Below are 125,656 nucleotides of genomic sequence, written 5' to 3'. Positions count from 1 at the left end.
CACACGATGCTCTTCGATGAACCAGCTCTGGATTGCTGTACCGGTGGTCTTCCTGCTCACCTTGACGAATCATGGGGTCAGACGTGTGGATGCTGCGGGTGTTAGCCAGCTGCGTGGTTAGAAACAGGCCAGGAGGTTGTCTCACCGTGGCAAAAGGGGCAAATGAGTCCACGGTTAAGCCCTGCCTTGTCAGATGTGGTCTGTGTGTGGCAAATGTTAGCCCCCCTTCCCCCCCCCCCCCCCCCCCCGTTAGCTTCTCTTTTCTGCCTGCTTCCAGGTAGGCAACCGTTGGAAGAAACCCAAGAACTCATTTGCAGAATCTGAGAATTAGCTTGGGATAGTCATGGAAAGCTGCCTGGCAGCCAGGCATCTCTCAAGGAGCCAAGTCCTTAATTTAGCCATTGCTTAATAATGTATGAATGGTAAACCTTCCTAATAAAAATTTGCAACAGACATCCCTGGGATCATTTTCAAAGAAAAGGAGTTGAATAAAAACAGCAGACAGCCTCTGAGGCTTTGAGAATGAGTGAACTGCTTTAATAAAAGCCAACTGAGCCAGAAAGGTTCTCTGCTAGAGATTTCTCTGCAACGTCTCTCAAAGGCTAGTATTTTGGATGAGACCACCTGATGTCAACCACTTTTAACCACAGCCTCCTTCCTACCACTGAACACACCAAACATCACCATGTTCAGTAAGTGTGTGGAAGCAAAGCAGATGAAGCCCCAGGAGTGGCATGCATAGCTAGCCCATCCACCTTCACAACTCCTGCAAGAGGTGTCTCACAACCATGCATGCCTCTGGGGCAAGTAGATTTGCCGTGGAGCTGGGGTCTAGGCTCGCTCAGATGAGAGTGCTGCTGGCTCTGCTGGCACCTGTGGTAAGCAAAGGACACACTGTTGCTGCTTCTCCTGTGCTCTTCCAGTTCCTGGCCATTTTCTACACCTCAGACTTCCCAGGCCATCTGAAGTGTCCAGTGTCCCCGTGGTGGGGCATGGTGGAAATGCCCGGGAGCTTTGTATGGCAGCTGGGCAGCATCTGGAACTCTGAGCCAGCTCCTTCTTTGTCTGGGACACTGCTTGGCTCTAGCCTGCTGTGTATTTGCATCATCTCACCAATGGTTCACCATCCTAGGTCCCAGATGGGGTTTTCAGGCCAGATTGTAGGGAAGAATTGCTCACCCAGCCCTCTTCCCACATAAACAGCCAGCAGCTTGGCAGCAGCCTTTGCCTGTCTGACCCCAGGAGCCATAAGCCTGGGAGACAGCCAAGCCGCAGGGAAGGTGGTTGGACCCTAGTGCTGGACGTGACCTCCTGGATGTCCATCTGCATATTCAGAAGTTGTTCCCAGCCGGTTGGCTGCCTCCAGCCTCCCCACTCCCTCTTTAAAGGACCTGAGCGCAGCAGGAGGATGTGCTGGCACTGCCTCTGCAGCACCCGGCGCCCCCGGACGCCTGCCCTCAGGGCACTGCGCTTCCTGCGCCCCTGGAACCAAGGTGAGGGAGGGGGTGGGGGTGGAGAGAGGTGCGAGCAGCTGGGGTCAGGGACCGCTTGCTGAGCATAGACGGGTGCGGTGGCTGGGGTGAGCTGGGCGAGGGTTTTTCAGTGCTGGAAGCGTGGCAGGCTGCTCCGTGCGTGGCTCTCCCACCGAGGAGCGCTTGGAGAGCCCCCCGGGATGGCTCCCATTTCGGAGAGGACACGCTTGCCTGCCTTCCTGAGCATCTTCATTTCATTTATGTCTTTTGCCTCAGGTAAGAGGAGCCTCGTCTGCTTTTTAGTGTTGTGGAAGGTGGTACTGGTGAAGGCTGGTAGTTAGAGTAGGAATCAAAGCACACATTTGCTAACTCAGCAGGGAAAGGGCTGCACCAGCACCAACGGTTTGCTCGGGGTAACATCTTCCTGGGGCAGCTGTTGGGGGGAGCTGAGACCACTCGTGATGAATTGTCATGGCCTGGGACTGCAGGTTCTGCTCCTACCCTCCAAACCTCTGTCAGAAAGATGGTGATGCTGGAAGCTTTAAGCAAATGGAGGGCTTCTTGCCAGCTCTGAGTTGATCTGCTTATGAGGGTTTGTGGGGCTGGGAAGCCTCAGCACGGGGTATGGGTAAACTCCCCGACCCTGTTGTGGAAAACACAGAGGAGGGTGAGAAATTGTGACCAAAGGCTGAAAGAAGGTGTCTGTAACAAACCAAGTGAGGTAGCCAGACGAGCTGTCTCGTGCCCATGGTGAGTGTGAAGGCTTTAGGCTGTACGAAGTCTATGACTGCATTGCATTTGCTGTGTATCTTTGTGGGAAGAAGCTGAGAGGCTAAGAGGTGGCCGCAGGCGATGGTGAAGCTTGTTCTACAAGAGTGATGGCAGCACCTTGGGCCTCATGCTGGCCACTGGTAAACTAAGCAGTTGGTGAGGGGGTTGGAGAGCAAGCCCTATGAGAGGCTGAGGGAGCTGGGGTTGTTTAGCCTGGAGAAGAGGAGGCTCAGGGGAGACCTTATTGCTGTCTATAACTACCTGAAGGCAGGTTGTAGACAGGTGGGGGCTGGTCTCCTCTCCCAGGCAAGCAGCACCAGAACAAGAGGACACAGTCTCAAGCTGTGCCAAGGGAGGCTTAGGCTGGATGTTAGGAAGAAAATCTTCACAGAAAGAGAGATTGGCCATTGGAATGGGCTGCCCGGGGAGGTGGTGGAGTCACCATCACTGGAAGTGTTTAAAAAGGGACTGGATGAGGCACTTAGTGCCATGGTTTAGTTGATTAGATAGTGTTGGATGATAGGTTGGACTTGATGATCTCAAAGGTCTTTTCCACCCTGGTTAATTCTGTATTCTGCATTAATGCCCCTGTGACAGACTGTTAGGGAAATGAAACCCTAATGGTTGGGAATGTTGGGGTAATAGCATGGGAGAGCAACAAGTGATATTGAACAACTCAGGAAATACTTGGGTTTTTTGAAGAGCAGAGCTCTGTAAAAGGTAAAACTCTCCCAGATAGATACCTGCATGGAATGTTCAAAGAAAGGCAACCTGCTGAAAGGTGAGTGAGAAGAATCCCATTTTCTACATGGCTCGTTAGCCTGGGGGACTTGCCGTGGAGCTGACAGTCACAGGGACAGGAGGCTGATGGGGCTGAAAATGATCAGACATTTCTGGATACAGCAAGAGAATCTCAGACACTTTAAAGCTGCCTGGAAAAGACATAAACTGTCCTACTTAAAGGATGTGAAGCTACTGCTAATCAATGTGGATGTGGAAGAAGCATCCCCCCGGGCATCCCCCCGGGCAGCTTTTGCACCTTCTTTCACAAAGTTGTCCAAACCAGTGAATGAGTGGAAGGGGGTGGGTCCCTGCCTGGAGTCAACGTGACAATTTTAAGTCCAGGGCTGCTGGTTCAGTGGTTTTTCTCTTCGCCAGTAATCCCCATCCCTTTTATTCGGTGTTTTGCCAGGCGCTTAGGAGCCCTCTGCTGCGTCAGCCTGAACATCTCGGTGTGTCCCGCTCGCAGCAGGTTACATCACACTTTCACCCTCACTGTGCCCCTTTCCATCAGCCTGTTTGTGCCATCTCAGCCCTCCAGCACTGCTGCCCATCGCCATGCCCCCAGGCCTGTGCTGGCAGGTGCCGGCTGGATGCTGGCAGAGGCACACAACAGCCATACCCTGCCCAGCTGCTACATGCTGTGAATGCGTTTGTCAGGGATGCAGCTGCCATCCCTGTGCTCTGCCAGCACCTGGGAGCACCCAAACCCACCTTTACCCAGGCATTCATGGCAGAAGGTTCCATCTAGTGCTCACCACCCTTGTACCTGAGTCCACCAGGCCAGAGGGGAGGTTCCCCAATGCCTCTGGAGCAGGTGCAGCTGGTAGTGTGGGAAGTCTGCACAGCTGGGCACATCCAGAGCCCTCACCATGTGAAAAGTACTCCTGGCATGATGGATGCCCAGCTGGTAGGTGGGATCTGTGACAGTGTCCAGAGTGTTGCTGCTGTCATGCAACACCTGACAGCCTGATCACGAGTTTTGCCATGTCTGAAGGTTTCTGCCTGGGTCATTTCCTGCTGGAACAGACTTTGCAGAGGAGCTGGTGTCCTTGTTTGAGTTAGAGTGGAACTGGTTCTGTTCAGTGATTTTACTTTTCAGCTCAGTCTCTTCTCAGTAACTGCAGTTAATGGCACATTTCTGCAGACAGAGTCTGCTTCGAGTAGTGATAGTGCTTGGTGTTTACAGTTACTACTAAGGATTGGTATGCAGAAAGGCACTTGCTTATACTTGCTCCTATGGAGACCAAGGTCACTGCTAAATCTTGTGTGCTGTGTTGGGGGCGCAGAAAGTAAGAGGCTGCACCTGTGGGGAGGAGCAGAGAGAGCAGATGACCCTAAACTGCCCAACTAGGTGTTCCCATTCCATACACGTCATAGTCAGTATAAAGCTGAGGCATCACGAGGGTCAAGCTCTCTTCTTTCATGTCTGGTGTCTGAGGAGTTCTCCTGTCCATTTTGTCTTTGATCCCAACCTGTGCATTCCTGAATCCTGTTCCCATCTGCAGCTGAGTCCAGTCTGGGACTTCCCCAGTGCCTGCTCACAGTGTCAGTGGTGCCAGCAAGGTAACTGCCATCGGGGGAGGTGGGTTCCATATTGATTTGTATATATTTGTACATACTTAATTTTGTTGCTATTATTTTCATTAAAGCTGGTTTAGTTTTCTTTTCCAATTCATGAGTTTCCCTTATTCCCCTTCTATTCCTCTTTGGGAAGAGAATCAGTCATTTGTGTAGTGGCTGGCCCAGCCCTAACCCTTGAGAGAGTCCTGGGAGGGAAAATCTCTGACCATGTGCATAGAGAGCTACTGTATGAGGTCCTGCCCATTGATGTTTCTTCCTCCAGCTCCACGCCACCAGCAGGCTGAAACATCAAACACCTGGGAAGCCTGCCAGTCTGTCACTGGAAATGATCCCCAACCAGCTGAGGGTCACCTCTCCAATATCCAGGCAGGAAGAAGAGACAATGGATAGCAGGAGTGGCTGTGAGCAGGACAAAGACTGTAGCACTTCAGGGTATGGCCAGGTGCTGAAGTTGGAGCCCTCATTCCAGACTGACTCTCTCTTGCCTACCCCCAGTGCATCTCTGATTTCACAGCTCCTCAACCACCCAATGGCTGGCAGGAGCCTGGATCCCACCATCCTTTTCCCTTCCTCTCTGGCAGTGGCCCTGCCTCAGGACTACAATTGTGATGCATCTGCTGGAGGAGAAGCACAAGCCCTGGATTTCCCCAGGACCCATACCTCAGCTCCTGTGCCCTGTGATGGTGAAATGGACCAGGTCTCCATCCAGCACCTACAGGACCAGCTCTCTGATCAGCATCTACGAGCCAAGCGGGCGAGGGTGGAGAGCATCATCCAAGGCATGAGCCTCCCACCAACCCCTCAGGCATTTGGCATCAGCCTGGAGGCAGCTTTTGGGCCTGAGAGAGAGATGGGTGGTGAGATGCCCCGGGAAAGCAAGAGGAAGCTGAGGCTGCCCCAGCAGGGCACAGGGACAGCCAGTCAAGTGGCCCCTACAGGGAGCAGCCACCATGCTGAGGGCTGCCAGCAGCTGAAGGAGCAGCTCTGCATTTTAGAGCAGCAGCTGAGGAGGCTTCAGGAGAAGTTCTCCCAGGTCTATGACTCTAGGAATGCTGATGGAACACAGGAAAGTGCTGAAAAAGTACATCCACTGCCTGGAAAGCCTGGAGACAAACTGGATAAGGACAGTGCCATCGGTGACCCACAAAAAGCACCTCTCTGGAGGAGTGTCGTGGAGGTGTGTGGGCCAGAGGAGGATGAAGACAGAGGTGACACAGGCAGCCTGCCCTCTGCAGAGATGGTCCTCTCACAGGCTCTGAAGCAGGAGCTGTCTAGGGTGGTGTCCCGAGTGGTGGACACTGTTCTGAAGACCGTCTGGCCGAAGGCAGCCAGTCACCTCCTGCAGCAGCACCACAGCCTCCTGGTGCCAGGGCCAGATGCCAGGAGAGAGTATTTTCCTGCTGGGAAATGCAGAAAGCCACTTGCTAAGCCATCTGCCATGAATGCACCAGGCACACTGGGCTCAACCCAGGCTGAAGCCCTGCCAGGAGCTTTGGGGAAGAGCCTAGACTCTCATGCTGACTCCTTCAGCTCAAAGGGGGTCAGAAAATCCTCTCAGGTACCCAGCATGGGTTATTCGCTGGGCTCAACTGTGCCCATCCAAGGCAGCCATCTGCTGAGCCAGCTGCTGGGCTACAGCCAGCACAGCCTCTGGAGCAGTGGCTCTTGTGGGAGCCCCTCTGCTCCAGAGAGGGGTCCTCCAGAGCCCCTTGACTTGCACTGGGGAACTGTCAAACTGAGGTCATCAGGTGCGAGACAGCAGCAGCAGCCCTTGCCCCTCAGCCCTGCTGACATGGAGAGCCTGGCACTGCTGCCAGCTGGCAGGGATGGCCACAGGGAGCTGCAGGCTGCCATTGACAGGGCGCCTTTTGCCTCCACCCATATATCCTTTGGGAGTAGCTGGAGTGGTCCCTGGGCTTGGCTGGAACTAGGAGGGGTCCTTCCACTTGGATGTGCTCCTCTTTTCCTCTGGAGCCACAGACCAGGCACCTGCTGGTCTGCCTGAGGCCAGTGTCTCTGCAGTTACACAGGAGACTGAAAAGGGGTGAGCAGGAAAGGTGTTCTGAGCAGTGGAGGAGCACTGCTGCTCCTCAGGGTTGGTTAGATGCTGTACCATAGCTGGGGATAGAAGTCAGGAGCTCCCAAACCTGGTCTTAGGCCATCCAGGTGGTCCTGTCATCCTATGCCAGGAACAGATGTCTCATGGAAACCCCTGTTCCTGCTGGCCTGGGACGTGTTGTGGGGAGCACAACTTCCCCAGGGATGCCAAAGGGGAAAGCCAGCAGCTGCCCAGCCAGGTGTAAGCCCACTCCACACTGCCAGCAAGCCACAGGGAGGGGTTATCGTGGGCATTGGGCAGGTGTATGCCAGGGTTGGGCTGCTGCCTGCAGGCTTTCCTTGACCATTAGGCAGATGCAGGAGGCACTGACCCCCAGCCACCTGAAGAAGGCCAAGCTGATGTTTTTCTTCACCCGCTACCCCAGCTCCACTCTGCTGAAGACCTACTTCCTTGACGTGCAGGTAACATGGCACTGGTATTCGCCAGGGCTCCCATGTGGAATGATGCTCAGCCTGCCTTGCTTGACTTGCTGGCAGGAGCAGGGGGATGGCATCCCCTTCAGCATTGGCTGCCCAGGAGCAGACCTGGGCTGCCAGGTCTTGGCTGTGTGCACTCGAGGTGTTGGGATTAAAGCACATCACAAGTGTGCCTCTCCTCTGTGGGGTTGCTGGGATCTGAATCTCAGTGAGGGAGAGGCACTGTGGATGCCCCCCTGTCACAGGCCTGCCTTGTGCTTTGGCACACCTGGGGCAGGGCTGGGTTTGGAGCCAGGCACTGGTGCATGGCGAGGCTTGTGGTAGCTCATGGGCTGGGGGACTCCAAGATGGTGTAAGGTCTGTGCTCTGTTTCTCCCCATCCCTGGCAGTTCAACCGCTACATCACCTCCCAGCTCATCAAGTGGTTCAGCAACTTCCGTGAGTTTTACTACATCCAGGTGGAGAAGTTTGCCCGGCAGGCCCTGCTGGAGGGCGTCGTGGAGGCTGGCACCCTGGAGGTCTCCCGGGACTCAGAGCTTTTCCGTGCCCTGAACATGCACTATAACAAGGGGAATGACTTCGAGGTGAGGAGGGGCAGCTGGGGGGCAGGGGTGGTGGGGTGCTGGGGGTTTACCAGAGCGAGTGGGAGCCAGAGATCCAGTGGTGCCATGGGCTGATGCCTGTCTCACCGCAGGTGCCTGGGCGGTTCCTGGAGGTGGCCAGCCTGACGCTGCGGGAATTCTTCAGTGCCATCAAGGCTGGCAAGGATGCTGACCCCTCCTGGAAGAAACCCATTTACAAAATAATCTCCAGACTGGACAGTGATATCCCAGAAGGGTTCAAAGCCACTGGCTGCTCCCAGGAACTGCTCTGCAGCTGAGTCTCTCCGAATGCAGCCACCATGTGCTAAGCACCTCATGGGCATTCTGTACAGCATCCATTATTCTGAATATTTTCTCTCTGCCCTGTACAATAGCTCCTTGGATGAGGTCTATCACATGCCTCAGGTGCTGGGATTTTATGCTGTGTGTTTTATTCCCTTGCTCAGATGCGGTGGGGTCCTGCCAGAGACCCTTGGGTGGGAGGGTTGGAGATGAAACCATCAGACTGGAGCCCAGGAAGTTGCCCTGCTCCAGCTCTTCCAGTGACCCTGGGTGATCTGGCTTCCTTCTCTTCACCAGAGGGCTACAGATCAGGGCAATCAGCCTTTCTGTTTGTGGAGCAGGCAGAGGGCCCAGCAGCTGGCAAAACTTTCTTGGTGCAGCAGACCAACAGAGGTGTCCGGATCAACAGCACACCTTGGCTTCTGTCCAGATACAATACACCAGTGCCCAAAGAAAACAGCTGGTGAATTCCAGCATGTCAAGCACCCCATGGGCATAGCTGACCCTGCCTGAAAGGTGTAAAACCAGGGTTTGTTTTATCCAGCATGAACAACACTCCCCCCTGCCTCCCCCTGTGCTCCTTGGCAAGAGCCCCCCCACGGCTGCTGTGCAGTGTGGCCAAGCAGGTGAGTGTGTGCTGGTGGAAGCAGCCCAGGAGTGACCACTCACTAGCAGTGCCCCTGATGCTGGAGGAGTGCAGGCTGTGCAGCCTGTGCTGCTCAGCCCCACCACCAGCCCCCAGCAGCCTGTCACCTGCAAGGAGAGTGCCATGCTCAACACCCACTCAAATCCCCTCACACTGTGCTTTTTAAACTGCCCCAGCTGCCCATGGTGAAAGAGGAGCACATTGTTTGGGACCTGTCAGTCCCTGGGGGTTTAAACACAAACTAGTGAGGAGCTGGGCTCTGATGTCTGCTGCCCCATTTACTGTAGGAGTATAAAACCAAGGGGGTTGCTTTTCTCTGTGGCCAGGACTCAGCAACTGCTTTTCCACCTGGTGGAGCATGGTGAAGGACTTTGAGTTAAGAGCTCTCTCGTGCTGGCAGAGGCAGCGTTGAGGAATGTCTGTGAAGAGGAGGGAGGTCCTGAGGGAGGCATGGCAGTAAGTCTCCGGAAAGGCAGCGATGTGTAACTGGATGAGCAGTGACATCCCTATGCAAAACCAGGAATCAGAAAACTGAGAAAAGGTCAAGATGTTGTTGGATATGCAGCAAGGTGCCAGCTGGGCACTAGAGGACAGCAAATGGCGTGGAGAAGAACACAGGGTGTTTTGCAGGCAGTGTATCTGCGGGGCTAAGGAAGCATGTGATAACACCAGGGCAGGACGGGGGTCTCCAAAACAGGAGCAGTTCTACAGTGGTGCATCATGAGTGCAGCTTCCTGCTCATTTCCTGTTTGTTTCTTGAGGTTTGTGTGTTTTACAATCCCAACACACCAAGCTGACTGGATACATTTTTAAATAAACACAGAGCTGAGGTCACCCTTTTACATCCCTAGAGGCCTGCTGGATAATTTGTGCTTTAAAGAGTTACCCTGGGAATTTCTTGCCTTTTGTTGGGAAAACACTGCAGCAAAAGGGCTTACACTTCCTCCACCCACATCCTTGTGGGGCTGAGCAGAACCTACTAGCTAATGTGCTTGCTTAAACCTGAACCCTCACCCCAGTGCCTTGGGAGCAGTCTGTTCCAAAGTGCAACTTGCCAGCAGGATCAGGAAGTAGGGGCTAGAGACAGAAGGAAACACATCCTAAAGCTTACAGGTGGCAGTCTCAAATGTCAGATGCATTTGAGAAGTGCTGCTGGTGGCACCAAGAAGGCAATAACAACCTCAGAGCCTGAGTAATGCACTCAGTAGGCAAAATTGATACTGATGGAAAAAGGAAATGATGGCCAGGCTCACAGAAGGGGTGAGTAAATTCTTTTGGAAGTAGGTACACAATCAGAGAGCATCAGAAAGCCCTGGTATGCAGAGTCTCTGGGGGAGCAGTTTCTTGATGCTTCTGCTCAAATGCAAGTTCAGGGGCACCAGTAAAGCAACAGGTGGGGGACTAAGGGCAAAGCAGTGACATGTGTCTCAGAGACCTGGAGCAGCTGATGTTGGAAAGGACCTCTGGAAGTCATCTGGCAGCCCAGCCCCCTGCTCAGCAAGGGCTGCTGAGAACTGGCTGCTCAGGACCATGTCCAGATGGCTTCCCTCCTAGGGAGGGAGACTCCATTATCTGGTCATGAACGAAGATGTTGAACAGGATCAGACCCAGTATTTGGAGCAATGGTTTTGCTACAGCATTTGCAAAGAAGCAAGAACTACAGAGCTGTGTTTTGCACTGGTTCCTGTGAAATGTGGACCTGCATGACCACAACATCCCACATCATCTATCCATGGCCTCTGATGAGGGCTTGTCTGTTGTTCCCTAGGGGTTGAATTAAGGCAGATTTTATGGTTAATAGAAATATGGAGGAAAAAAGGAGGGGAAAAGCAGAGTTAGAGAGACCATGAAGCACATGAGACCACAGGACACTTGTCTGGAGAGCATCTTGTTAGGGGTTGGACTTGATGATCTCCAGACGTCCCTTCCAACCCCTAACATCCTGTGATCTTTCCCGGCAGCTTTTCAACTCCTTGTCCACCTTCAGCCAAGCATGAAAGAGAGCACAAAGATGTGAGAGTTGCACAGGGGGCACCAACTCACCTTTTAATCACTTTACACACCCTCTGCAGGGAGAGCTCCTGCTTGGGGAGTGTGGGGTGCAGTTGCCTCCTCCAGGGGTGCTTGTCTGCCCAGGGCCAGGGCAGGCTGCACCCAAGCTGTGCAACTCTGAGATGGAGTGAGCTGAACCACAGCCCCTGGAACAGCCTTAGAAAGCATTAGAAAAGGGAGACTCATACTGCCTTCCCTCCCTCTAGGTAAGAGGAGCACCGATATGGGGAAGGCAGCACATCCGTTGGGAAGAGCTGGGATTACTTTAGGGGCAGTGGAGACTGAAGCACAGAGGAAATAATGTGTGACTGTCTAAGAAATAGGGTTGCCCTGGATGTGCTGTGCAGGGTGTGGTGCCTAAGTTCATTCACATTCTAGCAGTGTCCAAGATGCAGCAGCTGGTAATGGCTGCTGGCCACAGGGAGGTTTTTACTGACAGTGTGCTGCTGGCAGGGCTAGAGGGAGAAGGGAGGGCCACTGCCCACACAGCGACTGAAATTGTGACCCTCAGGTTTCAGTGGGCTCTTGCTGCACCATTTCCCACGAGCTGCCCAAGGAAGCAGTGGGGGTAGCACACTCACCTACTGCTACCTCACTTTGGTCTCTTACAAACCCCACACCCTTCCTTCCCTCTGGCCAAATTTCTGTGCTAGATACAAAAAGCCCACAGCCCCCAGCAACTGTCTCTTCTGGGAACAATCTCTTGGGGCTATTCTTCTGCACTTTCAACTACTTAAAACCCATCCACAGGATGAACCCAGCCCCCATAGTTAAACAGGAGCAGACTGTTAAGCACTAAAAATCGCTGTTCCATCCTCCAGGCTGCTGGGGTCTTGTACAGCCAAAAGAGGGAGATGTGACCACACCAAGTAATCTGGCCAGCCTCCAAAACCCTTAAGTACTCATCCATGTTATTACTTACCATAAGAGTCCCTATTACTCACATACAGCTAATTAGAGCTTGGAGAAGTTCCTAGAGCGTGTTCATCCTGTATGCCAAAATAGCTTGGGGGTTATTGCTGAGAAGCAATAAAACATCTCTGGTTTATTTCTCTTAATGACTTGGACCTGTCTGCAGCTGAACCAGCCCTAGAGGTTCCCAGCTCAAGAAGATGTTCTTGAAAGGGACCTCCCCTCAAATACATATCTCAGGGGCACATACAGCATCAGGGCAGCTTTCTCCAGCTAAGCAGCCCCCGGTGAGCCAGTGGCCATGCTCATGAAATCTCAGCAACATTTACTATCCCATTCATTACATGCATTGGAAGGGCAGATTAATCCAGGTTACAGTGCAAATACCACATTTGACTTTGCAGCTGGAGAAGACGCCACTTTCTCTGCCTCTGTGTAGAGCTGCCCTGTGCTGCAGATCCAACACCACTTCAGGGGAAGGTGAAGCAATGCATGGAAAAACTGTGGAGATCAGACTCAAGGATACAACACCCCAGGATATGTCTAGCTGGCAGCAAAAGCTTTTTGTTTCTTCACACCGTGAAATATTAGCTTGAGTCATGGGCAGGTGATGGGAACTGGGGAGTGGGGCAGCAGCTAGTTGACCTGTTCCCCCTTGACTTACACAAAGAAAACCACCATTTTGGTAAGAGAGTGGCAAGGGAGCCACACAGACAGGGCTGCACTCTCCCTTCTGGGGTGCCTCAGCTCACGAGCCTACCTCCAGGAGCTTGTGTGCAGAGATGAGCAGGATGGAGAAGTGAGATATATCACTGGGAGCTCTGCCCAGACAGGTCAGTGCAAGAGGGAGGCCACTGTGCAGCCCAGGCACTTTCAAGGTATTTATTTACTATGAACAAAGGTGAACAGAGGAGTGTGAGGATAGGCAGCCTGACCTCCACCACCCAAACCCCGCAGATGGGCTAGGAGTAATGCTGGTCCTGGAGGGGAGGCAGCTGGGGTGGAAAAAGGGACAGGCTGCCAAATGAAAAGCATGTCTGTGGATAAACACTGAACTAGTAAACCCATTTTTAAAAGCAAGCTTGAAAATGGCTAGTCAAGTAAAGTGAGAGCTGTGCCATGGATCTCACGAGAAAGCAGAGTTAGGTCAACACTCAATAGGGATGAGGATACAGTCAACGTTTTTATACCAACTCCTCCTCAGCTAACTGTACAGGCTACTTGAGTGGCAGGTGAAGCCTCATAGAATCATAGAATCAATAAGGTTGGAAAAGACCTCAAAGATCATAAAGTCCAACCTGTCACCCAAGACCTCATGACTACTAAACCATGGCTTCAAATGCCACACCCAATCCCTCTTTGAACACCTCAAATTGTGTTGTATTTCCCCAGCTCCCTTTCTGGTACCTCCTTGGCACTTTGCTGGATTTAATTTTGCTTTCTCATCCCTCTGACATAAATTCAACAGCTCACACACACACTTTTGTGCAAGAAACTGTAACCCAACCAGAGCCTTGGAAGAAAGTGGAGCCTGTCCTCCATTCTTCAGTGTGATTTCCAGGGAAATCAAGGGAAGGGATTTTCTTCCCCTTCTCTGCTCTGCTGAGACCCTACCTGCAGTGCTGGGGCCAGCTCTGGAGTCCTCAGCACAGCAGAGACATGGACCTGTTGGAGCAGGGCTACAGGAGGCCACAGCAATGCCGGGAGGCTGGAGGCGTTCTGCTGTGAGGCCATGCTGAGAGAGTTGGGGTTGTTCAGCCTGGAGAAGAGAAGACTCCATAGAGACCTTCTGGTGGCCTTTCAGTGCATACAGGAGAGCTGGGGACAGACTTTTGCACACGGCCTGTTGTGACAGGAGAAGGGGGCATAGTTTGAAACTAAAAGAGGGAGATTTAGACTAAATAGAAGGAAGCCATTTTTTCTACTGAAGGTGGCAAGACACTGGCCCAAGTTGCCCAGATGATGTTGTTTGGGGCTCTGAGCAACCTGCTCTAATTGCAGGTGTCCCTGCTGACTGTAGGGGTGTAGAATAAACTGCAGAATAAACCAAACCAGGTTGGAAGAGACCTTCAAGATCATCGCGTCCAACCCACCAACCAATCCAACCCACCCAAACAGCTAACCCATGGCACCAAGCACCCCATCAAGTCTCCTCCTGAACACCTCCAATGATGGTGACTCCACTACCTCCATGTCATGTCATGTCATGACTTTTTTTTTTGGTAACATACAAACATCACAAAGACCTAAACCTGCAGTAATTTCCCACTTTCTCCTCTTGAGATGACTTTCAGCACACTCAGAGCAAGCACTCACTACCGTCAGCCTCTGCCATACTTCCACAGGCTTCCCAAATTTAGTCATTTGTTCTTTGTTTTTTTTTAGCTCTAGGATAATAATAAAAGATGGTTAAAAGCTCATAGGGTGCTTTTCATTTTGTGTGTTTTGTGTTCTTGGCTTTTGCTATTCCAATAAAATGGGCACTGCAAACACTTTGTGTGGCTATTTCCTATTAGCTGCTAAGCAACACTGAATGACCCAGCGCTAAGTCCAATTGCCACGAGCCAAACGTGGCAGTTGCCCTGCTGGTGTTTATTGCTCAGGCTTTCATTATATTCTCCCCAGTTGCTCTATTAGATTAACAAGCATCATTTTTTAAACATGCCAGCCTGTACCCAACAAGATCCATCTTCTTGTCTTACTGCAATAATGGAAAATAAGCAGCTCAAAGCAAATAGTGAAATCCAACGCTGTGAGACATGAAAAACACAAGGCAGAGGAAAACAAAACCCAAAGCCAAACCTGAAACTTCAAGGAAAATACTTTACTGGATTTCCCAAAGCATGTGTGTCATCCCTAGCTTTACATAAAGAACAGAAACTATAAAAAATACTTTGCATTAGTTAAAAAACCTAAGCAAAATACCCAACACATTTATGTATATATACCTCTGTTACAAAACCTGGCCTCATTGGCTGCTCAGACAGCAAGCACAGAATACTCAGCAGCTTAAGTAATTATATTTCACCATCCCCACCCCAATTCCAGGTCTTTGGAGTAAGAAACAGTAGAAATAAAGTCAGCTTTTGGAAACACCATGAATTCACGCTCAAGAGAAAAGTGAGGCCGTGTGCCAAGTATCTCTGCATCTCCAGAGTCCCCGCGAGTGGCAGTGCAATCTCTGTTCAGATAAAAATACTACAAAGGCTGTTTTATTAGAGCAGCTACAGTTACAAAAAGAGAATGCTGTAGAAACAGTGTTTTTTTAAAGCCACCAGGCTCTCCTCTCATGAGCCATCATTACAGAGCAGAATGTAATCTCTTCACGTTTAGAACTGTCCCTGGCTGCAGCTGTGAGCACTACGCTGAGGAGCCACAGCAAAGCTGCATCTTCTCAGCTCTGGCAGCTGCTGGGGTAGAGATTTTTTTTGTTGTTTGTAGTTTCTTTGTGAAAGGCTGTAAAGGCCTGTAGCATGGCATTTCCAAGGGAACACAGAATTCCAGAGGCTTTTTACTTGACAACAGACTCTTCTGATAACCTCTGGGTAGCGCACACCCCCACTGTGCAGCACCCAGAGTGAGCACTGCTGGCTTAGGTAAGGCCCTTGGCTGTGATTTTCTTCATCCCACCATGGCTTCAAACAGACCATTTATTCTGCAGCTCCTTCTAACCAGTCTCACTTCCATTTCTGACTAAACTTCCAACGAGCAATGTTATCCAGACAATCAGAGTAACCTTTACAGGGCCTGGCAGCATCTGCAAGTTGGAAACATCATCCCAGTAACAGTCCAGTCAGTGAAGGTCTCTGTATTTGTGGCACAGGATCTTGGTTTCCAAAGGCTGCAACAAGCCAAGGTGGGAGTGTTTGATCTGGTGCCAAATGTTCCAAGTACTTCTAGAAGCTTTGATTATTTATTGAAATGTAAAGGGGTGCCAATACTATACTCACCCACGTGTTAGCACTTAACCAGAGACATGTCTGTTAACACCATACTGTATGAGCTGCTTGTGTAAGCCTCTTCCATACCTGCAGTGTAAGCAGCACACCGGAGGCAATGCTTTCTGAACAGTCACAGCAACCATCGAGATGAAATCCTTGTAGGTCCTTGGCTTACTCAAAGATGATTGCATTTCATGTTTGACAAGGGGCCACTTCATGCCAGGAGTCATCATCTTTGGTACAGTGTTTCTTGGGCAATTACTGTGGAGAAGACTACAATGGCACAGAGCATCTGGCTGGTGCTGAAAAAAATTGGTGCCACATGAACTCTCACATAGCCAAGACAAAACTACAGAACTCTCTCTCCTGAGCTTGTTTCCATAAAATTGCAGTGTGTATTTCAAACAAAGAGAGAGTGATTTCTTTCCTTTACACACTTGGGAAGACCAGTGGCCACCCTGTTCCCTGTTAACAGCCCACACACCATCTGCATCAATACACTCATTGTAAAGCCCACCACCTTCTCATGGTATTCATTTACTCAGATCAGCACACCACCATCTGTGACCATTTGCCCCCAGATTTACTGGTTAAGCAGAACCAACTCCAGCTTTTGGCCTGTGATTTATGATGCAGTGTGAACACCCTAATCTCTTCTTAACAAAAACCAAACTCTAGGGCCTCAGTCAGCCAGCAGACTGGCAATTACGAGATCTCCCATCTCTTAATGCCACTGCATGGCCTGTCATGCCAACCACTGTCAAGCATCAGCCTTAAAGCCACCTAGCTGTTCTTTCTGCATTAGTTGTTCTCTGGCAACTAGTGACAGTAGCAATCCTTTGCAGAGCAGCTCCACTCTCTGCAAATGAGGCTGGAACCAATGTGGGAGGTGTTCCTCAGAAGCATGGCACTGTCATCACCCCAAAGCAGTGGGCAATGTCCTGAAAATCTTCTTAAGGAAAGCTACTGACTCTTACATCCAGGGATCCAAGGATCTTGTTTGTTCAGCAGCTTGCAAAACTCAGTTCACCATCTCACAGTGCTCCTCCTCTAAGCCTTCTGGTGCCAGTTCAGTTGTCTTTATTGCCAACTTTATTGAATGGCTCTGTGTTTGCAAGCATTCAGTGGCTTTTTCCACTGGAAATAAACCATAGAGTTAGAGAGTCCCACACCCAAAACACAACAATGCATGCTCAAAGTTTCTCAAGTTGAGAAAGGATTCTCAGACATACAAAGTTAACAATTAAGAGGGAGAGGAAGGCTGAGATCATAGACAAATGTAAGTATTGTTGATGTAACTCTGATATCATGCAGGTCTACACCAGAAATATGTAAAAGTCATGGAGTAATGGCAATGTAGATAGGATGTCACAGGAAAAAAAATCAGGCCCTACATGTGACAGATCTAGATGGAACAGCCCCAAATCCTGCTAGAAATAAAAGGAACACTGAGATTAGCAGGAAGAAAGGTTTTAAGCAGACAATTCTCCAGTGTCTGTTTCCCCCATAAGATACTTAAACAGAACTGCAGCACTGGGAAAACCCACTGCCACAAGACTTAGCACACAGGTTATGTTATCAAGACATACAACCATAGCACAGCTTGGGACACTCAGCGTGCCCCAGTACATGAATCTGCACCACAGGCAATTCAAAAATCAGATGTGATTTTCATTCACTGTTCCACAGTAAGGTGTAGCATCCCCAGCCCATCTGCAAAATAGAATACAACTGCCTCATCAGGGTAAAAACCTTAGACAAAAAGGTAGTTAATTAGTCTATGAGAAGTGACAAAGTGGCGTCAGAGAAGCATCACTGAAGACACGCATCTCTATGCCATCCCCTCTCTGGTAGCAGGGCTTATCTGCTCCGCATTAATTGTTCAAGGCTTGGCTCAGATGCAGCCCGGGTGCAGGATGGAATCCCTGTGTGCATAGGGTTCAAGGGCAACATGTCAGTGATGCTGCTGCAGGTAAGCTGCTGCTTCCAAAGGCAATCAAAAAAAGCTCTTAAAATAAACCAGACTCTGTGACAATGACATCAGCCAGAAAACCCTCAGCCAAACAGAAAACCCCTAGCTGACAACTGTGCAAGGCAGAAAATGGTAACTACTTGCTGCTATTTCCTCTCCCTGAGATCACCAAAAGCAGCATTGTTACATCTTATCCTAATTTCAAAACTTTTATCAGTTAGAAGCTCAGCAAATCCACCTGGAATCTGACACTGAATCATAGGATGTCAGGGGCTGGAAGAGGCCTTCAAAGATGATCAAGTCCAACCCCATATTGAATTCCAATTCTTATTTTTGTTTCTTTTTACAATGCTTTCCTACCCTTCTATACTTTCCAAAACTCCCCAGAGTACTGTCCAGCCTTGATCTTGCTGCTGATTTACCCTCTCTTTGCCAGGGAAGATGCCAACCAGGTGCATGCTTGTAAAATATTTGAGTGATGTTAGTGACTTCAAACTCAATGCCATTTTAGCACCATTGCTTCCAGGTCTGTCTTCTCCACAGCTGGTGTATCAAAAGTAGGGAACAATGCAACCAGTAATATTTATTCCCCACCCCCATATTAAAAAACAAACAAACAAAACAACCCTACAGAAAAAGTTAATGTTTGTACAACACACAGACTCCATCCATACATTTCAGCTGTGCTGTGCTCTGTACTCACCAGGTTTATACAACTTGACACAAACAGAGAAGGGGAAAAACCTCAACCAACCAACCAACAAAAATCACAGCAAGGACTGAAACATGAGAAACAGCAGTGTAGAAAGCTCTGGGAACCGTATCACAGCTCTTAAATCCCTGCTGGACTGGACCAATTCAGCTGGAGAACTGAACATAAAGGAAAATGGATTTTGGCATCACACACTTGTTTAAGTTGTATATGATACACATATGAGGTGCATTACACATTTGTTTATGACATGTAGAAAGGTGTCCAATTAGGCTAATTATTACATGGAAAGAAGTACATTATTTGTCTCTCTTGTACACTGAGACTAACAAGTAACTTGAACTGCTGAAAATAGATTTCCCTCATCTTGATGCATGTAGCCAAGGGCAAATAAGCTAAAAGGAAATGCCACAACAGTCCAGAAAAGAAAATGAATGTGTACTAGACATAATCTATACATCTTTATCTTAATAAGTCTCCTAAACTGGAAGAACCAGAGTCTGAAACTAAAGCATTTGTCTAAGCAAGAGACCAATACTGGACTGCTGCAAAACAAGAGCATTTTTCAAGGCAATGATATTTGGAGTCAATCCCTCTGTGAATAAAACTCACCCAGATTAAGAGCATATATAAATCTCACTCCTGCAAAAACGCTGCCACCACATCACCAACCCTGGACCACCAGTTGTGCAGAGTTAAAGTCATGTGTATTTCGGAAGTTTTCACTGGGAACAGCACACAGCTGTCTGTGGGCAACTGCCCACCAGCGCTTCTACCTTCTACTTACAGAGCACCACAAGGATTCTGATGTTGAGAAGAAACATCTGCACAGAGAGAGAAGCTCTGCAATACTTCTGGAGAAAGACAACATCTACAAGCTTGCTCAGCTGTGACACTCCTGTTGAGGAATTCATCTCCTAAACTCTGACAGTGCTGGGTGCTGCTGAATCAGAGTACATGGTGGAGAACAGCCTCTGAGAGAGAAATTCTTTGGACAGTTATGGCTTTTCAAGTGAGATTCAAGACTGGGATTTAGATGCAGAATTCATCAGTGCCAAGTGCCAATGTAATATGGCCAGCATTTTGCATTTAGCAAAACATAAATCATGCCAGTTTTAACTTCTAGATGGTCACTTCAGTACAGTACATTGCAAGTCTTCCTTAGGAACAAGAGAAGGATGGAAATCCACAGGACTGGGACGATCTTCCATAAACGAGGACTGGGCACAACTGACAAAGGAGGTGATGGAAAAATATTTATCACTAAAGGCCACAGGTATCATCAGTTTCCCAAAATGCCCCAAAAGCCAAACAGCCACCTCTGGTTTTATTGAGGCAAACCTGGATTTTCAGTCAGATTTTCATTCTGCTCCAAGTTCATCTCCAGGGAGGAGGTACAGATGCTAGCACACTACAAGCAATGTAGCATACTCACCACGTCAGTGTCTCTCCCCAACAGATCTGCTTAAAGTATATTTGAGTATTATTCTCAAGCTACACCTGAAACACATACTGCAAAGAGGCTTTAACAGGCAGACCTTCCAGTAAAAATGGGGAGGTTTATATCCAAGTTTTACATCAGGGGCAGCCCTTTGCTTTTACAGCAGATTTTCTCTGCCTGCTGGGAGAGGGGAAAAGAGGGGGTGGTTACACCCAGCCCTGGAGCAGGGTGGGCTGAGAAGAACCTAGACCCTAAGTGGACAAAGAAACCTGGCCCAGGTGGGCAGAGAGACTTGGTTCCCCCTCCCAGTTGGAGGGGTCCCCGGGTCAAGGTCTATTCCATTCCCACTTTCCTGTCCACCAAGCCTATTTAAGGAAAGCCATTTTCCTGGCTATCTTGCTCCTGCTCCTCATCTGCCCAAGAGGCTGCTCCTGCTGTTACCATGTGGTGAGGCCTGCTCCATGCTGCATCCAAAGTCCCAAGAGAATCCACATTTGTATCAAGAGAATCCTTTGCCAGCTGTGTCTGGTTTTGTATATATACTTCTATTTACCCTCTTCCCTCATACCTTTGTAGCTTCTCTTTCACTCAAATGCCATATATATTTTGTTCAACTTACCTTTTTTACTTCCAAATATTCTAGACTGTTTGTGATTTTACCTCTCTTTTCTCCTGCCTAATTTGCTTTCCCCATACTGGGGAAAAAAGGAGAGGGGAGGCAATCTAAATCCATTCCATTTGGGCTTCTGGACTCCCAAGAAAGCTTAAACCACAACAAAGAAATATAGAGATTGTAAACTCTTTGGAAGAGGGTCTTCACATTCCTCCTTGTCTATAAAGTATTAATGCAGTAATTGTGTTGTAACGTTGCACAAACCTGTTTGAATTGTTCACATTAGAGCTTCAAATAAGGTTTGTTTTTCGTGAGAGATCTTGGTAGTACCCCTGATCAAGCTGCAGGTCTGAGATTTCTCATCCAGACTGCAGTTAGCAGGTTCTTCTATCAGAAGCATCTTCAGTGCTTCGGTTTGGATATTTATCCTTATTATTTTTCAACCAAGAGGGGGGAACAAAGGCGCAAAAGATTCAACAAGAAAACCTTGGAAGGCTTCAGAAGTATTATTTCCTTGCTACAAGATATACCTATATTGGGTTTTTAAAGACTCTCACATTTAAAAGCAGCTACTAAGCAAGCTGAATCTCATTTTCCATTAGATGTCAGCAGTTGTCAAGCTTTGTAGTGGGATGTAAGAAGACCATTTAATTTTGATGCCTCTCCTCACAGCAGCAGCAGTATCTTGTTCCATATTTATGCAGCAAGCATGCAGGTTCAATGAAGCACAAAATCTTGACTATGGCCTGCGAGTGATACTCCACATAGCAGTGCAATATTAATTCACTGTTGTTGGTTGGTTTTTTTCCTCCACAGAAAACAGTGACTTTTTCTTTCATGAAGCAGAAGTTAATGGTTTAAAACTGTGCCAGGCAATATGAAAGCACAAAAAAGGCAAAATAGGGGAAACAGTGTGGTGGTGGTGTTGGTTGTTTTTACCTTTCCCCTCCCCAATTTAATCCCAACATGAAACCAAAGCTTTAGTGCCATCTGGTTGTCATTACCTGAATGATTTCTGTGTGACTCTAACTGAAGAGTAGAATGAGATCTGCTGCCAGACAAGTTAATTTGCCAATGTCTTCTTCAGAGGAAAAGCTATTTGGCAACTTCAGATCAAAAGGAAACCCAAACACCCCAAAGAATCACAGTAAAGTCTTGCATGACAGTTCTGAACATCCACAGAGGAGTAAGTTGAGAGAGTGTAGCTGTGGTAAAGCTGTTTGCTGTTCATCACACAGTAAGACAGTACTCCCCAAACCCCAGATGCTACAACAGCTAGTCCCTGGATGAGGAGCACCTGTGGTCAAACAAACCTTTTTATTACTACCTGCATCAGAGTTACCAAAACAGAACAAAGAGATAACTTTAAAGCACTGCTTAAGATACCTTTGTCGTCCACATGTGGTGCAGTGCCAACTGTCTGCATTACCTACCTGTCAAAACAAATCCTTAGTTTTTTGCACTTTAACAACATTGACAACCTGAAGCAGGGAGGAAGTGCAGCTCTGGTGCCCTCCTGTGCTAATCTCCAGAGAAGTACCATTCTACAAGGACTTAAATGGACTTATTTTTGGTGATGTGGGGGTTTTGGGGTTTGGTTTTGTGGCCTAGTTTTACTTTTTTCCTTGTTTGTTTTTGGGTTTGTTTGCTTGCTTGGTTTTGGTGGTAGTTTTTTTTTCCCCCTTTGGTTTGTTTTTATTTTCAGCTTACACACAAGATGAAGTATTTCAACTTGCATGTAATCTGTTAGTGGCTAAATTCACTTTTGAAGTGAATGAAAAGTAACTTTTGAATCACCCTTAACAGGCTTTGTCAAGATGAAGTGCTTTATAAATCAGGTTCCTCAACTATGTTTTTTGACCTGCAAACAAAATAAAAGGGTAGGGATTAATTTCAGCTTCTCCTCCACAAATATCTATGTGCAGCCAGTGGCCACCTCAGACAGCCGAGCTGACAGCACATTCTAGCCACACAACACAGTTTCCAGTTCAGCTTAATCAAAGGAAAACTAACTGAATTCCCTCCTCTTGTTTTTGTTGTCTTCCCACCTCCTGCTGCCTCTTCATTTAGATGGAGGCTTTTCACTTCTCAAGTTTTTAGTTTGTTTTGTTCTTCAAGGAGCACTGCAATTATATTTTCTCTCCAAAAGACACCAACATCACAGGAACTGGTGAAGTGGTAACAATCCTGCAGTCTTCACATGCTGCCTTGAGACTACTGATTGTTCAAACAGGCAACTGCATACATGAACATGCTGGTCGGATGCCACCCCAATAAAACACATGAGGAGTTTCTTGTGCAAAGCTGAACTTCCATTCATGCATGTGTGGCTTGAGCAGTTAAGGAGAAGAAAGAAAACAACAAACTTTGTTCCTGTCCATACCTACAAAGGAAGCAGTATGGAGAACTACTGGAATGACTGACTCTCCAGGGCACAAGCCCTAAGGAAAGGCCTTCCTTCACAGCGTGAGTACATCTGAAAGTTCCCCAAGTCAGAATAATGTGAGAAAAATGTGCCATTTCCACTCAGGTAGCTTTAAGGTTTTGCATATTCAAATCATAAATGCTACAATTCAAGGAGATCAGACTCCTGACTAGGAACCTAACGCAGAACAGAAAACATAAGTGACTTCAAAACAGTTTTGTCTCTCTCTCCATTTCCAGTAACCTGCTAGAGTTTTTGTTTGGTAACAGTACTTGTGCTTATTACCCAGTGTAAGCAAACCATGAATAAAAGAGCACATGCTGCTTCCAAACAACATTCATCAGCTTGAAACTGAATGAAATATTGTCATTAGCAGTCTTCCAGCCTACACACGAGGAAGATGGAAGGCTCCAGGCTACAGATGCAGTACCATGCAAATTTGGAAGAGGTAGAAAGAGATATTGCAATTACTGGAACACTACACTGGCAAGAATGAAATGCAACATTTTGACCATGAAGAAGTCTTTATCTTGAGTAGAAATCAGAACAGTTACTCAATGATCCTTCAGTTAGTTAAAGGACTCCAACTGACATCTGTAGGAATGGATAAGCAGGAGAAAACAACTTTGATTCAAGTTTCATGAGAGAATAAAGATGATTGCCCTACCTAGGCTCAAAAGAGAAAGAATTGAGGCATTCATATTTTAAATTCCAGGATATTTCTGTTCTTCTCATTTCTACTATGATAAGAAAGCTAAGTATGATCAGTCTTGCATCACCATGTTGTAAGAACTTGGCTTTCTTTTTATCTATTTCTCATTGATGCTGTAAACTTGCAGATCTCAACTCCAGTGGTCAGCTCTGCACCTCCAACACATTATCTCACGGGCTCCAGATTGTTCTGGTACTGCTGATCCCAAGTTGTTAGTGAACCTCATGTTTAGTATTGAGATCTTAGAAGTAATCTGGGAAACATTAAATAATGAAGAGAGGCATAATAAAAAGGAGCTATGTACCTATCAGTATTCAGCTTCCTGAATGGGAATGCTCCATGGGCAAAGAGAACTCTCAGTGCTGCTTCCCCTTCCCAGTACAGCGAATTACAATACTCTCATCCCGGGTTTCAGCTCAGGCAGCTCACAGTTAGCTGGCAGAGACATGAGGAACTCCGTGGCAAAAAGCACAATTTATCTCCAACCCAGACTAATCACATTACCTTCAAGTCCTGAGGTCTGTCCAATATTCTGTATGGGTTTCCACAATGTTGTGGCAGCAATATTAACAACAAAATGGCACAATCTGCTAAGGGAAACTGTGTCAGAAAGGCACCAAACGATTCACCATGACAGCTGCACTACATAAACAGACAAAGACTATTTTTCCTTCTGGTAACACTCAATTTGTTGGGGTGGCAACAAGCAGTCCCAGAGGCTGAAAGAATTAATTCCTTTGAAAAGGATTCTCACAATGTTCCATTATGTTGACATTGGGGGAAAAACTGATTTTGGCTGGTGAGGTCACATTGTCTCTCATTTAAAGGCACCCCAATGACAGATAATTTTTCTGCAGCAAGTATACTTTCTAATGCAACTTCAAATTGATGAGGAAGTGTGGTTTGCAACTATTCAACCACATTAGTTGTGGGCTTTTTAAGTTAATCCACGTTTCCATGTAATATTTCAACTCTCCCAATTCAATCCTTTGATAAAAGCCCCCTACAGGAATCCTACTTAAGATTTCCATGGTATCTAAATGACTATTCAGAGATTAAATAGTTTAAGAAAACAGTTACAAGTAGACAATAACAACAGTGATGTGTTTTGTTTACCAACAGACCAGCAAGGAAAAATTTACTCCAAAGGGTCTGCAAAGGTGATTGAAGCAAAGGCCAAAAAAATAACCCCCAAACTGATCTGCTGGGTGAAAAGTGGAACTAACTTGTGCCAACACCAGTTCTTCCCTTATAAAGACCAGAAACTAATAACACAGCTTTATCTATGTTGATGCAAATATTTAAGACAAGCATGGCATTTCCAGAACTGATATGATACTCTATGCTATGTTTGCACTCCTTCACACCACAGACAGTCATTAAGCATGAGCAATCCTACAGTAAACACAAGGAGACTGAAGATGACAACTAAGTTCTCTTCACACAGGAGCAGCCTGTTCTTGGCTGCACATTCCCTTGCAAATAGCATGTGCTTCTACCAACACACAGGTACTTGGAATATTCCAAAAAAGCAGATGGTGTTGAGAAAGACAATGAAAATGCCACAAGGGATTGTAATTTACAGAGAATATTGGGTTTAACAGTCAGCTCAGCTCAAGGCACAGCAGCTCCGTCCTGCAGCAGATGATGATCTTTTCAGAGTTGCACTGCACTGAAATGGTCCAACTTGGAGTCAGCACAACTGCATGCATGCTCAAAGACTGATCATTATCTGGGAGCAGTGGATGCATATTTTCCTACTTGGCCATTAATGAAAGTGGATATTCTTCCTGTTCAGGACTGCGAAAGATTCCACTGCCAGTATCAGCAAGCAGATGATGAGTGAGAACAAAATCAGGGTCAAAACTTACTGGATTCCCTAGTGAAGGATTTTCCAGACAAAAGCAAAATCCCTAACCACAAGCCCCTGACTATGAGCCAAGCATGGGACTACCTAACTACTTTCACATCTGTCAGCAGCAATAATAATATTTTTTCCTTTTTGCTGCTTCTTCATTCACTGAAGGACCAGAGAATGTAGAATCTGTTACATGCTGCAGTTCTGGCATAAGCTGTCTCCTCTGAAAGCCACTTTCCAGCAAGCAGATGAAAACTCAACCTGCTAAACATGCAAATCAGCTGCAACAAATGGCAAAAGTCATGAAATATTTCTATACTACAGAAATGGAAAAGGTCTGAACTTCAGGGAACCAGGAAAACAGTAACAACAAAAACCTGCAAGCTCTTCCACCTTCTCTTCTCAGTCTGACAAACAGTCTGCAACAGTGTGATTTGATAACTGAAATTTTGCCCTCAACTTGAAGATTGATACAGTTTCTCTCTGTTCTCATCAGAATGAAGCATAACTTTATGTGTATTCTCTGTTCCCCTCTCTTTAATTCTACAGAATAAACTGTGTGACCCCCCTCAGGGTGTTATCTGCTACAGTACTTTCCAGAATCGTTAATACCAGGAGATGGTATGCTCAGTTCTGTCACATGCTATCCATTTGCATGCTGCAGGAATATTATGTAGTGCAGATAGGAAAATGTTAGAGAAGGATCTGGGGTTCAGTTGTATTTCCAAACACACAGAAAATCATCATCAGTTCCTAAAAGGCAAGAAACAGCATCAAATTGTAACAGTGATATGACACAAGACCTCCAGTTTTGTACTGGACAACTGAGGATAGACTGAAACCCATTTTACACATACCTGAGAGATTAACTTTTCTGAAGCAAAGCTTGCCTAATTTCTGTAGCAACACATAACACTTACTTCTTGTCAACTAATACTTTCCTTGTGTCAATAATTCTCAGTCAGAATTCAAACAGTACTCAGCAACATTTAAAAAGAGAAAGCATATATGCTATGTGTGTACTTAATTACCTTCCATCTGACAAATGCTGCATCCAGGGAGCTTGGTTTTCTTGTATTGAGTATTCAGGACATAACACAAGTTCAGCTATCACACCATTGACCAAAGAGCTTTCATTCATCACAGACAAGGCTGAGGAACATCCAATAAACCAAAACATCAGAATGGCCAACAAACCATCTGTTAGCACCAATGCTCTCCTTTAACAGCATGAAATGCCACCACACCAGAACCTGTTGGTTTTATCAACCTAGATGCAAACTGCAATGTAATCATTCAGCAGAGCAACAAAGAAGAGCAGAGAAGGAAATTCAGGACTCCAATGTCTTCCCTTAGATCCAAGAGAAAAATTCAGTTTACCAGTACAGCAGCAATTACTTTTGATTTAAGTACCTTGCCTGGTTACCACATTGTTTAACACAAGGTCTTTGCTTCAGAATCCGAGAGGAGAAAAGAAACCTGGTGGTGCGCTGAAGCAATACGCCAGCATCTATGAAGAACTGGTACCAATCTTGATGGTGTGGACTGCTACTCATTTACCCTTTTAAGCAAGTTAAACACATGTGTTAAAGGAATAGGAGGGTATAACTGCCAGTCTTTGGTCCTTCTTTCAGTGATGTTTCTCTATGATACAGTAAACTTACGAATGGAATGAAATACCCTGATCGGGATCTGTGTTGACTAAAAGGCGTAGTAAGACCAAAATGAATTTTCTGGGCTGCACTCCAGAGAGCTCCATAGAACCTGTTCTCAAGTCAAGCATTCATGTTTTTCATGCATTACTACCCTGAGTAGTAATTGAGAGCCATCCAATAGAATTAATACTCACATAGTAATGGGAATTTGACATAACTGAGAAACTAGCATCCAAAAAATAATGATCACTCCTGCTGCCCAGGAAGAATGAGAATGGTATGACTTGTAAAGACCAGCAAAACCTGGGGGCTTAATGGAGTTGCCTATGAGGGAAAAAGCAGGTGGCAAACCTAGGAAGGCAGGACACATTGCAGAATACGAGCACAGCACCTCTTTCAGGTAAGGATGGTTCTGCGCACTGTCAGGATGTGAACAGAGACCACGCTTAAAACATCAAACAAAACCCATGCTATATGGTCCACCAAGAACACAGAGTTTATAGTGAAATTTATTGTTCTGCTTCCTAATACAATAAGCTACAAGGTACATACAGTATAAAACGAGAACGCCCACAAAGCAAAGGTGATAAACATTCTGTGACGGTACAGTGGAGGTAACGTCTGGCTAACCCTTCCACTTTTATCCCACAAACAGCAGCTAAAACTACTGGCCCTCCCCCTCCCTCCCCTCCAAAAATATTAAAAAGTAAACTGTCTCTCTCACTTAGGAGCAGCGGGATTCGTTGTTTTACTTGAGGGCACCGGTTATCCGCCAACATCTCAAGAAAACTGCTGAAACTAAAGTAACAAAGGGAAAAAAAATACCCCAAACTGTGAAGGTGGGAGTGACATGACCCATGCAAAGATGCTCATGACACCTTGGTTCACTTCTCAGAGCAAATGGCCTGTAAAGAAAGGAAAAGTTTGTTACACCAAATAAAACTGCAATCAATGTCGTCAGAGATAACAATAAGCGAAATCTAAACTGGACAAGATTAGGGCATACAGCTAAGCTCCTCTTTCAGTGAAAACAGTCCTCCTGTTAATAAGGCTTGGAGGTTGATAGCTGAAAAGCCTCCTTTTATTTTCAGATGCTGGGCATGGGCACAGCTGACAACTACTACACAAGGCTCCAAATCAAAGAGTTTTGTCTGGGAGAACTCAAACTGCCACCTCAACTCTTTAAAAGGAGAAATCAAACCCAACAAGACACACCACACAAATAAACAAAGCAAAACAACCCCAAAACACCCTAAAAAACCCAACAACAAAAATCAAGGCCATCAAGACACAGGGAGACTGAATACTTACCTTAGAGGCACAAAATTCCACTTAACCACTGTTTTTCCTCATATGTACTTGGTGCGGTTGAGGGCTCTCTCAGCGAGGTGACCGCTTTCATCTGTTATCTTCTCCCAGTCTGTTTGTCCCACCACAAAACCAATGGCCCTCTTCCTGTCTGCATCTTTCTTTTCTTCTAGATCTGCCCACCGCACCTAGGGAGAACATGCTATCAGTTGGACAGTCTCTTGAGGCCATCCTGAGACAAGCCTAGACTCTGCACGGCAGAAAAGAACCCCAACAGTTGTGAATATTCCAAGCTGAACACATTCCCATTCAAATGGGTAGGTGGCAATCTCTTTTCCCATGGGTAAAGATGGGAACTACACCAGCCACACTGTTTTTAATTTGATATCCAGATGTTTTATGGAGCAGAAGAAAGGTACAGTTGATTAGCCTTTTCCATTTGCAGCCTATAATTCTGAGAGATGAAGTAAAATCAACTACAATTATTCCTCTGTTCAAAGCAATGGTTTCTGGAGGAAGATTCAGCAAAGATTCATTCAGTGTCTTGATTTTCTGCCCCACTTCCCTTTCAGTTGTACAAATGGAAACATCTAAGAGATGACTATGAAATTACAGAAGGAACAACTCAGCAATGAAGGAGGGACATTTTTCTTCTCTTTGTGATGCATTTCTATTTAAATTTGTCTACTATTACTTTACACTAAATAACTTTCCTCATGCATTTGTTATCTTCCATCTTTACAGCTGCACCCATCTCCTCTGTGGCTCATCATGGCCAAGCAGATCACCTGCCTTCATTCTAGTCAAACACACCTGGTCACTCCAGTTTCAAACCCAGTGAGAGGGAGGTGATGATGAAGGGCTACAAATCCAGGAACTCATCTGGAACACACCGTTGCAAGACAAAAAAAAACCCCAAACCAGTAAGTGAAGGAGCTCCTCCCTAACATCCTGACTGATCAGTCCCATTCAGGCTGATTGGTTACCTGGGGATACTGCTTTATCACCACAGTACTTCCCTGTTCCACATTCCACCTGGATTTCCTCAGACATTTCTGCTGACAAGCACTGTCTGCTGGCTTCCACCATCACTTCCTCTGCCAATGCCTTAGTATCTCCATATCTCTCAAGCATGCTGTCCAGTACTACCCATGTCTTGTATTAGACATTACAGAACAAAACAAAGCATAGAATAGAATTAAGCAGGTTGAAAAAGACCTTCAAGATCATCAAGTCCAACCTATCATCCAACACTATCTAATCAACTAAACCATGGCACCAAGCACCCCATCCAGTCTCTTCCTAAACACCTCCTGTGATGGTGACTCCACGACCTCCCTGGGCAGCTCATTCCAATGGCAAATCTCTCTTTCTATGAAGAACTTCTTCCTAACATCCAGCCTAAACCTCCCCTGGCACAGCCTGAGACTGTGTCCTCTTGTTCTGGTGCTGGTTGCCTGGGAGAAGAGACCAACATCCACCTGGCTACAACCTCCCTTCAGGTAACTGGTACACAGCAATAAGGTCTCCCCTGAGCCTCCTCTTCTCCAGGTTAAACAACCCCAGCTCCCTCAGCCTCTCCTCACAGGGCTTGTGCTCCAAACCCCTCACCAGCTTTGTTGCCCTTCTCTGGACATGTTCAAGAGTCTCAATCTCCTTCCTAAACTGAGTGGCCCAGATCTGGACACAGTACTCAGTACTCGAGGTGCAGCCTAACCAGTGCAGTGTCCAGGGGCAGAATGACCTCCCTGCTCCTGCTGGCCACACTGTTCCGGATACAGACCAAGGTGCCATTGGCCTTCTTGGTCGCCTGGGCACACTGTTGGCCTACCATCAACCAGCACCCTCAGGTTCCTCTCCAGCCACCCTGACCCCAGCCTGTAGCACTGCATGGGGTTGTTGTGGCCAATGTGCAGAACCCGGCACTTGGATGTCTCATGCCGTTGGACTCTGCCCATCTGTCCAGCCTGCCGAGGTCCCTCTGCAGAGCTCTCCTACCCTCCAGCAGATCAACTCCTGCCCCCAGCTTGGTGTTATCTGCAAACTTACTGATGATGGACTCAATCCCCTCGTCCAGATCATCAATAAAGGTATTTAACAGGATGGGGCCCAGCACCAATCCCTGGGGGACACCACTAGTGACTGGCTGCCAGCTGGATGTGGCACCATTCACCACCACTCTCTGGGCTCGGCCCTCCAGCCAGTTCCTAACCCAGCACAGAGTGCTGCTGTCCAAGCCATGGGCTGACAGCTTGGCCAGGAGTTTGCTGTGGGGGACGGTGTCAAAGGCCTTGCTGAAGTCCAGACAGTCTATTTCCACAACCTTCCCCACATCCACCAGGCAGTCACTTGATCATAGAAGATCAGGTTGGTGAGGCAGGACCTGCCCTTCCTAAAGGATGAGGCTCTGGCCAGCCTGATCTAGTGTGGGGTGTCCCTGCCCATGGCAGGGGGTTTGGAACTAGATGATCCTTGTGGTCCTTTCCAACCCTGACTGATACTATGATACCCTCAAATTACTTCTAATGGCAAAAGCTGGTCTTTGTATTTTGGGGACAAAGCCCTCCCAAACCAAACCAAAAGAGTATTACCTCTTTTTATTACTTCTCTTTCATCTTTCTCCATGATCTTTTTGCCACTTTTTTTCCACAATGGTATTATAAAGATGCAGCATTTTGTATTCAGAGAAGAACTACATATAAAAGGTTGAAGTCAATCTCTTATACACCACCTTCCAAGCTTTATGCAAGGTATATACAGACTTAACTGATATAAAACCTGCATAGCTGATGCCTTCCTCAGATGAATCTTTTTGGCTGTAATAACAGTGTACTGTTTCTCTGCCTGCTCACTCTAAAACCTCACAACAAAAAGGAGTTTAAGAAAATCACCATCTTGTCTTGGAATCTGCACTGTACCTCACACTATCTCATCACCACATTCACAGCTTAAGGACTCTGCAGGTTGGTCTAAAATGAAATGCATCACCTCCCCTGGCAAGAAATGGGATATGATTCCACTTTCAATCTCAAAAGCCATGCCAAGCATAGTTTATCTATCTACTGTTCCTCACTTCCTTATAATTAATGAATGTAGACAGACAGAGAGTTGGGGCTGTTCAGTCTGGAGAGGAGAGGGCTCCGAGGAGACCTTATTGTAGCCTTCCAGTATCTTAAGGGGGCCTACAAGAAGGCTGGAGAGGAATTTTTTAGGATGTTGGGTACTGATAGGACTAGGGAGAATGGAGCAAATTTAGAAGTGGGCAGATTCACACTGGATGTTAGGAAGAAATTCTTCACCATGAGGGTGGTGAGACACTGGAACAGGTTGCCCAGGGAGGTGGTAGAAGCCTCATCCCTGGAGGTTTTTAAGGCCAGGCTGGATGTGGCTCTGGGCAACCTGATCTAGTGTGAGGTGTCCCTGCCTGTGGCAGCGGGGTTGGAACTGGATAATCCCTGAGGTCCCTTCCAGCCCTGACAATTCTATGATTCTATGATCTCTACCTCTGGAAGATCTTCCCCTCAAGAATATTTTCTTAAGGAACGTAATGGAACAACAAAATGAAAAGTGAGTCAGCGAAACTGCCGTACTGATAGACACAGAACGAGCTGATAAGAACGCTTTCCCCCAGAGACTGTGAAATGGTCATATACAGGCAGTAAGTCATTTGAAAATTTATTACCCTTTTCTTTCCAGGCTCAGAAGCACGAGTGTCATAGTCATCTGGAAGCTGTAGATAATCTTCCATTCTGCTGGCAATTGCTTCCCAGTCACGTTTCCTTTTAGTGCCAGTCCGCAAACCATCCAGCTTGTCTGAGAACAAACACAGAGCCTCAGAGTTAAAGGAGAATTTTTGTCTATCATTCACACAAACAAGACCAGAGTGGAAAAAAAATTCTCAAAAGAATGAGCAGAAGAACTTGGTACATCCAGCTTCTCTTGACAGGTGAAATGATGGGAGTTGAAATAAAGTAGAGAAGACTCAACACCATTTTCAAGTTTTATTGATCTTTCACAACGAAGTGTGTGGCAGTAACAGTCTTGTTGTTGGTACGAGGGAGCAAAGCTTGCTCCTCTGGGTGCTTATACTGCATGGAGTCTGCCCTTACAGTTACAATATAGCCACCAACAGGTAGAGAACACAGATCCACCCTTCTGTATTTGAACACAACACTAAAGCATTTTGCCCAAATTTGGGGTCCAATACTGTGTCAAACATGGCGTACATGCAGTGTCAGGGAACAAGTGATGATCTTTAATGTACCAAAGACAAGTTTCTGAGATACTGTTTCTGCAAAACAAAACAAAAAAAACCTCCTTGGAGACCCTGATCTCCCTCTCTCTGTTTTTCCACATGAGGAAAACACACTTGAAAAATCCTCCAGGACTGAGACAAAAAAAGATTAATAAAATCTTAGAATCTTTTGTTTCATGGTGTAAGAGGTCATTCATGAATATCTGAGCAGCACTTCTGTCCAACAGTCATAATTTGTCTTCTTTTTCTGATTGAACCGATAAGGCATGAGGAGAAACAATCCCATTCCTAGCTTCTAAATTTTTGTTCCTCCTTGGACACCTATTTTCAGTGGAAAAAAACAACAGCTTCTTGAAATGATGTGGCACACAGCTTTGGGAAAGGAGATGAAGCACTTATTGTAAGGTTACGAACAACAAAGCATGAACATGAAAAACGGCTTTAGGACTCAAAGGGAAGCCTAGCACTCCTGCCAATGCATGCTACCAGTTTAGAAACCAACAATTCAAGCATATGCTGAAGGAACACTAAGCTTGGCAGCTATGTGCTGTAAACCATTTCCAGCGGTGCCAGTAGCATTGTTTGAGCAGTCACGGAAGCGATTAAATTCATCCATGAAAGGCCTCACAAATAAACCAAATACAAGGCAGCACAGTTTCTGGAGAGCACAAAAGGATGTTCAAAGGTATCTTTCTAAAGAAGCTCAGTTCAGAGATTATTGTTTTTTTTTTTTCAATTAATATGGAAGAGGAAAGAGTAACAACAGAGATAATGTGAGGCAATGGTGATGTAGACATGCTAGTATAATTTAAATGCCATAAACTAACGAAGTAATTTCTCCCTCATACAACTCTCATTTTTTTAAGACTCCACCTTTGCACCATTTAGCCTGAACAGACAAAGAATTTCTTCTATGAAAATCTCTCTCTCTCTGCTTCTTAAAATCCCCAACATTTGAGAGAAACGTGCAGAATATTTGTATCTGTTACATGGTATCTTGTTACACAATTCAGCTAAGGTTCTTCTTTTGCTCTAAGTTAAATCTGCCAAATTTGCAGCTCCACCGCCACAGGACAGCACTCCCTCCAGAAGACAGAACTTAATACAATATTCCTGTTATACCAGCACATAACATACTTGCACTATTCCTCAGTATAACTCTCAGATAATCAGTGTAGGTCATAGCATAAGGATTCCCAGAAAAAAAAGGACACTGAAAAGGAGAGCAAACAACGCGCTGAGGGGCGCTTAGGAACATGGAGAACTGAAAATTCAGCAGCTCTGTTGGCAGGTATCTGTATACAGACATATTCCTGTAGAAAGGCAACATGCTATGATGCAAGTTCATCTCAGTACCAATGTGGAAGAAAGAGCTGAGTCTGCCACTTGCTGCATGCAGACCCACGGGTAACATCATCAAGAGACACGTAACTCTCAAGCATCAACAGAGAAGTTCAAGAGGCGTTCAGAGTGTGAAATTCCCCTCTGCCCCCTTTTGCTGCTGCTACATGGAATTACTTTAAAATGTTATCATCTCCTTCCATGTTTGAAGTTGGATTGCTTTTCCAGATGGCTCTGCTTCCATCCACACTCTCCTGGTTCAAGATATGCACCACGCAGCAGATACTACAGAAGGGTCAAAAGCTTACCACAAAGCATTATTTCAGAATATCCTTTTCTGAAAAATCATACAAGGTGTCATTTTGTAACAATGGTGCTCTTGAATACTTATGGCAGATTATTATTTAGTGCTGAACTGTCAAACATTTTCCCATTTCCATTGTAAAAGCAATGAGGAAGCAGCAGCATTTCTGAAAACCCAGAGAGCTTAAAAACTCACCTTCAGAATTTTAGCAAAGCGTCTGAGCGTGACTGACTTAATTATCTCCTCCAAAAACTAGAGGAATCAATCAGATAAACTTTTGTCCTTGCACACAAAAGCCACCAAGTTTTATATGTAAAATGTTATTTGCATTCTGGAACCAAACTCCAGCTATGGCAGGGCTCATTTCTCTGTTACTGAAAGTTTGCAGAACTCAGCGCTAAGCCGCGCCTTGGAACAGAGCATTGAGCTAAACTCTTCAAGCATAGTGGAAAATGTGAGTCCGTGACTGTAGACTGAAATGCAAGAACCTGTGTGCACTATGCACTGAGACAAACCAGTGAGCAGACTCGAGACTAAAAATGTGTCTGTGCACGCACAACACATAAGGAAACTCTATACCACACATACTTGGAGGAATGCATCACCCCTGCCAAAGCAAATCTGAACTAAAGCAAGAGCTCAGGGGCATACGGTACGGTGACTGGCCCAAGTCAGCGGTGCAGCTGAAGAACTCAAACTTTTCAGACCTTTTCTGAGGCTTATTACAGTCAGTAAGATCTTGTTGTGCCTTCCTGTAACCGTATTTCCTCAGAAAGAAAACAAAAAAGCAAACCAAGACTGACAGCGTTGGCTTGGGCTTCTGCACTTGTACCGCTAGTGTTTGCAAACGTGTGCCCTCTGTGACTAATGAAATAAACCTAATGGGCAGGCCATGTCCCAGGTTTGGAGTAACATATGCTTACCACAGTTTACATGCCTTTCAGGAAATAATTTTAATTGGTCATTAATAACAAAAGCCTCATTGTGAATGAAATATAATAATACTTACTCATAGACTGCGAGTGCGTGTAATGCATACCTTGAGCTAGAAGTTGCCTGCCCTTGCAAAGTTATTTTACTCCAAAGCAACAGCGTTTGTTACCAAGGGATGCCTGGCTGTTTTAAAACTCACACTCTCTCAGAATTTACTTTTAATCTATAGCTCTAATTAATCTAGTAGGTAGTTCTAGAAGCGAAATTGTGAACACAGATTTAATATAAAGAGCTCTATCTGTGTCTTGCGGCATGCTAACAGACAGTTTAACGGAGTTGGATTGTTAAAGCCTTATTTCAACAGCTTTGCAAGTAACTGCAAGTCACTCTGCTGCTTGCTCCCCATTTTACATTTAAGTGGAGAACACAAAAATCCTGCCTATTAGGGAGTTTTCATGTGGAAAGAAATACAACACAGTTCTTCACTTGTATTTGTTAGCAGTATTTGATCATGAGAGAGGTAAATTTTGAAAGCTGTCTGTAAATGTCTGCTGCAGTCACAGTCTCAACATTGCTAGAAACTACACACAACTTCAGGATTTTCAGCACATGCTTTGGACTCCTGTGGTGTTTGTAGAACACATGGGATGACTTAAGGTTCATTGTATGAAGCACGACACATCTGTTCCTACTCCGCTGTATTTAAAGAGGTCTGTGTTATTTGGAATACCACACAATGCATCAGACCACTCTTCAACAATGCAGTTTTCCAGTACTGGGAGTTCATACACAGTTGGGAAAAGAAATCATTATAGACTTAAGAAAGAATCTTAACATGCAAAAATTGATTGTTGTAAAACAAACAAAAAAGCAAAGCAGTCTGGAATTAATCCTAACTGCCTAGCTGTTTGCTATGCTGGAATTGTGCAGTACAAGGCTTCTCCAGTTGTATTGCAGGTGCCACAACGTTAATACATTTCCACAAATATTTAAATGACTTAAAGCACAGCAGCAGGAGAGATGGTGCAGCTATGCAGTTAACAGCCAAAGATGAAAGGCTGCTCTATGCAGGCCAGAACTTCTAATGCTATCTCCATGATGCAACTGTGATTTTGGTTACTGGAAAGGAATGATACACGGGGCTGTACCACGCATGCAGAAGCAAACCTCAAAAATGTTAAGACATGCTTTGTCCCATTCAGATTTGTTACTGCTCACAGACATGACAGGAAATAGCAGTTTAATGTAGACTGCATTGATAAAATCTTCACTTAGAGCCGTTATTGTTAAGTGAAAAGCCAAAACAAAATCAACCCAACCCAAAACTGATCGTAATGACTAGAAACCCTTTTCCACGTGTGCACCATAGCCATGGTGCATGCATTTCAGCCTGGAAGCTGCCTTTGACAGAATCCCAGTATTACATCTAGTGCAACCAGCAGCACTAATCAGAACAAAAAGTGTCCCTGTACTCCTAGAAAGTTCATTTTACATCCTACCAAGAATTCTAGTAGCCTCCTGCAACTGAAAAGCACAGTGACCTTCACCTCTTCAGCACCCAAGTTGTTCAAATGATACAGAGGCCTAATCATTCAGAGCCAGTTATGAAGTAACACACTACTTTGCCTTCACACACATCAGTTTTGGTGAGAAACATCTTCAGTACAGTTAGCAATGAGGCATGCCTCCAAGAGAGTGAGAAGTTACTGATGACATTTAGGCTTAAGAAAAAGGTATGTAGCATGAACAAGAATGCAGTGCAATGTCAGTTGAACCTCTGCTTTTTTACAATACCAGAGAGATGAATAAACAATTGAAATACTGCTTTTAGAAGATTTTAATACCAACTACTTTCCTTGAACAGATGGAAGAACAGTTAATGAGTATATAAAACAATGATGGTTAGAAAGCCTTAACTCCCTTGCCTCTGGCAGAAGACAAATTTCTGTATAGGTACTTTTGCAGCTTCAGACACATGTATGAGGTCAATACATTTATTTGGTTTTGGGAAGGAGGCACAGTAAAAATGAAAATGCAGGTTTGGCAAACATCATCAGATACCAGCTATAAGAAACAGGAAAAAATAAATACCCACCTAGCTTTGCCTCAGATGTGTCCATCTCCCATTTGCTTTTCGGAATGTAACCCTAAATCATACACAGAAAGAAGCTCGGAGGATTAGAGAGAGACACACATGCATATCACTTTTGAACTGGAAACAGCATTATAATGGGAGCTTAAGGTATTTCTTTTTGTAAGGCACAATTCTTGTTATCAGAGAGGAAGGAAACAAATTACTCAGTCTTTCAGAACTTCTGTATCCACTTCCCACTCAGTGATTTTAGCAGCCCCTGCACATCATTACAAGAGTGCTACTCTCTGCAATCAGAACTCTGGAATGGGTCTTAACAGACAGCAAGGGTGCTGTGTGCACAGTTACTATGTACTATTATCCCCAGTGGCAAAGTTATTGCAATACAAATTATCAGGCATAAAGAATACTCAGAGCTTTACAAATACAAATCAGAAAGTCACTGTAGTCATAAGCTTTTAAGAACATACTCCCACTTTAATACATGTAGGCTCACTTAATAACCCTTTCAAAGGGACATACTAAATTCTTGCACAAGTGGTTAGTCCACAACTAGTTTAAATGAGAGTACTTGTTGAGTTATCAAGACTTAAAAATTGTTGTTCATTTTAAAATAACCCTCTTAATTCAATCACTGTTTTAAAAAAACCTTTTTCCATACAAATGATACCACAGCATGTTTCACCTGTAAGGATTTTTAACCAGTTTATTCTTTGTAAGTTAACTTAATGATACTAAAATTTCCTCCCCCCCAAAAAAAGGTATTTATTTTAGATATCTTCTTGTTACCTTTTCATTTTATACTCTTAGACAAGTAAATCCTCACTAAGCAATCCCTTATAACTGATTTCAGCTGTTCAGATTTGGTGTAAAACTGCTTACTCCTGTTTCTCTGCAATTACATAAAAAGCTCAATGTAGTGAAATGGAAGCCCTGTGAGCATTTTAAGGGTTATTTTTCATACAGAAGAGACATAGCTACTTTAAATTTCAACAAGAAAACAAACAGTCCACAGACCAGTTTTATTGACTTCTTTCCTGCTCTATTTATAGATTGCTTGCCCTGTGGTAAACACAAGTGTATTTGTTAATGCTAAGGGTTACTAGATCAGAGTGTACTATTCCAGAGAGCTACACTGCTTTTGATTATGTTCAGCAATGCTCTTCCAAAATCCCTAAAAGACCTTTTTAACTTTTCTACCAAGCACCTATCAGTGAATTGAAATTATCAGGCCTCTGTATTTTATTGGTTTTAATCAAGTCTGTAATTAATACAAACTAAGAGAGTTTGTGCTAACAGTATTTCTTTGTGACAAATAAAGAAAGTTCATGTATATATATTTATACTGGTGAAACAAGTTGCACATCGAAATTTGCTCAGGAAGTTTATACCACGGCTCATGAGTCTGTATTGAACAAAGTGATGTGTGATACACTGGTGAGAAAGCTAAATTAAATGCCTCCATAATTCATACCATCAAGCACAGAAAAGCAGGACTTGTCTGAATGCTACAAAGAACCCTACAGGAGTTGACAATAGCAACAGAAGAGTGACTTTGATGGTGTGAAATGGCCTGTTGTGTGCTGAATCTGCACAATATCCCAGTCCTCAGACAAGAAAAGATTTAGACTTCATCCTTTGGTACAACACGGTTGGGTATTTCGAGCACATCTGCCAGATGGCAGGAGCTTCAGACCTCTGTTATTTCCACAGGATTAAATGCAGCAAAACCAATTGAAGAACCCTTACCAACTGCTCTCAAGAAGGCAACAGATAGCAAAATAGAGTGTACTGTTCCACCTTCCTGTCTGACATTCCTCTCTCTGAGATTAGCCATGTGACTGAAGAGCAGAGAAAACATACAGCAGACAATTCTTTGCTATTTTTCATCTCTTGTGAATCTGAACAGAAAACACTCTTATATGTGCATTACTTTTAATGGTTAATAATTTGCATTTTTCACCAGCAAGCTTTCTCCTTGTCTCACAACAAAAAGGCCTGTTGTTTATGTGCTGTACACGAGGACAATCCCCAGAACCCATAGATACACACATACACACACACACACACTTATGCACAGGTATCTAAAGAGATAAAGACAACTTTCTCTTCAGATATAGCTCATTTCCCAGGAATGAGACTAGCAGCCATATTCCTCTAAACATGGATGCATCTCTGAAATGTTCTAACCACATTTTATGTAGTCTCATACTCTGTGCCAAAGAATAATTTAGTAAAAAGAATAAGTGAGTCATGTTGTAAAAAAGAGATGTTTATTAAAATCCACTCTTCCTAAGCTTTGGGTTTTTTAATTCTGCATTTCAACTGCTTTCTAAACTGATGCTCCTGAGGGATGGCAAATTTTCATCAAGAAAAAGGACTTTGCTTGTCTCAGACATTTCTGGTTACTTCCTGTTTATTGGAGTTTAACTGCTTGGTTGTGGGAACCAGGGTTTGACACATTCAACTCATCAAGCACTGCCCAGTTGCAGGTCCAACACATACCAAGAAGTAACATTAGGAAGCCTTCCGTGGCTTTTTAAATACATACCTAAAAACGCCAGCCCTTAGGGCAAGTCTCTAACCTTCATTTATCCAAGAGACCTAATCCCTTATCTTGGAAATACCTACTGACAAAGTCAGTGAGCCTTGGCAGAGGAAGCATTCTTCTTTGCTGTTGTCATATACTGTGACAGTTGAGGAGCATTCTTTAGACACATGGAAGGAAAGAAGCTAAATCTTTGCCCACTCTTCCCATTCCTCGACTTAGTGTAATTCTTAGGTAACCTGGAAGCCAGCACTAGAATGTCCTGTGGTTTGTAAGTGTCTGTAAGCAGCATGTTGCCCTGCTCCACTGAGAATGCTTGTTTGTGCAATATACTCACAGATTCTTCAAATAGTCAGTTAGAAATAAAATGATTCAACATTAAAGTTCTCCTAGAAACCTTTAAGGAACAAATGACTAGAAATGTGTGTATTAAGAGCGCACTGCTAAGAACAACAATGGGTTGGCATTTAAAAGACTGAGATTCTCCCTCAAACACATTAACCAACATTTTGTTAGAGATGGCTGATGTGTCTCCTACCAGTTCACTTTCTTCCTCCTCTGCTGCATCCTTCTTGGCTTCTTCTTTCTGGTCTTCTATATTGGCATCAAAATCCTCCATCTCCACCTGTTTCAAAGCCCAAGCACAGATAAGTAGAAGCTCCCAAGCTCAAGTAGAAGGGAAAAGAAAGAATTAATCCTGGAAAGTATGATGAACACTGGCTTCATTTTGGCTTCTGTTAGAAAAGGGTTCCCTTCAAGTTACAGAGTGACAGAATGTGTGGGAATGTAGCAATCATTTATTCTCTTCCTTCACATGCATTCTTTGTGCTACCAGTTTCTGTAACAGTAGAACACGTCTCTTGCTTCCCACAATCACATTTCAACACCTGAAATCTCAGGGAAAGATCTTAAACTTGCCATTTACATATCACTGCAATGTCACTCTCTGCAAAGCACATCTCTGTCAAGCCTTTATCTTTCACACATTTATTCAGAGTGAAGATTAATAACCCCAGAGCTTAACATAATAAAGGAAATGGATGCTTGAAGACACAACTCTAACCCCACCTATCTAACAGAGCATTTTGAGGCCTACACCTTTCATGGGAATTCATGTCTATACCTACAACTCTTCAAGTATGGACAATTCTTCATACCATTACTAAAACTTTGATGCAGACAGAGTAGATCACATATTGGCCCTTCTCTGAGTCCCCTTCAGAGCTGAGCCTTTTGCTGTCCTCCTAAAGATTGCTGTTTTCTGATACAAAGAATTTAGAAATTACAAAATAACCTGCTGACTTTGTAAGAATCTGCAAGGAGCGAAGTCCCTTTCTACTTCAGCAGTTTGCCAGTCTACACAGCCATGGCAAGAGCTGTCCTGACAGCAGCATGCAGCTACAGTAAATTCATGATGACAACACAACTGACATACTAATTTATTCCCAGGGCTCCTGAAACTTCTGCCAAAGAAGAATGCAACCGTACTGAAAGCTGACACACAGATGCATGTCACAGCAAACAACAAGTGGAATAAAACAGTAGCATACTTCTACAGAAAGTATAATCTTCTGCCACATTACTTATTTCTGTATTCTCTGCTACAGGTCTGCATTTCTCAAAGCAGGAGCCGAGAGGAGTTCATTTACTTATTTATCAAACTATTTCCTCAAATTATGACCCAACCAAACCAGTAGCCTGAAAAAGTGACGAGTTTCACACCTGAGAGAACAAAGATCCTCTTTAACTGGTATTCAACAGCTGCTAAGAGCAAAGTGGCTTCAACTCTTGTTCAAACATACCCACGTCTGGGCTCCATAAAGCTGATAGAAACAACACATACCTTCGTGTTTGGGTAAGTGAGAAGCATAACAGAATGTATTTGTCTGACAGTGATTCTGGCTTTCTACAGAGCCAAGTATAACTGCCCTGTTTTTATGCCTGCTTTGTATTGCCAATATATAGTCACAGGCAGATGATTTATCATTTCAACAAGGAAAGATTCTCACCTCTTCGATAGCAGCATCCTGCAACAAGGAACGAATGTCCAGGCGCATCATGTGACGTGGTGCTGCCTCCCAGTGATCAGACATCTAACAAAAGAACAAACCAAAGTGAAGCACCTCTGAAAACATCACAGCCTCAATGGAAAATTCGGTTTCAGAGCACGAACAAGACGCAGCATGTACTTAGGAAAGGTTATTTAAATCAATCCCATTCAATAACTGCCGGCTCTGCTTAGAGGAAAGGTGTAAGCATTCTATAGCCTACAAAAGGTCAACAGCTTTCCCAACAGCAGCAGCCCTGAAAGCACAACGAAAGATCATTAATCCTATGATTCCAGAAGGCACACAGTTACCCTGCTGATTTCCTTCAGCTTGCGTCCATGAATATTCCTCTTGGAACACGTCTGGTTATCTGCACTCATTTCAGCTAAGTACACCTAGAAAAAGAAAGACTAGCATTAAATACTGAATATCAACTTTTAGAGCTCCTTTTCTACCTGGTGATCCACTCTACAGAGCTGTCCATGTTAGTAAAGGTAAATTTGTAACTGTAGAGTACAGCATTTTTCCTGCAGGTGGGTGGGACTTCGCATTCAAAACTGTAGCAATAGCAGCATTAGCTGCTAGCAGGTTCAAATGGCTTTTAGGCTCCATTACCTCAAACCCCTTGGTTTTTGCAGCACTCCAAAACTGTTCAAAGTGTCGCACTCTATCGTTGATCGCATCGAGGATAATGAAGGGGAAGAAGCCGTCATCCAAGGTCTTCTTGAAAGTTTTAAACATGCTGGTACGATAGGTCTCTTCCATATCAGCTTCATATTCATACTCCATCACCTTTATCAGAGGACAAAAGCATTTCAGGAAGAGGACACACCTATTAAACTGCTAACGTTCGACTGCAAATTGACATGACTGCAAAGTGCATTGGGATGAGAAAAAACCCCAAACCTTCCAGGTCAACCTCGAGGAATAATAATAATAATAATAATAATAATAATAATAATAATAATAATAATAATAATAATAATAATAATAATAATAATAATAATAATAACAACAACAATAATAATAATAATAAACAACAATAACAACAATAATAATAATTATTATTATTATTAACAATAACAACAATAATAATAATACACCAGGTTGGAAGAGACCTTCAAGATCATCACGTCCAACCCATCAACCAATCCAACCCACCTAAACAACCAAACCATGGCACCAAGCATCCCATCAAGTCTCCTCCTGAACACCTCCAATGATGGTGACTCCACCACCTCCCCAGGCAGCCCATTCCAATGGGCAATCACTCTCTCTGTATAGAACTTCTTCCTAACATCCAACCTAAACCTCCCCTGGCGCAGCCTGAGACTGTGTCCTCTTGCCCATTCTGCCCTTATATTAAGTTGACCCATTTTGAAAAACAGCCCACAGACTTCTGCACTCTTCCAAAGCCACAGACTGAAATTCTGATTGCCACTGTGTGGTTCCAGAACATTTTGTTTCTTTGTCAACACAAGCAGCTGACTTGAAAGTACCTTCTTTTTCACTTTTTTCCCTGTGTCTGGGTCTCTCTCTTCTTTTTCCACCTCTGTGATAAAATAGTCATCCAAGCTGAGCACTCTTGGTGCAGGTCCTCCACACTCTACTTCTTTGTCCTGGGAAGAAAGCAAAGAAAAACATACACCCTTACTATAAAAAAACCCACTAGTCTGTTACAGAAGAGCTACAAAATAGTTGAAGCAAAAAGCAGTTCCCTGCTCTTTATTCAACACAAGAGCAGAGCAGTATTCCCTGTTCTTGCGAATAGTGGAGGGGATTCACACAGGATACACAGTCACGGAACATGAAATAATAACAGGCTGAGATTCCAGACAAACACAAAGAAAACAGCAGAGGAAAGGCATGTAAAGGACAGGCAGCACTACACAGCCAAGGGCTGTTTACATACCCTGATGAGTTTTGCTACATGAGTCTTCCCACTGCCAGGCAGCCCCCTCATGATGATTACAATCTGAAACAAAGGTCATGTAAGAAGATAGGATACTGTACTACATCTAACGGTATCTCTTCTGCAAAACTTTTCTTCTAGAAAATGATGTGCTGTGGGCTCACACTTTTTGTGTATCATCAAGCAAAGCCAGTACCAGCATGTCTCACTGCCTGTTTTACAAGCCAGGTTGTGAGGAACGGTAGTAGGTCCACAGAATAGGAGTACATGATGTTAATCATCTCAGCAGCTTATACTGCATAAGATGTTATAATTCTAGTTCAGAGAAAGTTAACTGAATGAACCTCATCTAACTGTTTTAGGGTCTGAATCTTGTTCTTTGGTATTTCATATGGTGCATTGCATAATCTCCTGACTCTGTGTGAAGCCAAGTCTTCCCATCTGCTACATCAAACACCCAAGTGAAGATCTCAGGAGAGTCTAAAATGCATAGAGAGGAATTTCATCTTAGCATTCCTAGGAAGTTTACATCTCCTGTGGGCTCCTAATAGCTATGCTACAGCACTCTAGGCATTTGCAAAGGAACCAAGAGTATTTCCAGACCTTCCTCAAATGCAGGCTTCATGGAATCACAGAATGTAATTATGACAGCAGCAGGGTTGGACTAGATGACTTCCAGAAGTCCCCTCTAACCTTGACTATTCTATGACTCTATGTTAAGGGTTGGAAGGGACCTCCAGAGATCGAGGACAAGCACCCTGCCAGAGCAGGATCATCTAGAGTAGGCCACAAAGGAACACATCCGCAGGGGTTCTGAAAGTCTCCAGAGAAGGAGACTCCACAACCTCTCTGGACAGTCTGCTTCAGTGCTCTGTCACCCTCATAGCGAAAAAGTTTTTCCTCATGTTCATCAGCATTTTATCTCAACACAGGCCTCACAGAAACCAGTTGCTGCTTTCAGCATGCATACTCACTCTTTCTGGCCTGCTATCCCGTCCTGGTGGCTTGAGAATATCATCTACATTTTTAGATTCTGGCTTCCTTTCCACCCGTGGAGCAGGTGGTGGCTGACGGGGTATGGATGGAGCAGAAATAGGAATTCTCTCCTCAGGGTAATTTCTACGATCACCTTCAAATTCCAGTGTTTGTACAGAAGAATTTTCTTGGTTTGGTAAAATAACAAAAAAACCAAATGAAATAGGTCTTCATCATTTTAGGATAAATTCACAGAGTTGTCCCCTAAATTCAGTTATCCAACCTTGAACCTATTGCAGTCACACACATTGTTTTGCAGAGCATACAATGGTCGCGCTCCTGATCTCATCACCCCTGAGAAACAAAACTGAGACACCACCCAAAGGAATTGTTTCCTAATTTCTATACTCAGAACAAAGAAATACTGAAGATTAATTAACATTCTCCCAATTGAGTCTTCACACCTCTGCAAGTCCTTATTTTTCATAACATCCTAGTGTGGTAGTTTCAGGCTACGCCCAGAAAACTTTCCATGGATTGAACTGAAAGTGATAGAATGTAAATAGATTACCCTTGGATGTAAAAAGGAAAATAATGATAAAGTCTAAATAATCCCACTGGGCAGATAACCAACACAAAGTTAGATCTGTAAACTAACTTTCTCTCTCTTTGGTTTCTTTGCTCTAGCAGATACTAGCTTCTGGCTTTCTGCTGGCTCGCTGACCCTGGCTGCATTGCTTTGTTGTGACTAAGTACTAATAAGCTCTCTCCCTGCTTTTCTCCTTTCTTCTCTTGTCCCCTGTACAGGGGGAGAGAAGGGAGCAGGGAGGGGGAAGCTGCTGGTAACTCCCTGTTTTTGTCTAGGGGGGCTGTTAATAAATGGTAAAACCCCATAAATATTGTGTATTTTGTACATATTCATTGTACATATTCATTCCATATTTCTAGATTGTAGTTGTGCTTGTAAACACAGCTTCATTTGCTTTCTAGCTGAGCTGGTCTGGCAATTTTAGGTTGAGGGGGGTAATTTCAACCCACCACACATGGCTTCAAGATTGAGAAACTGTACCTCCGAACATGGGAGGCCCGTGATCGTACGCTGGGCGATCTGTCTTTCGTTCATACGGTGGTCTCTCAAAACCACCCCGCCTGGAGGAGGGATGGTCTTTCTTCTCACGGTAAGACTGAGCCCTTGAAGGTGTAGTAGGAAGAACTCTGACCCAAAAAAAAGAAAAGAAAAAAAAAAAGTGTTTTGCATATTTCTAGAATTTTTGCTACAGATCACAGAATCACAGAATTTCAGGGGCTGGAAGGGACCTCGAAAGATCATCCGGTCCAGCCCCCCTGCCAGAGGAGGATCACCTACACCAGATCACACAGGAATGCATCCAGGTGAATTTTGAGTATCTCCAGAGAGGGAGACTCCACAACCTCCCTGGGCAGCCTGTTCCAGTGCTCTGTCACCGTCACAGTGAAAAGTTTTTTCCCCATATTTACGTGAAACTTTCTATGGCTCAACTTCCACCCACTGCACCTTGTTCTGTCACTGGGCACCACCAAGAAGAGCCTGGCTCCATCCTCTTGGGACTCACCCCTTACTGGCTGATAGCAGGCTGAACATGAGGCAGCATTGCGCCCAGGTGGCCAAGAAGGCCAATGGCATCCTGGCCTGTATCAGGAACAGTGTGGCCAGCAGGAGCAGGGAGGTCATTCTCCCTCTGTACTCAGCACTGGTTAGGCCACACCTTGAGTCCTGTGTCCAGTTCTGGGCCCCTCAGTTTAGGAAAGATGTTGACTTGCTGGAAAGTGTCCAGAGAAGGGCAACAAAGGTGGGGAGGGGTTTGGAGCACAAGCCCTATGAGGAGAGGCTGAGGGAGCTGGGGTTGCTTAGCCTGGAGAGGAGGAGGCTGAGGGGAGACCTTATTGCTCTCTACAACTCATCAGCAAGTTTGCAGATGACACAAAGTTAGGGGCAGATGTTAGTCAATTAGAGGGTAGAAAGGCTCTGCAGAGGGACCTCGACCGACTGGAAAGATGGGCAGAATCCAATGGGATGGCTTTCAACAAGTCCAAGTGCCGAGTGCTGCACTTTGGCTATGGCAATCCCATGCAGAGCTATAGGCTGGGGTCGGAGTGGCTGGAGAGCTCCCAGACAGAGAGGGACCTGGGTGTGCTGATCGACAGCCACCTGAATATGAGCCAGCAGTGTGCTCAGGTGGCCAGGAGGGCCAATAGCATTCTGGCCTGCATTAGGAATAGTGTGGCCAGCAGGAGCAGGGAGGTCATAGTGCCCCTGTACTCTGCTCTGGTTAGGCCGCACCTTGAGTACTGTGTCCAGTTCTGGGCTCCTCAGTTTAAGAAGGACATTGAGACACTTGAGCGTGTCCAGAGAAGGGCAACAAGGCTGGTGAGGGGCCTTGAACACAAGCCCTATGAGGAGAGGCTGAGGGAGCTGGGATTGTTTAGCCTGGAGAAGAGGAGGCTCAGGGGTGACCTTATTGCCCTCTACAACTACCTGAAGGGTGGTTGTAGCCAGGAGGGAGTTGGCCTCTTCTCCCAGGCAACCAGCACCAGAACAAGGGGACACAGTCTCAAGCTGCGCCAGGGGAGGTTCAGACTCGAGGTGAGGAGGAAGTTCTTCACCGAGCGAGTCATTCGGCATTGGAATGGGTTGCCCAGGGAGGTGGTTGAGTCATCGACCCTGGAGGCGTTCAAGGGGAGATTGGACGTGGCACTTGGTGCCATGGTCTAGTCATGGGGTCTGCGGTGTCAGGTTGGACTCGATGATCCTCGAGGTCCTTTCCAACCTAAGTGATACTGTGATACTGTGTGATACTGTAACTATCTGAAGGGAGGTTGTAGCCAGGTGGGGGTTGGTCTCTTCTCCCAGGAAACCAGCACCAGAACAAGAGGACACAGTCTCAAGCTGTGCCAGGGGAAGTATAGGCTGGATGTTAGGAAGAAGTTCTTCATAGAAAGAGTGATTGGCCATTGGAATGGGCTGCCTGGGGAGGTGGTGGAGTCACCATCACTGGAGGTGTTTAGAAAGAGACTGGATGGGGTGCTTGGTGCCATGGTTTGGTTGATTAGATAGTGTTGGATGATAGGTCGCACTCGATCTCAAAGGTCTTTTCCGACCTGGTTTATTCTATTCTATTTATAAACATTGATGAGGTCACCTCTGAGTCTTCTCTTCTCTAAGCTAATGAGCCCCAGCTCCCTCAGTCTCTCCTCGTACAGATGTTCCAGATGGTCAGCCTGATATGCAGCACACTCTGAATGATTTTGATGTCAACAGTGCCCCAAAGCCACCTACCTGTCATCTCGTGGATGCCTCTCTTTATCAAACCTCTCTCGCTCGTAGTCCATGGAGCCGCGGTCCCTGTGCAGCTCCCGCTCTCTCTTGAAATCCCGGTGATCCGTGGTGGAATTACCTTGACGCTCAAAGTAAGGCTCACGATCTCGTTCCCTGTTGTAACGGCCAGGGTGCTCTGAAAGGAGAAGCCCAGGGAAATCCAAACTACCGAAACATACTCACAGAACTCAAAGAATCGTAGAATTGGTAGGGTTGGAAGGGACCTCAAGGATCATCTAGTTCCAACCCCCCTGCCACAGGCAGGGACACCTCACACTACATCAGGTTGCTCAGAGCCACATCCAGCCTGGTTTTAAAAGCCTCCAGGGCTGGGGCTTCTACCACCTGTTCACCAGGTTGGAAGGGACCTCAAGGATCATCTAATCCAACCTTTCAGGGTAAGAATATAGTTTAAATGAGCTAGCCCAGCACCCCATCAAGCTGGGCCTTGAAACTGTCTAATGCAGGGGAATCCAGCACCTCTCTTGGGAGTTTGCTCCAATGTTTAATAGTTCAGATGGTGAACATTTTTTTTCTGGCATCCAGTCCAAATCTCCCCAGTAGCAATTTGTGCCCATTCCCCCTTGTCTTTACCGTGTGACTCTTTGTAAAAAGGAAGTCTCCCTCCTCTTGACAGCGTCCTTTTATGTACTTGTACATGGTTATGAGGTCTCCCCCAAGCCTTCTCTTCTCAAGGCTGAACAAACCCAGTTCTCTCAGCCTTCCTTCATTGTTTTTGAATGAAAAACAACAAGCAAGAGTGCAAGAAAAGTACATAGAAACATATGATGTGTGGGCTTGAACAGACAATCAGCCACTGAGTCTCTTGTCCAAACTGTAACAGACAGCCATGCCATGCAATCTTACTTAGAGCCACAGAACTGCATTTTGGAAGTCTCTAGTTCATTGACTCCTCTTGACAATGTAAGCTGTTATGGGCCTTTGAAGAACATAAAGTGGTTCTAGCTTAAATGAGAGTTTAGTTTAAGATATGCCTGTAGCACCTTATAACTTTTCTTAAGAGCTAGATAGCTGCCTGAGAGCCAACCAAGCACTGCCTACCTTTCTGAAATGGTTGCCTCTCTTGCAGAGGTTCTGGCCGCAGGGTGACCCTCTCCCCATATGGAATCTGTTCCACTTTGCTGGTGGTTATATCTAGTTAAAAATAAATTAAAAACCCAATTAAAGTCTTAAAATGCCCCTCTTCCACGTCCTCTCCCCTGTCATAAAAAGCAATCAGTCAACAGCATTCCAAGTGATGGGAATAGCTACTCAACACTTCTTTTAATGGATAAGCAAAAGGAGCTACACGTAAATACACAAGGCCATGGTGTTGAAAGTCTGAAGACAGTGTGTAAATATGTGTACCACTTGACCTCAAGAAAGGGACTCCTGCCTTTTCAGATAAGTTCAGGTAGCACACATGGTCAGAAGATATTCAGTATTCAGTATTCCTAAGGTTGGAAGGGACCTCAAAGATCATCGAGTCCAACCTGTCACCACAGACCTCATGACTAGAGTAGGGAGGACACTACTGCCCACTTGCAGGCTTGAACATAGAAACTGCAACACTCTGAGAGTTTCAAGAACTGCTAGAACTGCTGTAATGTCAAGAATATTAAGAAGCTAAACTGAGCATTTCAGTTAACAGAGACAATTTTGCTAAACAGTTTTTAGCAAAACATGTACTTAATGGAATTGATATGGTTTCAATTCATGCTGTGGCACCTTAGAGGAAAAACAACCCAACTCTTTAAATGACAATGCACAACTTAAGAACTTCTTTATGACATGAAGAATGAAGAAAATAAATTCTCCTAAAAAAACAGTGCTGAGTTTTAGCTTTGACAAGCTCAGTATTAAAAATCAGACTCCTTTGTTGTTTATGCCTGTTGAGGGCACACCCTTCTGAGATGGGCCTTTATCTCCTTCCCTGTCTGGAGGGTACTTCACACCCCTTAAATGGTATATAAATTATGCAAACACCAGTCACATTACACTTGATGTTACTCAGTCACAACTAAGAGCTGTAACAATCCTTTTAGCACAGTTGTTTCCATATTCAGCTACAAAGGTATTAAGTGTTGGTATCAGTCTAAACATAAATCATAACAGAATAGCTTAGGTTGGAAGGGACCACAGAGATCATCTACTCCAACTTCCCCACTATGGGCAGGGATGCCTCTCAACTAGACTCAGCTGCTCAAGGCCTCATCTAACTCAGCCTTGAACACCCCCAGGGAGGGGGCATCCACAACTTCCCTGGGCAACCTATTCCAGAGTCTCACCACCCTCATACTGAAGAATTTTTTCCTAAGATCCTGTCTAAACCCACTCTACCTCAGCTTAAAATCATTCCCTCTTGTCCTGTTGCTAGACACCCTTATGAAAAGTCCCTCTCCAATCTTCCTGTAGACCCCCTTCAAATACTGAAGGCAGCTATAGGGTCCCTCCCAGAGTCTTCTCTTCTCTAGGTCCAGTTCCCTTGGCCTATCTTCATAGCAGAGGTGTTCCAGCCCTTGGATCATCTCTGTAGCCCTCCTCTGGACTTGCTCCAACAGCTCTGTGCCCTTCCTATGATGGGGACACCAGAACTGGATGTAGTATTTGAGGTGGGGTCTCACAAGAGCAGTGTGAAAGGGCACAAATCACCTCTCTTGACCTGCTGGCCACACTCCTCATGATGCAGCCCAAGACAAGATTTGCCTTCTGGGCTGCATGAGTGCACTGCTGGCTCATGGTAAACTTTTCATCAATCAATAGTCTCAAGTCTCATTCTTCAGAGCTACTCTCATCATAGAAGTGATCACATCAGCTGGTGTTTATTGGAGGCAGCCATGGCTATACACCATTCAGTGTATAACTCATTAGCATAGCACTAAAGAAAACCTTTAATTTGAGGCTGGAGGTTACAGACTCCTTAAAACTGCATTGCTTAGCATTAGATCACAATGTCCACAGCCTACAGGTCAACTGCAGGACATCTCTGGCATGCTTTGTGTGGCACACTCATTTAAAAAGATGACAGGAGGACTCATCAGCTCTGCTACAGACCAAATGAACACTCTAGAACACTCACCTCGCCCGTGGCCGTAGTCCACAGTCTGCTGAATTACAGGAGCCTTAGGAACCGGTGGAATAACTGGAGGAAGAGACACTGGTAAAGCTGATGGAACAGAGGTGTGAACAGCAGGTACTTTGACAGGCGAGGAGATGGGTGGAGGCATCATTGACTCCTGCTTACATAACTCATACTCCATATTTGCTCCTTTATCCTCATTTGTGTCCCAGAGTCCGTGGAAGGAATCCTCATCCCAGCGTTCCTGTTCCACAGTAGAAGGTGATGGTTTTAAAGACTGACCATGACTTGGGGTTGTAGTTGCAGTAGAGACTGGAGCATGTGGCCTTGTCATAGGTGTAGTAGGCCTTGTCAGTGGGACACTTGGTCTTGTCACAGGGGTGGGCTGTCTGAACAACACGGGAGGCTTTATAATAACAGCAGGAGAAGATTTAATAGGTTGGGCTTCTACTGGTGCCTCTGAAGATAGCTGAGATGAGACCTAGATGCAGAAAGCACTTTTAATGTAGATCTGCAAACTAACCTTCTCTCATCTTCTGTAAGTCAGTAAGCACAATGGCAATCAGTAATTGAATCATAAGCGTTTTCTAGTACCTCCATTAAGGTGCCACAGGTCGGAGGACAGTATTTTAAGAAGTGGTGGCCTGAATTAATTTGGTGTTTGTTCACTATGTGAAGGCTTAAGTGCTATTTATTTTCTCCTTCAAAATAACCTTACCAATTTAGCTCCAGTAGACCTATCTCAGTTCAAAAGTGTCTATGGTTTTATTCCCAAAAACTCCTGCTGTCTGAAAAGCTTGCTGCTTTCTGTGAGGAGGCTGAAAAAGTCTGAAAGTAGGGCAGCTTGGTGAGGCACAAAAGGATTGATAAGGCCAGCTTCTTTGTGGAAGTCACTGGGAAATTCCCAGAGTAGAAATACCTGGAAACCCCTTAATAAAAATCAACATCAAATCAATGTAAGAAATGGGGAGGTCTTGCACAGTGGAAAAACCAAACCCAACCCTTCATGAACCCAGCATCCCCAAAGAATCACACACGCTGCATTGCAAAAGTTCTTTTCAGCAACACAGTAGATGCCAAGTTACAGGCAGCCTTATAAGCACCACATATCAAAACTTGCAGAATGGTTGTATATACAAGGCTGAAATGTTAATAATGGTTCAGAGTCAGAGCAGAAGTCTGAAGGCAGGAATCTCAAGAAATACAAGAGTTGTTTAAATACCTCTAGGCAGGTGGATGAAGTAGTCTGAGTATCTAAGCTGAGTAAAGTCACTTCCTAAAGGCATCAACATACCTGCAGTTTGTGGCAGCAAATCTGTTACATTATTTTACTTTATAGATACTATAAACAAGGGAGAGGTGACCCAGGCAAAAAGAAAACTTGCAGTGCCTCACATGCTGTGTAACACTTCTCTGCAGGGAGGGACAAAGAAAGCTTGCTCTGGCTAAGTATCAGCCCCAGAGGTCATTATGGCTGCATTTATTAGTACGATATCCTTGGGCTTAAGATGTGATGAAGAATAAAGACTGTGCATAGACTTGGGTATCTTCTCCAACACATATATAACAAACTGTTCATTCATTCTAGGAGGGATTTGTAAGCCTGGGTTAGCACGGCTGCAGCAGTTCAGCTGGTTTCTCACTGCTTATAAATTAGCAGAAAAAAACACAAATGAACAGCTGAATAGAGTTCCAAGAACCAACCAGGAGATTAAGCAGCAGAGGAATAACAGCAGATGAAGTCACAGAGGTACACAAACATGAGCTTCCAGGCACTTTATAATATTCCAGAGGGTAATGAGAATTCCCAACAAAAAATGCAATCAGAAAGCTCATTGAAGACTGAAATAGCTCAGTTTCTGACTGACCTATGCTCAAATTTCTCTGTTTTCAAATAGGAAAAGAGCTCTTAAAGTAGGAAAAGCAGAGTAAGATCTCAGAACTTAGGGAAGGAACAGGCAGGTCTTCTCATGAGCCTTATGCCCTCATTTTGGAAGAGGTCACCTCTTCTTGCATATCACCCCACAGCAATGTAGGCTGTGGAGCCAAAGGCTTTGCTCTGCCTAAACAGAAAATTGATGAGGTTCTAAGGGCTGCTGGGGAGATATTCCACAGAGAAGTTTGATCATCACAGTGTAGAAATGATCTGACATACATATTAACTACTACCAATGTGTTATTAAGTTGCCATAAGGTGAGTTTACCTGAAAGGTACCTGGCCTTGTGCTTGTGTTCTGTGGTCTCGGAGAGTCTTGCGTGGATATGTCAGGTTTAAACTCTTTCAACTTCTGTAGCTGTTCTTTTTGCTCTCTGCACATGAATCACAAGAAAGTGTTATCAATCTGTAGCTTAGATGAAAAATTAAAGAGATCACTAGTCATGGTGAAAACCATGTATTACCACATAAACCATATCAGGGGCAGAGTCCAAAGAAGACAAGGACACAGCAGGTTTTACATGGCTAGTGCTGTGATTCTGAAATCTCTCTTTCACATCCACCTAACCCCACAGGTGTTCAGTGTCTTAGTTGCATCCTTTTTTGATCACAAGTTTCTCCTGACACAGGCAGCTATGCTTTTGTACTAGGCCAGAACCTTTCCACTTTGACAGCAAAGAGCAAAGCTGGATTTTTAATCTTCTGTCAACACCTTCTGTAAACAAGGAGCCTCCTGGAAACGAGTGCATGAGCACATGCAGTGACTTGCTCTGTTTTGCACACTAACAGGATTGAAGCCAACAAAGCACAATATAGCAGAGATTCCACCATTTGGGGGGGAAAAAAAAGGGTGATTTTAACTTTTCTTTCCCTGTTTATACATAAAAATGCTGTTTAATATACAACCAGTACAAAAGTTTATGAAGCACAGACCAGGACCAACAGTGAGTACCACAACCGCTGAGGACACAGTTCTACTACTCGACACAATTTCCTTTCAGTTTTGGTTAGCATTTTTAAATCTAGGATTTTTATTGCTAATAACTCATATTAATATGAGTTAATTTATTGATATTAATAACTCCTATTAATTATGTGTAGTAATAGCAGCTCCTAAAAGAGCAGTTCCTGAAGACAAACTATGAATGAGACCCGTTTGTGCTAGGCACAACAGAGACCATCCCAATTAGCAACGCATCTGTTCAGTGTCCAGTGTAAGGGGGAACTTGGCTCACAGGAAGGCATCTGAAGTGCTGCATTAGTGCAAAGAGTAAACTGAGCAACTGCTAGCACTCAGGTCTTTTTTACACACGGCTTAGGGAAAAAATACACCAGATGACTAATACAGAACAGCACGCAGCTCAGAGCATGCTGCTTCATACACACCAAAAGCAAAACCCGATGAAGGGTTTACACCTTTGGAGATAAAAATCAGTTATGCACCATGCTTTTGGCTCAAAAAACCCACAAAGTGTAAAAAAAGCAGACTCCTTAAAGTTGTTCCTACTGCCTGACTGAGGTCACCTGCTTATATGAACCTGATGAGAAGTGTCACTGTAGCTAATTTTAAGCTTACCCTTATGGTCAATTAAAACAAATAAATCAGTACCAGCAGTATCATGTTTATATTTCCCCTTTTTACTGGCTTAGAAGGAGTTACATGATCTACCTTCATACATAAAACATTTTAGTTCCCATGTTTAAATTTTTCAGCTCTAATAAATTATTCACTTTGGTGGTGATTCCCAAACTACAGTCCTCAGCTGAAGTCCACGGGTTTCCAGCTTGCCACATTAAACAGCCCAACATATGCATGCTAACCCCAGGCAATGGGAAAATCAGGAAGCTGAAACTGATCTGTTGCTTTGAACCTTTGGCACATATTGGTTTGTAACAGATTTCACACTTAATGACACCTACTGAACTACTCTAGTTGTAGTGAGAACTAAATTATTCAGAATGGAAGTTCTCCTTTCAGTTCTTAACTCTATTTTCCCTGAATTTTGGTGTGCAACTCAGGCTTTCCATGTGGGATAAAAAGCTTAACAAGTTTATGAGTCTGATAAAAAAACAGCTTAAAAAAAAGTCCAAACCATCTCCCTCTACAGATGTCTTGATGATGTAAAATACATCTTTCAATGTGGCTTAATGTGAATGTAATGACAACCAAACATTTATTTTGATTGCCCATTATTGTAGCATATCTTCTTTGCTTACTAGGTACCAATCCCACCTATCTCTCATTTACTCATGAATAGGATGAACCACATGCAGCTGTGTCTTTATGATGCTTCATCTTTTCTCCCTGTCTACTCTGAAAGATCTCATTCACTAAAAACAGTCAAAGAAACTCATATTTCTGTTTGTTTTATGGCTTTGGGTATTTTAAAATGCATTTGCTGCACTTAAATCCTCCTCTGGAGACTTTCAAAACCCACCTGGATGCATTCCTGTGTGGACTACCCTAAGTGATCTTGCTTTGGCAGGGGGGGTTGGACTCAATGCTCTCTGGAGGTCCCTTCCAACCTCTAATGTACTGTGATACTGTGAAATCCATGCATAAAATCACAAAGACATTTGGATAGATGGTATGTGCTCAATTCATTCTAATACGACTACGTTTACTGAGTCCTATGATGTTTCTGATGTTCAAAGGGAAAGGCAACAAGGCTGGGGAGAGGCCTTGAGCCCTATGAAGAGGGGCTGAGGGAGCTGGGATTGTTTAGCCTGGAGAAGAGGAGGCTCAGTGGTGACCTCATTGTCCTCTACAACTACCTGAAAGGTGGTTGTAGCCAGGAAGGGGTTGGTCTCTTCTCCCAGGCAACCAGCACCAGAACAAGAGGACACAGTCTCAAGCTGTGCCAGGGGAAGTTTAGGCTGGAGGTGAGGACAAAGTTCTTCACAGAGAGAGTCATTAGTCATTGGAATGGGCTGCCCAGGGAGGTGGTGGAGTCACCATCCCTGGAGGTGTTCAAGAGGGGATTGTACGTGGCACTTGGTACCATGGTCTAGTCATGAGGTCTGTGGTGACAGGTTGGACTCCATGATCCTCGAGGTCTCTTCCAACCTTAGTGATATTGTGGTACTATTGCTTACTTGAAATAAACACCTATTAAAGCCTTAGAGAATCTAGCAGCTCCTTTCTAAAACATGCTCTTGGGGAACTCTTGCATTCATATCCTCCTGATCATCAACACAAAACAGCAGTGAACTAAGAACAACTGCATCTGACAAAATGACTCACCGACAATGCTGGATTTCAAACATGGAATCATTGTCAAAAGACAAAAAAATCTCACACATACTTTTAATGAAAGGGAAAGCACTACCCAAAAGATTAAATAGGTCTCATTCTGTGAATTAAGAACCACATTAACATATGTCTTGACAGCAAAATACTCAAAACCAAGAGTTAACAAGCTCATTTGACAGTAATGAGGAGATTGAAAAGCAGTTACCCACAAGCTCCTTTAAGCATAACAAAAAGATTAGTCAGGAGACTTGGATGGATCTCTTCCTGGAAAATAACAAGCAGGGAATGCCATATTCCTGGGGGAAAGGACAACTGTCTATTTAAGAAACAAAGGCCCATCCACAAAAGTGATGTGATGAAAGTATTCCAAGTCATTTTTTTTCTGTATGAACTGCAACTGTCATGTTGTGGCAAAATGAAATGTACAAAGGACCACAGTGCTCAGCTTTGGGGCCCCCAGTGTAAGAAATACAGAGATCTGCTCCAGCAGTTCCAAAGGAGAGCCACAAAGATGATGAGGAGGCTGAAGACAGACTGAACAGAGTTGTGCTTATTCAGCCTGCAGAAGGCTCCTCACAGCAGCCTTTCAATACTTAAAAGGAAACCTATTGGAAAGATGGGGAGGGACTCTATGAAGTGACAAGATGAGGGACAACAGTCTAACAGTTTTAATCTGAACAAGCTAGATTTAGATTGGACATTAAGAAGAAATTCTTTACTGTGAGGGTGGTGAGGCACTGGAGCAGGTTGCCTAGAGAAGCTGTGGATACTTCCTCCCTGGAAGTGTTAAAGGGTAAATTGTATGGGCCTTTGAGCAACCTGATCTAGTGGAAGGCATCCCTGCCCATGCCAGAGGGGTTGGGAGTAAACGATCTAAGGTCTCGCTCAACTTAAACCGTTCTGTGAAGTGAAGCCATTACTGATTCATTGATTCAAGGAATGAATTATGAAAGGAGCAACATCTTCAAAGAATGGGATTCCCCCCCCAAAATAACAGAACCAGGTGACTCACCGAAGCATTTTGAGCTCCTGGGCAGCCTTCAGAATTATCTCATGCTGTCTTTGGCTAAGGACCATCACTCCTCCCAAGGACTGGTCAGAGTCCAGGTTTGAATCTGCTCCCAGCATATCAGAGGAATGTGAAGGTGGAGGAAGGGATGAGTCTGAATGATCATCCAAAGACCGCAGTCTGTCTCCATCATCTGGATACCACCTATCTGACAACCGTTCCCTCTCCCAGTCAGTCCTCTCAGGAAGGTAGTCTTGCTTGTCCCGCCATGTATCATATCTCTCTGGATATTCTCGAATCCTCAGCTCCCCCCTGTCTCTGAGGTCTCTGTCATAATGATCTCTGTTCCTGTCTTCCCTCCACCTGTCTTCACGGTATCTGTCCAGGGGTGGAAGAGGTGGCAATGGTGGTAGAGGAGGGATATCCAGGTCACGATTCCCCATTTCTCTGTCATCCATAGGTCTCATGTCCCAGTCTCTATCCCATTCTCTGTCTAAATCTTGATCATAAATTTCTGAAGATCTTCCAGTCCTGTCTAGATCTCTCTCTAGCTCCCTTTCTCTTGGCCTTTTCCAGTCATCCCACCATGAATCTCGTCTGTCATGCTCAGATGATAAAGGAGGTAATGGTGGTAGGGGAGACAACGGAGGCAATGAATGGTGCGACTGCAACCTGTCATCTCTGTCATACACATCAACCGAATCGTCCTGATAATCAGCCTTGTGATCTCTCCAGTATCGTTCTCTTTCCCAGTCGTCCAATCCTTCGTGCTCTAAAGAAGGGTCATCCTGAGTATCTAAAGGGAATTCCTCCTGCATTCTATCATCTTCATGATCCCAAGAACCCCTGAGTGTCTCATCTCGATGGTATGGAGGCAGCTTGTCAGGGTCATCTCCCAGGTGAATGGCTTTATCTATACTGCCGCTTTCAGGTCTTCCTACTTCTCTCTCGCGGCTACCTGGCCTCCTGATGGGACCCCTCTCCCGGCTACCTGCCCGCCTGACAGGGCCCCTCTCCCGGCTCCCTGCGCGCCTGATAGGGCCCCTCTCCCGGCTCCCTGCGCGCCTGACGGGGCCCCTCTCCCGGCTGCCTGCCCGCCGCATGGGCTCCCGCTCCCGGCTCCCTGCCCGCCGCATGGGCTCCCGCTCCCGGCTCCCTGCCCGGCCCCTGTCCCGACTGCCAGTCCGCCCAGCTAGCTCTCTGTCCCGGCTAGAGAACACCCTCTCGTGGCTATCTGACCGTCCACCCACTCCCCTCTCTCTACTGCCAGATCGTCCATCTGGCATCCTCTCCCTACTACCTGACCGTCTATCTGGCATCCTCTCCCTGCTGCCTGCTCTCCTGAACATCCCCCTACCACGGATGGACGCCTGCCTAGCCTGCCCTCTGCCTCTGTATACATATCCTCTGCCACGGCCATTGTCCATCCTGCCCATTCCCCGGCCATGGCCATCATCCATCCTTCCCATTCCCCAACCACCATCCATCCTTCCCATTCCCCTGCCACCATCCATCCTTCTCATGCCTCTGCCACGGCCCATTCCCCAGCCACGGCCATCTCCCTGCCCTCTGCCTCGGCCATCATCCAGTCTGCCTTGGCCTCTTCCTCTTAGTGGTCCCTTGCCTCTATCTTCATGCATAAAGGGCCCTTTTCCTCGGCAATCTGGTCCAGGTAAGCCCTGGGTGCTATCTGAAGCAATCAACTGGCCATCTGGTGAATCCAAATCCTGATTTTCTGTTACAGGGGTTACTGCACCACCTGTTCTTGCAGTACCTGACTGCAAAGCTACAGGGCTACTAGAAAAGGAAGTTGATGTCTGGTTCTGAATAGGTGGAGTAGGGGCTTTGGGCTCTTCCGCTTGCTGGTTAGGATCATGTGAACTCCATGTCCACTTTTTAGGAGGGTCTGAAATAGTTTCTTTGACTTCAGGTTTGGATGGCTCCTGCTGAGTGTCTGTCAGATCCTCATTATTTGTTTCAATGGGACCTGAACTCTGTGCATCGGGACTAGACTCTGTCCTGCTTACAGTCTGCTGATTACCAGCCACGTCTGTAAAAGGTTCTTTGTTTTCTGACTGTGAGTCCGTATGTGACTGCTGCTGCTGCTGTCCCAAATGAGGCCTGGGCTCCCTCCACCGAGGGCCACCAGGTCGGGAAGCATGTCCATGTGATGCATTTGTTGAAGTATAAAATTGTGCTGCCGGCCCTCGTGGGATAGTCCCCCATCGACTTGAAGACTGTCCATCTGTATTCTGGCGGTCAAAACGGGACCTGTATCCTTCTGAGCGCTGGGAGTCAAAACGAGGCCCTCTCTGTCTTGAGCCTTCAAATTTGTCATATCCTCTTCCTCGAGGTCCATCAAATCTATAGATGACACAATGGCAATTTTATTCAAATGAAAAATGTTGAATTAAAATCCTCTAGAAGATAGTTTCACACCCCCCCCCAACCCCAAAGTCACTTCTAAGTGATGAATCCTGCTGTGCCTTAGGATTAATTTCTACTGAACCAGTGCAGAAGCAGAGAGACATGTTCTTCAATTCAGTATTGTCCACTGAAGACTAATTTAAACCACCTGTAGATTATGGAACCCTGCAGGGAAATTTTCCTTCAGCATCTCAGGACTGAAACCTGACTGGCAAAAAAAGATGACAAACTCTCTTCAAAAAAAAAAAAGCTTTCAACTTTTGTTTAACTAAGGTCTGGTTGCAGTTAACAACTCTTGCTGAACTTCAGTAGCATGCAACAAGCATACTCAGAAAATAAAATTAAGGACAGATCATTTCAGAATGTGCAACAAACTGTGATACTGTCCAGTTTCATACATGATATAACATGCTCACTTGGGAAGCAAAGAGAAGAGAACTAAATATGAAGATATGACTGTGAAGTCTAGTGGAGTATACAAGGATAGAAACAACTTAACAAAGTACCATGCTCTGATTCATCAGGCATCACGATCAACCCATCTTTGACTAATGACCAGACAGGACAAATGTTGCTTTTGCAACTTGGTATCATGTCAAGTATGAAAGAAAAACATTCCAGGAAAAAAATAAATGGATTAAAGCATATAGCAGGTATAAAAGCACATCAAAGTCACAGAACACTGGCTCAGAGTAGATTTGCATTAAGGCAGGAGGCTATCCCCCTGATGAAATGCAGTTTTACATTTGAATCAAACTGTGCCTTATTGAAAGATAAAGAGAACAACCTTTAAAATCAAGACCATCATGATGTAATGACAAAGGAAACATAGTAAAGAATCCTAATGCTAGGATCCTAAAGCTTTAATCTTCATTTCTTTCTTGTTTGTAGCTGTTTGAATGCTAAGTAATGCTACACATGTAGAAAACTATTGATTTGTACTTGAGACAAGCACTGTTATCAAACAGCCATTCTGAAAAGTGCACTGAATAGGACAATCACATAGCTGCACAACTGCTTCACACTGGAAGTTAAAGTACTGCTGAACAGCTTTGAATTTTCATTTCTTTTTGCAATCAGTGTTGGATTACAAAAAGCAATTTCTCTTGTTTATAAAAAATAAACACAGCATCTGCACTGCCAGTAATGAGCAGTGTTGAGATAGTCAGCTGAATATATACCCTAAATACTTTCCTGATTCCCTTTTCAGAATGCCTACACTACACTGCTACCATATATAGCAATGTATTAAAACAAGCCTTCAATATTTTTGCTTTAGATTGTCCTGTCTTCCAAATACCACATAGGAACCTGGACTAGTTGAGGACATCCCTGCTTACTGCAGAGATGATCTTTAGAGGTCCTTTCCAACCCAGACCATTCTATGAAATGCTGGGAATTCAGATCACCTTTCATAGTAGGATCACTTTTGCAAGTCTGAGTTATCATCTCCAAACTAAACACACCAAACATTTCTCAAATGTTTACAACAGCTTTCCTATTTTCACAAGAAGGATATTATGCCTCTGGGACTGAAAAAGGTGCAGTGTGCCCAACCATTTTACCAGGGAAAAACCCAATGCATTTTGCTCTAGATAATGCTCACATGGAAGGTATCTACCTATCCTTCCTTTAATAAGATGAATACAGAGCATGGTGTACATAGGTTAAAGCTAAAACCTCCACCGTGCAAACACATTTCACATGACCTCAGGAAGCTTCAAGTGTTTAATTTCTTAATATAAGCACTGAAAGTCTTGCAGCCTGGAACATGTATAGATCACTCACAAAAACATTCTTACCTAGGGCCTCTGGGGCCTTCAAAACGTGCTGATCTGGGAGGGTCTGGAAGCAGTCCACCTGACCTCACTGGTTTATCTTGCATTGTAGGTGCATGTGTGGAAGACACTGAAGAGGACCCTTTCAGTTCCCCACATGCTTGCTCAGATGAACTAGAGACAGTTTGTTTACCAAGATGAGCTTGAGACTTTCCATGGTCTGAAGACCCAAAGGATGAACTTACTTGAGAATGGTAAGATGAATAGACAGTTGTACTAGCTATTTTTGCTGCATAGGTACCAGGGGTGGGAAGCAGAGCTGGCCTTGGTGTTTCAGTAGATTGACTGCTTTGAGAACTAGATCCTGAAGGGACAGAGGAATTAGATAACTGAGAAACGGAAGAGAGAGGAGGGAGGACCACTGAAGGTGTAGTTGAAGGTAAAGTTGGAGGCATAACAGGAATGCCACCCTGACTGGTTTGAGAATATGGAACAAATGGAGGTGGCAGAGAAACATTTGCAGGATACTGGTTCTTCAGGTTTTGGAGTGAGCTCACTTTCTCCTGTAGATGGGACTGAGTGACCTTCATCTGTTCATCCCACGCTTTCCACTGTTTCTCATACTCTTGAAGCTGGTCTTTGTGAGGGTAGGTTTGAAGCTGATGCTGCCACTGTTGGTTCATTGATCGCTCCCAATCTTTATGAAGCTGCTGGAACTGTTTTTGCTGTGCCTCGTAATGTCGCAGTTGCATCTCCACTGACATTGTCTGCAACGAGAAGACAAAAACAGCTTCAAAATGCCCTCCTAGTTATTTTCAGAGACACATTCCAGTATCACTTGCAACATCATGACTTCTGAAAGGCAGAAGCTTGAGGAGGAATTCCAGTGAAACAAAAGCAAACATCAACTGCGACATCTAAAGTCATTGTGACCACACATTTTACGACTAGAGGACATGGATAAAATGCTGCTTTTTGCCCCCTTTTTGTTTTTCCAAAGGGGGCAGCTGAAGAAATCTATAATCAAATGGCTCCAAGATGTATTACTTGTGCATACTGCCAATGGCCAAAGGCCAAATCAATCTTCATGCTTTCAATACATACAGTGCCTGGCTATTTCTCAAGCTTTCAGTTTCTGTTATTAACCCACTCAGAGTTGCTTCAACTGCCAGCCCTTGTTTTTCTCTAAGCCTTTGCCAGATATTCTTATTTGCACAACAAAGCTGCTTCCAAGGAGGTACTGCCTTTCATTATTTGTAGATACAGGTCCTAATAGTTATGGCATGATCTTGCCTGAGACTTTCAGGATTCACAGTGCAAAGATTTTTTTAAAACAAGCTGACAGCCCAAGCAACAAAGAAATGCTCAATGTACAAACTCCACCAACCCTGAGAAAGCTGACTCAGCTCTAATGCAGTAATCAACTTCTAGTTAAAAGCTTAAAAGTTACAACACCAGTCTAATTATCCAAACTTGTGATTAAGAGTTATTTCAACAATGGAGTCAAAAATAGTGTGAGACACTGATTTTCTTATTACTTTAATGGTTTCTTTTTGTCATCAATGATTAATAAATTACTGCATACATTTATTTTTGTACTACAGAAAGCACAGCTACCAAATTACTCTATGCAATCACCTGTTTACCTCTTTGTTTTTTTCTGACCTTCTTCTCCAGCAGTAAAACATTCAAAACTGAGTAAATTCACTACTGTGTTCAGCTCTGCTCCTGTACCACCTAGGTCTCTTCCAACCTGGTCTATTCTATTCTATATCTGGTTTTTTTTTCCTGTATGTCTGAAAAAATCTTATGATAGGTATAAAGTCTTGTATTTCTCATCCTGCTGAAACTTCCTTGCCATCTGTCAATTCTCTTTTCATTCTCAAGTTGAGTGACAGTAGGAAAAGGGGATACAGATTTCTACCCAAGCATAAAAAGTAGCTAGACAAAGGTGCCAGCCATGAACAAATTATTCAACTACTTGTTTTACTGCAGACCATGAGTGCTAGATGACTCATGAAATATAAAAGAAACTATCTCCTTGGTGTTTCACCTGTAAGTGTGGAGGCTGTTGCATGATCTGTTGATACTGCTGTACTATCTGCTGCAGCTGGGCATGCTTCTGCATTATCCGCTGATACTGAAATCCAACCCGCTGATGGGGATGCTGCTGCCACTGAGCTGCTGCTGCTTGCAATTGCTGCAATCTCAAATCTTCCTCAGGGTCATCAGGAGGTTCAATATTGAGCTACAGAAAAAAAGCAAACAGTATAAATGAAGGAAAGGAAATCTCCTGTCAGAAGAGAAACACACTTGGTGACTATCCTGTTTACAGGAACTTTTTCAGTATCTGTTACTTTATCAATCTGCAGTTCAGTGTTCTGACCACCCACACCTTCTGGAAAGTTGGTTTTTATTTAATGTATTCTTCATGTGAACAGTCTGATCTAAATGTTAGGATGATGGCAGTTAGGGTATTTGTACATACAGAAACTACTCACAGGAAAGAGATTAAAGCAGACCTGCTCTGTTCTCTAATGACAGGACTAGGGGGAACCGAACAAAAATAGAAAGAGGTAGGTTCAGATTGGATGTTAGGAAGAAATTCTTCACCACAAGGGTGGTGAGACACTGGAAGAGGTTGCCCGTGGAGGTGGTAGAAGCCCCATCCCTGGAGGTTTTTAAGACCAGGCTGGATCTGGCTCTGTGCAACCTGATCTAGTGTGAGGTGTCCCTGCCCATGGCAAGGGGGTGGGAACTAGATGATCCTTGAGGTCCCTTCCAACCCTAGCAATTCTATGATTCTGTTGCTCACAGCAAATACAGGATAACTGTGCTTTTTCACACTGAGGTAAAGTAACTCCCATTGCATTGTTACTGCCACTTGATAGGAAACCCACACAATGCAAGTTAAAATAGAGCACTTGTTGCAGGGTAATCTACTACCCCAACACAGAATCACAGAACCACTTGGCTTGGAAAAGACCCTGTGCAAAGTTCTTGGCTTTCAGACAAACTGTAACACAGAGAGAAGAGCCAGAACTGACAAACTGACAGAGGAATTAAGAAATTGTGTTTTAAGGACAGCATTTCTCATTTACTGAGTACCTGATTTTGCACTTAGTATCACAAGCCAAAGATGACAATGTTGGAGAAAGTACAAGCCAGTCAAGCTTGGACTCACCTGGTGCACATGCAGGGGACTACCTAGGCCTATATATAAGGAGGGTATTTTCATTATTTTAATTGGTGCACCCTTAGAAAGTGTTCTTTTAAGCTTGCTGATGGTATTTAGTTAATGTCACACAGTATACACAAGAATTTGATGGCATTCTTTTGCCATTTCTCTATCCCATCCAGCACAACCGATGGAGTGGCATCACTTTACAAAGCTCACCTGAGTGTCAGTGGATGTAAGAGAAGACTCATCTTCTTTGGAAGCTGAAGGCAGGGATTCATTAAGCGGAGGAGGTTCAGACTGCTGAGCTGAAGCACTCATTTTCCCTTCTTCAGGCTTCTCTTTCTGTTCAGAGGAATCCTTCACTACTGGACCTTTCATTTGCTGCTGTCCCTGAGCATGGGCTTTTGCCCTTTGCTGCAGGCTAAGCAGGTGCTGCTGGTACCAGTATTGCTGCTGTTCCTGCAACATACAGGAATTCTCTCAGACTTCATAGGAAAAAACATAGAAATTGATTCATGATAGTCACTGGAATAATACTCTGGAAAAGTTCTGAAATCTCTTTTGAGGGAAAACTCACTTCATCATCAACAGTATTGCAACGGATGTCACAAGACCAAACCAAAATTCAGAAACCACTTTGTGAGGCCCAGCATCCACAGCAGATTTACTTCTTACCTCAAAGAGCTTACAACCAAAGAGAACAAAACTGAAGAGGAGAAATATGGTCAGTAAGAAACCAGATTACTACAGCCATGTGAGAACTACCAGGCTTCTTATTTTTAGTGCTTTTTACTCCTAACAATTATAGGTACTTATTATGAGACTAACTTCAGTAAAATGAAGGGAAAACAGAGGACAAGTCTGAGTAAGGGAGAAGTAAAGAGAAAAAGAAGGAAATGTGAAAAAAATTATAATTGAGAGTAGGAACAGAGAACAGAAGCATTGAGCAGAGTGAAAAGGGCAGGTGAGAAATTGTGGAGACATTTGAATAAAGGCTGTGGAAAGGAAAAAGAACACCCAGAAGCAGCACAGAGTGAGGATTATTCATCATCAGAATTCTCATTAATTCTGATTCATTCAACATATGGTTGTGCCCCCAAAATTATCCATTTAAGAAGTGATTGAGCATTCATTCTTAAGCATTTCAGGCTGGAATTAGAGTACTCTGGGCAGATGACAGTAGCTTCAAAGCAGTGTCAGCTGCTCCAAATAAAGAACAAAAGACTAAAGATAAGTATCTTGACACTCCAGTAGTGGTGCATCCTAGAGACCTGAACAGGGACTGACAGTTCTGTATCTCTTCCCATACAAGAAATGCCAGGCACCAAATCAAACTAGCAGGACACTGATTTAAAGCACAGGGAGGCAGCTCTTCACCTGACATGGCCTTGTGCTACCAAAGTACCTGCCAGAGACTACTGCAAGGACTAAAATTGTTTTGATTCAGGACACATCTCCATAAACTCAAGAGAATAAAAATCTATGGATTTTAGAAATAAAGACACCAGTTGCAGTTAAGGCAGCTCCTACATTTTAGAGAAGTATTGCTATACACTTGATTTTGAAGTGATTCTCAGCATCTGCTTTTAGTCACTGTCAAAGACAGGATGATAACATACTGTACTTTTGGTCTGACCTAGTGCAACCGTTCTGGCGCTCTCATGTCAGCTTCACTAGTTCTGAGAATCTGTGCCTGCCCTACATCTTTCATATGCTCTGCTCCTCCCTTCCATCCAAGCATGCACAGTGAAGACATCTATATAAAACCCACTCAGAGGAACAAATCCAAGAGCTGCACATGCTTGAAAATGTAAGTGTGACAAGAGCAAATCTGATGAGATTTCTCAAGGCTGGACCATTCTCTCTGCCTGAAAACAGGTTTAAAAGAAGTGCAAGCTTCTTCCAAAAGACCACCTCACACTCAAACCAGAAATGATGTCTCTATTGGTAGCAATCCAGCAGATAATGAAGCATGGGGCTGCATTTTTTAAGAAATACTTCTGTAAAATGGTAATGTGGAGATGAGGTCAACGAAAGGAGAGGCTATGCTTCTGGGGACTTTATGTTGACCCTGCAGGAACTCCTGCCAAGAATCTTTTTAACAGGAATATGACTCAGAAGGGCTGTCATGGCTTTGGGTGGAAGATGTGCATTCACACACCAGCACAGACTCTCTCAGAAACCTTCAACAGCATGCTGCAATAAATTTAACACCAGGGAGGAGCACAGATCCCCAGCTATACACAAGCTGATTCCGTTATCCCTCTCACAAGGCATCAGAAGGTGATTGACCACGATGGTACTGGATGCTATGCTTGGCGAGCTCCTGTTCTATTGTCACAAAATTGTTGTCTCCCTGGATCCATTTTGGTTCCTTCCACTCTACCAACTGGACAAAGGGCTAAACCCCATAATACAACCAGGGTTCATACCAAGAGCTATGACAATATCCTGCCACCTGTTTTTTCCACAGTAGATGAAGCCAGTGACATATATATTGCAGGTTCAATCTGAAAAGTGAGAGAAAGGTGGAAAGGCAGATTTCTACAGCTGAGTCTGAGCAAAACAGAAGTGCTAGGATAGAAAATTCCTGATGGCAAAAATCTGAACTTGAATGCTTATCTCCACACGATGATTGCCATTCTTTAAATCCAATTACAATCCTTAAGCCCAAGGAACAAACCAGCATCAAGAGACTGTGTCTGTTGCATTGTATTGCACTGAAACCAGACCTATGAGCTCCTGACCACAGGACATACCATCAGAATCATTAAGAAAAAGCCCACACCAAAAGACTACTTCAAAATAAATTTAGGTGACCCTCAGCCATAACATAATGCCTATTTTGTGGGACACTCAGTTCTTTTCTGGTAAAGGTAACAAAAAAATGGTTTAGCATCCTTAAAAACAAACCAAGGAAGGGAATTTAGAATAGAATAGAATAGACCAGACCAGACCAGACCAGGTTGGAAGAGACCTTTGAGATCATCGTGTCCAACCTATCATCCAACACTATCTAATCAACTAACCATGGCACCAAGCACCCCATCCAGTCTCTTCCTAAACACCTCCAGTGATGGTGACTCCACCACCTCCCTGGGCAGCACATTCCAATGGCAAATCACTCTCTATGAAGAACTTCTTCCTAACATCCAGCCTAAACCTCCCCTGGTGCAGCTTCAGACTGTGTCCTCTTGTTCTGATACTGGTTGCCTGGGAGAAGAGACCAGGCCCTACCCGTCTGCAACATCCCTTCAGATAGCTGTAGACAGCAATAAGGTCTGCCCTGAGCCTCCTCTTCTCCAAGCTAAGCAATCCCAGCTCCCTCAGCCTCTCCTCATAGGGCTTGTGCTCCAAAACCCTCCCCAGCTTTGTTGCCCTCCTCTGGACAGGTGACATGATAATTAAAGTAACTTTAAGAGATGTATATAAATGCATATTTATGGATGCAGATTCACCCACACATTTGTTCACTACTGTAAATAAGAAGCAGCACACCATATCCAAGAATCAGATGGAACATCAATGAAATACCATGGGTATTTTAACAGGACTTACATCTGATCATTGAGAAAGACAAGAATACAACAACTTAATCCAACTACACATCCACCTAGGAAACTAGGCTAAATTCACAATATTGTCAAGGCAAAGAGTGGTGTTTTCAGACAGGAAAGGGAAATAATAAAGCACTAACTCACAGCCAATCCCACAATGTTAAGAGAAAAACACTGCTCTATCTGGCTGCAGCCACTGTTACTGTGGGATAAGTACTGAAAAAGCTGTTTTCATTTACCAGTTTAAAGAAAGGCTAAACAGGACCTCAAAAATGCCAAATCACAGTATTTATGTACTCAGCTTTTAAGGTCATTAGCAAGAAAGATCACAATGCTTTGCTTTTCCTATTCCTATGAGTGAGCTGGGGTTGTTCAACCTAGAGAAGAGAAGGCCCTGAGGGGACCTTATGGATGCCTTACAGTACCTGAAGGGATTCTACAGGAAGGCTAGAGAGGAACTTTTCATAAGGGTGTCCAGCAATAGGACAAGGGGGAATGGTTTGAAGCTGCAGGAGAGTAGGTTTTGACTGGATCTCAGGAAAAGGTTCTTCAGCATGAAGGTGGTGGGACTCTGGAATCAGCTCCCCAGAGAGGTTGTGGATGTCTCCACCCTGGGGGTGTTTGAGGCCGGGCTGAGTAGCCAAGTCTGAGAGGTGTCCCTGCCCATGGTGGGGAAGTTGAAGTAGATGATCTCTGAGGTTCACTCCGATCTAAGCCATTCTATGATTCTGTTGTGTAAGGACTTGTTGCTCCAAATTCCAATTCATATTACAGTCAAAAAATCATATAGAATAGAATTAGCCAGGTTGGAAGAGACCTTTGAGATCATCAAGTCCAACCTATCATCCAACACTATCTAATCAACTAAACCATGGCACCAAGCACCCCATCCAGTCTCTTCCTAAACACCTCCAGTGATGGTGACTCCACCACCTCCCTGGGCAGCCCATTCCAATGGCCAATCTCTCTTTCGATGAAGAACTTCATCTAACATCCAGCCTAAACCTCCCCAGCGCAGCTTGAGACTGTGTCCTCCTAACAGATTTATGACCAGCAAAGCATTGTATTCTTTTTGAAGCAACACTGAACTGTGCATGACAGTAAATCCATTCACAGTATCACTACGGTTGGAAGAGACCTCAAAGATCATCGAGTCCACCCTGTCACCACAGACCTCATGACGAGACCATGGCACCAAGTGCCACATCCAATCCCCTCTTGAACACCTCCAGGGATGGTGACTCCACCACCTCCCTGGGCAGCACATTCCAATGACAAATGACTCTCTCAGTGAAGAACTTTCAAGACAGAAGTTGTTTGTACAAGCAATCATAGGTGAATTTCAGCAGTATCCTGCTGCTTCTGTGTGCGCACCGCAGTAACGCACTACATGCACCTTTCCTGCAAAGGAGACAGTGATTGAGGAGCAATTAAATAACATTAATGAAACTTCAGGCTATGCAACTGGGGAGGAATTACAGCACACCATTTAATCTTGAGTTCAGTAATTTAAGAAGTCAGCAAGCGGCCTCAATACTGAATTAGCATCACTGAATTAGCACCTGATTTTGCAAGGTTTTAACTTTGTCATGAGAAGATTTAATGGGTCTCCCATTGCTATCAGCACAAAAAAAATCAGCCAGTACTGTCCAAAATGGAATTGGAATGGGCTGCCCAGGGAGGTGGTGGAGTCACCGTCCCTGGAGGCATTCAAAAGGAGACTGGACGTGGCACTTGGTGCCATGGTCTAGTCATGAGGTCTGTGTTGATAGGTTGGACTCGATGATCCTCGAGGTCTCTTCCACCCTTAGTTATACTGTGAAAACCTTTGGAAAATTAATTTCAGGAACTGAAAGCACCCTTGCTAGGCAGTGATTAGTCTATGGTGCAACCTTTGAAACAATACATTCCCAAAAATGTTCAGGTAGCAGCATGGAATTTGAATGGACACAGGAAAAAAAGTATGCCAACAATTAACAAATTTACTATGACGCAACAAGGGTTCTGTAAACTTAAGTTTCCAAGAAGAATTCTAAGATCAAGTTGTCAAAACCAGACATCTTTCAAACTTAAATGCAGCTTTAAAGCATGCACTTCAACTTTGTTCTTTCAGTTGGATCTCTACAAGCCAACCCTGAAGCCACGCACAAGCCTCACTGAATCTGACTGGGGGTCAAAATACATTTGCCTCTGTGCATGCTGAACCTTAAGCCACTGAGCTGTCCTTAACTTATGAATGGTCACATCAAGTTCACTGGAATCACTGCGTCTAGGAAGTGAAACATGAACGTTTTGCAGACATTGTGGCCCTAGCATACACAGAAAAAAGCAATCAGAGTATTTTTCACCTCAAAACCATTTCAGAACATTTCCCTCCAATGCTCCATGCAACTTTTGACTGGAAGATCAAGCACCTGTAGCACAAACCATAAGTCTAAGTAAAGGGCTACTGTATAGAATTACAGAGTAGTTTGGGTTGCAAGGGACCTTAAAGATCATCTACCTCAACCCCCATGCCACAGGCAGGGGCACCTTCTACTAGACCAGGTTGCTAAAGGCCCCATCCAACCTGGCCTTGACAATTCCAGGGAGGGGGCATCCAACACTTGCCTGGGCAACCTGTTCCAGTGCTCACCACCCTCACTGTAAAGAGTCTCTTCCTAATATCCAGTCTAAACCTACCCTCTTCCAGCTTAAAGCCACTACCCCTTGTCCTGTCACTACAAGCCCTTGTTAAAAGCCCCCTTCAGATACTGGAAGGCTGTACTATGACAGAACCACTTCTGTACCTATACATGTAGTAAGGTTAAAACAGTCACAATTCTACACTGCTCGGACAACCGCAACAGAACCCCATGAGAAGGCTAAACGAAGAAATCACTGATGACAAAAGGCACTCATCCTGACACACATCCTCATATGTGCAATATGCAGACTGCTGCATCTCCCAAAAGGCTGGAGGAAGTCAACACAGGTTCGATGCCGTGCTTAGGAAAACAATTCTCCCAAGACCAACAAACCCCTCAAGAACATTAAATTCAGCCCAGAGATTGACTTTTCCCTAAACAACTCATTTGCTCTTGAGAAATGACGATTTGTTACATCCCAATAACCACCACGGCGAAAGAGCCTGGCCTGAGCTGTGCCATTCCCAGACTTCCAAAGGTTGTGTCTGAACTCTGAGTATTATGCAAAACCAGTGTTTAACACGAAGGACCTTTGCAACGCCCGTACTTGCCCGCTGTTTATCGCCACCACTGCCCTGGTGACTCCCTGCTGCCAGCCGGGGCCACAGAGGCGAGAGCGGAGGTGGCGGTGTCTTACCTGGGGAGTCATGGTGGAGGGGTCCGGCTGTTCGGTGCTGCTCGCCTCCTTGGCGGCACCCTGAGCGGCCTCCGGCTGGGCAGCGGCGGGCGGGGGTAAGGACGGCTGCGGCGGGGGGAAATGGGCCTGCGATGGCTTGGCCGGGGGAGGGATGGAGGTGGCCAGGCTGGGCTGCGCTGTCTGGGAAGGGGAAGCCTGGGAGGACAGCAGGTAGGGCTGAGGGTGTGCCATGTAGCCCTGGGCAGGGGGAGGCAGGTAAGGCTGGGAAGCGGTGGCCGGCGGGGGCTCCAGGTAGGAGGGTGGGGGCTCGGAGAAGGAGGGGGGGGGGCTGGGAGGTCTGCGCCCGGGTCAGGTAGGGCTGGAGCGGGGGAGACTGGGCTGGGGGCGGCTGGGTTGGGGGTAGGTACGGCTCCGTCTGAGGGGGCGGCAGGTAGGCCTGGGCGGGGGGCAGGTAGGCCTGGGAGGCCGGCTGCGGGGACTGAGGCGGCGAGGACAGCTCCATGTCCATGGGCACCGGCGAGGATGGTACCGGCTCACCCCAGTCGCCGTGACCGCCCGGCGGCTCCTGGCCATCGCGGTCCCGGCCGGCGGGCGGCTTGCGGGTTGATGGCGGTGGCTCTCGGTGGGCGAACTGCTTCTGGTAGCTGCGGACTGGCGGCGGCACAGGCGGAGGCGGCTGCTGCCAGTCGGTGAAGGAGCCCGGCAGCGGCGGCGGCGGCAGCCCCGGAGGGGGCGGCCCCGGCGGCGGCGGCGGCCCCAGCAGAACGGACTGTAGCTGCTTCTGGTGCATCTGCTGGAGCTGCTGGAGCTGCGCTAGGTGCTGCTCCTGCAGGCTCAGGAACCCCGAGGTACCGGCGGGCGGCGGCGGCGGAGCGGCGGGCGCGGGCCCCGGCGGCGGGTAGCTGGGCATCGGCATCGGTGGGACGGCGGGAGGCGGCACGCTGGGGGGAGGGATAGGCAGCGGCGGGGGTGGGATGGAGGTGGGTGGCGGCGGGTAATGCCCCGCCGCCCCATACAAGCCCCAGGCCGGATACATGGCGGGGCTGCGGCGGCGGGAGCGGAACGCAGAGCCTCGGCAGGCCGCGGCGGCGGCGGCGCATGCGGCCCACGGCGCCTGCGCAGGAAGCTGCCCTGCCCTCCCGGGCAGTAGAGCGCTAGCCGGGCGCTAGAGCGGAGTTAGTGCTTCTCGTCGGGGCTCGGCGCCGGCAGCGCACCGCCTATCGGGAAGTTGTCATCACCGCGGGACGCAGCACACGAAGCCCGCGGCTGGGCTCGTAAAGAAGAGCGGAGGCGAGTCCGGAGCCCTGCTTCGTCGCCGCCCGCCTGCCCCGGATCGGCTCGGAAGAGAGAGGGGCGGACGACAGACGGGAGCTAGAGGAAACCCCAGTACGGTTTCCGTTTTGTGTAGGGTGACAACGAGCAGGCGGGTGCCGCTAAGTCCCGCCGCGGTGCCACAGGCGAGGCTGTGTGGCTGACCTGGCCCCGCGGCCTCCGCAGGCCGTGGTGCTGCCGAGGCGGAGACACTAATGACCTCGGTTATCCCCAGGCGGCGGCCATGTTCCCGCGCCTGCCTGCCGGTAACGGCTCTGGCCCACAGCCGGTGCCGTCGCCTGCCGGTAACGGCTCTGGCCCACAGCCGGTGCCGTCGCCTGCCGGTAACGGCTCTGGCCCACAGGCGGTGTCGCCGCGCTGCTTCAGCCCCACGCGGCGACGTCAAACCCGGTGTGGGGACTCGAGGTGCGATGGCAGCGCTCGTTAATCGCTGCAGGGACTGAAGGGCGACGTTAGTGCAGGCGAAGTCAAGCTGAGCGGGGCCTCGGGAAAGACCTACGAGTACAGAGAGCTGCTGCGGTCACAGGGCTGCACCAGGGTAAGGACCGTGCTGGGTGATCCTTCCCCTAGAACGGTGTTGTCTGTAGTGAATACGCTGGTGCTAAACCCAGGAGACAAACCAGACTGGAGCAGCACGTGTGAAATTGATTCTGCCATGACAGAAGTGTACAGAGCAGGAAAATTGTTATTCCTTGTGTTTCTCTCTTCCTGCACTGAAATCAGAATCATGGAAGGGTAGGAGTTGGAAGGGACCTCTGGAGATAGAAGTATACAAGTAGCCCAGCAGACAGCAAAGATTTATGCAAAGTGCTGGGCTCCCATTGCAGAGAGAACAAGAGGGCTTGTGTGAGTGTATGAATTCTAGTAGCTGGACAACGAAGCCTAGCGATTGCTGTTTTGGTCAGCAGTGCACCAGCATTGTAGTGTCTCGCTGCTTGCCCTGATTCCCAAATACAAAAATCTGAGCCATTTTTGACATGTCCAATCTCAAGTTCATGGCTGGTGAATTGAGGATGCCTGGCCAGTGGAGAAAGGCAGGTGTTGGGAGACAAGTTTTTCAGTCCGGAGCAAAATCAGGAAAACGACCTTGCTAGGCAGAGGAAAAGCTTTGTCCTCTTTGCTGGAAAAGATGGAGTTTGCCATCATTTGTTGTTTAATTCCAAGTAATCCACAGAGGGGGATACAGCATGAATCTACAAGAAAAGCTTCAAGCAGAGCATGGACTCAAGTTATGAGATGTAAATCTTTTAAGGAGGCTATCTTAATTTAAAACACATAGGGCTGCCTTTTCTATTCTTTAGTTTTTTGGTTTGTTTTTTATTTAGAGGTGATCACTGAGCCTGTTTTTCCTAAGGTGGTTATTCCATTACAATTTCTTTTGCAGTGAACATGGCTTCCAGATAGCTTTCCTATTTAGCCCCCCCCATGTCCTTCACATCATACATGTACTTATTTATATCCCCAAGCTTTTTGGGCCAGTTTACTCACTAAACAAAGTCTGTCCTTTCAAAATCATTAACAGTGAGTTCTCTTGCACTTGGTTTACTCAAGGTTATTTCCTGCAGTCTCTCAATATTCTCACTGTTTGTTGTGGTTACTTAGCTAACAGATTCCTTCACAGTATTCCCTTATGTAAAAGTACACACCCTCAACCATGTCAGTAGCAATTGTTTTCCATCCTACAAGTGTTACTTCCAAATTCCTTGACAGACATTTTTGTCAATACTCAATCTGGCCTTGGCAGCACTGGAGTTGACTCCTACCAGCTGATACATTGCCTTTACCCAGTGTTACCTTGTCCTAAACCAACCCTGCTAAGTCCACATTATGCCCCCTTCTTTTACAGTCTGTAACATTAAAGTATGTTGCCATGCTAATTTTAGTCAAGTTTTTGGTATAGTTCAGGCTTTTCCTGCATTGGGTAGTAATGCTGTAGCAATCTTGGACCTCCTGGTGGCCCACAGAAAGGAGCAGAGGTTATTTTTTTCCATCCTTTGCCTAATTTGAGACTTTTAAAATGGCTCTTCTGATTATTCTCCAGCTTCTGAAGCTATGGAAAGTGGCTAAAGCAAGAGACAGGATGTTAGTGGGGAGGCAGCATTCCCTAGATACTGAGAAACATTGCAGGCATTTGATAATTGAGTGCTGGTGCCACAGGTCAGGAAGGACTCTCCCTTCTGGTCTGGACTGGTATGAGTTCTGCACTGACAGCAATGCCAAAGCATTCTTGTTTACCAAAGCCTTTCCTGTCATAATGATCTTTCCCCTTTTGATATACTCTAAATAGGATCTGAGATTAGGATTCCATAGGGCTCATGCATGGTATGCTCTGCAGGTTACCTGGGATAGCAGGGGAAGGAGTTGATGACCCAGGTGGTCCTTTCCCATCCTGTTTCTCTTCTCACTAGGCTCTCTGAATTAATACCCAAGTCTTTTCTGTCTTGCCAATTATACTCAATTAAACAAGAGACCTGTCCCAGCCCAACCCTGCCCTCCTGCCACCACTCTGTATGTAAGCAAAAGGACTGGGCTGCCAGCTAGTCCAGTACAGACACAAGAATCTGAGCAGCACACTTAAGCAAACTTCATTCATTGTACAGTTGAATAAAAGCCCTTCAGTTCCAAATTAAAATCTTCCAGACCACTGGGCCACAGAAGGCACATCGACTGGTGCAGATTTGATGGCTTTTCTCCAGAACATGGATTCCAGTTCCCTCACACATTCCAGGTGTGGGAGAGTTTCCCAGAGGAATTCTTGTCCTGCTGCAGATGCAATAGTAAGAAACTTCTAAAATTTCTGTGGTTTCACTGTCAGTCAGAGCTGGATCACCAATATTTAATTCAGAGTGATGAAATTACTTTTTACTCCCCAGTAAAGAGGGAGTGAGGCATGTTCTGGGCACTGCCATCCTCTTTCTCCTATATTCTTCTCAAAGCTATAGGTAATCAGACCAAGTCAGAACAAGGATGAATAAAAAGATTCTTCCAAGTATCTTTTTCTTAGAAGATCACAGGTATTAAGCCAGTCCATGTCACCCACAGTCCTAGGAGCAGAGGGCTGGAACCAGAAAGTCCCTTGTCCTGGCTCAGAGTCCTGGCACTGATGGCTTGGCTGGACAAGTTAGAATCGAGGCGCTCCATAATCATCTGGCATCCTCTCAATATTGTATCTGAGAAACAAAGAGGGAAAACAGATGAAGACAACCCACTCCACACTGACCCTTCCCCATGCAGCAACTGCCCTAGAGGCAGACTGAACAGCAACCAGCTTTGTTTTATTTCTATCCACAGCTCAGATCCCCAAGAAGAAAAGTATTACTTCTGAAAGTGAAAAGCCTTCACAAGGCTGCTGCCATCCTTCACTTTAACTCACAAATTATGCATCTCAAAAGGCTCACCTCCAGAGAAGGAAAAAAAAAGTGGTGGCTTTGTAAGATCTGGCTTAGGATTTAAGAGCAGACCATGACAGAGAATAAAACTCTGGCCATTCAGCCTATGATTCATGGCCACTGTGAATAAGGGGCAAGTATGTTTTGAGAGAAAAATCTTCTGAGCCACATTCTAATTATAGAACAGTTTAGACTTTACATATTTAATCAGCCTCCTCATTCCTGACATACTGGTTTGGTTTTGAGCTAAGCAGCAAATTCCAGCTTTTAGCTGAGAGTACACAAAGATCCCAAATAGAATGTGGAACAAGAATGGTTCTTTTCCTTCAGAACCTGTAGAATGCATTGGCTTGGTAGTCCTACTGCTGGCAAGCAAAACTGATCTGTGGAAACAGTGGCCTCAAGGAAATTAGTTTTCCAAGTGAAAGCAAGTGAACGTGTAGGCTGCAATAAAAGTGGGTTTGTGACTAGTCTCTTCCCAGCAGCAGCTGTACACCTACTTCTGTGTTAACGCTAGCCCCTTTGCTGCACACTGCCCTAGAGACAGTGCAGGAGAGAAATATGTCATGACAGAGTCCCTGTCAGACAAGGACTGTACCCAGCAGTGTTCCTGCCTGTCAGAGGTCCCTTACCTGTGCCTGGAAATATACATTATAGGCACTCCTGGGATTTTTCGTATTCTCCGCTTGAGCTCTTTATCCACTGTGGCCACAATGTAACATTTGTGCTGCAAAAAACAGAGGGCAGATTCAATACCAGTGAACCCTGGAAGGAGGCAAAGCTGAGCAAAAGCTTCTACTCAGTGACTTCATTCAAAACAAGAGGGCTACAAGTCCTTAGCGAGCCACTACTAGAACCTGTACAGAATTCCACGGCAGACTAGTAAAATATTTCTGCTCATCAAAATAGACTCATAGAATCACCCAAAGTCTGTCCAGCCTTCCCAGCTGATAGGTTTCCCAGCTGAAGTGCTTCTTGATGATGTCCCATGCAACAAGACTGCTCAGGCAAGACTACACCTTGCTTCAAATAAAGTGCTAGGGACTGAAACTGTGCCTTACTGAGATTTTGCAGTTCCTTTGTGGGAAATTTCAGTCATCACTAACTAGGAGAGTGCAGGGAGTTTTAGTATGCTATCACAGTTTAGAAAATGTCTAAATCACAAATACCTGAGTGACTCTTTGTACCAAGCAGTCATCTGCATAGGTTCCTTTGTGCATACAGGGCAAGCGTTCAAAGCGAGGGTCCTTGGCAATTCTGTGGGGACATATGAGGGAGCATGGCAGCAATCAGACCAGAGTGCACAGAGACACAGAATGCCCCTTTCTGTGACATACAGCATGCTACTCTTAAGGCAAGAGCTGAAGTGATGGACTGAATGATACAGAACAGTCAACTGAAATGAGGAACAAAAAAAGATTGCAATTGTCTTGCTAATTACTATGGGTTAAGTATTTCTTAGTTATATCTTACTTAGATTCAAGGTCCCTACAATGTTCATCTCTTGCCTAACAAAGTAATTTGAAACACATTATCTGTGGGAAGAACTAGAACCTCTAGCATCTGATCCTTCATACCAGGCATCTAGGAACATCTCATTTCTTCTCTGAAGAGGAACATCAAAACTGTTTGGGGGATGCACTTGGATATTTTACAACACAACATCCCAAAATAAAAAGAACAATAATCCACCTGACCAGGACACCTGGAGAGCACAAACTACATTGAACTAGTTTTGTACAGATCACACAATAGCCTGTCTCGAGATTATCAGTGTGTGCTACCTACTCCTGCAGGAATAACAGGAGGTATGGCTGAAAGGTTCCATAAGACCATTCCAGTATCAATTTGTAGCTATTTCTGCAATTATATATATGTATGTATACACACACCCCCCCAAAGAGGAGCAATTGTTAGTTTGCAACTCTTACAAAGAAAGATTTAAGAGACTGTGCCCAGTATTTAGTTAACAAAAGGAAGAATCTAAAACTTAAGCCATTGTCTAGATCTCATACAGCCAGAGAAATAACACCAGCTTTGAGACTCTGCAACAAACTAATCACTCTCTAGAGCAAAAGCACCATCATGGAAAGTGTTTTTGATTTATTTATGTTAAAACATTGAGCTCTAGGAATGGAGAACATTTTGCACCTACCTTAATGCCACACGGTACTTTTGTCCTAGCTTCTCAATTTCACCCATTACACAATCTGTGATACATGGAATACCTGCATGCAAAAAAACCCAACCCTTTATTAAAATAAAGCAGCTCTCCTGACTCCTACATACTGACCACATAGAATCATAGATTCAACAAGGTTGGAAAAGACCTCAGAGATCAAGTCCAACCTGTCACCCAACACCTCATGACTACTAGACCATGGCACCAAGTGCCACGTTCAATCCCCTCTTGAACACCTCCAGGGATGGTGACTCTACCACCTCCCTGGGCAGCACATTCCAATGGCTAACAACTCTCTGTGAAGAACTTTCTCCTCACCTCAAGTCTAAACTTCCCTTGGCATAGCTTGTGACTGTGTCCTTGTGCTCTGGTGCTGGTTGCCTGGGAAAAGAGACCAACTACCTCCTTGCTACAACCTCCCTTCAGGTAGTTGTAGAGAGCAATAAGGTCTGCCCTGAGCCTCCTCTTCTCCAGGCTAAAGAATCCCAGCTCCCTCAGCCTCTCCCCATAGGGCTTGTGCTCCAAACCCCTCCCCAGCCTCGTTGCCCTTCTCTGGACACGCTCAAAAGTCTCAATGTCCTTCTTAAATTGAGGGGTCCAGAACTGGACACAGGACTCAAGGTGTGGCCTAACCAGTGCTGAGTACAGGGGCAGAATGACTTCCCTGCTCCTGCTGGCCACACTATTCTTGATGCAGGCCAGGATGGCATAGGCCTTCTTGGCCACCTGGGCACACTGCCGGCTCATATTCATCTGGCTGTCAATCAGTACCCCCAGGTCCCTCTCTGTTTGGGAGCTCTCCAGCCACTCCAACCCCAGCCTGTAGCAGAAGAACTATCATAGAACTCTGTGACAATTACTCAAGATTCTTAAACTAATGAGAACTGCTAAGGTTGCAAAGTAACAAAATGTAGAGGCACTGAGTTTGGCCATGGCTTGGCAATTTTGGAATTTTAGGTTAGCTTTGTTGAGACTGCATTTAAGGCCACTGTCTGACTGAAACCAGTGGCAGTCTCAGGTTCTCCAGCCATGAACGATGAGCTAGATGACCACAACACATATCCTTTTTTTTGGTAATATTTCTGTTACCCTCAGCTAGTGGTACGAGGCTGAAAAAAGCACATCACAGGCACACCATGGTGGTACTGTGTGGTCCAGATGACGCTGCCAGTGATGCAGATACTCACACTTGGCATAAAGACAGTCCATCATTGACTGAACTAGGTCCAGCTTGGCCTTGATGGAGAAGTTGATGAAGTTAGTGTCAACCAGGATGTGATAAGGGGGCCCCAACTGTGTATTATACTGGAAGAACAAGCAAGAGGGATGCTGGGGCCTGCCGGGAAGACAAAATTCAAGTCAGTTAATTACAGTTAAAAAAATATCCAACTTGCATAGAATGAAAGGGTGTCAAGCAGAAATAACACATAGCAGCGTGGGATGGGGACCTGTCAGGCCTCCCGCCGCCTCCCAGGCCAAATCCTTTGGTTCTGGGGCACCATTGCCTACTCTTGACAGTTTTGCTCACAGAAGCTGCCGGTTGCGGCCCGCAGCGCGGCCGGCCCTCCCTCCCCACAGCGGCGGCAGCACTTACACCTCTCGCTCCTTGATGGCGCTCGGGTCCTCCTTCTTCTTCACGGCGGCTTTCTTCCGATCCTTCTCGTTGCTACGAGAAAACACACGTACTCATGGCGGGTGGGGGCTACAGGGAAGGGGGTCCGGGCCGGGATCTCCTCCCGAACGGGGCACAGGGACAGCCGCGGCCACACTCACATGCGCTCGTCCCGAAGGCTGATCATCCGCTTCATGACCGCGTACTTCCGCGCCTTCTTCTGCTTCCCCTGCAAGGAGACCGACGCGCATCAGCCGCGAAGCGGGGAGAGGCCGCCACTGCCCCCCACCCCCCGGCCCGCGCCCGGCTCACCATGCTGCCGCCGCTACCGTCACGGCCGCCGCTTCTTCCGGTGCCGCCACGACGCGTCACTATGCCCCGCCGGCAAGGTCTGGCGCTGCCGTCACTTCCGGACGCCAGCCCGGGACAGCGGGAGCCGGCGCTTGTCGCGCGCCGAGGCGGGCCCGGCGTCACGGCTCTCTCCGCAGCCCCGGGTAACGGAACTCCGCGTCCTCTCTTGCGCCTCGGGGCAAGGGCCGGGCGGGCTCCTGCGGCGGGGAAGCGAGGCTGCCGGGACGGGGGAGCTGCAGCCGCAGCCCCGCCGCCCGGTAGCGCTCGGACATCCACCCGGGGTGGTGCCCGGCCCCGCTCGGTCGCGGGTGGCAGCGGGAGGGAAGAGGGTGGCTCCCTTGCCAGGCCGGAGCGCCCATGCTGGGGGCCGCCCCGCCGTTGCCCTTGGCAGGCCCAGTGCTACCGCAGCGGGGGTCCCCGCTCTGCCGGCAGCGGGGGCGAGGTTCTCGGTGCGCGGGAAGGGCTGGCTCTGCTTGCCCCACAGCAGGAAGCGGCGTCCTGCAGCTTGCTTATTTTGGTTGTAGCCGTGCGGTTTGCGCGGCGCTGTCGGTGTGCCGCTGGAACGCCGGGTGGGTTGGGCGGGCCGGCGTCTGCGGGAAGACCGCACGGGTTGGCGGCCCCGCCGAGCCACGGAGGGAGCGTGCTGGAGGGGAACCGCCGCACACCGATCGTCCTCCTTCCCCCGCTTTCTGCTCTGTGGAGATGAGAGGTTACGGAGGCATCCAGCCTGCTTTCTCAAGCTGGCTGATCTGGTGTCTTTTGAAGAACTAATGTGCGCTGGCTTCCCTCATGAGCTTCATGAAAAGCGGTGCCGCGCTTGTCATTATCTGTAGATCTTACCAACACTTGTGACCTGAAACCTCAGCAAGTGAGCATCAGTTCAACAGTGCTTTTCCTGTGGTCATAATGGTGTGGTCTGACCTAAAATACCTTGGTTTTTACATGTGTAAGGAAACGTTCTCCAAATTCTCACGCTAGTTCCAGGCTCTTGATTCTCATTATCCTGTGCAGGAAGGGATGAGAGAGAGATCTCTCTCTCGTTACCTTTCTCTTGCAGACTTCTGGGCTTAGTGAGAATTTGTAGCTGTTGGTATCTTCCAAAAGCAACTACTTTTATGTGATGTGCTGGTCAGAAGCAGCAGCTATGCAGCCAGTGAGGAATTATGCAGAAGTTTATTCCTGAAGCACTGGCCTCAGTTGAGACTGACAATGAGAAAGAAAATTAGACTGATAGGAGAACTGAGTTCTTGTGGGAAACCACAGCTGAGCTTTCTGCCTGGGTGATTGTGCCAGGCTTCATTGTTGGTTGAGGAAATACAGTTGGTGAAGCTCCCCTGATGCTGCTTAAGTAGACCTGAGTGGTGGGGCTGAAGGAAAGAATTGAGGAGGAGGGGAGTGATCTGCTTTCCCCATGGGTGTATAGGGTGTCAAGTGACTGAATGTTCTGGCTTGGGAAGCAGATCTGGTGTCAAGAGGAGACTGACCTGAATGTTACCGTCTAGTTAGCTCGCTGTGTTTGAGGAGGAGGGAGCTGACAGCCCTGGTGGTGCTTCAGTTGTGATGAAAAGCCCTTAACACTTAGGCAGCTGGCAAAAGGCTCACCTATTTTTGATGTTTTGTTTCGTTTTCCTGTTGCCACTATTTTATTTGGCTTGTATGTAAGTGCATATGACAAATTCCAGCCCTGATAGCAGAATGGCAGTTTTGTATTTGTTCTTGACAGCCGATGCTGGAGACTGCTCAGAGCCTTTTGCACTGACTCTTCAGCATGGACAGTCTTGTTGGGTGGTTTGTGCAAGCTTTACTTAGTGTGAGAAAATACTGCACCTTTCCGCTCAAGAGAGATTTGCCATCCTGTGTGTGGCATGAGACAGGCCATTGGTGGTGGACATTTGTGTGCATGAATCAAGTGGATGTTCTGCACAGAGATGAAAGGTTCTTTCATCTGGGTTGGATGAGGTAGCATCAAGCTGCAGAAAGGTTTCAAACTCGTCTTTATTCTTACTTTTGGAACTTGCCAAGGGAGAGAAGAAAGGATGTTAAATTTATCAGAGCAGCAAAAAAACTGAAGAGGCGCACCAGATTTCCTAGGATCTCAGTAAATCAGTTCTGTACAGCATGTCTCCAAGTGGCTTTGTAGTTGTAGCCTTGTGAATGTGTCATTACAGTGTTACAGATCCTTCTGTACGTGCAGCTAAGCTTGTGCTTCCTTCTGCAGCTCTGCACTGTGGCTTCCTCTGGCTTCACAGCGGCACCAGTACAAACAAAATGTATTTCCATTACTGGCCTTCCTTTCCTTGCTGACTTGAGAGAAGCAATGGCACTAGTAGAATTTATTTTATGATTCTGTGCTGTCTCTCCTGATAATGCCAATGCTTCCCCTTGAGTCAAACCAAGGTGAAGCTTTCCAAATCCCTGTTTTCCCTGCAGATGGCAGGAGACCGTTGCCTGCTCTGTCCTTGGATCAAGATCACTAAGACCTGTCAGACAATTCAGCACTTTTTTCCCATCCTAGCTCTGATGGCACCTTGTATTGCTGATTTTCAGAATTCATTTCCTAGATTGCTAGCTGGCAGTTCTCAGCAGAGATGCTGTTTTAACTTGGATCTGCATTCTGATAAGTGAATGACAACGTATCTTGGATACCAGTTGCTCACAGCTAGGTTCTTTACCCCAGTGTATCCTGGCTGCAGGAGTGTCCTTAAAGCTGTGGGCAGTGTGCATACAAGAGGGAAGTATGACAGCTGGTGGCCATCTCATTGGTGTTGGTGTCTTGTTTACCATTTTATGTAGAGATAATAGAATTTGCTCTGCTGATTGAAGGGCATAACTAATTCTCTGTGTCCAGTGAGCTCTGAAATTCTGCAACCCAGATCAAGAGACTCAGGCTTCAATTGACTTAACCCTTCTAACCCTCTTCTTAACCTTGCTGTCTACAACTACCTGAAGGTTGTAGCCAGGTGGGGGCTGGTCTCTTCTCCTGGGCAACCAGCACCAGAACAAGAGAACACAGTCTGAAGCTGCACCAGGGGAGGTTTAGGCTGGATGTTAGGAAGAAGTTCTTCATAGAAAGAGTGATTGGCCATTGGAATGTGCTGCCCAGGGAGGTGGTGGAGTCACCATCACTGGGGGTGTTTAGGAAGAGACTGGATAGGGCGCTTGGTGCCATGGTTTAGTTGATTAGATAGTGTTGGATGATAGGTTGGACTTGATGATCTGAAAGGTCTCTTTCAACCTGGTCCATTCCATTCCATTCCATTCCATTCCATTCCATTCCATTCCATTCCATTCCATTCCATTCCATTCCATTCCATTCCATTCCAGTTGAAATGACAAGTCTCTCTTCATGCTTTTGAGAGAGAAACTGTGTGACTTGTGCTTTGCTTCACAGAAGGGGAAAGAGTTAGGGGCTGAAGCAGAAATGTGCTTCACTTTCAGCTGTGTGAGGAGAAGCCGTAACACTTTCCACCACCAAGCCAAGCTGGAGTAGGTTTTCAGCTAGACCATTTGTAGGCCGTCTTGGATACGTGCTGTGAAAGAACTAAAACATCAAGGGGGTTGCCAGGTCTGTGATTCTTAATACACAGAGATAGGAATTAGGAAACCTGAAGCTTCATCTAGAAGGAGGATGAGAACTTATGCCCTGGGGACTGCAACACTGTTCACTCAAGCAGAGGAAAGAAGAAAATAGCTGAGTGGGTGGTATTTTCCTTGAGATGTGGGGGAGCAAAAACCAGGGAGAGTCTGGCTGCTTCTGCAGTGCAATGAAGGGGCTCTGCACAAACTTAACTGCCAGTTTTCATGTGCATTAGAAAGCTCAGCGCAAGTGTGCAAAGGCAGCCAGATCCATATGATTATTGGGATGGAAGGAAATAACAGGCATCTGAAGAGGAAGATGGATGAGGAGGAAGGAAGGAAGAAGTGACAGCTGAGGCAGGCAGGAGGAGCACATAACCTGCATCCACAGAAAAGGTGACTGTCTTTACAGACAGCTGCTGTGGTAAAGCTGGGACTGTTGGTTTCATCCTAACTCCTTTGTGTACTCTGTGCTCTGAATGAGCAGATGCTGACTGTGTAGGCTTTGTGGCTTTACTTCTGGCATGCTTTAATTTTTTATTCTATTTAATTCTCCATCCTGACAGTGAGCTGTAATTTGGTGGATAGTGCTGCTGAAACTGAAATGCCTTATGAAGATGCAGGTTTCCTGGATACCAAGACCAGCAGCAGCAAAATAAAATTACCCAGTTTGATTGGAGATCCAAGAACCTTCAAAGATTTATTTATTTATTTTAAGCTAGCCTTTTAGAGTTAGGCAAAATCAGTGTGAGAATAGTACATGGCATTTTGTGTGGGGTGTGGAGCCTTGAAGTGACACTTATCCTTAGCACCATTCGTGGATAGCGTGCAGGTCCTTAGCTGCTCTGTCAAACCCATGAACCTGATGAAATCTGTGGGATCTGCTTTGTTTTGTTCTGTCTTGAACCTGGCAGTTTCAGAGGGTCATATGATGAAATGAGATTGTGACAGGGAGGGGTTGAGGGTATGGTGAAGTTTAGCCCTTCGTCAACAGCAATACCTTAATAGCATCTCTCCTATAGATTTGACATCCAGTCAAATTACTCTTGGGTCTTGCACCCTCTCACATTTGCTGGATTTGTCCACAACAATGGGAGCTTCAACTTTTCTCCTTTTTTTTAACTTTTCCAGGGAAGCTGGCAAACAACAGGCTACAGAGAGCAGCATTGTAGCACAACCCATTTCCACAACGAGGAAGAAATCGATGTGCTCAGGTCCTCACCTTTCATCAGTGATTCTGTGATGCAAGTTCCAGGAGTTTCTCTTTCTATGATAATCTTCTCTATGACCTCTTCTTGTTGACGTTTATCCTGGTGTTGGGCACAAAAAGGAAGGATGCTGAAGAATGGGTGCCCTCCTTTTGGCTTTTAGAACATGGGCAGTTGTGTAAAGGTACGTGATTTCTCTTCGTTTGGAGGGATGCAATATCTGTGGAGGCCAGCAAAGGGGACTTGCTGGGCTGGAAGTCCTGGCTATTGTTGGGGGGAAATACCTCATTTAAGCTTTCTGGTGCTGATGTCCCATTGCTGCTGCTTTTGAGATGACTGATGAATAACTCTCCTTTTGTGTTTGCTTAAAACAAAAGAAAGACCAGTTTAATGCACAATGTATCTTCTCACTAACTAAATGGTGACATAATGAGCTATATTGTATGCATTAGTGTATGCCAAATAGTTTGTTTAATTGTCACACTGCTCTCCTTCCATCTGTCAGCTATGTCTTATCAACCAAACAGCATGTTGTTATTCTGGATGTGGTCTTTTTACTACATGTTTGTTTAGCAGGCTCCTCAGTGAGAACTCGATTCTAGACTGATGTCTCTAAAAATTGCTGCAATCTTCACAGTGTACAAACCCAAGGTTGTAGCTTGCGTGTTGATTAGAAAGAGTTCCAGCAGAGATGCTCTGCTTTGCAGAATTGAGTAGGAGAATACAGCTAGGGCTGTTTTATGGTTGCATTGATACTTTCCTTAGTAGAGTGCAAGGCAAAAAATGGACTCTGGCCTAGAAGGATTTTGTTTCTTCTGAGGAAATGAGGATGGTCTTGTCCACAACCCTTCTATTCCATAGCTTTTCCTTCTGAAGTTGCTAGTTGAGGGTCAGCTTCTGTCCATTTTGGTGAGCTCTGTGATAAACTTTCGTGGCAGACTAGAATTGAGCTTTATTGCTTGTAGAGGTATGAGAATGTGGCTGAGTGGCTTTTGGCCACTGCTGTTGAAGGTGGGGACTCTGCAAAAAGTAGCTCCATATTCCAGTACCCAAAGCCCACTCCCCACTGTATATTGTCCTTCTTTTAGAGCCCTGAGTGTGAATGGGAATCTGTGATGGAGGGAGTACAGTTGGATGCTCTAGGATCCTAGGATGCTGTGATGTTTGGACATTTCACAGTCTTGCAGAACGGGGATGTCCCTGGAGAGGAAGATAGGTGATCGATAGGTACCTGAGGAATCGCAGATTAAATTTAGGCCGAAGGGTGTGAGGAAGAGTCATTGGACTGGACTTGGCCTATTTTGTGTTCTAGATGCAGCTGTGATCCTCGGCTGTGTGTCTCACCGAAGGGACCTGATGTTTTACATTATTGGTAAGTGAAGGAAAGGCTGTCACCACATTTGTTGACCTCTCTGTAGACTTTAGAAGGGTTTCTTGAGAGCTTCTGCTTTTGCGTTAGCTCAGAGTCTACCTGACAAACATAAAGTTACTGTCCCCTTGCACTGTGCCCTCCAGCAGACTTGCCTCTCCACCATTCTTCTTGTTCCTAAAGTCCTGCTGTTGACCTCATTCCTAAGCTATCCCTTTTTTACTTTGGAGAGCTAGTGCAGGGTCGTTACCTCATTAAGGCTGGATTAAGAAGCATCACAGAGGCATGCAGGGATTGTGTGGTATTATGACTGTTTCCTCTAAAGGCATCTCTGTAGTTCTAATTTGCACCTCCATGCTTCTGTTGGGATGTCTGTTAGCTGTACCCGAGACTCTGTATCCCCTTTACTCATTTCCTCTGTGTGCAGCCATTTGCAGAGTTTTAAGGGCCTTGTTATTCTCTAACCTTACTCATAGCATAAGGCGAACCACGGTGCGTTCACGAAGCAGCTTCTGCCTCAAACCCCCTAATTTGCAGTTGAGTGGAGTGTCATTAACAAAAGGTGTGGTGGGCTGATGCGGAGGGGGTTCTGCGGCCTGACTCAGCCGTGCTGCTACGACCGCCCTCTGTTTCTCTCCTTGCTGCAGGTGGGATCACAGTATCTGTGGTAGCTTTCTTCTTCACCATTAAGTTCCTCTTTGAGCTTGCCGCACGTATAGTCAGCTTCCTTCAGCATGAGGACCGGGAACGCCGAGGGGAGCGAACGATTTATGACTACGTGCGAGGCAACTACCTGGATCCCCGGTCCTGCAAAATCTCCTGGGATTGGAAGGACCCCTATGAGGTGGGCCATAGCATGGCCTTCCGAGTGCATGTAAGGCAATATTTCTGTTTCCATGCAGTTTTGGGGGCAGGAACAGAGCTAGGGATGTGCTCTTCAATGTTTGGGTTTTGGTTTTGGGTTGGAACCAAGCTGGATGTAACTCAGGAGCAGGAAAGCTATCTGTTTATGTCTTCTGCCCCCTGTAACTGTTGTAAAACTCTGTAAGTGCACATCTCAGGTTTGCACTCCTTAAAATTTTATCTCACTCTCTTTAGAATTCTCTGAAGAGCCAGAGGAGACCAGGTTTGTGCTAGCTACTGCTTCCTTTACTGGGAAGTGAGTGGGCTGAGCCTTGGCTTCAACAGACTTGGTGCTATCTTGGTTATGCAGCTGAAGTTGGGAGCGTGGGAGTGGGCATTCTACCAACCCAAGAGCAATAAAGCTCCATGGCCACTCCCTGTTCCTCAAAAATTTGAGTGTTATTCTGTCTGACCTGGAAAAGCTTGCCAAGAACTCATTTCCCTACAATACCAAAAGGCCAAGACTAGGGGAATGGGACAAGCAATACAAATGAATGAGAGGCCTGAGCACTGAGAGTTTGGAGCTACGTAGAGAGCGTTTGAACAGGTTTTGCTGGGCTCATGTGCCCATCTTTCTGCCCCACCTTCTGAAGCCAGAAGGGTATCAAAACAAAAATGGTTCAGCTAGGTTGACATACCTGTCCCTCTTGGGAAGGCAAGGAAACTCCTTCTGTTGGAGGCTAAATGAGGAGTCCTAACCCCAGGGCAGGCAGTGAAAAAGAGCTGAGGGGAAAGGGACTTGTTCTGTTCCTGCCAATTAAATTTAATTGCTTCACCTTACTGTTACTCAAGGCAGGTCCTGCAGTGTGCCCTTGCACTTCATGCTTGTCTCCCATGTGCTTAGCCCTTTATTCATCAACAGTAGCTGCTGCATGCACTGGTTTCTTTCACTGACAGTCAAGGGACATGCTACTTTAAGCCCCATCCCTCCTTTGTTTAGAAACAGGGAACAGTAGTAACCTTCTGCCAACTGCAGGCTGGTTGCAGATGAAAGGCAGGAGCTGGCACACAAGTTGGTGCTCTTGAAGAGCCATAGGGTTTCCAGGTATAATTCTTTCTGTGCAAGGAAGTACTGTTGGAGGTGTGTTACCTTCTGAAATTGGGGATCACTTGTGTGATTGAACTGCCTGGGATTTAATCTAACGTGTTGTCTTCATGCTGATGCCTTTCATCAGTACAGAGCGGGTCAGCTCCTCAGGTCAGCATCTTCTCCACACTGTTTCTATAACATCCTTTCTTCTCTATTAGTGAGAGCTTTTCCCAAGTGTAGCTGTGCAAAAGGACAAGATCTGCTTGTTCTTCTGAAAGGACATGGCTTTGCTTTTTTCCTTTCAGTAGCAGATTCTCTTGGTTTCTGCTCTGATACTGCACTAATAGTACAGAGAAGAAATGCCTAGAGGCATATTCTTTTCAGGGCGCTCAAATGAGCCCCAGCACAAAAGAGAATGAAGCTGTTCAATGCCCGCTTGTGCCCTATTTGCTTCGGAGGACACAGCCTGCGTGACAGAGCTGGCTGTACGTTTTCTTTTCCTTTGCTGAGCTGGGGTTCTTGCCCTTGGTTTTCCCAAGGCAGCTTGCTTTCTCTTTCTCTGTTCACTCCGTATTTTTGCTGACCTGAACTTCTCCATTTCCCATGCAGTTGTTCTATAAAAATGGGCAACCCTTCCCTGCTCACCGGCCTGTGGGGCTGCGAGTTCACATCTGCCATGTGGAGCTAGCAATTGATATTCCTGTAACCCAGGAAGTTCTTCAGGAGCCTAATTCCAATGTGGTGAAAGTGGCCTTCACTGTGCGCAGGGCTGGGAGATACGAGATCTCTGTAAAACTCGGTGGCTTGAATGTGGCCTACAGCCCCTACTACAAGGTGTTTCAGCCAGGTAAGGTCTAAGTAGCCTTCTCGTGATTCAAAGTAGACCTGGGGATATTGGAGGCGGTTAGGTAAATGTGTTTCCAGCTAAAATAGGTAGGTGGCAGGGAAAGGGTTACCCTTCACCATTTTCCTTTTGCTGTGTGTATGTCCCAGCCACAGACCCATAGCTAAAACATTCTTGTGACTGCCAGTACCTGGCAAATTAGTGACTGCCTGACAGAGTAAGTCATTGGTGCTGCTTAAACTCCCTTACCACTTGTATCATGTTCTCCATTGTGTATTATCATAGTATCATAGTATCAGTCAGGGTTGGAAGGGACCACAAGGATCATCTAGTTCCAACCCCCCTGCCATGGGCAGGGACACCCCACACTAGATCAGGCTGGCCAGAGCCTCATCCAGCCTGGGCTTAAACACCTCCAGGGACGGGGCCTCAACCACCTCCCTGGACAACCCATTCCAGGGCTTCACCACTCTCATGGTGAAGAACCTCCTCCTCACATCCAGCCTGAATCTCCCCACCTCCAGCTTCATTCCATTCCCCCTAGTCCTATCACTACCTGAGATCCTGAGAAGTCCTTCCCCAGCCTTCCTGTAGGCCCCCTTCAGATACTGGAAGGCCACAATTAGGTCCCCTCGGAGCCTTCTCTTCTCCAGACTGAACAGCCCCAACTCCTTCAGTCTGTCCTCATAGGAGAGGTGCTCCAGCCCTCTGATCATCCTTGTGGCCCTTCTCTGGACACCTTCCAGCACCTCCACATCCCTCCTGTAATAGGGGCTCCAGAACTGGAGGCAGTACTCCAGGTGGGGTCTCATCAGAGCTGAGTAGAGGGGGAGGATCACCTCCCTCGACCTGCTGGCCACACTTCTCCTGATGCAGCCCAGGATCTGATTGGCTTTGCAGGCTGCAAGTGCACACTGAGAGCTCATGTTGAGCTTTTTGTCCCCCAGCACCCCCAAGTCTCTCTCCTCAGGGCTGCTTTCCAGCCAGTCACTGCCCAGCCTGGATTTGTGCCTGGGATTGCCTCGACCCAGATTAACTTTGCAATCCATTTAGTAGTCAGAGGATGCCTATTGCAAAGGTATTATTTGTATTTAGTTTGGAAATGTCATCATGGTTTGACTCTTCCTCTTTTGAATACCCTACTCTATTCCTTTAAACTCTTGGAGCAGTTCCTGCTTTTGATTGGGCACTTCTTTAAAAACCTTCCCTTTTCTATCCAGTTTAAATTTGTTTCCATCTGCTTTTGGGGTTTTTTTTGGATACCACTCATCCTCTTTTATGTTTAGTGCATATATTCATCGAAAGTACCTCTATTCCATGCCATTGTGAATAGGCACCAAGCTTGCTAAGGTCCCCCTTCAGAAAGAGGAAGCTCAGGTTTAATTTGGATACCCTCCAAGTCAGAGTTTGTTTGAAAATACGAATTTGCAGGTTTCCTTGGATGTCATCTGACTTGTAGTTTTTATGCTTTTTGTACTTAGAATGGTGGGAAAAGCTTTTTTTTTTTTTTTGAGGGCTATTAACTACATTTCCTTTATTTCCTAGTATTAAATTTCTGACCAAGGCAAACCCTGTGCACCACGCCGTGTGTTTCAGTGCTCAGATACTTGGGCTTTTCAGTGTGTGGGCATAGAATGGGGTTAGATTTGCTCCCCTTTTAAGGGGTCAAAATTTGTGCCCCAGTTGTTCTTTCTTTAGGTCTTTGTAGCTTCACTTTGGAGTTTGTTTGACTCTAAATTGTTGTTATCTGCCTCAGGAATGGTGGTTCCTTCCAAAACCAAAATAGTCTGCCATTTCTCCACTCTGGTGCTGACCTGTGGGCAGCAGCACACTCTGCAGATAGCTCCCAGAGATGAGTATGACAATCCCACCAGCAATTCTGTGTCCCTGATAGATGAGCACAACTACAGCCTCTCCATCCATGAGGTGAGTGCAACTTCAACCCATGATGCTTGACTTGAGGTGAGCTAGAGACCTTCCTTTATTCATTTGTTTTCTGTTTAGCTGGGTCCTCAAGAAGAAGAGAGCTCTGATGTTGTTTTTGAGAAGTCTGTGGTGTCCAATCGCCAGACGTGTGAAGTGTTCTTCCGACTCACCTTGCACTGCAGGGGGTGTTTCCATGCCTGCATCTCCTACCAGAACCAGCCCATAAGCAATGGTGATTTTGACATCATTGTTTTAAGTGGTGAGTTAAAATCTACTCAGTATTTGTTCTCCAGGTGTCCCCTTACAAGATGTGTTGCACACTGGTATAGCAGAGCTAAATGTGGCTTCTCTGCAGGCTAGCTACTAGCCATGCTTGATTGCTGAAGAAATGCCTATTCCTTTAAAAATGTTAAGGAAATGAATTTGATGCTGAGAAGGGAGATGCTGACACTCTGTTCCATCAGCAGATAAAAACATGTGTGTTTCCCCCCCCATCTCTGAAGGTTTACCTTTGAAATTACTCAACCTTTGTTGCTTGCTAGTACTTGGTACCTGAGCCACACCAGAAGTGAGCCAGTCATGTATGGTGTGTTAAGCTATATGAATGAAGAGCACTGCTTGTAACCTATGTGCTTAATTCCTGGTTTCTCCAGGAGAGAGCCAGTCTGCAGTGTGGCTGTCAGATGGCTCTGAGTCTAGGCTGGCCTTCTGAGAGAGATTCTGTATGTCTTCTTCCCTTTTTTTTTTTTTATTCAATTTGTCTCTGTTCAGAGGCCAGGACAGACAAACAGCTGTCTTGAAATCTTTTCACTCCACTCCTGGGTTTCTTTAGCAGGGTTTCACTTGACCAGGTTTTCCTTTAGATTTGTAGCCTTTGCTTTAAAAATGACAGTGCCTAATTTGGTGGTGGTCTGTGGAGTCTCTCTTTTTCTTTTTCTCTTCGTAATTCTAGTCTCCATGAACACACAGAATAGGATAGGATTGACTTGACTTGAATTGACCAGGTTGGAAAAGACTTTTGAGATCATTGAGTCCAACCTATCACCCAACACTATCTAATCAACTAAACCATGGCACCAAGCACCCCATCCAGTCTCTTCCTAAACACCTTCAGTGGTGGTGACTCCACCAGTTCCATGGGCAGCCCATTCCAGTGGCCAATCACTCTTTCTGTGAAGAACTTCTTCCTAGCATCCAGCCTAAACCTCCCCTGGTGCAGCTTCAGACTGTGTTCTCTTGTTCTGGTGCTGGTTGCCTGGGAGAAGAGACCAGCCCCCACCTGTCTACAACCTCCCTTCAGGCAGTTGTAGACAGCAATAAGTTTTCCCCTGAGCCTCCTCTTCTCCAGGCTAAGCAACCCTAGCTCCCTCAGCCTCTCCTCATAGGGCTTGTGCTCCAAACCCCTGCCCAGCTTTGTTGCCCTCCTCTGGACATGTTCTGGTAAGTCAGTATCTTTCCTAAACTGAGGGGCCCAGAACTGGACACAGGACTCAAGGTGTGGCCTGACCAGTGCAGTGTACAGGGGCAGAATGACCTCCCTGCTCCTGCTGGCCACACTATTCCTGATACAGGCCAGGATGCCATTGGCCTTCTTGGCCACCTGGGCACACTGTTGGCTCATGTTCAGCCTACTATCAACCAGCACCGGTAGGTCCCTCTCTGCCTGGCCGCTCTCCAGCTACTCTCACCCCAGCCTGTAGCACTGCTTGGGGTTGTTGTGGCCAATGTGCAGAACCTGGCACTTGGATGTGTTAAATCTCATATACATAACTCTTTTGTATCTCTTTCTTTCAGAGAATGAAAAGAACATTGTAGAACGCAACGTGTCCACCTCAGGAGTCAGTATTTACTTCGAAGCCTACCTTTATGATGCTCCCAGTTACACCAACACGCAGTGGCAACTTCCACCGACGCACCTGAGCCCCTCCCAGCGCCGGCCTTCCACCGCGGCCGAGGAGGAGGATGAAGATTCGCCCTCTGACAGCCAAACCCCTGAGAAAGTGAAGAAACCTAAAAAAGTGTACTGCTATGTGTCACCTAAGGTAGGGATCAAAAAGTTACCAGCCTTGAACACGTGTTTAAATGACACTGCAGCTGGAGAGCTTTCGTGTGTCTTCTATTTTAGCTCCAGATTTATGTGCCTGAGATTTGGTTTACAAAGGTTTGCCTAAGGCCAGGCAGCAAACATGGAGCACGTGGCTGAGAATAACACTAAAAATCATCCTCAAAGTTTCAGGACACCGTGTGTCTTTGTAGGTATAATCTAAAGCCTACTGGGAAGGAGGCTCAGGGGAGACCTTATTGCTGTCTACAACTACCTGACGGGAGGTTGTAGACAGGTGGGGGTTGGTCTCTTCTCCCAGGCAACCAGCACCAGAACAATAGGACACAGTCTGAAGCTGCACCAGGGAAGGTTTAGGCTGGATGTTAGGAAGAAATTCTTCATAGAAAGAGGGATTGGCCATTGGAATATGCTGCCCAGGGAGGTGGTGGAGTCACCATCTCTGGAGGCGTTTAGGAAGAGACTGGATGGGGTGCTTGGTGCCATGGTTTAGTTGATTAGATAGTGTTGGGTGATAGGTTGGACTTGATGATCTCAAAGGTCTTTTCCAACCTGGTTAATTCTATTCTCACTGATTGTTCAATACATAGTCTGTTTGCCTTTCCTTTGCTCTAGTCAGGTCAGACCCTTTCTCTGTTTCTGATACCTGTAGGTCAGAACTTAAAGAGATTCTCAGATTTTATGCTGCTGTTTAGTTTCTTGAATATTTCAGGGAAAAGAAAAGGAAGAGATTGGAGGACAGAGGGTAAATATATGAGTAGAAGAACCAGAATTTAATCAAGTCCAGAGAAACTGACTTACTGTTACAGTAAGAGTATGTTAACAGAAGAGAGAACCCTTTATTTCCTACAAGCATTCAAGGGAACTTAAAATAAGATTCCACTAAATCTACTAACAGATTTAAATTCACTTTGTTAATCACTTGATCTGAATGCATTCTGAACAATGCAGTGATAATTATCAAAGTGAAAGACTAATCCAGGAACTGCTTTCCTGACACAGAGAGAGGGAGAGGGAGGGCTGTGAAGCAGTTATAATTGGAGGGCTGTTGCTAGAGATTTCTAAATCTTTGCTGCATGTGGCTTTAAGAACTGACTTTGGGAATGCATGCTGGGTCCTCATGAGTGCAGCGTTCTCTCATCAGTGGGGTCCCCTTGTGGACTTTTCTGTTGCTTTACCTAGTAAAGGAGACTGCCAGAAGTGGCTACTGTTGCCGGTTCCCGGTAGGTGGCAAAGTTGTTAATACAAGTGTGTGTAATTGTATCCCTGGATATCATCATGGAATGGTCTGAGTTGGAAAGGACCTCCAAAGGTCATCTAATCCAATGCCCTCTGCAGTAAACAGGGGCATGCTTAACTAGATCAGGTTGCCTAAAGCCCTGTCAAGACTCACCTTGAATATCTCCAGGGATGGTGCCTCAACTACTTGCCTGTTCCAGTTCTCCACTGCCCTCATGGTAAAGAACTTGTTCCTAACATCTAATCTAAATCTGCTCTTCCCTAGTTTGAAACTAGTCTCAAGCTGTGCCAGGGAAGGTTCAGACTGGGTTCGAGGAAGAAATTCTACACAGAGAGAGTGATTGCCCATTGGAATGGGCTGCCCAAGGAGGTGGTGGAGTCACCGTCACTGGAGGTGTTTAGGAAGAGACTGGATGGGGTGCCATGGTTTAGTTGATTAGGTGGTGTTGGTTGATGGGTTGGACACGATGATCTTGAAGGTCCGGTCCGGTCCGGTCCATTCCATTCCATTCCATTCCATTCCATTCCATTCCATTCCATTCCATTCCATTCCATTCCATTCCATTCCATTCCATTCCATTCCATTCCATTCCATTCCATTCCATTCCATTCCATTCCATTCCATTCCATTCCATTCCATTCCATTCCATTCCATTCCATTCCATTCCATTCCATTCCATTCCATTCCATTCCATTCCATTCCATTCCATTCCATTCCATTCCATTCCATTCCATTCCATTCCATTCCATTCCATTCCATTCCATTCCATTCCATTCCATTCCATTCCATTCCATTCCATTCCATTCCATTCCATTCCATTCCATTCCATTCCATTCCATTCCATTCCATTCCATTCCATTCCATTCCATTCCATTCCATTCCATTCCATTCCATTCCATTCCATTCCATTCCATTCCATTCCATTCCATTCCATTCCATTCCATTCCATTCCATTCCATTCCATTCCATTCCATTCCATTCCATTCCATTCCATTCCATTCCATTCCATTCCATTCCATTCCATTCCATTCCATTCCATTCCATTCCATTCCATTCCATTCCATTCCATTCCATTCCATTCCATTCCATTCCATTCCATTCCATTCCATTCCATTCCATTCCATTCCATTCCATTCCATTCCATTCCATTCCATTCCCCCTCATCCTATCACTACAGGCCTTTTTTAAACAGTCCCCTTACATCCTTCTTATATGCCCCCTTCAGGTGCTCTCTGTACCTAGAGCATCTGTCCTGTACAGTAGATACTGTTACTGTGCTGTTACTTCTTTAAGTGGCTGTTGTTCATATTTATTTGGTTTCTGGAGACATGATGCTTGTTGGTTGTTCTGTTGTTTGTTAGGGTTTTCTTTTTCCCTCCACTCATTGCAGATAGAACAGGCTTGTGCAGAAAATGGCTTTGTGCTTTGTCTAAAGATGCTGACGTTTCATCTTAGCTTGCTCTCCAAAAAGCAACAGTTCTACAGCTAGTATTTTCTCTTGTTCTGGTGGAAATACACAGAGAAGAAATGTCTGTAGCTCTCCTGGGTTTAGCAATTGCAGGTGCTTTTTAAAAGTTATTTAACATGGTTGTGAAAATTAAGGAGTAGTAGCAGTAGTTCTGCCCACGTGACTTCTAATCCCCTTCTGTCAGTGTGTTACAATCTTGTGCTGGATTTGGTGTCTCAAGTGTACTTAATGTTATCTTCCAGTTAGACAGGTTATGTTCTGCTGATCACAGTGGGTTGCTGCTGTAAAATCTGTGTCATGTTTCCCACATGCATTGTAGATGCACACAGTAAAGTCTTGCTGACAAGTTGCTTACAGTTCTGTACAGCTTTAAAGGCTTTTATGTCTTGTGTCAGAAGGAGATGTCATCAAAGGTTGCAGAAATCTGTTCTTGGGGTTGGAGGAAGGCCTGGCCTTACAGATAAGTCCTGTGCCTTGTGTGCTTCAGGGACAGTCCTTAACAGATGTGTGACCTTTAACTTCTCTTTTTCTTGTGGTTACTCAGCAATTCTCAGTGAAAGAATTTTACCTGAAGATCATTCCATGGCGCCTTTTCACCTTTAGAGTGTGTCCTGGCACAAAGGTGAGCCTCTTCCCCTGTAGCTGTCACTGCACCTCCATATTGTCCTTGTGAATGACTGTCTGATTTCTCTTTTTTGGAGGGAAGGGCTTCCACCCACAGAGCAACATAAAATCCAACTCTGGAATTCCTTCTTAGCACCTAAATTCCACTAATATTTATTAATAGGAACCAGTTGTATGACTCCTCTCTGCCTTTTGTCCCAATGCTAGACAAAAATCTTGAATCCTTTCACATTTCTCGTTTGTTTTCCTTGTAAACTTGATAAAGTGCTGAGATTGTGTCCACTGAAGCCCCCTAGGTGAGGGTGTGAAGTTTAATGCAGCCTCCTAACTTGAGTCTGGTTGCTTGAAAAAGTGTTCCTGTTAACTGCATGTGCATGGGTGAGCAGAGAGTCTTAGAGTGCAGGTGGTGTTGCTCTGTCTACTGAACGTACTGCACCTTCTGCATGATGGTTTACCCTTTCTTGCATCTTTTTGCTGCTAGTTTTCATACCTTGGTCCTGACCCTGTGCACAAATTACTGACACTGGTGGTGGATGATGGGATCCAACCCCCTGTGGAGCTCAGCTGCAAGGAGAGGAACATCTTGGCAGCCACTTTCATTCGCTCTCTGCATAAAAACATAGGTAAAGGGGCAGTGAGGTGGGTGCAGCAGTCAGAAGGTTAGCGCTTGAGTCTGCTAGTTTCCCTGGGGAATGAAGACTACCAGTTTTGAATGACCTTAGATGAGAACTCTTGATTTCTGGAGCTTTATGTTCTGTTCCAATTGGTGCTTCCACAAAATGTGTTTCATCATGCCAGCTGTTTGGCTTTTCTGTCAGGCTCTTTGAACGTGCATCTGATCTGAGTATCACCAAGACCAGCTGCAAACTTTCTTTAGAGTTCTGTTTCCAGAGTTTGCCGTAATAAACTCATCCTTGGGCTGTAAAGCCGGCCTGTGCAGTTAGCCTCAGAGATGCCTTCTAGATGTTTGAGCTGTTGACAGCTGAGGCCACTTTGCTACTGTTCTCAGGAGGCTCAGAGACCTTCCAGGACAAAGTGAACTTCTTCCAGCGAGAGCTACGCCAGGTGCACATGAAAAGGCCTCACTCCAAGGTCACGCTGAAGGTCAGCCGTCACTGTCTGCTGGAGTCGGTGAGTGTATGGCTCTCTGGGGCCAAGGCAGCAGACAGCTTGAGGTGGGAAAAAGTCCAAAAAAAAAGAGAAAAAAATATCAAGGTAGCTCCTCTGTGTTCAGGTTTGGTGTTGTCTGGGATGTTCTTTTCCTTCTCTGCAGCCAGTGGGCTCAGATCAAGTTGTTAAGTAACTGGGAAACTTCAGTCCTGATAAATTTTTAAGGGACTTGTCACAGAGTAAATCAAGCCCTGAGAGATGTCTAGGGTAAATGCATGCAGAGCCTGTAAAAGCAGGAGATCTGCTGGTGCTATTCTGTCCCCACTTGATATACTGGAACCTGAGGCCCAGAATGAGCCTGTCTGCCTGCACCAGATGTTAGAGCAGAGCCTCTAGAGCTCCTGAGCATCTACTGTTTTTCTGGTATGGAGCCATTCAGTGAGATAAGCTTTCAATTCATGTGTTACTGACCTACATGCATGGAGCTCTTGCATCAACAGGCTCCTAGTAGTGGTTCAGTATGATGATAAAATAGTTTGTAGAGTCCTTGAGTTAAGTCTTCATTGCTGCTGACCTAAGATGATATATTTCCAAAACTATACTTAAGAAAGAGTCATGTGTGTAACAGAGTTCTTAACTGACATTCCAATCCTGGGTATGCAGGGCAGGCAGTTATTCTGACTTACATTTCCACATGTTGTCTTGCCACAGTAGTGCTATATAAAGATGGAGAAGAACCTTTCTGGGGAAAGCAGGAGTGTCTGGGGTTTTCCTTGGTTTACTCACAGTAAATTGTGTTTTGGAATGTTTTCTTCACATCTCGGCTTGGCAGTGTTAATGAGATTCAGTTAATAGCTTGCTACAAAATGACTTCACTTCAAAACAGTATTTCTGTCACCACTTTTTCCTGCTGTTTTGGAAACTCCTGCACTGTCATGAGCACTGGTGTAACAGCCTAGTGAGACAAACTTAGTGCCATAATCATCCTCATCATCAATGTAAGCTTTAGTGCCCAAGGTCGATGGGCACAATGAGCGTGACCAGAGGTGTGACTAGCGTGATGCTCTAACCTATTCGAAGGTAAGGTAAGCCAAAGTCACACAGCAGATCTCAGTCACACTGGTAACTTTTAAAGTTGTCTTTAATTGCAATCCAGAATCAGGACACAGGAAGTTCTAGACATTTGAAATACTTTTATACTTTTCTGTGTCGTGACTTGCTTGAAGTATGAACTCGGTGAACCCTTCAAGCTATTTTCCAATGCTCTCTGAAACATTCCTCTTTGAAATCCAACTCGTGGGCTGGCAGTGCTTTGCAGAAATTGCTCCTTCCCACAGGCATTTTAATACCTTAAACAATACTGCAGCCTTGAGAGGGATATATCTGTGCTAAGATAAAATGAATGGATAATGTGCCTCAACAGAAAATGAAGAATTGGCTTCTGTGGCTTTGGACAAATAAGAGTTAGACTTTAGGGGTTCCCAATCCTCATTTCTATGCTTTAGAGTACCAGGCTGTTTCTTGGATTTTGTGTTGCTTAAATTGCCACTGTGCAAGGCTGCCTGATGGATACATGGTGCCAGGCAGTAATGGCTCTTGCTGTTTTCTTTTTTCTTCTCTGTTTTTGTTTTTCTCTTGCAGTCTTTTAAAGCCACAAGAAATTTTTCTGTTTCTGACTGGAGCAAAAACTTTGAAGTGATTTTTCAGGATGAAGAAGGTGAGTTATCCTGTGAATCTATTTGAGGAAGAAATGAAAGCAATATGATGGCAGGGTAGTTTTAGTCATTAATTCTGGTTTCCTGTAGTATGTAGGCTGTGGATGTAGTCCATCTGGACTTCAGCAAGGCCTTTGACACCGTCCCCCACAGCAAACTCCTGGCCAAGCTGTCAGCCCATGGCTTGGACAGCAGCACTCTGTGCTGGGTTAGGAACTGGCTGGAGGCTGAGTCCAGAGAGTGGTGGTGAATGGTGCCACATCCAGCTGGCAGCCTGTCACCAGTGGTGTCCCCTAGGGATCAGTGCTGGGCCTCATCCTGCTTAATATCTTCATTGATGATCTGGATGAGGGGATTGAGTCAGTCATCAGTAAATTTGCAGATTACACCAAGTTGGGAGCAGATGTTGATCTGTTAGAAGGTAGGAGGGCTCTGCAGAGGTATCTTGACAGGCTGGACAGATGGGCAGAGTCCAGCATGATGGCATTCAATAAGTCCAAATGCTGGGTGCTGCACTTTGGTCACAACAACCCCATGCAGAGCTACAGGCTGGGGTCGGAGCGGCTGGAGAGCAGCCAAACAGAAAGGGACCTGGGGGTACTGATTGACAGCCAGATGAACATGAGCCAGCAGTGTGCCCAGGTGGCCAAGAAGGACAATGGCATCCTGGCCTGTATCAGGAACAGTGTGGCCAGCAGGAGCAGGGAAGTCATTCTGCCCCTGTCCTCAGCACTGGTCAGGCCACACCTTGAGTCCTGTGTCCAGTTCTGGGCCCCTCAGTTTAAGAAGGAGATTGAGACTCTTGAACTTGTCCAGAGAAGGGCTAAAAGGCTGGGGAGAGGCCTTGAGGACAATCCCTATGAGGAGAGGCTGAGGGAGCTGAGGTTCCTTAGCCTGGAGAAGAGGAGGCTCAGGGGAAACCTTATTGCTGTCTACAACTACCTGAAAGGTGGTTGTAGCCAGGAGGGGGTTGGTCTCTTCTCCCAGGCAATCAGCACCAGAACAAGAGGACACAGTCTCAAGCTGGCCATTGGAATGGGCTGCCCAGGGAGGTGGTGGAGTCACCATCCCTGCAGGTGTTCAAGAGGGGACTGGACGTGGCACTTGGTGCCATGGTCTAGTAGTCATGAGGTGTTGGCTGACAGGTTGGACTTGATGATCTTTGAGGTCTTTTCCAACCTTGTTGATTCTGTGATTCTATATCTATCCTTTTGTGGCTTTCCAGCCCTTCCACTTTTCTCACAGATGTTAGTGGATTATCCCACTGGTGCTATTCTATCCCTACTTTACATAAGGACTTGAGGTTCAAATTAAAACTATTAAGACTGTGTTTGGGAGCAGAATCTAGAGTTCTGGAGTCCCTGTCTACTGCGTTTTTGGCACGGAGCTGTTCAGTGCAATGAGCTTTCATGTTAGGTAATACAGCATGGATGAAAATCCTGGCTTGGTGACCCATGCATGACCAAACTTGGTTTATCTTGTAGCTCTGGACTGGGGAGGTCCACGGCGAGAGTGGTTTGAGCTCATCTGTAAGGCACTGTTTGATACCACGAGTCAGCTCTTCACACGCTTCAGTGATAACAACCAGGCCTTGGTGAGTCTGCAGTTCCTGTGCTGAATGCACAGAAACGTGGGCATTGACATACTGATGGTTAAATAATGCAGCTGCTGCTCCTGTCAAGTGGTCTACAGCCTTACCCATTCTCTAGCTTGCTTGCACAGTCACTTCCAGCACCTATCTCAAAGCTTTACTTAATGATCTTAGGCTATTGAATTGTCAAAGGACTGGCTGGATGTACAGCAGAGGGTGACCAGTCAGCAGGGAGGGATGGATTTCTGGGCCAGAGAGGGTGGCATCAGAGTGTATAGAAGTTATGTTGGTTCTGAATGTTTCAGTGTCTGTTTCTGGTCTCCTACAGCTTATGGCTTGTGCATATGAAACATTCTGTATTCTTCCTAGGCCGGTTCAGGCATTTTATTGCTATTGCTTGGCATTGAGGATATTACACTAAAGCTCCTGGGGCAGCCTGAGAGAGGCAGTTACTCAAAGAAGTCCCATACTGGTTACTTAGAATCATAGAGTCACAGAATTGTTAGGGTTGGAAGGGATCTCAAGCATCATCTAGTTCCAACCCCCCAGCCATGGGCAGGGACGCCTCACACTAGATCAGGTTGCCCAGAGCCACATCCAGCCTGGCCTTAAAAACCTCCAGGGATGAGGCTTCCACCACCTCCCTGGGCAACCTGTGCCAGTGTCTCACCACCCTCGTGCTGAAGAATTTCTTCCTAACATCCAATCTGAATCTACCTCTGTTTATTTTTGTTCCATTCTCCCTAGTCCTATCATTACCTGACACCCTAAAAGGTCTCTCTCCAGCTTTCTTGTAGGCTCCACTAAGATACTGGAAGGTCACAATAAGGTCTTCTGGGAGCCTTCTCCAGAGTAAATAGTCCCAACTCTCTCAGTCTGTCCTCACAGGAGAGGAGCTCCAGCCCTCTGCTCATCCTCATGGCCCTTCTCTGAACACATTCCAGCACGTCCAGATCCTTCCTGTAATAGGGGCTCCAGCAGTTGTGCTGCTGTTGTCTGGTACTTGGGACATTTCCTCTTGCTCCCTCTTCACAGGTGCATCCAAATCCAGGGCGTCCCACGTACTTGCGACTCAAAGTGTACGAGTTTGCAGGCCGCCTGGTGGGGAAATGCCTTTATGAATCATCTCTGGGAGGTGCTTACAAACAACTGGTGCGAGCTCGCTTCACCCGATCCTTCCTGGCTCAGATCATAGGACTTCGTATGCATTACAAGGTGATGCTGCCCAGCCTTGTCTGAAGCCTCTCTTGGTCTGGGGAGAGGTTGAATGCTGGTGTTGTGGAAACAGATCCAGAGTCCTGGTTAACAATGTGTGGAGGGGTTGTGTTTGTTTGCTCGTTCCCTCCCTCCCACGTCCCTGTCTTCTTTTCCTTTCACACAGTATTTTGAAACAGATGACCCAGAATTCTATAAATCCAAAGTTTGTTTCATACTGAACAATGATGTGAGTGAGATGGATCTGGTCTTTGCTGAAGAGAAGTATAGCAAAACAGGACAGCTGGAGAAGGTGAGGGGGCAGTTCCTGAAAGTGGAACAGTTTAATCCCTTTTGTCCTGTAGCTGGGGAGGCTGAGAACTCTGCTATCTTGCCCTAGAAAACCAAGCTTACTCTGGGCAGTAGCTCTTTGCTTTGGGTTTATTCTGATTAGGAGCTGAGGTTTGGGGAATGCTGCTGGTCCCACTCACGTGAGGTGTTCTCTTGTTTTCAGGTGGTGGAACTGGTAGCAGGAGGGGCTCAGATACCAGTAACCAATGAAAACAAAATCTTGTATCTAAATCTGCTTGCACAGTACAGGCTGGCCAATCAAGTTAGAGAGGAGGTGGATCACTTCCTGAAAGGTAACAGGTTGTCTGCTCCCGTCTCCTCTCTGCCTTCATGTCCCAGGGGCACAGCACTTGCTGTTCTTCTCTCCTCTTTTCTTCCAGGTCTTAATGAGTTAGTTCCTGAAAACCTCTTGGCTATTTTTGATGAAAATGAGCTTGAGGTAATTGCTGCCTCCCTAAGCATCTCTACCCCTACCTCCCCTCCTCTCTGACAAATCAAATGCTTTCTGCATCTGGAGTAAAACCAAAACACTACCTCTCTAAGCATTTTAAATGTTTGTACTTTGCACAGTAGCTCTCACCTTGTTTCCTGGGCTTCTGACTTTCTGACTACAGTCTCTTGCCTTTCAGTTGCTTATGTGTGGTACTGGAGATATCAGTGTCTGTGACTTCAAGGCACATGCTGTAGTCGTAGGAGGATCTTGGCACTTCCGTGAGAAGGTAGGTGAAAAGGCTTCTCCTTCCTGCTTGCTGGAAATGCCTGACTACAGCAGAAGACAGCTTAAATTTTGAACAGATTCCCTGGTTGGAAATTAGGCTTCCAGAAAGACAAACTAAAAGTTTCAGGGGTCAGGGGTAGGACTGCACACGTTATGAACTAATGCTTCTCCCTAGAGAGATCCTTCGGCCTGACTGACTAGAGATGATGCTTAATCAGGCAGGTGAAAATCAGCAGCAGAAGCCTTTTTAAGGAAATCCAACAAAGCACTAATTAAGAACAGTTTAGTGGGGAATCAGGAGGAGTTAGTGGGAATCATTGCTGCTGAAGACATTCGTGGTGATGTATTTGTCTCTAAGGGACGTTTGAAGATTATGATTGCAGCCTACGTGGAGCGTTTGGAATTCAGTGCCGTGGTAAAGACTATTGATGTGCTTGCCTAAATTTGTACCTTGTAATTGTTCACATTCCTCCCTGCCTTTCCTGATGGGTATGGTAATGGCAGCAGCTCCATTTAGAAATACAATGTAAGATGCCAAAGCACCCAAGATGGAAAGAGAATGGGAGCACAAGCTCCTAGCTGTAAACAAGAGGCTGGTTCCACCTTCCTGCCAAAGTAACAGAGGATGTGAAAAATCAAAAGATCAGCATAGTGCAAGAAGCAATCAAGCTTCTGCATTGTAAACCTACCTCATTGCCTGTTGCAAGTATTGCTAAAAATAAAAATCTCTGTGGGGAGAGAAGAAGCCTTTCTGCTTTAAAAGAAAGGACTGGTGGGAGGCAGTAGCGTGGGACATCTCTGAACTGATAAGAAAGGATCTAATACTGGCATCTACGTGTCACCCTGGTAAAACAAAAAGAAAATAAGTCTGGCTATTAGTGGAGCACTTGCTTGCAAGGGCAGTTGGCTGATCTTCTTACAACTTGCTTACATGTTTAGTTGATTTGCTTGCCTGACCTGGCTTTCTCTCTACTGTTTTCTGTCAGGTTATGAGGTGGTTTTGGACTGTGGTCTCCAGTTTTACACAGGAAGAGCTGGCCAGGCTCTTACAGTTCACAACTGGTTCCTCCCAACTGCCCCCAGGAGGGTTTGCTGCACTTTGTCCATCTTTCCAGATCATTGCAGCTCCAACTCACAGTACTTTGCCGACAGCCCACACTTGGTAAGTATCCTGGGGTGGTAGGACTTCCTGCACTGTGATTTTTGGGAAGGCCACTTAGCTGGGTGTGGTGGGCAAGCAGTGTCTAACACGTAATGTGTGTGACGCTCTTGTTAACCCATCTGAAAGCAGCTGATGAGGATGATCCTCTCAGACCTAGTCTGAATGGAATTTTTCTTTTGTTTTGCAGTTTCAACCAGCTGTGCCTCCCTACTTATGACTCCTATGAGGAAGTGCACAAGATGCTGCAGCTAGCTATCAGCGAGGGCTGTGAGGGCTTTGGCATGCTGTGATTTCCCCTTTCCAGGAGACCACTTACCCTCCTGGCCCTTCGTGGCAAGGTGCAGTCCTCTGCTTTTTCTCCTTCTCTTCACACAGGGAATGGAGGCAGAGCAAAGACTCCATGTAAAGGAATTTGTCATCCAGAAGATGTCATGTGGCCTTTTCTGCATCCCAGATATGTCATTGAGAGCTCATCTTTTCCCTTTCTCTCATTCTCCCTTTGATTCAGTGTGAAACAGTAAAAGGACTGTGGTACATGCATCAAGGAGATATTGCACTTGATTTCCATGCACCCTGCATACCCATCCTTCGGTCATAAGATGAAGTTCATAAGCAGAAGTTAAAGTGAGATGCAGGAGATCTGTTGAGCTGCCTATATCGTAGCTCTCTGGGAGGAAGAGGGGAAACCAGCATGGAGCTTTGTTGGAAACCTGGCTTGCAGGAAGCCTTATTAACTTTCCATGTCTTGGCTCATCTCCCCCAGTGATGCTTCCCCAATAGCTCATCTAACTCTGAATCATGGAGAGTATAGGGTTGTTCATCCTTTCAGCACCTGACCCAGAAGGGTTTCTGGTTCTCCTTCTCCCATCTTGCTCTGGATGCTGCTGTTGCTTGTGCCACAGAGAAAAATGGGTAGTATCCACTGGAGGAAGTAACCCAAAGGGGAGAACAGTCTCTTCGGAGCACAAGTGCTGGCCCTGGCAGTGATCCTGTACTACCTCCACCAGGGTCCAGCAGCAGAAGCGTCCTTCTCCAGCAGTGGCTGGTAATCAGCCTCTGCAAATGAACTGGAAGAGGAGTTTCTCCTCCATTGAATGTTTCAGACAGTTGATGTTGCACAGGAAGCTGTCCCATGCCCTCACCTTCTTTTCCTTTCCTCAGGAGAGAGAGTATGGGCACGTGTGATTCCCTTAATGCTGAGCACCAATGCCTATCCCCCATTCACCTTCAGGGTACATTAAGTTATGTAGTAACAGTGGCAGGTCAGTAAGCAACTACAGTGTGCACTGGGCTTGCATTTGTTGTTGGGTGATGGTACTGGACAGAACATGGTACCTCCACCCCAGGGTCTTGGCTTCTACCTCTATCATGCAACAGCCTGAGGTTTCTCTTTCTCTAATGCATTTCAGGCAGTTTCCAGAGGGGTGCTGGTGCCTGGAGAGCAGCTGGCTTTCAGTCCTCTCAAACTTCCTACCTTCTTTCTTCAACTCTCCTCCTGTTCCATTCAGTGCTGCTGGCTTCCCAGCACAAAATGTTAACTAGAACTTCATTCAAGTGATCACTCAGCAGCCTGCACTTAGCATTGTCTGACTTTTGGGGAGAGGAGTGGCAGACTAGCCTGAGAAGTAAGCTTATGGTTGGGGTGTGTTGTTGCTAGAAGTCCATACAGCCCTTCACAGGGAAATAAAGGGAGGGAAGGGGAATTTGGGAATCTTGGTGAGTTCTTCACTGAAACAAAATGCAAGATCTCTAATTTCTCAGCAGTCCCCTGGATAGTGTGGGTCAGGAGTCAAAAGCATGCAGGACACAAACTGTATTGCTACTACCTGCAATGTAAGTTTTCATTGGATTGTGGAATTGCTGGATTTCTTCCAGAATGGAGTCTCAGACTGGCATCCCTGAGCTAATTTTAGAACACCATATTAGACAAAAAGTCGCATCACCCTCTTCACTCCCCTTCTGCTGCCCTCAAACTGATCCAGGCAGACATCTGCACAGTATGGGTAACTCTGTGCTTTTCTGAGATAGCTTAGTTGGATTGACTGGGAATTTAGAGGAAACATTTCTACAGCTACAAAATGTTTTTAAGGCAGCATCTTAGCCATTCTGGGCTGAGTGTGTACAGAAGACAATAAGCCATTTTGGTGCCAAAAAGCAGCTAGCTGAGCATTGAGACTACTCAGGGGGATTTCTTTGCCTTGTGATTTCATTCCCTCGCTGGCACCGAGGTGCTGGTAGGCTGCCAGCTTGAGAGTTGCCACCGTTGCACTCTGACCGATCACTTCAGTCATGGTTGTGCTCCCTTTTTTAGAGCAGGCTCCATTCTGCAAGGTCCTGACCTCCTTTGAGTGGAGAATAGGGTTCCATTTTACTTACACTGCAGATAGCTTCCATGGTCAGTAGAGTTAGAGTTCTTGTGTTCTCCATGCCACCACTTAGCTGCTTTTTCCAGGGACCGAGAGGAGGTGGCAGTGCTCAGCTAAACTCCTGTTTGTTGGGAGGCATAGTTTGGTGCTGTTCCCAAGTTGCAGCCTTGTCTTGAAGTCTCACCTGGTGAGGATATTTTCAGCCTTGTAGCTATGGGCCAACTCTACCAGTGACATCTTCCTCAGGAATCTTCTCCCTTCTTCTCTTGAGCTGGACTTTTTAATTCTGAGGATGAAGTAGCTGGACATTGGGCAGTCTTCCTCTGCTGGAAAGAGCTCCTAAATGCTTCTCATTGCATTGCAGACAGCACCCCCTGCTTCCCAGCAGCTGCGCAGATGCCAAGGACTTTCTTCTTTAACACAAATGCAGTGAGAACTATGATGGGTGCTCTTAGTCAACTAAACCCATCCCCATTGTTTCCATAGGCACCTAGCTGGTCCCATGTTCCTGAGGTCCATCCCAGTGTTTCTCAGTTACTCTCTGGCTTTATACCCTTTCCCAGTACAGTCACTTTTTATGCTTCCCTGAGCGCTGGCAATGGCGACGGGGATGTGCTTTGGTCACCAATACTGTGTGCTACTTCTGGCAGAGGCTTGGTACTTTTCTTTCTACCCTTTATTTATGCCCACTTAATAGAGGCCCTTCTGTAGAAACCTTTAGGATCCTGGTATCCTCTCTTGACAGGTTCCATTTCCTGAAGCTGCTTCGAGGTGCAAAGGGCCTGGCTTCAGCCTGCACCAGCAGGCCATGTTGCATGCTTTCAAAAAACCAGGAGCTTTGGATGATACAGATCAAATCCTAGTCATCTCTGGTGAATTTCTGGCAGAGATCAGCCAAAATTTGGAAGCCTGTGGTTGTAGTAGCTGATTTTTTTTTTTTTTTTTTGTAAATAGTTTGTACAATAAATAAAATATTTTAAAACCATCCACTGCTTTCTCAGCTCAGTGTTCTTCTGGGGCTGTCCTGAGGGAATAGAATAGAATAGACCAGGTTGGGAGAGACCTTCAAGATCATCACGTCCAACCCTTCAACCAATCCAACCCACCCAAACAGCTAATCCATGGCACCAAGCACCCCATCAAGTCTCCTCCTGAACACCTCCAATGATGGTGACTCCACCACCTCCCTGGGCAGCCCATTCAATGGGCAATCACTCTCTCTGTATAGAGCTTCTTCCTAACATCCAACCTAAACCTCCCCTGGTGCAGCCTGAGACTGTGTCCTCTTGTTCTGGTGCTGGCTGCCTGGAAGAAGAGACCAACATCTGCCTGTCTACAACCTCCCTTCAGGTAGTTGTAGAGAGTGATAAGGTCACCCCTGAGTCTCCTCTTCTCCAGGCTAAGCAGCCCCAGCTCCCTCAGCCTCTCCTCATAGGGCTTGTGCTCCAAGCCCCTCACCAACTTTGTTGCCCTTCTCTGGACTCGTTCCAGCAAGTCAACATCCTTCCTAAACAGAGGGGCCCAGAACTGGACACAGTACTCGAGGTGTGGCCTAACCAGTGCAGTGTACAGGAGCAGAATGACCTCCCTGCTCCTGCTGGCCACACTGTTCCTGATGCAGGCCAGGATGCCATTGGCCCTCCTGGCTGCCTGGGCACACTGCAGGCTCATGTTCAGCCTACCATCGACCAGTACCCCCAGGTCCCTCTCCGCCTGGCTGCTCTCCAGCCGCTCTGACCCCAGCCTGTAGCACTGCATGGGGTTGTTGTGGCCAATGTGCAGAACCTGGCACTTGGATGTGTTCAATCTCATGCCATTGCACTCTGCCCATCTGTCCAGCCTGTTGAGGTCTCTCTGCAGAGCCTCTCTACCCTCCAGCAGATCAACTCCTGCCCCCAGCTTGGTGTTGTCCGCAAATTTACTGATGATGGACTCAATGCCCTCATCCAGATCATCAATAAAGATGTTAAAGAGCACAGGGCCCAGCACTGATCCTTGGGGCACACCACTACTGACTGGCTGCCAGCTGGATGTGGCACCATTCACCACCACTCTCTGGGCTCGGCCATCCAGCCAGTTCCTAACCCATCGCAGTGTGCTCCCGTCCAAGCCATGGGCTGACAGCTTGGCCAGCAGTTTGCTATGGGGGAATCAAACTCATTAGTGCTGTCCACGGGCAAGCACCCCCTCCAGGTGTCTAGCTGGGGTCTGCTGTAGGGAGGAGAGGACAGTTCTCCATCTGCAGCCTTTGAGGACCTGTGAGTCTCTTGTGGGAAGAGGTAGGACTCTGGGCAGGGGCTTGCGGGCTACTGAGGCCACTCTTCAGTAGGCTGGAAAATGAGCTGAATCAGCTGGTGATGCCAGAAGGTATTTTAAGGGCTGGTTTATGTAAATTAATAAAGCAGTTGGTGCAAGTACTTTGTCACCTGGTTGTGTATTACCTGATTCTGAGCTGCAGCTATTTGTACTACTTGCTCTTTGCTGTACTGTCAAGAGGATTAGATGAGGTCAGGAGAGGGGATCAGAAACTTTGTGTTTCTGAAAGATGTACAAAATAGGTTAATGTTGCAGGGTCAAAACAATGTACCTGAAAGTGTCTGCTGACAGAGTAATTAGTAAGCTGAGAGCTTGTTGCATTCAGGAGTAACATCAAATTTGTCTGAGCTTGAGCTGTTGCCAGCTCTGACAAAGCATTCCATTTATTACTGGTTTTCCTTTTGTAGCTTAAGGATTAAAATCATAACTTTAAAACTTGAGAAGATTCTGTAACATGATTCAGTGTCCATAGTATTGCTGCCTGTAAAGCAATAAACCCACTGTTTCTGGGCTGTGCAAAGATTTAGCCCATCTTCAGGCAGCATAGCATTGGCTGGCTGTGTGTGTCCCACCATATGAGGAGGCAGTTACAGAATCACAGAATGCATTGGGTTGGAAGGGACCCTTGAAGGTCATCTTGTCCAACACTGCTGCAGTCAGCAGGGACAGCAACCAAAACAGGTTGCTCAGGGCCCCATCAAGTATGGTTTTGAATGTCTCCTGGGATGGGCCCTCCAACACCTCTCTGGGCAACCTGTCCAGTATTTTACCACCCTCATTATGAAGAGCTTCCTCCTAACTTCCAAACTGAACCTACCCTGCTCTAGTTTGAAACCACTGCCCTTCATCTATTGCTACAAGCCCTTCTAAACAGTCCCTCCCCAGCCTTCCTGCTGTGAGGAGGAAACAGAACGCTCTCTGAGCTACAGACTAAGCATAGCTTTCTCTAATTCAAACAAAGGCAAATCATCCCCTACAAGGGACTGGAAGGGACTTCTGAAGATCATCAAGTCCAAACCGCCCCACCTGAGCAGGACCATAGAATCTGGCACAGGTCACACAGGAACACATCCAGATGGGTCTTGAAAGTTTCCAGAGAAGGAGACTCCACAACCTCTCTGGGCAGCCTGTTCCAGTGCTCTGTGAGCCTCACCTTGTGTTGAGGTGGAACCTCCTGTACTGTAGTTTATATCCATTGCCCCTTGTTCTATCCCAGGGTGCAACTGAGCAGAGCCTGTCCCCTTCCTCTTGACACCCAGCCCTCAGATGTTTATAGACATTTATTACATCTCCTCTCAGTTGCTCTCATGTGTTATGAAACCAGCATCTAGCTTTGATTTTGGCTTTCAAGCCATGAGCACTAGCTAAAGAGAGCGAGCTGTGTGTGTGAGTCTCAGGGATTGCCTCTGCAGCATTGAGCTGGGTCATAGTATTATCTGGAAGCTCCTTGCAGGAACAAAGTTGTCTTACGCTGGCCTTGGGTAAGACAGGTCAGATAAAACTGGTAAGCGTTATGAAGAACCCAGAAACTGAAGTTCCAGTGTCCCCTGGAACTCACAGAGGTCCTGAGCTGCTGGAGGTGGGGTCAGGGCACTAAAAGGTGAGTGACTTTGTCTGTGAACCTGGCGTGAGGAAAATGATCCACAGCAAACCGTGTGGACTTGTCTTTACATGCTGTGACCAGCATTATTCATGGGAAAGGGGCCAAATGGAGGCTGGAGCTTCCAGAAACTCTATCTGGATGGGAAGGAGAGCACTCAGCATGCTGAATTACTTTAGCATGAAGCAGACTCTAAAGTTTCTGCCTCTCCTTACAGGATGGATGATATCATGTGGCTGACCTATGAGCTCTTCATCCTGATCACCAGTTTCTTGGGATGTCTTGGAAAGGGATTCAGCCTTCATTTACTCTGGCACCTAGCATGAACATGGGGCTGGGAGAGAAATCATGCCCATGCACTTTGTGCCGGAATCCTGCATGCCCCAGCTTGTGTCTCCAGCAATAGAAAGTTGCTGTCTGATGTCTTAGCATGCTTAATTCCACACATGGCCAGTTGACCTGAGATGTGTCAAGATGACCTGCTTGGGAAATGGGATTTTTATGCACTCAGTTCCTCTGCCCAACTTGCTGTTTGTGTCAACTGTAGAACTATGGAGAAGGAATTTGTTCAGCTACCTGAATGACAAAATGGGGAAATGATGCTTAATTTGGATAAGATCTCATCACAGAATCAGAGAATGTTAGGGGTTGGAAGGGACTTCCAAAGATCATTGAGTCCAACCCCCCTGCCAGGGCAGGGTCACCTGGAGCAGGTCACACAGGAATGTCTGGGTGGGTTTTGAATGTCTCCAGAGGAGGAGACTCCACAAACTCTAGGCAGCCTGTTCCAGTGTTCCATCACCCTCACAGTGAAAAAGTTTTTCTTTATGTTCAAGTGGAACCTCCTATGCTCCAGCTTGCACCCATTGCCCCTTGTCCTATCATTGGAGCCTGGCTTCATCCTCCTGAGCTTTGCCCTTCACGTATTTATAAAACATTAATGAGGTCACCTCTCAGTCTGCCCTTCTCCAAGCTAAAGAGACTCAGCTGCCTCAGCCTTTCCTCATCTTGCTTTCATAGTGTTATGGCTGAGCTGGTCAGTCAAACCAGGCTGTAACTCCTGGTTCCTATAGTGAATTACTGTTTTGTGTGGTTTGAGCTGTTCTGCAGCCATCTTGTGTCTGACCGGCCTGACACAGAACAAGAAGAAGAGTTTGAATGTGTCATTATGGAAGCTCTATAAAGAAAACACCTACAGGAAACAACAAAGTCCACTAGAACCTCAGCCTCTTTTGGCACCAGCTGTATGATGCAGAATCTGAGATTTTTAGAATCTTCCTCTTAACCTTCTTCCTTCTTTGATTATTTTCTTTTTGTCTTTTCACTGACTGCATGAGAAACCCTAATCCCTGCTCTCCAGAGCATGAAACTGATTGTAGGTGGGAGGTGTTACTGCATGAATGTCTTCATTCTCAGACATAATTTGCTAGAACTTTTTTCTTCTTCTTTTTTTTTTTTTTTTCTCCCCCCTCCAGTAAGAAATGAAACAGCTGCAGCTGAAGATCACCCCAAATTCCCCATCAGTCCATTCCAGCTACCCTTCTGCAGGGGTGATGGCATGCTACGAAGTATGTTGAGGCACGGGCAATTGCATATGGGGTTGGAAGTGGGGTGTGAGGCTGAAAGCCAAGCCTCTTAGCCTTGATATAAAGCTGCAGTGAGTACAGAGGAAGGAAGCAGAGCTCTTGTGCCGTGTGAGGGAGGGAAACTGGAAGTGACCTAAGGCTGCTCCAGAGTGTTCTCTGAGGCATGTGAAGACTGGAGCCAGCTTGGGTGGTTTCTGGGGGGAGTGACTGCGGCAGCCGAAACCAAATTCTCTCCCTCTTGAAGGAATTCTCTGATATGCTGGAAGAAGTGTGTTGACCCATACCCACCCATCAATTTAGGGATTTATGATAACAACTCTGAAGGCTTATAAACTTAGAAATTTTTTTGAGTAATCTTAGGAATCTCATCTCTTACCAGAAGGAACAGCTGCTCGGGGCTCTCTGTGCTTGGGTAGCTGAAGCCTTGAGACGAGGTAGTGCTGCTTACGGCAGTGGGTAGAGAAACACAAGGAAATACAATTCTCTACAGTCCTCTTGGAAGATGAGGAAACCAGCTCCAGGGGTTTCAGATTTGTCTGGAGAACTGGTTTGCTGTGTAGAAGGCAGCTCAGATTTGCAGAGGCTTTTACTGCTGGTGTGCAGCAGACTCAGACTCCCACTTAGGGAAAACTGGCAGCTCCTTCTTGTCTGTGACCACAGCAGTCAGCAGTGGTATGCAGCCTTCCCTCTCCTGAATTCTTTTATACTGGGAACAACACTGGTAGCACTTGTTCAAACTAAAAATTACAGTGCAAAAATAGTTGCCTTGTCTAGCAAGACTGTTGTCTTTGTGTTGTGTCCTCACCCTTTGAGAACATCTCACTGACTGCTATGTCTTGTGCTGACCGTGCTGTTCTGTTCCAATCTGCTTGCTCTCTTCCTGTTCATCTTCTGTCCTTTCTCTTCATCTCATTCCCCATCCCAAAGAGACCACTATCCCTCTGTGCCCAGATTTTCTATAGATCCTGGCACAATGGGGCCCTGTTTCAAGATGGGGACTCCTAGTGCTACACAGTAGTGCTATTAAAAATTGAGGCCCTGGTCGTAGATAGCCCTAAGGCTGTCCAGTTGGAGGGATTGGGCAGATGCTGCCTGTTCTGGTAACAAATCTTCTTCTTTTTAGAAGACTTTAGTGACATCAGTCCTGATGGCCAGGTCTGCCATGCTCCCTGACTCATCACTGTGCTTTGAAGTTGTGCTGCCCGACAGTCCTCTGGGCAGCGCCACATTGCCCCGGGCTCAGCGATGCTCGAGGTGATGCTGGTCGCTGGGACGCTGAAGGTGCCTCGGTGCAGGGACAGCTAGCACTGTGGCAGCCCAGTTCTGCTGCCAGAAGGTGGCTGAAGTCGGTTGGCCACCAGAGGGGGACCGACAGTCAGCTTGAGCTGGTCGGGTCTAAGAGTAGTCAAGTTCAGCAACCTTGAAACCCTGCAGCTGGGGTTGTTGTTATCTGGGAGTCGTGTTTTGCTCAGCAGATCTCTTAGTCTAGCAAACGAGTTGGCTGGCAGATTCTCTTGCTTGCTTCTCATCCCCAAACTGGAACGTCTAGGAACTGAGCCTCTAGGAAGCGTTTCCTTGTTCTGCTTTAGCCCCTCCTGCGTAGCTCCCCCTCGGCCTTTTGTTTTCCAGCAGGCAGCTGCATTTACAATGCGTGAGAGGAAATTGGATTTACATGTGTACGATTAACCTGCAGCACTCTCTCGGGGGACTCGGGACAAATAGCTTAGGAAGAATAATGTGCTTAATATGAACAAGCAACAGCAGTTACACTAACCAGATTAGATGTGTTCTCTCAGGCCTTGAGAGACAGATTAGTCATCGCTTTGGGAGGGGTGAGGGAGGTTTAGCACAGCGACCAGAAAAGCAGAATTGAGCTGATGTGCAGAGAGAGGCTTTTTGGGGCTCGTTATGACAAAGTGGACTTTTTTATTAACTGCAGGCACCACTGGCCTTCCAGAGAGCGTGAGGTAGTGGAAGTTGACGTGAGCTTGGATGAGTTGCAGTAGGTGACTACAGCAGTGCAGCAGCTCCAGGGACAGAAGGAGAAAAAGACCCTGTTTCCACCCTCGGGGGAACTGTCCTGAAATGGTCTCTTCACAGGCATTGCCTGCCTTGGGCACTCTCTGCACCAGGCTGTTTTGGAATAGAGGTGGTTTGGCCCAAGTAACTTTGCGATTAGTAGTGTCAGTATCCTTTTGGAAGGGGCTCTGGGAGCTAGCTCTGCTGTGCCTCAGCACCTCTGGCTCCTCCTCAGCAAGCGTGACCTGCAATTTAAGTACAAAGTGGCGTGGTTTCAGAGGAGCCACATCAAACGTGCTGGTGAGGTGTAATGCACCTGGTACTGCTGAGCCAGCTCAGATCTGAGGCTCTGACCTTGAGGGATCTACTCTTCATCATTATAAGGAGCAGAGGGAAAGACATCAGGACAAACAGCAACAGCAGAGAGGAGGAATGTGGTAAAGAGTCATGGAATTGGTGCTGCTGAACCCAAGAGGCATCTTTAAATTCTAGTGCAGAGTGTTCATGGATCAGAAGACCTCTCTTTGTCTGCATTTGTCAGCAGGATACCCACTCCTTGAGTGCTCCATTCAGCACTGAAGGTTTAGGATGGTGTAAAGAGGGAGCCCATGGAGATGGATAGAGGATCAGAATCTGATAAGAGGTTGTGGTGTTCAAGTAGAAGCTTATAAAAGGCTGAAGAGTGCTGAGGAAACACACAGCTCCTCCTGATCCCTCTGCCTTGTCAAACAAGGTCAAAGTGACAGCCAGCAGGGACTGAAAGGCATCGAGCACGTGGCTAAATCAAAGCTTCTGCCACACTGAAGGACTGGGGAAAGCAAGAGCTTTCCTCCCTGTCCTCCTAAGTGTGGATAAGAGTGTGACACGGATGTGGGCAATGAAAACATCCATGGTTAAATGAGATTTAAAGCAAACAAACCTTCTTGCTTCAGGGCCAAAGCCTTCCTGTGATGGACAAGAGGATAAAAGGAGCTTTCTTTCTGCTTCTCTTGAAGCTAGCAACTGTCCTGTACAGGATGATGACATGAAGGAGTATTTGGCAACTGGTGGCCTGAGGCAGAAAGAAGGCGGAATCTGCTTTATCCTTGTCATAGAAGTAATGCTAATTAGAGCTGAGTCAGTTTAATACTTGATAAAGGAACAGGCAGGTCCTTCACAGAACTGGGGGTTAACAGCTTTCCAGAAACCCTCTCCCACCCTCAACATCCTGCAGTGCTTTCAGGGGGCCTGCACAAAGAAAGGGTTCTCTCTCCTGCCTTGTAGCGCCAGTGCAGCAGCTACCATGTTCCTGGTGGGTGTATCAATGTAGAGCCCCACCAAACATGGTGGGAAGTATTTGACATGTTTCCAGAGCATCTAGATGTCTGCTCTTCACCACCTTTCAGTGGTGGTGGTCTGTTCCTGGAGAGCTAACTTTATACTCCTGAGCTGTTGGTTGGGTGTGAGGTGATGACAAAGCTTGAGCCTGGATGGGAGCTGTGTTGCTGTGCTGCATTAGGGAGTCCCATACTTCTGCTCTTACACATTCTATAGCTGGCAGACTCATGTCAGGGAGAATGTGCTCTGCTCTGCAAGGCCAACATCTGCCCCATACCCTTCTCATGCGGTCAGCCCTGCTTGTAGATAGAAGATGAGGAAGAGGGTTGTCTTCTGAAGCCTGTCCTTGCTGACCCCCATGGAGAGGTGGATGCAATTGTGGTGTCTTCTCTGCTTCCTCACCTTTATCCCTCTTCCTGCATCTCATTCCCTGCCCTATTATCTTCCACTATCACTTCTTCTCTGCTCTGTTTGCCAGTGTGGTAGTGCAGCAGACAAAGTGCCCTGATGCACTCTGGCTTGGTCTTTTCCCTCCTCTAGAAACTCACACCGGGAGAACTCCTACCCCAGTTTTCTCTGGCTGCCTTTTGCCTTTCTAATCAGTCATCATAATTTACCCTGGCACTGTTTGGCAGGGGCCATACCTTGGCATCATGAGCAGCCAGGGTCAGCTGTCAGCCTCTGAGCCATGAGCCTAATGCAAGAGAACAGATGTAAGTATTTTTTCCAAGTTTTCCCTGGGCAGCAAGATTAAAGTCTCTGTTCTCAGCTGGGGTCCCCGGTGTAGTCACTTGTCTCTGTGTTACACAACACCCTATTAAGAAGAACAGCACAAACACGTTCATTGGCATCCCTTCCCCCAACCCTAGAGAGGAGAGGGAGGTTTCCAAAGGCTGGGGAGCTGCCTGTTTGGTCCAAGAGCTCTGAGATAATCCTGCCTAGACACCCACTATGAAAGGACCTTGCCACTCTCTGTTCTCCACCCTTGGGGTGCCAGGGCTAAGAGAGAACACAGTGGGGTGGGGGTGTAAAAAAGCAGCGGGGCCAAGTTCTTACATCCATGCAGCTGTGTGCACATCTGAGTGAGTACCAATGGGGGGAGAAATTAATATGGCAGCATCACTGCCAGGTCTCTGCTGTCTGCACCTGCCTGCTGAGCTGGGGGCTCCTGGGCATGTGTGTGTGCATGAGCAAACAGACAAAAGGGAGTGATGAGAAACCCTGAGGGGTGTCTCAGTGCTAGCAAGTGAGACAGGGTTAGGGTACAATCCATGGTCCAACCAAACTTTCTTGCTTTAGTTCAAAGATGCCATGCCCTTTGACAACTCTGATGTCTTCTGATGGCTGCAAAGATACTGAGGGAGCTAGGGAGACAGTGTTCTCTCTGCAGGTGATCCCAAAGTAGCTGGGTGCAGACAGGGCTGCAGACAGGCTGAGGGCACCCTTAGCAAGTAGATGAGGGCTTCCCCAGCGGACCAAAAAGAGCAGTCAGGTCCATGTGAGCACACACGAGGATCTGCCGCCTCCGTGCACCAATTACTTGCTTTAGTGACAAAAGACCATAAATGAACAAGGGAGTTAATTAGGTCCACAGCAGGCCATGTTTGGAGGCTTGCAGAGCTGAGAAATCTGGAGCAGGTTCAAAGGCGCAGGGAGAGGAGAAAGCCTTGGAGCTCTGTGCAGCAAACAAAGGTGCTGCTGGCTCTCAACCTCAGAGAGTACCTTGAAAGACCTGGTCTCTGACGATCCCCAAGAGGGGGAGAGATCAGCCCCTGACGCCATCTGTTTGCTCAGGACTCCGATGGAGGACTTTAAACAGCTTGCTAATTCACTCCTTTGTCCAGCTGCATACCCTTCATCATCGCAAGTGAGCCTCCAGGGTGGCATGTGCAGTTGTAAGCCAGCAATTTCGGCCCCGGTTCTCTCTGTGCACTGGATGATCCAGCGAACTGTCAGGCGGGCCTGAGGGGCACGCTGCAGCTGTCTGGCCCATCTCTGCTTAAAATGCTCGCAGCAGGTCCTTTCCATCTGCTTTGGCCCAAGAGTGACCCTTGCAAGCCTTCTCTCCCTTGCAGACGCCTCAGCAGATGGTGGGGAAGATAGATGGAAAAAGGGAAATCTCAAGCTGTAGTGATAGAAAGGTTTGACCCCACCGTACCTCTCACCCCAGCACCCACGGGGACTGGCTTCATGCTGTGCCGCCTAACACCTAGGTCTTGGCCTCTGTGCCCCTTCTCCCACCCTTTGGAGCATCTCCAGCTCCTTTTTGTGGGCCTCGGTGGAAGCTCTGGATGGCATCCAGTGAAAAGAGAGCCTGCTCTTGCTCTGCAGGCAGCACAGGAGGGGACACCCGAGCTCACCGAGGGGAGCTCACAGCACAGCAAGAGTTGAGGAGCACTTATGCTCCAGATGACACGTTGTTGGGATATTGGGGTCTGTGAGTTTGGAGGAGCAAGGGAGGGGAATCTTTAGTTGTAGTCCATCACTGAAAACCACTTTGGGCAGCTGCTCTCTTAACTCCACACCCCCTTGGACCCTGGGTGCATAAAGTCAGCTTTGGGAAGGGCACAGGGGTCCTTTCCTTACCTGCAATTTTACCAGACTGCAGAAGTTAAGGAGGTGGAATGGCATGCCTGGCCCATGCTGGAGGAAGTTTCAGCTCAGCAAGGGTGTTAGGGACAGCTGAGTTGTGTGTTGCTTGCCAGGCTGCACCAGCTGCTCTGGAGCCAGCACTCAAACCACGACCAGACTTGGTCCTCATTCCAGACTTTTCCTTCACCTCATTTGTTACCAGCTTCAGATGCAAATTCTGTGGCCGGTATGTGGAGGCCTGGCTGGCTTGCAGGGCTCCTGTCCAGCTGCCCTTGTTCAATCCTTCTCCTCCCTGGCAGGCCTGGCTGGACACGGGTGCTGCAAAGGTCTCGGAGGGAATGTGCAGAGTATCCAGGGTATAGCATTGCCACCCTTCCTCTCCTGGTGACGGCAGTGATTGATTTGGACAGAGGACAGATGCTTCCCGCAGGGGAGAGATGCCTCTGAGTACAACACAGAGGGGCAAGGTTTGCCTTGCAGAGGCAGTTTGCCTCACCTTGCATGAAGTACAATGCAGACAGCTCACAAGAGATGACCCTTCCTCCTGCAAAACAGCCTGTGCAGGCAGCGTGGACAAGGAGCAAGAAACAACCTGAAAAGAAATAGCAGGATGGTGGAGAGGAGCTTGGAAAGGTCGCCAGGCCTGCAAATGCAACGATGTCTAGGGGCCGTGTTGAGGGGCTCTGCTGTAATGTTTGGTAGCATGCCCAGCCTGAAGCTCTAGCACCATTTAGTAGGCTGGACCAGCCTTGGCCTCAGTCTTGTTTGGCTAGATGGAAGCAGTTGTCATCGTGTCCTGAGTATGGTATCATTGTCACTCTTTAATTCCTCCAATGAGGTGTTGCAAGCAGATATACATGTGGTGTAGCTGTATGTTGGATCTGGAGCTGCCCCTGGGGACAGGCAGTGATAAGTGTTAAGAGCTGTTCGGGTCCCAAACTGGTTTCTAGCAAAAGCAGGAAACGTGAGGCTGGGGAAGAGGCTGCTTTCCCCACCAGAACTACCCTACTGAGCTGAGGAGGGACCCTGAGCTGGTGATGCTCTCTAAGCAGCTGGGATTCATGACCAAGCTAAGGTTATTAGTAGTATTACCCAATGACTGTTAATTGGGTTTGCCCTGGTTCAGCACCTGCCCCTGGGATTTACCCTGGCAGCTGCAGGGGCAGCTCAGGATCTGTGAAAGGAGGTCCCCTGTGAAAAGAGGCTGCTGTGATTAATGGCCAGTGATGAATGAGAGGGAAATGGATAGGAAAAAGCTGCCAAGGCTTTAACTCCAGCGGGTGCAGAGGTTCAGCCTGGTTTGGATCTGCTGGTGGGAGCGGAAAGGTCCTTGGCTGGCTGGTGTGTTAACAAGCCAGAGGTGAGCGTGGGTGATCAGGACAGCCATGACTGCCTTGCATAAATCAGGCTTAGAGCACCAGAAAAAGCCTCCAGGGAGATGAAATGTCTAAGTGTCATCAGCTCTGCAGAGATAATGAGAAGCAGAAAAGCGCCGGGAGGTAAAATGACACAGAGCTGTAGAAAGAGGCTCGTGGGCCGCAGATCCGCACGGACTGCGGGGATGGCTGCTGGGGGGGTGACCGTGGGGGAGTCTGGTGTTTACAGAGGAGTTGTAGGGTAAATCCTCCTCAATCTCAGAGGCAATCAACTCTGAAAGAGGAAAGTCTTCCTGCCAAATGATGTCCCCTGCTGCCCCACTCCGTGCTTCTTCATTTGCCTTGAACAGAAAGCAAGAAATGAAGACAACCGGCAAGGGCTGGATCCACGACTGCTGTGTTTGTGTGGTCACTGAGAGCGAGGGGGACACCTCCCTTTTGCTCGGGGCTCAGCCTCTTGAACACAACCCTGTAACCTGGGGGCTGAGGAAGCCCCATGGGGACTACTGAGAGATGTGGACAGCCTGGAGAGCTGGGTGCAGGCAAACCTCATGAAGTTCAGTATGGACAAGTGCAGGGTCCTGCATCTGGGGAGGAATAACAGCAGGCACCAGTACAGGCTAGGGGCTGCCCTGCTGGAAAGCAGCTCTGTGGAGAAAGACCTTGGAGTCCTAGTGGGCAACAAGTTCTGCATGGGACAGCAATGTGCCCTTGTGGCCAAGGGAGCCAATGGTATCCTGGGGTGCATCAAGAAAAGTGTGTCCAGCAGATCTAGGAAGGTTCTTCTACCCTTCTACTCCACCCTGGTGAGACCACACCTGGAATACTGTGTCCAGTTTTGGGCTTCCCAGTTCAAAAGAGACAGAGACCTGCCGGAGAGAATACGAGGGAGACCCATGAGGATGGTCAGGGGACTTGAGCATCTCCCCTATGAAGAGACACTGAGAGCCCTGGGGCTGTTTAGTCTTGAGAAGAGAAGACTGAGAGGATATATGATCAATGCCTATCAATATCTGAGGGGTGGGTGTCAAGTGGAGGGGGCACACTAATAAGACAAGAGACAACAGGTACAAACTTGAACATAGAAGATTTCACCTCAACATGAGGAGAAACTTCTTTACAGTGAGAGTGACAGAGCACTGGAACAGGCTGCCCAGAGAGGCTGTGGAGTCTCCTTCTCTGGAGACTTTCAAAACCCACCTAGATGCATTCCTGTGCTCACTACCCTAGGTGATCCTGCTTTGGCAAGGGGGTTGGACTCAATGATCTCTGGTGGTCCCTTCCAGCTTCTAATGTACTGTGATACTGCCAGGAGGTGCAGCCAAGAGCACACCCAAGGTGTGGGTCCATGAGTGTCATATCGACAAAAGGGGCACCTCCAGCTCCTCTGGTAGTGACCAAACTAATTGCAGCAAAGATGGCTAATGGCCACTGGTGTTAAAGGTCAGGTCAGTGAACTATGATGAAACAAGCCAACTCAACCAGTCTGTGACAGTGAGAGAGCACCAACAGATGTTATCCACTGCTGGGACTGCTTGCTTGCTTGGCTATGGCCAGGAGGCTCATGGCTGGCTGAGGTGAGGACAGTAGAAGCCTAGCTGCTCCTCACCTCCACTGTGAAACCAGCGTGGTGGGGCCCTTCAGCACCCCCTTGTCCTTGCAGGGTTGTGGCTGAGCTCTGCAGAGTAGGAGCACTCGTGGACAGTGCAGAGTGTTTTCAGAAGCTTCTGTCTGCAGGCACTGCTGGCTTGTTTCTGCTTCTCCCTTAAAAGAACAATGTAAAACAATGTGGAAGATGGGCACCACTTGGCTGCCTGGTGCTAGGCCTGAGAGGGTGAGGGCAGGGTTATTTCACAAATCAGTGATAAAGTTTCTGTTGGGGGGTTGTTTTTCCTAGCTTCCTCCCTGATGGTGCCCAGATGGCCTGTGGTGAAGGGCATATGCTTGCTCTCTTCCCTTGTATCTGTGCCCTAGGTGCACTCCTTCCTCTGCTTGCAAAGACTGTGCTCCTGGCCTTGGGAGAAGCTATGTGCCAGCTGTGAGACCTCAGCTTGGATTAACTGGCAAAGGCAAATCTTCAGCTTTGGGAAGAACACACTTGACCTTTGCCTCTGCAGAGTTATGCTCTCCCCGGGGAGGAAGTGTTGGCTTAGCCACTGAACAAAGCGCTGGCTGTCTTGAGCAGGACCTGCCTGTTTCAGAGAGAGAGGGCCTGGGGTGGGGGTCAGATTTATGCTCCAAGGCGGAGGAAAAGACAACAGATCCAGTGACCTGAAAACTTAGAGGTGACCAGCTCAATTTACTGAAAAATGTAAAGCTACATTGCCTCCTCTGTCAGTAACATGCTGCCTGGGATGGACTAGGCAGATGGGCCCAGTGGCACATCCAGATTTCTCACTAGGATCCAAATGATGCTTTGAATCCCCTTTTATTTTCCAACCTGTTCTCCTCTGTCATGTCTTGCAGTACCTCTCACTCTGAATTGCTGCTAGCATCTTTGCAGGTTCTCCATGTCCCACGGAGCAAACTTGGCTCCAGCATGTGGTAGGTGCAGCTATAACCAAGCTTGTTGTCCCCAGGCAGCAGCACGTGTACAGCTCTCACATTAATTCAGATGCTTTCCATTACAGCATGCCCTTTGTTCTATGTAATGTGGCTCACCCTAGTGCCAGAAGGCCCAGCAAGGGATGTGGGCATGTGGGGTGGTCTCTTTTCCACTTTGTACCTGAATGCTAGAACTAGATGGTTTATCTGAAATCACAGAAGAAGCTTGCATCAGAGCTGGGCCTGAACTCCGGTCCCAGCATCAGCACTGTGCTCCATTGCCATAGGCTCTCTTTAGAAGCTGCCAGGACTTTCTGTGCCAATGTTCTTCTATACCTTTGCCTAAGCCAGGCTGCTTTTATGTCCAGGATGTTATGGGAGCTCTGCAGCCCTAGCACCAGGCTTTTGAAACAGGGATCTAGTCAAGTGAAAGCTCTGTGGGAATGTATTTGCATGTTCATCACTGCAGTGTTTGAAGGTTTGGTGTTACACCTTCGTACCCTTGTGTCCCCCCAGCCTCCTCTGCTGACGTGCTCTGAGCTTGGAGCCACTTTGAATTAGTGCCTCTAAAGAGGTACTGAGAATATGTGGGTTAGAGAGGAAAGAGATTCACTCAGGTGGAACTGGTGAAAGAAGCCAGGTCTGCCCAGGCCTCCCCAGGGCTGTAAAACAGGTATAAATGAATTTATAGTCTACTGCATTGCAGAGAAGTTAAGAGACTGATCCAGCTTGAAGCAAGTGTCTCCTTTTGTGCCACTTTTGCAGTTCCCACAGCTATTTGTGCAGTGCTCAGCCACTGGATTAGAAGAGTGGTGTCTCCTTCAGGAGTGATGACAGCATAGCATGGCACTCAGTACTGCTGGACAGAAATGTTGCCTTCACCTGCAGGCAGACTGGAAGCAAAATGGAAGCAGATGAGAGGAGATCCTGCTAGTGGCCAGCTAGGCTGCTGCAGGGCTAGAATGAGGGGTCCTCATTCTGGAGGACATCTGTAGTTCTGAAGAGCACATTTGTATCTAGCATCTCTGTGCTTTACTATCAGGAGAAGGATGTGAACTCAGACCTAGCCCATCTGAGGAGCTTGTGGGAAGCAGCCACCACCCTGTTTCCAAAGGCCTCCTGCATGCTGGGGTCAAAGCTACCTCCTGCTTCATCAGCTTTGTACAGGTCTTCTGCATCTCTTGCCTCTCTATCACTCACACCCCAAAGCATCAGCTGTGTTTCTGTTGGTGAGGGATGGCTGGGATGAGAGCAGTATGTTAGTGAACACTTGTGTGGGAGGTCTGTTGTTAGCATAGGTGTGAGAGCTGCACATGTGAGAAAGGAGTATGTCGAGAGGTGCTGTGGACTTGAAACAACTCAGGGCAGCAAGCCCTTCTTTAGATCTGCTCGGTGCTGACAAACCCATTAGTGGCAGCTTGATGCTGCTGCTGCTGAGGACTTTGCTGGAGGCTGTTGGCAGCTGAGCTTTGCACAGGACCGAGCTGATGGAGTCAGTTCTTTCCCCACCTCCTCCAGCCGCTGCACACCGTGCAGCTTCCCAACCGATTTTCTGAGAGCAGGCAGCGTTTCGGGGAGATGTTTGGCTGAAGTCTGGGCTTGGTGCAGCTGTGTCAGCAGGTTCTAGGGCAGGAAGGGCTGGATTTCACTTGCCCATTCCTATCTTAGAGCCTCGCTAACTCGGTTTCCTGGACCTCTAGTGCCAGGAAGAGGCAGTTCAGTTTCTAGGGCGTGGTTGTGTGGGGGGCTTGGCCCAGCTTGCATGGGGCGTGAGAAGGGCACCGAACCATCCTTCCAGCCAGCTGCTTCCTCCACTAAAGCATCGAGACAGAGTCTCTGCCTTACCCAGACTGTTTGGAAACATGTTGATAAACTTCCAAATGTCTATTTTACAATCCAGATGTGCTAGCCTTGGCTGTAAACCCTCATCTGAAGAACAGGTGTGCTATAATGTTTCTAGCAGTGGTCTCAAAGCCAACTGGAGGCTTGAGCTGAGCAGGGGCCAAGGGGTTGGTGCCATATAGGATATGGCTATCGGGGCAGGAACAGGTAAGGCAGAGAGCTGTAGGTCAGACATAGTTCAGGGCAACCTGGAGTCAGACTGCAAGGGAAAGAAAGGGGCAAGCCAGAATATCCCTCCACCTCCAGCCTCTACTCAGCAGCCTCAAAAGAGGATGTCCTGGTTTGCATCCTTGAGGGCCATTAGCCATGGCTGGATCTGTCCTGGTAAGTAAGCACAGGATTAGAGCTGACCAACAGCCACTGTGGTATTTTCTGTGGTTTGACTTGGTCTCTCCAGCAGCTCTGTGGTCTGGGAATCACTGGAGGTCACACCAGCAGCTCTGTGGTCTGGGAATCACTGGAGGTCACACCAGCAGCTCTGTGGTCTGGGAATCACTGGAGGTCACAGCAGCTCCCTGCCAGCATTGCTGGGGAAATTTAAATGGGCCAGCTGATTCCTTTGGCCAAACCACACGTGGCTTTGGTCTGAAAAGTGAGTGTCCCTCTAGGGTGGGGATGGTGTCCTCCCACTGGGCCTGGATCTGGTTCCTGAAAACTGTGCTGAGGAGAAGCGTAGCCCCAGTGGAAGGACTGGTGGAAGCAGTGGGCTGGTTTAGGGAGGGTAGCTAGCCCTGGATGCATACTGGCATGAAGCCTGTGGATGGTGGGAATGCCTTAGATATGCATGGCAGTGCAGGCTCAGATGTGAGAACCATGCTGATGGCCTATGACTATCCTTCCAAACCTCCAAACTTGCTCTCAAAGGACTTTAGCTCCACTGGTACCACTGAGCCATTTGTATTGCCTAGAGTCTGTCAGTCATGTTCATAACCTTCCAGAGCCCCCACTGCACCAGTCAAGTTTGCAGGGAAAGAGGTCCTGACAGAGAGACACACAGTAGGTAGCATGTGCCATAAGGGCATGCATAAGTAGGCAGCAAGGCAGGGGTAACTTGGGCCATGGGCAGCACTGAGCACTGAGGAAAGCCAAAGGCTGTGTCAGTTGCATCCTTTCACAGAACAAAAGACCAAAGTAGCATTGAGAGGGGCTCCTACAGACATCACTTTGTCCCTGCACCTGGGGTAGCCCTGGCCATGCTTTGCCCAGCATGCCCTTGTCCCTTCTTGTGGGCATAAGGCAAGCTAGAGATGCTGCTTCATTTTCATCTGCTCCTAGATTGCACTCCTGGCTTGTGCCCACACCTTTGCTGCTTTGTTGCTGCTGTCCCCAGAGACACAGGGAGCTTTCCACCTCTCGCAGCCCTGCCACTCTCCAGGCTGTGCTTGCCTTGGCTCAGGGATGCACAGAGTCAAGCTCCAGCCAAGCTGAGAGAGGTGAAGGGGAGAAAGGAAGGCAGAGGCATGGCCTGAAAGTGCATGCCAGAGCTCTGCACAGAGGGGGA

The 125,656-nt window shown here is 46.6% G+C and overlaps 4 protein-coding genes across 4 annotated transcripts; 2 read left to right on the top strand and 2 right to left on the bottom strand.

Moving 5' to 3' along the window:
• Positions 1 to 4,346: 4,346 nt before the first annotated feature.
• PROX2 (prospero homeobox 2) lies at positions 4,347 to 9,502 on the top strand. Its single transcript, XM_068165529.1, has 4 exons — positions 4,347 to 4,589; positions 4,870 to 5,919; positions 7,532 to 7,726; positions 7,837 to 9,502. Exons 2-4 carry the CDS (start codon positions 4,933 to 4,935, stop codon positions 8,020 to 8,022), a joined length of 1,368 nt encoding a protein of 455 aa, XP_068021630.1. The 5' UTR covers positions 4,347 to 4,589; positions 4,870 to 4,932; the 3' UTR covers positions 8,023 to 9,502.
• Positions 9,503 to 27,456: 17,954 nt separating this feature from the next.
• Positions 27,457 to 72,682, bottom strand: YLPM1 (YLP motif containing 1). Its single transcript, XM_068165585.1, is given in 22 exon segments — positions 27,457 to 27,870; positions 28,277 to 28,461; positions 31,956 to 32,086; positions 37,202 to 37,253; positions 40,285 to 40,371; positions 41,756 to 41,839; positions 42,106 to 42,189; positions 42,410 to 42,586; positions 43,294 to 43,413; positions 43,707 to 43,769; positions 44,681 to 44,868; positions 45,751 to 45,896; positions 47,998 to 48,172; positions 49,099 to 49,191; positions 51,116 to 51,596; positions 53,320 to 53,425; positions 57,317 to 59,677; positions 61,543 to 62,285; positions 63,572 to 63,766; positions 64,916 to 65,158; positions 71,581 to 71,907; positions 71,909 to 72,682. Coding segments are annotated over 21 exon segments (6,711 nt in total). The 5' UTR covers positions 72,617 to 72,682; the 3' UTR covers positions 27,457 to 27,870; positions 28,277 to 28,314.
• Positions 72,683 to 75,474: 2,792 nt separating this feature from the next.
• FCF1 (FCF1 rRNA-processing protein) lies at positions 75,475 to 80,473 on the bottom strand. The gene is made up of 8 exons (XM_068165588.1): positions 80,408 to 80,473; positions 80,257 to 80,324; positions 80,078 to 80,149; positions 79,671 to 79,819; positions 78,457 to 78,529; positions 77,471 to 77,558; positions 76,934 to 77,028; positions 75,475 to 76,082 (listed from the first exon to the last, which is right to left on the bottom strand). Exons 1-8 carry the CDS (start codon positions 80,408 to 80,410, stop codon positions 76,034 to 76,036), a joined length of 597 nt encoding a protein of 198 aa, XP_068021689.1. The 5' UTR covers positions 80,411 to 80,473; the 3' UTR covers positions 75,475 to 76,033.
• Positions 80,474 to 85,257: 4,784 nt separating this feature from the next.
• Positions 85,258 to 107,888, top strand: AREL1 (apoptosis resistant E3 ubiquitin protein ligase 1). The gene is made up of 19 exons (XM_068165587.1): positions 85,258 to 85,414; positions 86,543 to 86,602; positions 87,247 to 87,473; positions 89,142 to 89,379; positions 91,133 to 91,302; positions 91,381 to 91,561; positions 93,097 to 93,344; positions 96,617 to 96,694; positions 97,178 to 97,319; positions 97,706 to 97,827; positions 99,448 to 99,523; positions 101,006 to 101,115; positions 102,148 to 102,327; positions 102,494 to 102,619; positions 102,821 to 102,950; positions 103,038 to 103,096; positions 103,287 to 103,376; positions 104,362 to 104,537; positions 104,725 to 107,888. Exons 2-19 carry the CDS (start codon positions 86,587 to 86,589, stop codon positions 104,825 to 104,827), a joined length of 2,472 nt encoding a protein of 823 aa, XP_068021688.1. The 5' UTR covers positions 85,258 to 85,414; positions 86,543 to 86,586; the 3' UTR covers positions 104,828 to 107,888.
• The last annotated feature ends 17,768 nt before the right edge of the window (positions 107,889 to 125,656 follow it).

Source organism: Melanerpes formicivorus, unplaced genomic scaffold (assembly GCF_026170545.1).
Source record: "Melanerpes formicivorus ecotype bairdi unplaced genomic scaffold, bMelFor1.0.p_v2 SCAF_90, whole genome shotgun sequence".
Lineage (NCBI taxonomy): Eukaryota > Metazoa > Chordata > Aves > Piciformes > Picidae > Melanerpes > Melanerpes formicivorus.
This window is presented reverse-complemented; position numbering and strand designations above follow the sequence as displayed.

What these genes read in the sequence shown, in the direction of transcription:
- PROX2 (XM_068165529.1), top strand. Translation starts at nt 4,933, where the DNA reads ATGATCCCCAACCAGCTGAGGGTCACCTCTCCAATATCCAGGCAGGAA. An exon ending in TGGACACTGTTCTGAAGACC is followed by an intron (nt 5,920 to 7,531) that starts GTCTGGCCGAAG and finishes CATCCCTGGCAG; the next exon opens with TTCAACCGCTACATCACCTC. An exon ending in ACAAGGGGAATGACTTCGAG is followed by an intron (nt 7,727 to 7,836) that starts GTGAGGAGGGGC and finishes GTCTCACCGCAG; the next exon opens with GTGCCTGGGCGGTTCCTGGA.
- FCF1 (XM_068165588.1), bottom strand. An exon ending in AGCCTTCGGGACGAGCGCAT is followed by an intron (nt 80,150 to 80,256) that starts GTGAGTGTGGCC and finishes GTTTTCTCGTAG; the next exon opens with CAACGAGAAGGATCGGAAGA. An exon ending in TGGTACAAAGAGTCACTCAG is followed by an intron (nt 77,029 to 77,470) that starts GTATTTGTGATT and finishes TGTTTTTTGCAG; the next exon opens with CACAAATGTTACATTGTGGC.
- AREL1 (XM_068165587.1), top strand. An exon ending in GACTTCGTATGCATTACAAG is followed by an intron (nt 102,328 to 102,493) that starts GTGATGCTGCCC and finishes CCTTTCACACAG; the next exon opens with TATTTTGAAACAGATGACCC. An exon ending in AAACAGGACAGCTGGAGAAG is followed by an intron (nt 102,620 to 102,820) that starts GTGAGGGGGCAG and finishes TCTTGTTTTCAG; the next exon opens with GTGGTGGAACTGGTAGCAGG.